This window comes from Narcine bancroftii, chromosome 2, assembly GCF_036971445.1.
Source record: "Narcine bancroftii isolate sNarBan1 chromosome 2, sNarBan1.hap1, whole genome shotgun sequence".
Classification (NCBI taxonomy): domain Eukaryota; kingdom Metazoa; phylum Chordata; class Chondrichthyes; order Torpediniformes; family Narcinidae; genus Narcine; species Narcine bancroftii.
The window spans coordinates 168,717,874-168,862,052 of NC_091470.1; positions in this window are offsets into that span (position 1 = coordinate 168,717,874).

The following is a 144,179-nucleotide window of genomic DNA, read 5'->3' on the forward strand; positions in this document are numbered from 1 at the left end:
CATTATCTGAGTGTAGTAACGTATTACTAATAAAGAGGCTTTACATCTGGTAATTTGCTAATGTACTAAGTTACTAATAAGTGGACTGCAAAGGAAATGATTTTGAACTTCAGGAGGAAGTCAGGAGAACACAACCCAGTCCTCATTGAGGGCTCAGTAGTGGAGAGGCTCAAGAACTTCAAATTCTTGGGTCTCAACATCTCTGAAGATTGTCCTGGAGCAGCCACGTCAAAGAAGGTTCACCAGCAGCTATATTTGGTGAGGTGTTTGAGAAGTATATAACTGAAGACTCTCAAAAACTTCTACAAGTGTAGCATGGAGAACATTCTGGCTGGTTGTATTACTGTTCTTCTTCTTTTCTTTGGCTTGGCTTCGCGGACGAAGATTTATGGAGGGGTAAATGTCCACGTCAGCTGCAGGCTCGTTTGTGGCTGACAAGTCCGATGCGGGACAGGCAGACACGGTTGCAGCGGTTGCAGGGGAAAATTGGTTGGTTGGGGTTGGGTGTTGGGTTTTTCCTCCTTTGTCTTTTGTCAGTGAGGCGGGCTCTGCGGTCTTCTTCAAAGGAGGTTGCTGCCCGCTGAACTGTGAGGCGCCAAGATGCACGGTTTGAGGCGATATCAGCCCACTGGCGGTGGTCAATGTGGCAGGCACCAAGAGATTTCTTTAGGCAGTCCTTGTACCTCTTCTTTGGTGCACCTCTGTCACGGTGGCCAGTGGAGAGCTCACCATATAACACGATCTTGGGAAGGCGATGGTCCTCCATTCTGGAGACGTGACCCACCCAGCGCAGCTGGATCTTCAGCAGCGTGGACTCGATGCTGTCGGCCTCTGCCATCTCGAGTACTTCGATGTTAGGGATGAAGTCGCTCCAATGAATGTTGAGGATGGAGCGGAGACAACGCTGGTGGAAGCGTTCTAGGAGCCGTAGGTGATGCCGGTAGAGGACCCATGATTCGGAGCCGAACAGGAGTGTGGGTATGACAACGGCTCTGTATACGTTAATCTTTGTGAGGTTTTTCAGTTGGTTGTTTTTCCAGACTCTTTTGTGTAGTCTTCCAAAGGCACTATTTGCCTTGGAGAGTCTGTTGTCTATCTCGTTGTCGATCCTTGCATCTGATGAAATGGTGCAGCCGAGATAGGTAAACTGGTTGACCGTTTTGAGTTTTGTGTATGGAGGTGCCAATGCTCAGGACCAGAAAAAAGCTCCAGAGGGTTGCTAACTCGGCCTGCGACATCATGGGCACCGGACTTTATTGAGTACATCTACAAGAGGCTGTCTTCAAATACCCTCACCACCAAGACCACGCCCTCTTCATTCAGCTACCATTGGGAAATACGTAAAGGGGCTGTTAGCCACATAAGAACAGCTTCTTCCCACCACCTTCAGATTCCTGAATTATCAATGAATCAAAGACATTGCTTTACTTTGACTTTTCGTGCATCATTTGTAAAATAGTTTACACGAATGTTTCCCCTGTGACAATTCTGCGACGTTCTTGAAATTAAATTTTGATTCCCATTCAAACACATGATTCAACGGTGCTCGTGTGTGTATTCAGGGATGAAACTGCTCTCATGTTAGGGATCAGATTGAAATTTGCTCTGCCAAGGGGAAGCCAGGTGCCAACACCAGTTGGAAAGTCCATCTCCCACCCTCCGTCCTCACTACATTCTACAGAGGGCGTATCGAGAGCAGCCTGTCCAACCGCATCACTGCCTGGTTTGGAAGCTGCACCTTCTCGGACTGCGAGACCCTGCAGAGGACAGTGAAGGCAGTGGAGAAAGGGGCTCTCTTCCTACCATGAAGGATATTTATAACACTTGATGCAGGTGAAAGCCAATAAGCATTGTGAAGGACTCCACACACCCCTCACATAAACTGTTCTCCCTTCTGCCATCTGGTAAGAGGTACCAAAGCACTTGGGCCCTTATGTCTAGATTGGGCAACTGTTTTATTTTTCCCAAAGCCAACAGGCTCCTGAATTCCCAGAAGATATGTGGTTGGGTACCATGGACATTTACTGTATATGTCTTAATATTTTAATATTTCAATATGTTTAACTTCTATTCTAATGTATATCAATGTAAAAATGCTCTGTGGTCCTTGAGAAATGATATCTTGTCTTTACCATGCGAGCATGGTATGAATGACAAAGGTGACTTGATTTGGATTGGTGGGACCATGCAGCTCAACCTGCTGAGAACCCCCATCAGAATATGGTTAGCTTCAGTTCCCAGCACCTGCGGGGTCCTGCTGTGAGTGCTGCTGTGTGAGTGATTCTGATCCCAAGTCTACAGCCTGCACAATAGGCTTTAATTAGCTGGGTCCACATGCCTGGCCATCCCCCAAAGGGCCAGCTCGAGTCTTTTTACAGGCCAGTGATTGACAGCCGGCAGATGGGGGGCAGGCTCCCAGGTTGCCCGACTGCAGGTTCAGTGCTTGCCCCCTGCAGTAGCGCGGTAGGAGCATGGCCATTGTGGTGGTCGTATCACCACACTTGCCTGTCTGCATAACTTCACAATGAACATAAGGAAATCGTGGCACATCCTGCTGCTGCCAAATCTCCATTTCATGGCATTTTTTTTTTAAAAAAGCAAAGAATGTTTGCATATAATTCAATCCAATTCAGAACTGGCCAAAATCAATTAATGATAGTGAGCTGTGCATTTGCAAATGAAGATTTAATTTATTAGACAAAAAAAACAATCATTCAAATCCAAGCAAATGGCACAAACAGGGCTTTGAAAACAAAACCCTTGTGATAATTCAAGTTCTGATGCTGAGTAATTGAATTTTAGAAACACCCAGCAGAATGAAATGTAATTAGTGAACGAACACTGTGTGTCAGTCCAAAATAATGAGTTTTGAAACTTTGAAACTGTTGGTAATATTTACTTCTTATTTCCTGAAAGTGATTACTTGAAAGCTTCTTGCGCCAATAACTTGATAACCAAGCCCACCCTCCTTTCCCCCTAAACGCCCCTCCTCGTTCACTATACCCTGGTTCTGTGCGTCACGAGCACAGTAAAAACCTTCGGTATCCGCACCTACAGGGATTGCTAAGTGAATTTGCCGGTTGCTGGAGATTGCCTGTGGCGGCATTGGTGGACTGACCACTGGGTGTGGTCGGGGGGGGGGGGTGGGGGGCAATTTTAAACACATATTTTTTATCTTTATTTTTTCCGCAATTTTTTTTTGCTGGTTGCTTGAATTCAGGATAACAGATCAATTGTAACACATTCCATCGCTGATAGTCAAAAGGCCAGAAATATTGACTTGTCTCTGCTCTGCTTGATCAGCCAAGTGTTTCTCTCATTTTATGCCTTCAGTTTAAATTCAGTTTAGTAAGGATGGTTCTTTTGCTTCATTTCAAATATTTTAAATTTTTTCGCTTGTCAGGGTGATTTCTCTCCTAACGGTGTGACTGGTGCAGCATTACATGTGGGCTCGGCCTCCAGAGGGAAGCTAATACGAGCCAGTTCTCCTGAGATGCATTGAGTTCACTTCAGCTGCCAAATTACCAAGGCCCTTTGGTTTACCTGCTGATGGAATAAGCTGGCTTATCTAGCAAGGGAACTTGCGGCTCATGGACCAGTGCAAAACTTCTCTGTCAGGAAGAATGTAAAAGCACAATGATGAAGAGCCTTAGAAGGTGAAACTTTACTTTATTTAGCAAAGATAAAGATATACAAACACTGTTTCAAGCTCGAGTCCTTTATCATGGTATGGAGAAAATGTAGGCAGGCACCCAAACAAAAAGGTGGGGGTGGGAGGGGAATGGCAGAGGAAGGAGCACAGTCCCAGAGGGAGGTGCACAGTCCCAGAGGGAGGAATGCAATCCCAGAGGGAGGTACGCAGTCCCAGAGGGAGGAGCACAGTCCCAGATGCAGGTGAACGAGGGTGGGAGGACATGCAGGGGAAGGGGATATGGCTCTGTAAAGAAAGGCATGTGCATATGATCAGCTGTCCCTCAAAATTGGTGCAAAGTTGACCCATCACTGGGAATAATAAATATTTCCAGTAAGTTCAAAATTGGTGAGTGCTCCAAAGATTGTTAATCGTTTAGTTATTTAGCAATCCTGCATAGTAACAGGCCCATCTGGCCATTCCTAAATACACCCATGTGGCCAATTAAACTTCTAACTCCATACACTGCAGGAAACCTGCGCGGACACAGGGAGAACAAACACCTTACATTCACCACCAGGTTCGAACCCAGAACACTGGCGCTGTAAAGGATTTGCTCTCTGCATTCGTTCATTCAGGTGCCTTGCCGTTTGGAGTGGGTGGTGATGTCTCTCCATCCATCATGGTCTTTGACCCTCCAAATTGTAGTTGTTGCCTCCCCCATGTCTAACCACGATGTTAATCCATCAATCGTTTCATTCTGTCCGCCTCTTCTTTTTCCTTCCAGCTTTCCAGTTGTAACTAAATGTTCTAACGTATCTCTTTGCATTATGTGATTTTGATTATTATTATTAGTTATTAATAAAAGGTATTGCTTTGAAGATACCTTGGTGAATTTCTATTGCTGCTGTTCTATGATGTAATGTCTCAAATAATTGTCAGAATTTAAAGTGGGCAAGAGGATTAGCTTCTGTCCAGTGTGAATGAGAGTGAGCAAATTATCCTCATCGTGAGGACTAACTTTGAAGAAGATTCAAGTGTTGGTTCCTTTGTCATCTGCTGAAACCTCGCAAGTGCAAGCAAGACACAGACTCACTGCAATAACTGGAAAATGATCTGGGAATCTGTCCCAGTTACATTGAGTAATTGCCATTGCCATGCTGAGAAAAGATTTACTTTGTTTTGCCAATGAAGTCACAAACTCCAGAGGTGATTCCAAAGCATGACCCCCCCCCCAGCTGAACTGTCAGACAATGTATCACAGATTCCTGTTGTCCAGTACAGATCCACAAATGAACTTCTTCAGTTTCTTATCTTTTTCAGTATTTTCATTGTTTTATAAGTAAATCGTACATAGGTATAATAATAAATATCTAACAAAGAATATATTCTATTACATATGGCTATGATACATTGAAAAAGACATAACATGTAAAAATTATACCAATAATCTAACCCAGTGGTTCTCAACCTTTTTCTTTCCACTCATCTACCACTTTAATTAATCCCTCTGCTATCGGTGCTCTGTGATCAGTAAGGGATTGCTTAAGGTGGTAGGTGGGTGCAAAAAAATAGTTTGAAAATCCCTATTTTAATTGTACCTTATTACTCGTTATGTGCACGGTTTCAGAACTCCAAAGGAAATGGGCCAATGACAATTTTTCTCAAGCAAACTATTTCAGTAACAATTAGGTGCGGAGCAGTGATTCTCAACCTTCCCTTCCCACTCACCGCACACCGTAAGCAATCCCTTGCTAATCACAGAGCACCGATGGCATAGGGATTTCTTAAAAGTGGTACGTGAGTGGAAAAAAAGGTTGAGAATTACAGAACTCTAACCCTTCTCTTGTGAAATTAATGGTTGAACATGTGTGTTCCAATATTGCAAGAGGGAAAAACCAAACCACAAAATGGGATCTAAGTATTCTTGTAAATTAAGAAAAGGACCCCATACATTTACAAAGATGTGTGAACTTATGCACGTGCGTGTCTGTATGTGCGCCCATTCATGTATGTGTGCCTGTCTGCGATAGCATATGCAAATGACTGTGTGTGTGTGTGTGTGTGTGTGTGTGTGTGTGTGTGTGTGTGTGTGTGTGTGTGTGTGTGTGTGTGTGTGTGTGTGTGTGTGTGTGTGTGTGTGTGAGAGAGAGAGAAAGAATCATAGGTGAGTAAATTGAATCCTCAAATACGTGCTCTTCTTTAAAGGGGATGAACAATGTTGTCTTCAATAATAAGAACTACACTGAGTGAATTTTCTTGTCCAGACCCATCACACATGTCAATACCCTTTGGTGATAATTACTAATGGGTGCCCTACTATCTCTGCAACATTCAACAGATAATATTTTTTCTTGGTTGTCTTTTTTTCCTTAAGGCAAGGCAGCCTTATGTTTTATTGTTCCTGTTCTGGAAGAGAATATACTTGCATTCCATGTTCTGGGATTGTCTGTTAGCAGACCAATTGTAGGAGAACTGACAATTGATAGACAGAGACAATCATTGGTGATGTAATCAACATTAATGCCATACTATACACCAGACCTTGGATATTATTTACCCTGACAAGTGGATATCTAGCAAGATACATTTACTAAAGACCGAACTGATAGAAAACCTCAATTGCCTGGGAATGGCAGAGTTGATTCCCCATCACATTTGTGCCTTTGACGCGGCTGGGATTTAATATTAGGTCACAAACGTGGCCGAAACATAGAGTAAGAAAACGGCCTTATTGTTGCTTCTACTGAACAACAGCCTTCCTACTGCATCTTCGTACAGTTCCTGGGGTCAAGAATGAAGACCAATACCCGGGAATAGAGAATGTGAGACAGGAGGTTTGGCCATCGGGATGGACTACCGGATGGCTGGGGAAGTGTTCAGACCAGCCTGGTAACAGTCCCTGGGGCGTGATGAGTTAGTTGATTCCTATTATGACCACAACAGAGGTTTTGAAGGCTCTTCCATTTTGTTCTGTATGTTTGCCCAGGTTTGTACCCAACAAACAATGTTAATCCATAATCATATCAATGGCATAAATCTTTGATGCAATAATTAATTGTTGGCATAGTTAATGTCATGGTTAGTGCAACTGACCCGGGTTTGAATCTGGCACTGTCTGTAAGGAGTTTGTACGTCCTCTCCATGTCGGCGTGAATTTCCTCCGGGTGCTGAGGTTTTCTCCCACCATTCAAAACGTTGGGGGGTTGTAGGTCAATTAGGTATAATTGGGCTGCACCTGCAAATGGGCCGAAAGGGCCAAATTAAGTTAAATTAATTTGTTCTGACATACAATGACCAAGGTTTGCATTTCGAGGATTGACTCCCTCTGAAGCCACATTGTCTTGGACAATTATGCAAATTAATGGCACAATCATAACCAATGGATATGAATCTTCAGATGAGAGAAGGCATTCCTCAGTAAATAAAGGAGTAGCGGGCAGTCGATGTTTCAACCCTAGACCTCCTTTCTTCCCCCTCCCACCTATATTTTCCCCTCGCTGCCAGCTCATGCTCCTCCCCTTCGTACAGTATCATTATTCAAGCATCTGCCCTTCTCGTGCTATTCCTGATGGCCTGAAATGTGACCTATCTATTGCTTTCGACCTGACCTGTTGAGGTCCTCCAGCAAGTTGTGCACTTCTCCTGTTTTCTATCACCAACAGTCTTTCCTGTTTACAATGGACAATAGGTGGTGGAGTAGGCCCTTCGCCCCATTGAACCTCTGTATGAGATTGGCATGTCTTTGTACAGTACCATAAGCGCTGTCCTGTTCCACCCCCATCCTGCTGTTTATCCTTTCACAGCTACACCTGGTGCCTCATTGCAGTAAGCTGCATTAGGATGGCTTCCACTTCTTGGCCAGGCACAAGGGTGACAGCTGCCGACCCATGGGTGTGTTCGATTGGACAACTCTTCACTCAATTGATCACAAGAAGACATTGTCTAAGGCATTGGTCAACCACTACTTAAAGTGAACCCATTTCCTCTTCCTTAGTTGACACTGTTCATAAAAAAAAACTGGCAGCTTCATTCATAAACAGGCAGGTCTTTGGTAGGATTGATACCAGTGCTTGCTCCCTTCCCTTAGATTAGATCTTTTTCTTGAGAACAGATTTGCCCAAGACCACAAGATGCAGGAGAGGAATTAGGCCGTTTGGCCCATCGAGTCTGCCCCACCTTTCCATCACAGCTGATTTACTATTCTTTTCAATCTCATTCTCATGCTTTCTCCCCATAGCCCTGGACTCCTTTCCTAAACAAGAACCTATCTACCTCTATCTTTAATATACCCAATGACTTGCCCTCCCCAGGCATCTGCTGCACCATCCCCTAGGTAAAGAAATTCCTCCTCATCTCTCTTCTAAAGGGATTTTTCTGTATTCTGAGGCTGTGCCCTCTGGTCGCAGATTCCCCCATCAGAGGAGACATCTATCCAAGCCCTTCTGAATGTGATTGGTTTCAATGTCCTTTATGTCACACTTTCGCTGTCTCGTTTATTTACTGTGGCTGCAGTTTGAAAGCGGCATATTAAGGTACTTGAACTTGTGATCCCCTCCTTCTTCTCACAACACAGGTGCATCTCCCAACTCTTTTTATTTTTTGTATTTTCACCATCATTGGGACTTTCCTGGCACCTTTATAGTCAACAACACAAGTCACTCCCTACTGCTGAAAAACTAATTACATCTGGACACCTTCTCCTGTGGAAGCTGTGCAGTGCTCGAGGGTGAGCTGGGGGTTATGCACAACCCCATAACAATGCGAGCCTTCCTTTCCTTCATTAATCTATTATGTGACTTTAGAAACATGACATCCTAGCCTCTAACCACTGGCAACCCCAGCTGGTTTATCTTCCGCCACATCCCTTACAGGTCAATAGGGTCAGAAGGGCCTCCTTAGAGCTTTCTTTGTACACATGGGTAGGATTCGCTGTAAACGCTGCTGTAAAATTCCATTTTCTGTATATTTCATGAAGCGTTCTCAGTGCAGGAGAGAGAATGATATATTTACATTGGTAACAGGCATTTACCATTTCTTTTAAAAACGCATTGTGCTTTTACTACAGTAACGGCACCTGCAGACTTTCCTGTTTTATTTCCATTCACCATTTGTTTGTCCACAAAAGATCATCATTCAAAAGCTGATGGTCAATGTCAGCATTTTTATAGCTAACTAAAACTTAAAGAAATTCAATTCTAATACATGGAGTAGTACGTGATTAATGGAAAAGTTTAACTGCTTTTTGTATGCAAACACTGTAATTTATAGTATTATGGAATGGGTTAATAAAATATATTTTAAAAAGATATATAGATTGTGGGAGTTTAGTTGAGGTATCACACTTCACAAAAGACATCTCATTTGAAATACAAGAGCTACGCCTAAGCAGAAATTCAATGTCTACGGTGGCTTTGAAGACTTCACAAGTAGGTCTTAGTTGGACTGATGATGTGCAATCGAAATGGACAATTGTCTTTAAAGGAACAGACATCCAGGCTCAGAGACTGATTAATCTTTTGCCAGTGCCAGCGATCCAAGTCTGGGAGAAGTTTGCTGTTCTAACAGGGGTCATGAGGTTTTTGCAAGGAGAGCAAGATAAAAAGATGCTATTCTCTTTAGAGAGGGGGGGAGAGAGAGGGAGAGAGAGAGATAGAGAGAGAGAGAAAGGGAGGGAGGGTGTTGGAAACTGCACCTTTTGCAAATCTGCTCTAAGACCCCATTTGAAGATGGGTTTTGAGTTCCGAGTTCAGCCTATTCTAAACCCTTTGAGTCAAAAACTAGAGGAAGTAGCTGGTTAATGTGTTTCTCCTGAAATAGGGGGGAAAAGAAGAACTCTGTGGTAACCTGGAAGAAGAGGTTATTTTTTGGGAAAACCCATGAGTGGCCAAATTTCTTTGGTAAGACAGTTCAATTGCGAAATGAAGGAGATCAATTTGTGTGTGTCCAACGAACAACGAATATCTCTCTCTGAAACCATCAAAGACCTTCCTTTGTGGTAACAATTTAAGTTAAAGCACTAGAGCCTGGAGAGGATCATAAATATCAGATTCTGTGCACAGTATGAACATTGCCTGTTCCCAGTGAACTTGGAGAAGTGAAAAGTGACTGATTGGACAGTGAAACAAAGAACTTTCCTGAACACGCACACACATACACACACACACACTCACACACCACACACACACTCACACACATACACACACACTACACACATGTGTGCTTAGAATTAGAAGAGGGTTAAGTTAATAGTAATAAGTTAAATATCGATCATATTATTATGCGTGAAGAAAATTAAAGACGTTTTTGTTTAAGTACCCATCGTCTTGGTGAAGTTCTGTGACTGCTGGTTTTTATAGTGCGGTGGGCTCGTAACAATAGATATTGGACCTTTTGGCACAACTCATCCACACCGATCATGGTGCCTATCTACACTAAACCCATTTTTAAAAAAAATTTTTAAACAATTCAGACATGCAGCAAGGTAATGGGCCCTTTTGGACTATGAACCAGTGTTGCCTAACACATGGTACATTTCAAATGGTGGCAGGAAACCAAAACCCCAGGGAAAACCCACGCAGACACAGGGAGAGCATACCAACTGCTTACAGACAGTGTGGGATTCAAACTCCAGTCCCGATTGCTGGTACAGCATCAGTGTTGCATTAACTGCTCGACTAACCATACTGCCCGCTATCCACTATACTAGCCGTACTGCCCCATTTATCTGCACCAGTTGAGTATCCCTCTGTGTTTTCTATCCAACCATCTGTCCAAGGGTCTGTTAAACTCTGTATCTGCTAGCACCACCTCCTCAGGCAATGCACTTACTGCCAGTTAGTGCCAGCGACCTGGGTTCGAATCTGTAGGGAGTTTGTAAATTCTCTCCGTGTCTGCGTGGGCTTCCTCAGGGTGCTCCAGTTTCCTGCCACCCTCCTGAAATGTACGGGGTCCGTAGGTTAATTGGTGTATTTGGGAGGTATTTCTCCATGGCTAGAAGAGCCAGTTACTGTGCTGTTTCTCTAAATTAAAATGACATTTCATTAAATTTGAAAAATAGATGTATGGAAAATCTAAATGTTTTTTTAATATTTTATTTAAATCAACATATATATGATAATCATTACACAACTAATAACAAATCACAATATTACAATTTACAAATATATGTTGATTATAAATAAAAAAGGAAAAAAAAAACTAAAAATCTCCTAACCCACCTCCAAACTAATCCCAATGACTAAAATCTAAATCTAACTATAAAATATATAATAACATATTAATTTGGATGCTTCAGGTGAGACTCAAAGTTCCCAAAAAATACTGTTCCAGAAGTTATTATTCATTTACTAAAAACTTCACTGTTCAGGAGGATTCAAAATAATTTTAAAAGAATTATAATTTTAGTCTCATTATTCAAGCATACTGGCTGGAAATTTGTAAGAATACAGAATATTTAACCCTTAAATTATTTTTTTCTGAAGGAATACAGCTTTGAATCTCTGTATGCCATCTTTCTAATGTTAATGAAACATCTGATTTCCATGTCATCTAAATGTATTTTCGACCCAGGAGAGGTGTTTGCCCAAGTTTGATGGTGCCAGATGGTGGGAAATGGATTTGTTAAGAAGGGTGGTTGTGGCTTAGACACGTATGGACAAATTGCCATGGCAGTTCATTTGTCCCTTTTTCGATATGATTGTAACTGCAGAAATTTACCCAGTTAACACACAGTTTAAAGAATAAACTCACTCTTTTTTTACAAATTGGAATGACTCTCTTCATTCATTTCAGACACAACACTAACTTTTTCATCCCACCAAACACCACCCAGCCAAATTCCTCTGAATTTCTCATTGACTCTCGGTGATCTCCACGCTCTCACTCTCCTCCACCTGCCTCCGAGATCCATCCCATGTATGCAGCCTGCTTAACTAACCTGCGCATGCGTGCTATTACTCCCACACATCACCTCAGATAGGTCATCGCTCCCAACACACGTAGGTACGCGACCGTGAGATGATCAAAGAGGTATACATTGAGAGATTGCGTGCACACACACACACCCCCCACACACACACACACCCCCACACACACACACACCCCCACACACACACACCCCCCCCCACACACACACACACACACACACACACACACACACACACACACACACACACACACACACACACACACACACACACACACACACACCAAGAACTGAGTCCAATTTTCGTTCAGAAAGGAAATAGGAAGTGAGATTAGCTCATTTGATTTTGATTGCATTTGATCAAGGATCCTGTTCAGAAATGTATGGTGCATTTCAATGTGGATGAGAGGATAATTATGGTGCTTGCCTGAATGAGATGTAGCTCATTTATTGCCACTTTCCAGGTGACTTTAGATTGTGAATAATGATTGAAAACACAAAAAAAGCAATGAAATTCCTTCAGTCACATGATTCATGCAGCATGGAAAATCTAAACCTCCAATTCAGACCGAGGAGAGGTTGTGCAATTATTCATGCTTCTTCCTACCTCACAGAGGTGATGGCACTTAAACTGATCTTCATTAGTTGTCAAGCAACGTGAGATGACCAGAGGCCAGGAATCCATCTAAACCAATGGTTCTCAACCTTTTTCTTTCCACTCACATACCACTTTAAGTAATCCCTACGCCATCATTGATCTGTGATTAGTAAGGGTTTGCTTAAGGTGGTATGTGAGTGGGAAAGGAAGGTTGAGAATCACTGCTCTAGATCCAATTGTTACTGAAAAAGTTTGCCTGAGAAAAATGGTCATTGGCCCATTTCCTTTGGCATTGTGAAACCGTGCACATAATGAATCCATTAGGTACAATTAAAACGGTGGGTTCTCAACCTTTCTCTTTCCACTCACATACCACTTTAAGTAACCACTTCAAGTATGCCATTGGTGCTCTGTGATTAGTAAGGGATTGTTTAAGGTGGGATGTGAGTGAAAAGAAAAAGTTTGAAAACAATTAATCTAAACCACTTCTTTGATAAAACACAACCTCATTAAACAACCCTCAACCAAACAAAACTCTCGAGCCAATGAGCAAGTTCAGATGGAGTCACCTGAGAGACAACGTGCTGGAATCTGATGCAACAAAAAATCTGCTGGAGGAACTCAACGGGGGCAACAACATCAGTGGGTGAAAAAGGACTGTCAATGTTGCAGGCCAGAACCCTTCATGAAGACTTCGATAGTTTGAAGTTGGTGATGAATAAGAGGTTTTTTTAATTTTTTACATTTAAATTATCAATTCAGTTATATTACATTTAGACATTCAGCACAGTAACAGGCCATTTCGGCCTATAACCCCTTGTTGTCCAATTACACTCAGTTAACCCTTAACCTCCGACACATTTCAGACAGTGAGAGGAAGCCAGTGCACCGACACAGAACGTACCAACTCCTTATAGACAGCATGGGATTCAAACCCTGGTCCCGATCGCTGGCGCTGTAGCAGCATTGCGCAAACAGCTACGTTAACCGGGCTGCCCTATGTGAGTGCTGGACGCACCATTAACATGAATCTCTCCCAATAGTTTCTCACATCAGTTTTGAATTTATTACTTATGATTCCAGAAGATTTAAAAAATGCCTTGAATCCGAATAATCTAACTTTCTTTTTAAAAATAAATACCATGTCTTACCTCCTTGTAACCCAAATAGGATCCCATGGAACTATTCTGAAGAACATAGAAGAATGGAGCAGAGTACAGGTCCTTTGGCCCACAATGTTGTGCTGAGCTATGTAGACCTACTCCATAACAAACTAATTTTCCCTTCACTCACACCCATAACCCCTCTATGCATCTTCCATCCATTTGTCTATCTAAGACAGTGGTCCTCCATCTTTCTCTTCCCACTCACATCCCACTTCAAGTATTCCCTATGACATCAATGCTCTGTGATTAGTAAGGGATTGCTTAAGGTGGGATGTGGGTGGAAAGAAAAAGTTTGAAAACCACTGTTGTAATCGTACCTAATGGGCTCGTTATGTGGACGGTTTCATAACTCCATGAGAACTGGGCCAATGACAAATTTTCTCAAGCAAAATATTTCAGTAACATTTGAGTCAAGAGCAGTGATTCTCAACTTTCCCTTCCCACTCACATCCCACCTTAAGCAATCACTTACTAATCACAGAGCACCTATGGCATAGAGCACACATGTCAAACTCTGGCCCGCGAGCCAAATTTGGCCCGCAATATAATTATATTTGGCCCGCAAGATCATTTCAAAAATGTATTAGAGGTGGCCCGCCCTGCAGCGAGAGCCGATGCTGTTTTTTGGTAATGTCACCCCCACCATCCTCCCCCTTCATTGCACATCCTTCCCCATTGTAACACGAGAAATTGTAACACGAGAAGTCTGTCGATGTCATCAGCCGGCAAGCCAGTTGGAAGACTCCCCGCACAACCAGTCACTTCTCCCACCTGTCGAGTGATGCGGCGGATGGGTAAGGGCCTATGATTTCCTGTTATGTGACGGGCATGGCAGGCTGCGCACAGCCCCCGGGCAGCGCGATCCCCGCGTGACTGGCACCGGATGGCCCTTACACAGCGCGAGCGCACTTCTCCCGGTCGCCACGGCCTTCAGCGGTTGCACCCGCGTGGACCCCAAGGATGGCTGGTTCGGCCCTGCACATGAAGAGAGAGATGGTGGCTGTCCGCAAAGGCTGATCGGCAGCACGCTGGGCCTGAGTGGGTGGGTAAGCAGGGGTGGGCAGAGGGTGTAGGTGAGGAGTAATGGGCAGGGGAAGTTATGGTGGTGCGAGGGGCAGTTAGAGGGAGGGATGAGTAGAAGGAGGGGTGGATAGGGAAGAGGCAAAAGGGGAGGGGCAGGGTGAGTAGGGGAGGGGTGATTAGAGGGAGGAACAGGTTGAGGGGAGAGGCAGTAGAGGGGCGTGTATAGGATGGGGTGGGTAGAGGCAGAGCGAGTGGAGTGAGGGGTGAGTAGAGGTTGGGTAAAGGACTGGTCAGGTAGAGGGATGGTGGGTCGAGGGTGAATAGAGGCCTAGAGCCTGAGGAGTGAGCAGGAAATGCTGAGTCCTGATGCAGGCCAAAATGGTCACAGCCTGTGAATGCTGACTACATCTCCACAGGGACCAAATATGTTTCCCTCAGGTCAAGCAAAGGGTGAACTTGAGCTACCTACTCCTGACCTGTAACATTATCCTCCTAAAGTTATATCCTAAAGTTTAACATTACATATGTTGAAAGAAGAGAAAACATGCAGATGTTGTTGAAAATTTTCAATATATATTTAGTTCGGCCCTCGACTTAGTCCAAGTTTTTAATTTTGGCCCTCCGTGAATTTGAGTTTGACACCCCTGGCATAGAGAATACTTAAAGTGTTATGTGAGTGGAAAGAAAAAGGATGAGAACCATTGATCTAAGAGTTCTTTGCATGCCCCTTTTGTATCAGCCTTCATTACCACCCCCTGGCACCGTCTACTCTCGGTGTTAAAAAAGCTTACCTTTGACATCTCCCTAAACTTTCCTCTGTGATGTCCCCTAGTATTTGTTACGATCACCCTGAGATCAAGGTGCTGGTTGTCCATCTTCTCTATGCTCCTCATAATCTTATCTACTGCATCTGTATGAACTTGCCTTTCGTCCTTCATCATTCCAAAAAGAAATGCCTGAGCTCTGTTAACCTTACAATGCTTGTAATGAAGCAGGAAGTGAGTGATGGGGGCATGTCTCTGCTCCTCCAGAAGGAGGCCAGGGCCCAAGTGCTACCTCTACTCCTCCAGGGATACAATTTGTTGATGCACAGCATCTCGGAGGTTACACAAGAAGTACGCATATGCTCGCTGACTGGAGAAATGGATAGACGTGTTGGAGGAGCTCAACAGGTTATCCAGCATCCGTGGAAAGCAGTAGGCTGCCAACACTTGGCACCTGAGACCTTATTCAGGAGTGCAATGATCAGGCAAACATACCAATATGTATGTGGTGGGGGGGTGAGGGAAAGGAGGGAAGGACAAGCACAGGCTTACTGGTGATAGGGGAATGCCGGTGGGAGGGGGAAGAAAAGAAAGGTGATGGGGAGGGGAGAGAGGGGGTGAGAAAGATGATCTGTGATGGGGGAGGAAGGGACGAAAGTGGGGAGCTGGAGGAAGGAAGGTGGAGGTGACAAGCAAGAGAAAGAGGAAGATGTGCATCACCATTCTCTGTTGGTGGACAAGGGCAGCAAACCCCTTCCTCAGTCTGCATCCTGGTTGGGTAACATTGTCCTTTCAGAGATTCGAGCTGCTCTCTTCTGGTGAACACCAGATGTGGGTGAGAATGAATGGGAGCAGACAGCCAACCTCTGTCCCTTAACCTGAATCCACAAGAGGACAGTCTGTAGGATTGCAAATCACATTTTTTTGCACCAGGGTTTCTGTGAATATTCATCTATCTTGTGCTTCCTGTTAAAATGACCACTAAACTACACCTCATTCATTTCCCCAAAGAGCTTCTCTTCAATTTCAAGACAAGGGTGCCACGTACGTTCTCTTCAGATATTTTTAAAATTAAGATTAAATGAATTTCACGTTTCTTCAATGTACTTCCTGCAGGTGCTACACAATCCATTAGTGCCCTTAACAATTTTCGCATTGATTTTATTTTGTTGCAAAGATCAATCTTGCTGTTTTGATGAGTAGCAGTGGTTATTGCAAACATGAAGAACAGGAATAAAACAGAAGGCCACACGAGTCCAGCCTGATTGAAGGTTTACACAGTGACTCAACCAGTTTGGAATGCCTTAGGTTCATTATTATCTATTGGAGATTCTCGTGATGCTCGGGCATTGCCACTTCTCTCAGTCTTTCATTTAGGAATGAACCACACCCCTTTAAGTCTGCCGTCATGTGAGGCGAAGTGAGGGGAGCTCTGCCATGACGCTGCTGCAATATCCCCAAAACTGTCTCAATGAAATTCCTGGACCTATCAGCCATGTGACTCCTGGACCTATCAGCCACATGATTCCTGGACCTATCAGCCACGTGACTCCTGGACCTATCAGCCATGTGACTCCTGGACCTATCAGCCATGTGACTCCTGGACCTATCAGCCACGTGACTCCTGGACCTATCAGCCATGTGATTCCTGGACATCAGCCATGTGATTCCTGGACCTATCAGCCATGTGATTCCTGGACCTATCAGCCACGTGACTCCTGGACCTATCAGCCATGTGACTTCTGGACCTATCAGCCATGTGATTCCTGGACATCAGCCATGTGATTCCTGGACCTATCAGCCACGTGATTCCTGGACCTATCAGCCATGTGACTCCTGGACCTATCAGCCATGTGACTCCTGGACCTATCAGCCATGTGACTTCTGGACCTATCAGCCACGTGACTCCTGGACCTATCAGCCACGTGACTCCTGGACCTATCAGCCATGTGACTTCTGGACCTATCAGCCATGTGACTCCTGGACCTATCAGCCACGTGACTCCTGGACCTATCAGCCATGTGACTTCTGGACCTATCAGCCATGTGATTCCTGGACATCAGCCATGTGATTCCTGGACCTATCAGCCACGTGATTCCTGGACCTATCAGCCATGTGATTCCTGGACCTATCAGCCATGTGATTCCTGGACCTATCAGCCACGTGACTCCTGGACCTATCAGCCATGTGACTTCTGGACCTATCAGCCATGTGATTCCTGGACATCAGCCATGTGATTCCTGGACCTATCAGCCATGTGATTCCTGGACCTATCAGCCACGTGATTCCTGGACCTATCAGCCATGTGACTCCTGGACCTATCAGCCACGTGACTCCTGGACCTATCAGCCATGTGATTCCTGGACATCAGCCATGTGATTCCTGGACCTATCAGCCATGTGATTCCTGGACCTATCAGCCACGTGACTCCTGGACCTATCAGCCATGTGACTTCTGGACCTATCAGCCATGTGATTCCTGGACATCAGCCATGTGATTCCTGGACCTATCAGCCACGTGATTCCTGGACCTATCAGCCATGTGACTCCTGGACCTATCAGCCATGTGACTCCTGGACCTATCAGCCATGTGACTCCTGGACCTATCAGCCACGTGACTCCTGGACCTATCAGCCATGTGATTCCTGGACATCAGCCATGTGATTCCTGGACCTATCAGCCATGTGATTCCTGGACCTATCAGCCACGTGACTCCTGGACCTATCAGCCATGTGACTTCTGGACCTATCAGCCATGTGATTCCTGGACATCAGCCATGTGATTCCTGGACCTATCAGCCACGTGATTCCTGGACCTATCAGCCACGTGATTCCTGGACCTATCAGCCATGTGACTCCTGGACCTATCAGCCACGTGACTCCTGGACCTATCAGCCATGTGATTCCTGGACATCAGCCATGTGATTCCTGGACCTATCAGCCATGTGATTCCTGGACCTATCAGCCACGTGACTCCTGGACCTATCAGCCATGTGACTTCTGGACCTATCAGCCACGTGACTCCTGGACCTATCAGCCACGTGACTCCTGGACCTATCAGCCATGTGACTTCTGGACCTATCAGCCATGTGACTCCTGGACCTATCAGCCACGTGACTCCTGGACCTATCAGCCATGTGACTTCTGGACCTATCAGCCATGTGATTCCTGGACATCAGCCATGTGATTCCTGGACCTATCAGCCACGTGATTCCTGGACCTATCAGCCATGTGATTCCTGGACCTATCAGCCATGTGATTCCTGGACCTATCAGCCACGTGACTCCTGGACCTATCAGCCATGTGACTTCTGGACCTATCAGCCATGTGATTCCTGGACATCAGCCATGTGATTCCTGGACCTATCAGCCATGTGATTCCTGGACCTATCAGCCACGTGATTCCTGGACCTATCAGCCATGTGACTCCTGGACCTATCAGCCACGTGACTCCTGGACCTATCAGCCATGTGATTCCTGGACATCAGCCATGTGATTCCTGGACCTATCAGCCATGTGATTCCTGAACCTATCAGCCACGTGACTCCTGGACCTATCAGCCATGTGACTTCTGGACCTATCAGCCATGTGATTCCTGGACATCAGCCATGTGATTCCTGGACCTATCAGCCACGTGACTCCTGGACCTATCAGCCACGTGACTCCTGGACCTATCAGCCATGTGATTCCTGGACATCAGCCATGTGATTCCTGGACCTATCAGCCATGTGATTCCTGGACCTATCAGCCACGTGACTCCTGGACCTATCAGCCATGTGACTTCTGGACCTATCAGCCATGTGATTCCTGGACATCAGCCATGTGATTCCTGGACCTATCAGCCATGTGATTCCTGGACCTATCAGCCACGTGATTCCTGGACCTATCAGCCATGTGACTCCTGGACCTATCAGCCACGTGACTCCTGGACCTATCAGCCATGTGATTCCTGGACATCAGCCATGTGATTCCTGGACCTATCAGCCATGTGATTCCTGGACCTATCAGCCACGTGATTCCTGGACCTATCAGCCACCTATCATGGTTCATGGTTACCATTTCATTGCGTGAGAAAACAATCCTTCTGTGTTCAACCATGATCAATAAAATGGAAAAGTATCTCAGCATGATATTTAATAAGCCTTGGGTTCACTCTCTTCATGGAAGATTTGCTCCTATCTCAATGTTATCACGGTACTGTACAGAAATCTAATCTACAGTATCAGTCCTGCAACATACACTTGTTTGAGGAGCCATGTGCTTCAGCCTCACTGGTTTGCAATGAGGATCTGTATAATGATTACAATGTGTTTGTGATTGTGGATGACAAATAATGCAATGTTTAACCTGCAGAGATTGAACTTTCCAGACTGTAAATCAATGACCACAGGAAATCTGCAAAACTGTTGATTTCTGAAATGGTCAAAGATCATCTCTAAAATACCTCCTTCATAAGGTTAGTTTAAAAAAAGTTGTGGTCTAGAAATTCAGTCGTGGAGCTCAGAACTATACCAATGAAAGTAAATTATATAGTTTAATTTACATTTTTAATTAGACATACAGCACGGGAACAGGCCCTTTCAGCTCGCTTGTCTGTGCCACCCAATCACACCCAATTGACCTACGAACCCCGGTACGATTACAGGGTGGGAGGAAACCAGAGCCTCCAGGGAAAACCCAGACAGACAGAATGGAGAATGCACAAACTCCTTACAGAGAGCGAGGGATTTGAACACTGGTCCCGATTGCTAGCACTGAAAGGGTGCTGTGGTAACCACTACACCAACCGTGCTATCTGAAATATAGTTATGCATTTCACATCATACCAGAAATTAGACTGGTCACTCTTTGTTGAGAATTGCTATTGGACAAGAGGGCATTCTCAGCGATATTGTCATTCCACAGGACATCTTTCCATCACGTTGTTCTGAGGTGCGGCAATCGATGCCCCACGCTCAGCAAGCGCAGTTTTAGTCGATAAATCATTACATACAAGGCCACTCCCTCTTCCAGTTTCAGTTTCAGCATTCAGTGGCAGAACACCCATAAGTCAAGCTACTTACACTGCAACCTGCTCCTGGTGACCGCGAAGATGTCTGCAGAGCTACCATGAACCTTGATTGATCATGGCAGATAGGTGCTCCATGGAAACTGCAGGATAGGTGACACAGATCAAGGACTCCAGGCAGAAATAGGCATGAAAAGCTTGTGTCCCCAGACCAAGTCAATGAAGATTGTACAAGGATCCCCACTTCCGTCCCTCGCCTTTTGAGAAACAATGCCCGGTTAGCGTACAAAGCTGGCAATCTGGGTTTAAAACTGATGCTGTCTATAAGGAGTTTGTACATTCTCCCCATGTCTGCATGGGGTTTTCTCCAGGTGCTCCGATTTCCTCCCACCCTTCAAAATGTACCAGATTTGGAGATCATTTGGGTGGCTTGTGCCATACTGTATGTTTGTATCCATGTACGTATGTCAATGCCATTTCAGGTTAAAGTTCAGAGTTATTCTGTCATACAGTTAACAGATCGTTTAAACCAGTGGTTCTCATCCTTTTTCTTACCACTCACAGACTACTTTAAGTAATCCTTATGCCATCGGTGCTCTGTGATTAGTAAGGGATTGCTTAAGGTGGTCTGTGAGTGGGAAAGGAAGGTTGAGAATCACTGCTCTAGATCCAATTGTAACTGAAATAGTTTGCTTGAGAAAAATTGTCATTGTCCATTTCCTTTGGAGTTCTGAAACACGGCACTTAACGAGTAAATTAGGGTCAATTAAAACAGTGGTTTTCAAACTTTTTCTTTCCACCACATACCACCTTAAGCAATGCCTCACTAATCACAGAGCACCTATGGCATAGGGAATACTTAAAGTGGTATGTGATTGGAAAGACAACGGTTGAGAACCGTTGGTTTACCCCGTCAAGTCCCTGCTGACCATCAATCACTCATTGCACACTAATCCAACATTAATTTCAATGTATTCTTCCCACATTCTCATTAACACTCCCAACACACACTTGGGCAGTTCACAATAATGAATTAACCTACCAAAATGTAGGAGGAAACCAAAGGGCAATTACAGCCCTTTTGGGGCTAAACCAGTCTTCCAGAAGGCCAATAACATGAGTTGTACATCAGAGCTGAGTCAGGGCAAGAGCATTTCCAAAATCACAGTCACTGTCTTTAGTTCACTGTCATGATGTTGTTAGATCTTGTTGGGCTTTGGTCATCGAAGTGAAGACAGATATCCAACATGTTTCATAATTGAAACTGGTCGGTAAAGGGTTAATGCGCACGAGGACTATAATAAAATTGATGGGATTGTTTTGAGAGCCTCAAGGCACTGAATGGGTTTTTTCTATGTTCCAAGCAGGCGTGAGAAATGTGTGTGGTTACTGCTTTGTTCACCTGCCTAGACTGAATATTCAAGGCTCTGTGATTTTTTTTTAGTTTAAGAGATACACCACGATACAGACCAGGAGCCATCAGCTCTTAAATACGCCCATGAGACCAATTAACCTAACCCCATGTGCTTTTGAGAATGCAGGAGAAATGTGGAGCACCTGGAGGAAACCCACCTGGACAAGGAAGAATATACAAATTCTTAACAGGCAGCACCTGATGCAAACCTGGGTCCCTGGTGTTGTAACAGCCTTGCACTAACCGCTTCACTTAACTGTGCAAGAGATCGTATCTCTTGCCCAACAAGGCTTTTCCTCAGTTATAAAATCATACAGAATCATCCGTCAAAGTTGCTCAATTGCTGCCCAATTTTTCTCCTTGGCAATGAGGACCGTACAGGAAGGAGATAGAGCAACTTGTTGAATGGTGTAACGACAACAGCTTTGTGCTCAATGTTATCAAAACTAAGGAGATGATCGTGGACTTCAGGAGAACATGACCCAGTCCCCATTGAGGGCTCAGTAGTGGAGAGGGTCAAGAACTTCAAATTCCTGCATGTCGACATCTCCGAGGATCTGTCCTGGAGCCTCCAAGTTGATACAATCACGAAGGAGCCTCGTCAGCACTACACTTTGTTAGGTGTCTGAGGAGATCCGGTATGTCACCAAAGACTTGTAAATCTCTACAGGTGTACCATGGAGAGCATTCTGGCTGGTTGCATCACTGTCTGGTATGGAGGTGCCAACTCTCAGGACAAGAATAATCTCCAGAGGGTTGTTAACTCAGCCTGAGACATCACAGGCACCAGACTGTGATAGATTGGTGAAAAAAAGGATGATACATTATAGAGATTTGGTGTGAATGGAAGGCAGGCAGTGGCATCCAAAGGAAGCCCACAAGAAGGGTTGAGTTACCTTCAAATATCTTTAAAATATTATGCACGAGTTGATAACATGAAGTTCCAAAGATGGATTGAGGTGAGCCTGTTAATGGAGGCAACAAGATCTCAGAGGATCAGCAGGAAGTGCCCACAATTTCTGGAACAAACTTAAAGCAGAACCGGATTGAAAACTGCACTCACAGTGGCTCCTTGCCTTAGCAATAACCATTGAATTCAAACATGGTTTCTGCTAATAAATCTTCAGACCTCGACTTACTTATCATAAAGAAAGGACCTGCATTGTTATGCACAAAGGTAAATGATATAAAATAGCTGACCTTGAAGAAATAAAATGTAATAATCATAAATTAATTGATTTAGTCAATTGAAAATTAAGAGATCATCCGAAGCTTCACACCAGTTCCAAAATAATCATTATTTTTGAAATGTCGCAGAGATGAAAAACACAGAGTAGGAGAAGGTGAGAACAGAAGAATGGCAGCGACAAAGAGGAAGGAGAATGTTGTTTAGATTGAGAGGCAATATGATAGCGTGGCACAGTTTGCATAGCAGCTAGCACATTGCTGTTACAACGCCAGCGCCTGCTGTCTGTAAGAGGATTGTCCGTGTCTGCATGGGTTTTCCCTGGGGGCTCCAGTTTCCTCCCACCCTTCAAAACGTACTGGGGTTGTCGATCAATTGGGCAGCATGAGCTTGTGGGCTGGAATGGCCTGTGATTTCCCCCCAGAGTCACCGAGTGTCCGTAGGTTCACCTCCAGCACTTACGCAGCCCCCGCTGCCACACATAGTCTGGTTCAAATCAATGCTGACCTGAGCTCCAGATCCAGACCTCTGTCACAGTCCAGAATCTTTCAGCACCAGCGGCTCCTCTCCACATCCATGTTCCGATACCTGATACCCCTCCAGGCAGTTTGAGCTGGTGTCCAGAAGTCCGCAACCGCTCCCGACAGCAGTCTCCAGCAGCCCACTGCTTCTACGGATTCCTCGCCTCGAGCCTCGAGAAGCCCGCCACATGCATTGGTTCCCTCAGCCGCAGAGGGATCTCACTGGTCTGCTGCCGTGGTTAACCTCCTTCACTTCTCCTGCCCCTTCCCATCCTCTGGTGTCATGCTTCCTAGGGAGTATGCAGCCTCTCGTGGCTGCTTCCAATTAATAGGCACCACCATCTTAGGCGCAGACCTCATGGTCATGGGATTCACGGATAGTATCTTTCCCACCATTATCAGACTATTGCAATGCCCTCTCATAAGTCAAAGATGATGTTTCGGTATCAGACACCTACCTCATTATTACCCCTGCACAGTTTCTTTTATCTGCACTTTTCACTCTGACACTAGATTCTACACTTTTGGTGGGTTTTTTGCACTGTTTGTTGTAATTAAGTATGAGATAACTTGCCTGAATAGCACACAAATTGTTTTTCACTGCATCTTAATGTACCAGGCAATAAACAATCCAATTCAACTCACAGCATTGTTGATTCTTCAGGAAATTTTGTGCTAGTCTCAGCAAACTTATCCTGCACATGGTAGATCAGTTCTTCAGCATCTCCCCCCCCCCCCCCACCCCAATCCTCTCCGTTCAATTGAATGTGCCCTGCAAATGATTTATTCAAACTTTCTGAATTTCTTGTATATGTTCACCAAGTAGTTCTAGACGCTTGACCTCTCCCCAGTTCCCCATCCTTGTCTTAATACCTGATCAGGAGGTCTAAGTGCCTGTAGTCTAAACTGTCCTCCTGCCTCATCTGACCTGGTCTTCTCCTTCAGCTGTCCTCCATCCTCCTTTCTTCATCCAGAGCCTGCCCCTCGTGTTTCCTCACTTATCAGGAAGGTGCAACACTGACTGCACTTCCTGAGAAGTGGCCGCCATTGGGTCAACCATCTCCAGGAGTTCTATCGAGAGTGTCCTGGCCAGCTGCTTCACAGGGATGTTGCAGAGAAATGGATCAGAGGATAATCCACAGGACAATAAAGAGTGGCAGAGAGGATCACTGAAGTCCCACTCCCCCTCATCAATGTGATCTACTGGAATCGTTGTCTAAAGATTTGAGGATTATATTAAACTACTGAGGACCTCTTCCACCTCGCACAAAGCATCTTTCATCTGCTCCCATCAGGAAAGGGATACAGGAATATCAGAGCCAGTACCACCAGGTTGAGGAACAGCTGAGAATGCGGGCAGTGAGATATTGAACGACCAAAGGAACTGCTCACAATAACCCTCCGAGACACTCATAATCATGAAACATCATTTGCCTATCTATCTATCTATCTATCTATCTATCTATCTATCTATCTATCTATCTATCTATCTATCTATACAGACGAATACTTGCCCTGCATATGTATTGGTATTGTTTGTCTGCCTGTGTAATGTCTGGTTGTGTGTCTTCATATTTTGCACCAAGGACCAGAGAACGCTGTATCATCGGGTGGTACTATAGTCATGACAATAAACAATAAAATTCAGGAATCTGATGACAACGGGGAAGAAGCTGTCCTTGTGCTTGTCATCAGCCTGATGGTAGCAGAGTAAAGAGGACATGGTCTGAGTGTGGGGGGTCTTTGACAATGGAGGCTGCTTTCTTAAGGCACCGTCTCATCTCAATGTATCGAGGGTGTGAAGTCTGGTTCCTGTGATATCACAGGTCAAATGAACAACCCTCTGGAGTATTTTCTTGTCCTGAGCAATGGCTCCTCCGTACCAGGCAGTGATGCAACCAGAGAACCATCCAGAGAACTATAGAGGTGATAACAGTCACCTTTGAACAACAATTACCAGACACAGTATTTCTGTTGTCATTCAATTATTTAAATAATTCACAGTGGCACATTTTATGGAAAACTGCGCTTAACAATTATGAAGGAAATCCAGTTCTGACACTAGATTTCTATGTCTCTAAAGTCAGGAAAGACCATTTTTATTCTATTGAATGATTCTCTTTTACATCAGATATACTTGGTTCTTAATGAATTTTTTATGTAAGAAAATTATATTGTCCTCAAAAACATCTCATGATCTTTTGAGACTGAACTTTATATTACCATTCAGATGTCTTTTTTTAAACATATAATCTGTATAAAACAGATTGTTTCATATCACAGCTGCGTTAATAAGCATTTGTTCTAAGGTTATTTATATTCAGAACACTGAAGGTCATGGCAAAATGAACCAATATACCTGTGGGTACATTCTGTCAGCTGAAGAACACATCATTCCATTTATAGTTAAGTAGGTTATAGTTAAGGAATATTGGTATGACCTTCCTTCATGCAGTGTAATAAAGCAGGGGCAGAAATATGGGATGGGGTATTCGGGAGAAATAAATGGGCTGTTTGTGTCACATATAATTGCTGTGAACCTTATTATTTCTTCTTGCCGGGAGTAACTATGGCTCTATTGGGTTGAAGGACTGGACGCTGTTCAGGGAGATCAACAGCATCAGCCCTAGTTGTCCCTCAGGAAGAGGGAGGTCACCGCAGCGCCATCCCTGCTGCAAGACCCATGGCTAGTTTTATGACACTAGACGTCGCCAAGGTGGGACGTACTGGAAAAGCCCAACGGGTGGCAAAATCAATCCCTCGAAGCAACCCCAATAGCCGCAAGTGAGAAGTCATGCGTGAGGGCGAAACCAGACCCGAAGATGGTTACAAATGATCAGGCTAACCTGAAGTGCAAGCTCTGATCATTGTGGCCTGCGTGATGTTGTTAGTGTATAGTGCTGCGTTACTGCGGCTCCAGAGGAGTACCACGACAAATTACTCCCATTTCTCAGAAGCGGCAGAGAGCCACGGCCCAGTTGATAATCCTGGTCCTGAAAACATCTGCTGTTGGAGTCCCCGCTATATAAATAGATTTCAACAGTGAAGGTATTGGTATTTCTATGATCGAGTCCACCTGATCATTTAAGGATATCAATAAGGTAGAGAGGGTGCAGAGACGATTTACTAAAATGTTGCCTACATTGCAGTGTCCAGAATGCAAAGAAAGACTGAGTAGTCTGGGTCTTTATTCATTGGAGCATAGAAGGTTGAGGGGGGATTTGATAGAGGCATATAAAATTATGAGGGGGATAGGTACAGTAGATGTGAATAGGCTCCTCCCCTTGAAGGTAGGTGAGATTGGAATGAGGGGTCATAGGTTAAGGGTTGGGGGAAAACATTTAGAGGTAACATGAGAGAAAGCTTCTTCACTCAGAGAGTGGTAGCTGAGTGGAATGACCTTTCGGAAGCGATGTTTGCAACAGGGTCAATTTGGTTGTTTCAGAGAAGGTTGGATGAGTACATGGATGTGAGGGGATTTAAAGGTTATGATCAGGGAGCAGGTAGGTGGGACTTGTGGAGTTCACTTAAATCGGTACGGACTAGAGGGGCTGAGATGGCCCACTTCTGTGCTATAATTGTTATATGGTTATAGTCATGAGAGACAATTTGGCAGATGCGATCGAGCCAGCCCATCCACACAGTGGTCCAAGGAGGGGGGAGAGTCGAGACCAATCGTTAAGTGGATTGGCTATGGGCTGAAATTAACAGCAGTGTACAGTGAACTGCAAAAAAAGTGCACAGTCATTGAGAAATCAGCAATGTGTGGAACAATATAGTCTTTGGACACTTCTATATTTTTGCACCAAGAATAAATGGTATTTCGGCCTTGCCCACAGGATAAAGAATCTTCTAACTGAAACCTATGGCTCCAGATGCTTGTATGAGAAGTCAACCATGTCATTTACCAGCACAAAGTTCAAAACAATAGTCATGGAACTCGAAGCACTTTACAGCCTTGAGTGGGAAGCCATCTCATTACCTGTTTTGGCATTTAGTTTTATTTGCAGTTATTGCTGAAAATCTATTTTTTTCATTTGTATATAGAATAGGATAATAATAAGGTTGTTCACTGATTATGAATATTGGAGTCAAAGGCAGAGAGTTTCTCAGAATCACAGAATCAAAATGTATTGTCAAGAACATGTCACAAAATTCATTGTTTTGCGGCTGCATCACAGTGTGAACATTCATATAAAACCACCTTACAAAATACATTTTAAACATATTGCAAGGGAATGTCAACATAAGGGAATGTCTATGGTTCTTTGATCATTCAGGAATCAGATAGCAGCAGGGAAGAAGATGTCCTTGTGCTGCTGAGTGCTCGTCTTCAGGCTCCTGTACCTATTTTCCGATGATCGCAGAGTGAAGAGGCCGTGGCCTGGGTGGTAGGTGTCCTTGTGGAGAGAGGCTCATCACCTAAGACGCCCCCTCTTGTGGATGTCCTCGATTGAGTGAGGACATTGCAGGTCGAGTTAACAACTATCCAGAGATTTTTTTTCCTGTCCTGATCGTGGGCACCTCCGTAACAGGCAATGATGCCAACCAGCCAGAATGCTCTCCATGTAGAAATTTTCAAGAGTACTCAGTGACATGTCTAATATCCTCAACTCCTCACAATGTTTAGTTGCTGGTGAGTCTTCTTCATCATTGCGTCGACATGGAGGCTCCAGGACAGATCCTCAGAGATGTTGAACCCAAGAATTTAATGTTCTTGACCCTCTCCACTGGTGAGTTCTCAATGAGGACTGATTTGTGTTTTTCTGACTCTCTCCTGAAGTCCACAATCATCTCCTTGGTTTTGCTAATGCTGAATGAAAGGTCGATGGCGTGACACCACTCAACGAGCTGATCCATCTCCCTCCTGTCCGCTTCCTCATTGTGATCCTGCAGACATCCATGATGTCATCGGCAAATTTGTAGATAACATTGGAATTGTGCTTTGCCACACAGTCATGGGTGTATGGTGAGTAGAGCAGTAGGCTAAGCACGCACCCTTGAATTGTTCCTGGGTTGAGGAGGAGACATTGTTTCCAATTCGTACTCACTGTGGTCTTCCGACGAGACGGTCAAGGATCCAGTTACGGAAGTGGGGGGGGGGGGGGGGTTCAGAGGTTCAGGGTTTGGAGCTGTTGACCAGTTCTGAGGGAGTAATGGTGCTGTAGTTAATGAAGAGCAGCCGTAAGTATGAGATTCTGTTTTCTAGTTGAGTGGAGAGCCAGTGATATTGCACCTGCTGTTGACTGTTTGTGATTATCGGTGAATTGTGGTGGCTCCAGACCTTCATTAGGTACATGTTCATTCTGGCCATGAACAACCTCTCAAAACATTTTATCACAGTAGATGTTAGTGGTACTAGGCTATTTTAACATGGAAGCAGCCCATTCTGTCCAACTTGTCCATGCCAACCAAATGAGTCCTGTGTTTGACCCATATCCCCTCTATACCTTTCTGATCCATGTACATGTCTGTCCTTTCAAGGTTGCAGTTACCTTTGTTTCTACCAATTCTTCTGACTGCCAATTCCATCCACTCAAAACCCCCTGCTTAAAGAAGATGCCTCTCAGGTGTTTTATAAATATTTATCCTCTCAATTTATATTAATATGTCTACTTGTTTTAACTTGCCCTACACTGGCAAAGGGCTAAAACTATTTACATTATCAAGGATCCTCATGATGTTGTGAAGCTCTATAGGCTCCCCGTTTCGCCTCCCACATTTTAGGGAGATAAATCTCAGCCTGATAATTCCATCCACCTTTTCGAGTGTAATTATATCTTTGTTTAAGCTAGTGACCAAAATGTTGCATGATACCAATATTGCGTACAGTTGTACAAAAGCATTGTACAGCTGTAGGACTATCTTGTAAAGTTGTATCAATTCTTTTATCAATGTTGAGCACAGTTGTACCAAAATCTTGCAGTTATGCCAATGTCTTGTACAGTTCTACTAATACCTTGTACAGTTGTACAAATGTCTAGTACAGTTATATCAGACTTGTACAATTGTATCAATTCTTGTGCAGTCATACCAACATCTTGTACAGTTGTAACAATGTCTTGTACAGTTGTAAGAATGTCTAGTACTGTTGTACCAACACCTGGTACAGTTGTACGGATGTCTTGTACAATTGCATTCCACATTGACTTTAATCCAGAGAATCAGGTTTTGAAGTTATTATTTTTTTCCCCTTATCACTTGACAATTCTGGCATTTTGTCTTCTAACATTGGCAACAGTGTGGGCCCAGCACATCCAAATGAGTATTGGGTATAAATCCATTGCTTTCTTTTCCGTAGAATGAAATTAGAGGGGAAATGTTCTTTGAATTTTTGCAGAGCTGATTTTGATGGAATGCTGTACTTTGCTTTTGGAGTGAGAGACTGAATTCTTGGCTGTCATAGATGGACACTGATGCATGAGATAGCAGCATGTCAAAACAATTGGAAGTGATTCTTTTCTTTCCAGGCATTAAACATTGATTTTAGAAAGCTGTGCTCTTGTCATCCATTTCATTGAAAACAATTCCCTACAGGTAGATTTAGGTCATTAAAGTCATCCAATTTATCTGCCACCTTAGTGAGCCACTCTAAATCTTGATGGAATTCAACCCAAAGAGACGCGCTGGAGAAACTAAGAAGGTCGGGCAGTATCCACAGGAAGTAAAGGGTAACCAACGTTTTGGGCCTGTGCCCGATGGATGCTGTGTGACCTATTGAGATTCTCCAATCCATTTGTGTATTACTCTTGACCCCAGTATCTGCCGACTTTCTTGTTGGACTCTATTCAAACCAAAGAGACTTATTTTTGAGGGAGGGAAGTTTTGAGTTCACATTGCGATTCACGCACAGAGTTTAATACTTCACCGTGGAACAGCCTCGACATCTCAGCTTGTGGCTGGCCATTGGCTTTACACAAAGTAACAAATAAAATATGCAATAATTGCAGATATTTTCTTAAACAAAATCTGGAAAGAGGACACTATCAGGCTGTGGAGATACTTTCTTGGGGCCAATCACTCTCTCTCTGGATGAAGCTGGGTGTTGCTTCAGTATATTCTATTCTATTCTATTCAGCAAGAATCCCTGTTGCAACTTCAATTCACCTTGCCTGTGATTATGGTCGCTCTATTGATGTAAATTCTAATGCAGTTGTCCCTTTGGAGCTTGTATCCTGTCACACACTTATGGAGCACTTGGAAAAAATAAACACTGGTTGAGTACTTTCTGGCAGTGCTTAACAATGAAGAGAATCTTCATGAACGATATAGTAAAAGCAAACAACAGAAACATCAACATTACAGGTCAGCACAACAATGAGGGCTGAAGGGCCTTTAGTGGTCCATTTTCTATGAGCTGTCAAGTTAGTCTGAATGTTTGTATTTGCTCAACCAATTGGAATTCGATGTCTTCAATCATGATTCAATATCAGTAACTCTCAGGGGTGCAGTTCTAATTTTTTTAGGTGCACGAGCTCACCAAAAATGCAAGATCTGGCCTTGGTGGCTGTATAATTTAATGATGCAACAAAGTATTGCACGGTTGCACTCCCTAATTATCATAAAATACAATTATCAACAAGAAAGAGACAGCAATGATGTATTTTACCAATTTAAAGCTAATTACCTACTTACCAAATTCCTCCAATGAGAAGTTTCACAATGATTGCTACAAAGGGTCAGGCGTAATATGTTTTCGGGCATCTGAAGCAAATCTTGGGCCTGGTGTCCTCTGCTGATCTGTGGTACCACAGCCGTGATGTGGCAAATGGCTCAGGGTCCCACTGAACTAGAGGAGGTCCATATAGTTTAACCAGCATAAGTGCAGAAACGTGATTTCTGCAAATTCTTGAGCGTGTTGTGGTTATTATCAAGTTCATGGGACTGAATCACCTCTCACATTCAACAGCACAAATAGGAATAACTCGCGAACAGCTCCGTAATATGCATAAATCTTGGGGGATGCGGCGTCCACGATCCTCCACCTAAACTCTGAAGGCATTTATTACCTGGAAAGAAGAAAGCTTAAACCTCTTACAGAGAGATGCAGCTTCTCCGTAGTTTGACGCCATTTCATCAGGCTGGTAGGCTTCATCAAGGAAACATATTCCATTTCACAGGGATTTATACATACTTTGAGGTTCAGAAGTTTGAGAATGTTTCAAGGATGTTGTTGTGAAATACGGGGGTGCAAATTGTTTGTAAGACTAGTAGGAAACTGTAGATTATTAATGGAGACCATTTTGCTGTTACTTGTTAAGGTGATTTCTCCAAACTTGCCCTTTTCAACTGACTCTTGAGTTTCTAAGGTTCTTGTACCAGGTTAATCTTTCAGTCCATGCAGGGAACTTATGCTCCATTGGATCTCATTGTCTGCATAAAACATTGTAGAAGTGCATTTCTGCAAACACTCCGACAGTAAACCAAGCTCATGCAATGTGTCATACATTAGAGGCAAGTCCAATAGAAACTGTCCCGAAAAGTGTCTTTTCAACAGACCCTCATACGTTTTTCTGTCTCTCCCAGATCTTGTTTCATCCTACACTACTTTTTCAAAATGAAAACAAGGTGCTTCATAATTTCGCCGCACTGCTGAAACTGTTCGGAACGAGTGAGCTTCCTACCTGGTGCCCAGGACATGGCCTACTTTGCAAAGTTGGCGTTCTAGTTGCGAGGCACATTCAGATAGTTCCTTTTGATTTAGATCTACTGTAAACAGAGTACCGTTTTGTCCATAAATGATTGAAAATTATTAATTCCATGAACTTCTCTCACCGAATCACCAACTGTCTTAATCTGTGGTTAAGACAGTGCCAGATGATCACATCAGGGTAACGTTCCTTGAGAATTGTAGCAACACGAGATTTCACACCAAGCAACACGCTCACCCCATCACTAGCTACAAGGTTCTATTTTAAGTTAGAGTCATCTAAACAATGGTTATTGAGACCATTCAACAGATGCTTGGCAATAGATGCACCTTTCTGATCAGGCAGTTCAATTAGATCTAAAAACTTGAATTAGGGATCACCTTCCTTATCACTTTCACATTTCAAATTAACTATTAGTGGGTCTTAATGCTCTGGCTTGTTGATTCATCAATGAGAACAGAAATGTTGCCATTTATCTGTTTGAAAACCTGGCAAATGTTCTTCTTCATATTAATGGCTATGTGATTAATTATCTCTGTACCAATAGTATGGGAATACAGTTCAAATCCAATGTCAACACAATTTATGTTCTGAAGTTCCAGTGAGCCAAAGTGATCAGAGTATGCTCTGTCATTCTGACCTAAATAATATGTGGAATGAAAAATTGTACAAGTTGCCTTCAGACGCGAAGCATTCATGGTGTCACATATCTTTCCAAAATCATCTTCACTAGCTCTATTTTCAACACGTAGAGCACCAGTGGGAGCTTTTGATAGTTGGTGAGCAACAGTTTTTTTTTCTGAGAAACTTCAAGCTTGTACTTCGATCGGCTCCATAATAGGATCCTTGGTACATCTGCCATTCATCTGACAGCCTCCAACCCTTAGAAGTGAAAAGTGACAGATTCCTTATGTCTGCACATTCTTTACACCCTTGAAGTCTAACCAGGGATAAGTTTTCGTCTTTTTCTTCCACATTTCTTCGGTCCAAACACCTCAACAACCTGACTTAGAACCACCATTACTTTCACAACTCCATTTAGACCAGGTTGAAAAATTCTGAACTAGAGCGGTGGTTCTCAACCTTTTTCTTTTCACTCGCATCCCACTTTAAGTAATCCCTATGCCATTGGTGCTCTGTGGTTAGTAAGGGATCACTTAAGGTGGTCTGTGAGTGGGAAGGGAAGTTTGAGAACCACTGCTCTAGACCCAATTGTTACTGAAATATCTTGCTTGAGAAAAATTGTCATTGGCCCATTTCCTTTGGAGATCTGAAACCGTGCACATAATGAGTCAATTAGGGACGATTAAAACAGTGGTTTTCAAACTTTTTCTTCCACCCACATCCCACCTTAAGCAATCCCTTACTAATCTGGCATAGGGATTACTTAAAGTGGTCAGAGTAACTTTTACAGCTATCACTATCAGTCTCTTGTACATTATTCTTGTTACCGCTGGTTTACAACAAAAAAGTTAACGTTGTTTGCTGAGAAGCCATAGCTTTGTTAGTGAGAAAAAAAACTTCTGTATTGAAGCACGAGCAATTACACGAAGACTGGCATTGCCGAGACTGAAGGCTTTGATTTGCAAGAGATGTCAGCTCCCCTGTGTTGGCCCCTCACACTGACCCGGACTCGAATTGGGGGTAGGCTTATGGCATGGCAGCCAAAGAAAAGGGGAGGAGTCACGATCCAGCCAGTGAGAGCAGAATCAACCAGGAAAGGACATGATGATGACGTTTGCATATGGCAAACATATACAATAGTGGTTTCCCCACCTGCATTAGTGAGTAATCCATGGACCACCAGCCACTACAGATGTAGCTTTACTAATGTCCTGCAGACAGCAGGACTTGGCAGTGCTTAGCAGTGGTCCTGAGCAGGTCCCTGTATAAAAATAACAGAAATGAAGCCAAAAAAAAGTGTTTTGGTACTTTTACCCACCTAAATTAGAACCAAGTAATCAAGTATGGAAAAAGAGTGTCTAAAGAACTATTGCTGTCCCAACCCTGGTTCTTGAGTTTGGCCCCCACTGTCCTTGCCTGCCGGCTCCTGCTTGGTCCTGCCGGCCACTGCCTTGCCCCTGCTTTGTACCCACCTCATCCCACAGGCCCCTGCCTTGTCCTACCAGCCCCTGCCTTGCCCTGACTTGTCCCCATCTTGTCCCACCGACCCCTGCCTTGTCCCACCGGTCCCTGCTTTGCCCCAGCGGCTCCCACCTTGCCCCACTGGCCCCTGCCTTGCCCCAGCCCCAGGCTCTTGTTTGGGGTCTCACTTTCTCTCTTTCACTCTACTGTTCCTATTATTTTTTTGTTGTTTTCCTCTTGAGTTCCTTCCTTTTCTTTTTCCCGCTGCTGAGCACCTGCTCTCATCACCCGAATACGTTCCTTTTGTCGTTTCTCTTTTTTCCCCACCAAATTTTCACCTCTGAAGTGATTTTTTAGAAATTCTCTGGACTGTTGTCCAGAGTGTGGATTTTTCAACCTCGTGACCGCATTATCCACTTTGGAAATATCACTTCACTGCCAGTCGCACGAGACTCAATTCGTGTGAAAATGTGGTGCCAAAGACCCCTTAGAACAGGGGTTTCCACCCTTTTTGTTCCTCTGTACCCTATGGGTATTTTTATAGGTTCCCGTGTACCCCTAAAAATTAAGGATAAAAAAATAACATTGCGCAATGTTATTCTCTCAGACCCAATGTACCCCCTGAGAAGTGCAAATGTTCCACTGGGGGTACATGTACCCAGGTTGGGAACCCCTGCCTTAGAATGTAACTCCGTGCATCTGAAGTTGCGCGCATATGACTCGCACACGTGCTTTCCCATAACTCACCCCCCGCCCCACATTTCCATGAAATCCCTGCTGTGCTTTATATGTGGCCACTATCACTGCTGCTAATCCCCCATTCTTTCTTTGGCTTGGCTTCGCGGACGAAGATTTATGGAGGGGGGAAAAGTCCACGTCAGTTGCAGGCTCGTTTGTGGCTGACAAGTCCGATGCGGGACAGGCAGACACGGTTGCAGCGGCTGCAGGGGAAAATTGGTTGGTTGGGGTTGGGTGTTGGGTTTTTCCTCCTTTGCCTTTTGTCAGTGAGGTGGGCTCATTACCCGTTATTTTTGCCGAATTTTACAGAGGTGCGGGAATGGCGCTCCTGGTAACTCCACGTGAGACAATCTCACTTCATGAGACCTCCCTCCAATTATCTCAAATTGTTCACCTGTTGAAATAGACAAATATGCTGGAGAAACTCAGCAGGTCACTTTGCACCCAACTCAAGAATTTGCAAACTTTCTTGTTCAACTTCATCTGTTGGTAGGATTGAGTTTGGATTGAGGATATTAATGCTTGCACATGCACCTGGCTTCAAACTGAAAATCCAGCCTCACATCTTCACACCTTCTAATTCCTGGTGAGATTGAGGGGGGGGAGGAAGTGAGATTGAGGGTGGGATGCTGGTAAGATTGAGGAAAAGAACTGGAATTTGGAGAAGAAGGGGTGATTGTGGAAGGGTTGGAGGATTGAGGATGGTGCTTGGATTGTGGAAGGGAGCTGGGGTTGAGGGTGAGGGAAATGGGATTGGGGGTGAGAGGGAGGTGGGATTGAGGGTGGCAGAGTGGGATTCAGGGTTGGAGGTAGATTTGAGGGTGGGATTGAGGGTGGGAGGGAGATGGGTTTGAGGATGGGAGAGAGGTGGGAATAAGGGTGATAGGAAGTGGGATTGAGGGTGGAAAGGAGGTGGGATTGAGGATGGGAGAGGGGTGGAAATGAGGGTGGGAGGGAGGTAGGATGGTGGGTGGGGGGATTGAGGATGGAGCTAAGATTTGTAGAAGGGAAGAGGGAAGGTAAGAATGAGGGTGGGTAGTGGCACTGAGGGATTATAGCCATCCTCTTTCCTTATAGCAGCCTGAGATCTGGATGAGTCTGAGTCAAGCAGTGTTTCCCATCTCTGTGAGGTGCTCTGCTGGGAATCCCACCCTCTCAGTCCAGTTAACTGAGCCTGGCTCACGTTTCTGCAGGTAATGGGTACACAGGCACCTGATTAACATGTGTGAGACAGGTGTACCAAAGGTCAGTCTGAGGAGTGATGGCATCAACAGCATCTTGCTCCACAGTCGGTCTTTTCTAAATACAGGTAATAAAGTTGGTCACATATTGTACCTTTAGGACACTTTCTGTTGAGTTAATGCCAAGCCAGAATCTATATTTCAAATGGAATGAATATTTTAATAGTCAGCTTAACAGACCTATAAAGTAAGAATTACAATTGTAAGGTGGATCTAAATCTGGGTAAATTTGCCCTTCTCTAATGCTGTTCTGTCCAATTAAAAAAGGATTTATTAACCAGAAAAATTGAAGTCAATACATTTTTTTAAAAATTAAAGGACCAAATTTCCCCAAATAAATCTTTAATTTTGACCGTGTTCTATTTTGCACAGAATTTAGCTATGACATTCACAATCCTGGCACAAAACTGGCAAGCTTCATAAACTTGTCACCAATTCCCCAAGGGACAGGACCAGTTAAGCTTCCATCAGACTACGTTGACTTTATTGGCTTACCTTTCACTTATGCTGGTGTAATACTGGTACTTGTACTAGTATTACAAGGTAAAATGCTATTCCCATTGACTGCAAAATTCTAACAGAGAATCTGCATTAATGTACTGCCTTTGTGAGTTTTCATTAACGACAGCCAACACATTTTTTAAAATGTCCTCATTTCTAATCCCTGCAGCCACTGAGGCCATTGTAACCTCCTACAAACAGACCTTGATGAGAGAGCCTGCTATTTTGTTGGGTTTACTCTAACAATTAGTATTTAGGCAACACAGGTGATCTTGCCTCACAGTTCCAGGGACCTAGGTTGGATTTGGATCTCTGGTGCTGTCTGTATGTGCATATTCTTCCTGTGGGTTTCCTTCCAAAGCTCCAATTTTCTCCCCCAGCTCAAAGATGTGTGGAGTGGTAGATTAAATGGCTGTTGAATATTGCTCTAAAAGTGCAATTTGTGACAGTTAGATCACCAATTCTTTGTCCATGTCAGTATGTTACTCACAATTTCACATGCCCAAAATTTTTAATTAGCCTTTCGCGTTTATTGAAAACGTTCCAACCATATACCAAGCCAAGTCCAGTCAAGTAAAACAAAATTTATTGTCATCTGATTGCATAAATACAACCTGACGAACGCTCTCCAGTCCTCGGGGCAAAACACATAGACACGTATACAGAGATAAAACAGACAAATAAATCATATACAGGACAAGTATTCATACATACAAATAAATAAACAAATATTGTTACATGAAGATGAGAGCCTCGGATGGATAGTGTAAGCAGTTTCTTTGGTCGTTCAGCATTTTCACTGCACATGGGACAAAGTTGTTTGTCAGCCTGGTGGAACTGGCTCTGATACCCCTGTAACTCTTCCCCAATGGGAGCAGCTTAAATATGCCGTGTGCAGGGTGGAAGAAACCCTCAATGATTTTGTGCACCCTCTTCGGACTATGATTCCGGTAGATCACCTCGATGGGGGAGAGGGAAACTCCAGTGATCTTCTCTTCCCCTATTATGGTCCTGCAGATTGACCTCTAATCCATTTCTCTGTAGCAGCAACCTACCACACTTGTGCAGCTGGCCAGGACGCTCTCGATAGAGCTCCTATAGAAGGTTGGCATGATGGTGGCGGACAGTACAGATGCTGTTGTACCTTCCCGACAAGTGAGGAGATGTTTCCTGTCCACAATAGATCACTAGTTAAGTGAACTCCAAGGAACCTGGTGCTCTCCAATTTCTCTACTACAGAGTTGTTGATGCGAAGTGGAGGATGGTCATTCCTGGTCCTCCTGGTTAACGATCACCTCCTTCGTCTTGTCCATGTTGCTACAATTGCTCCATATCACGAGATTTTCCACCTCTTCCCTATAGTACCACTCATCGTTGTTGCCGATGAGGCCAGTAACTGTTGTGTCATCTGCAAACTTGATGACACTGTTGAAACTGGATCTGGCATTGCAGTTGTGTGTCTGTCATGTGGACAGGAGCGGGCTGGGTTCACAGACCTGCATCAGAATGATGGTGCTCAATGTTCTGCGACCAACCGAGAAAGGCTGTGGACTTTCTGTCAGGGAGTCCAGAATCCAGTTTCAGAGAGAGGTATTGAGTCCCAATGAGGACAGCTTCTCCGCCAGCCTCTGAGGAATGATGGCTATAAAATTACAATTAAAAATAAATACATTTATGCAAAAATAACAGAAAGTGATTAATTGTCCATTCATAAATTTGATGGCGGAGTGTAAGAAGCTGCCCTTATTCTACTGGGTGTTCATCTTCAGGCTCATGTACTTCCTTCCTGATAGTAGCAGTATGACCTGGGTGGTGAGGGTCCTTGATGAGAGAGAATGCTTTCTTAAGACACCACCTCTTGTAGATATCTTTGACGTCATTGATATTGTTACCTGTGATGGCACTGCAATACTCTGCAGTATTTTCCTGTCCTGAGCACTGGCACCTTCATACTAGACAGTGATGCAGCCATTCAGAATGCTATCCACAGTTCACCTGTGGAAATTTGCAAGAGTATTTGATGCAGACCAATTTTTTTCAAACTCCTCTCAAAGAAGAGCCACAGGCTAGTCGCTTCATGATAGCATCAACATGGAGGCCCCAGGCCAGATCCTCAGAGATGTTCACACCCCAAACTTTAAGCTCTTAACCCTTTCCACTGCTGACACCCTGGATGAGGAATGGTTCATGATCTCCTGATTCCCCCTTCCTGAAGTTCACAGTCAGCTCCTTAGTTTTGCTAACATTGCCGTCTGTGATTCTGCTATGTCTGTGGTGTCATCGACAAACATTTAAATTGTGCCTAAACACACAGTCATAGGGGTATTGCCAGTAAAGTTAGAACCATAGAACTAGAGAACACTGCACCACACAAACAGACACTGTTGGCTCTTTAGTCTGTGCCAAATAATTTCTTTTGCCTAGTCCCATTGACCTTCACCCAGTCCATAACCCTCTATGCCTCTCCCATCCACGTAGCTGTCCAAATTATTCTTAAATGTTAAAATTGAGCCTGCATTCACTAGCTCAGCTGGCAGCTCATTCCACACATGTTTCCCTTCATGTTCACCTGAAACTTTTCCCATTTCACCCTTAACCCATATCCTCTGTGATTCAGTTCCTGAAGTCCAGAGAACATCCTAGTAAATCTTCTCTGCACTCTTTCTATCTTATTGATATCTTTGCTGTAATTCGGTGACTAAAACTGCACACAATATTCCAAATTTGGCCTCACCAATATCTTATACAACTTTACCATAACATCCCACCTTTTATACTCAATACTTTGATTTATGAAGGCCAATATGCCAAAAGGTCTCTTTACAACCCTATTCACCTGTGATGCCACTTTCAAGGAATTATGTATGTGTCTTCCTCATTGGCCAACAGGTACAGTATGAATCTTTATTTGAACAACCACTACACACGTTTGACATTTCCAGTCCAAGTTACAGCATCTGGCTTCTTCACACTTCCATTTCCCTGCTGCTATCAACTGATTCTCACTCTGAAAACTCCTGTTGTTTCTTTCACTCCTGGTACCATGCACACTCCTGCTATGATATGATGCTTCTTTCATTGTAATAAAGAAATTTGGGTTCTTTTAAAATAACTATACTTTATTAGCTAAAGTACACAAGACCAGATGGAGGCATTTATCTTGAAACCAACTTAAGCTGCAACCAACTTGCCTCCATCTCCATCTAGTGGTCAGGAGTGTCACTAGCCCTTTATCACTACAGAGAGGGCATTGAGTAAGTTTGGAACAGTCTATGTTCTGATGTCAACTTTTATCAAGTATATCTCTAGCAATAATTAGCTCAGCTAATTAAATGAAATTTGTAGCAGCTGGCAACTGCTGCAATTTAATGACTGAAAAGGAGTGAAAAAATGGAGAAAAACAAAAGGAAAGGAGTGGTTCATCAAATTTAATTAAAAAAAAAATACAACACACTAGAAGCCGATTCAGACTATTGAAATGTGTGCTGCCAGTTACCCTCCCATCCCATATGATTTTATAGGGTGGGAAGAATCCAGAGCACCCAGGGAAAACCCACATAGGTCATGCAGAAAAGAAGCAAACTCTTTGCAGTCAATGGTGGATTAAAATCTGGGATCCATTGAGTCGAATCTATTTGGACTTACATAGACGGAAATCCTTGTGCTGAATTACTCTCGGATATGTCACCAGTCAGAAGCCCTCATCTGACCTTTGATGGTCTCACCACCACTCATCGTTCACTGTGAGTATACACAGTCTGTGCTGAAGGTGCCGCTCCAGTGAACATTTTTGACGATGAAAAGCCAAACAATGAGAATCACGGTTCTACCTGGAAGATACATAAATAGACTGTGTATTTTTTAATGCGAAGCAGACTACTTCAAAATAGCTATATTGGCTACTTTGACTTGACTTGACCACCTGCACTGAATGACTTGAACATGGCCCTGCCAAGAAGGAGCAATCTCGCTGTTCAATTAATGTTGGGCCAAGAGATGGCAGTGAGTATTTCACCAGCATTCCAACACACCAATTGAAGACATGGGCAGATGGGGTCAAGTTCAACCTTATGGTTATCATTCAATTGTACAAGTACAACTGGGCGAAACAACATTCTTTGGTTCTTTGAGTAACAACATGTAATCACAAATATAGGCATAGCACACATATTTACAACTGATTTATGTGAAGTGAATGCATAAAAAATAAATAAATATAGTTAAATAAATTAGAGTCCTTGGGGGGCTTTTATGAGCATTGCCTGTGGGGAGAAGCTGTTCCTTAGCATGGTGATCTGGGCTCTGATACTCCTGTAAGGGTGTAGCTGTGTGTAGGGTGGTCAGGGCCCTTACCCATCAACCTCAGGGGACAAAGGTACAATCTCGCTCCCAGCACCTATTATACCTTAATTTTTAGATTCAGGTTTCAGATTTATTGTCAGAGTACATCGCACTCATGGCATCCTGCTGGCCAAACATAATTACCACTTATTGGTAGTATATTAAAACAACTGTGCTCAATGTACACATGCAAACAAGAAAGAGAAGTAAACAAGCTGACTGTGCAATACAGAGAGAGAGAAAAATCAATAACAAGCAAAAGTAAGAGCCCTTCGATGAGTCCCGGATTGAGTTTGTTGTTGAGGAATCTGATGGTGGAGGGGGAGCACCTGTTCCTGAACCTTGTGGAACCTGGACCCCTGTCCTGATGGCGGAACCGAGAACAGCGTACGTGCTGGGTGATGTGGGCCCTTGATGATCGCTGCTGCTCTCCGACGGCAGGGTTCCCTGTTGAGGTTCTGGATGGTGGGGAGGGCTTTGCCGGTGATGCCCTGGGGTGCGTCCACTACCTTTCTGGCAGGGCTTTATGCTCAGGCATATTGGTGTTCCTATGCCAGACGGTGATGCAAATGATCAGCACACTTTCCACCACACCTCTGTAGAAATTTGCCAGCATTTCAAATATCATACCAAATGTTCGTGGTGATGTTCCCCCCACCCCCCCCCCCCCCACCCCACCCCATTTTTCAGTTCATTTTATTTGAGTTGATCTGTCACTTTAAGAGAATGGATTTAACAACCTGCCTGCAGGTTTTGGAAAGTGGCTATGAAGTAGCAGCAGGCTTCGAAGGAGAGAAGCCCTGAAGGAGAGACCACGCGACTAACTGATTAAGACCGAAGAAGGAAGAGAAGCAGCGCTTTGACCCCCTTTGTGGGATTGAGAAACCCACTTGGCCTCATTGGGTGGTCATAGACAGAATTGTCAGATCTCCTCATTTTGCTTACTGAGGGATGAGAAACCAATTTGACTGACACCCACCCACGCCGTGCCTCCCCCCACCCCCGAAAAGGGTTTTAAAATTTGCAGAAGAAATACTGCACTCCACTTTGACCCGTGAAAAGTGTTCTAATGGCAGAAGAAGGCACTCGTCTAAAAATGACACATCTCTGAAACTCCTGGAACAAGGGTCAACCAACCTTCTGTCGCCCATTTCATCAACTGCTCCTTCCATCCAAGTGCGTGTCTTCCCATTAGTCTACGGCCTACAGGCCTCAATCATTTCAAGTCTTTTAAGGCCTGTGTGTTACCAGCATCCTAAAGCCAGCATGTTGCATCTATCTCACGTATCATCACTGAACTTTGAACTTTGATCAGCCTTTCCAGAATTGAGCCTTGAGCTGTCGCAGCTTTGGGTATTCCACACACACACACACCAGTATATTCGCACTTAGTTAGAGTTGAAGTTAGATCATTGTATATACATTTAATTAAGTTTAGATAAGTTAGTTAAATTAGAGTCGGTGTTATATAATTGTTAATTAATAATTAAACGTTATTTTAAATATAACACTGTCAGGGCTAATTTTTATCACTGCTGTCCTATGTAACACGGCCAATTCCTGAGGAAGTAGAGGTGCTGACGAGCTTTCTTCATGATGCCGTAAGTTTGTCGGGTCCAGGAAAGATCCTCCAACATAGTGACTCCCAAGAACTTAAATTTGCTCACCCTCTCCACCTCCAATCTCCAATGAACAGAGGATCATACACCTTGGGTTTTTCCTTTCTGAAGTCCTTAGCTTTGGTGACATTGAGAGTGAAGGTGTTGTTGGTGCACCGTTTGGCCAAGATTGCAATCTTCCTCCTGTATGCTTGTAGAGATGCAACCACTATATTGGCCGTACTTCTACCGGCCAACTGCAGAGGACAACCACTGTACCTGCAGGTAAGCAACCTGGGAGGCTGGCCCCATCTGCCTGCTGTCAATCACTGGCCCAAATAAAGACTCGAGCCAGCCCCTTTGGGAGCCAATTGAGCACACGGAGCCAGGAAGGTACAGACACCTGATTGTTGTAGTGGTAAATAATAGTTTGGTTATCGACTATAATGCCTTGCAGGATAATATAGATTGGTTATTGATTGTAATGGCTGGCATGTTGCATAGGTCCACGAGGGAGTAAAAAACAGTAATGGTGGAATAAAGACTGAGCATATTTGAACTCCACCTCAGAGTGTTGACTTTATTTGATCTCAGGATTTGACACTGATGTGTGCAAGTTTAAGCTGATTAAAGCCTGTTGTACAGTCTGAGGACTTTGGGTCTGAATTCTTCCTCACAATGCTGACTCATTGCCCCTTTTTATACAGCTCACTTCTGTGGTATCGTCTGCAAACTTCTCGATGGTGTGGTTGTCGTACCGAGCCACACAGTTATCGGTGTGCAGTGAGCTGAGCAGGGGGATTTTTTTGTGTGTTAACTCTCCTGGAAGATCTGCTCCCAGGAGCCTTTCAACAAAAGTGTTCATTTAACACATGGCCGAGGACTCTGAAGAGCATGGCCAGTGGAACATTCCTGCTGTTTCACATCCCCACTGTTGACCAAGATTCCGCATGGGATAACATGTAAATTATTGGTTATTCTTAAGTGATATAATTATTTTTGGTAACACATGAATTCTTCCAGTAATTCCATAAGTTCCAAACTGGATTTTGCAAAGCTTCATTTTACTAATAGTTCTAGTACTATTTGAAATGATAAATACTCAGTGTCTGACTTTTTTGCTTAGGCAACCACATAAGTAAATGATTACAAATGTTGACTGCATTCTCTGCCAAAGAACCATCAGAAGCCAAGTTCCACTGAATACCTCCTGTTATCATAATACTTTTACCAATGACTAATTTTGAGTTTGAGGTTGGATTAAATTCAAGAAGAGGCTTAATATTAGGATGACGGTAAATGATGTTGAGTAGGCTTTGCCAGTAATCCTGATCCGAAACTTGAACAAGAGTTTGTAAAATCTGGTTCTAGTATCTGCATTGATGGTTCAGTGATAGAATTCTCGCGGGCCACGTGGGAGGCCCGGGTTTGATTCCCAGCCAATGCAATGTAGACTTTTCCACCTGTTCCCTCCTGCCTGTTGGACTGTCCTTCCCCTGACCACATTTTCAGGCACCTTTGTTCATATCTCGATGAAGCGCTCAAGCCCGAAACACGTATCTTTATCTTTGCTTTCTAAAGTACATTCTTGACCTGCTGAATTTCTCCCACATTTTACTTCAACCACGGTCCCTGCAGACTGTTGTGTTTTTCTCCTGTGAGATTTAAAGTCGAAGTCCCTATAGTTTTTCCTTTCTGGGACTGCATGTTCTGCATCCCACCCCACCCCCCCGACCCCAAGTTGTGTCCATGTTGTGGTTCAATTATTGAGTTTAAACCCTGGGGGAGTAAATTACATAAACATTCTGTGAACGCCAAAGAGCCAACCTGGCAGTTAGTTTGCAATGATGGATCTGAGACCTTTATTTGTCTCTTTAAAACAGTAGCCACAGTAAAAATAAAAGACAGCGTGCTCCGAGACCAAAGTGTTACATAAAGAACATACAGGACAACCATACAGCAAGGTACTATAGCAACGTATCCAAAAGGCCACTGCAAGTGACTGCTGCGTCGCCATCATGAAACCTCAGCTGCCACGATATCCTTACGCTAATTAAACATCATAAATCAGACTAGTTCCCTTACACTTACAAACTACAATTACACAAACTCCTTGGAACGTATTAAAAAAAAACAAATGTTCTAATATATTCAGTCAGAGAAAAGGGAGTAAGACAGGTTGAAATATCAATTAGACTTCTAGATCTTAAAATGTCCTCTGGTTGAGATTGTAGTTAATGATGGCCCCGGTCGAAAGAGGCCACTGCAGCCTACTGCCAACCCACCACCTAAGGCCAGGATTCCCGGCATCTCCTGGACCTCAGAAGAGCCCTCCAGCTTGTAGTGAATCCACCACCCAATTTACGGTCTCCTCATAGTCCTTAAACCTTCGGCACCGTCAGGCTGACACATCCACCATGGATTCCTAAACTGGCACATGGCCCACTGCTCCAGACACCTCAGAGTGCCTCCTCCGACACCATCTTTACTGTTCGCATTTTGGGCAGCTCCGTGGAGGAAGAGGGACCTGCAGATGCAGCGACGGTTAAATGTTTTCAAAGAATGTGACAGAAAATAAAGTAAAATTCTTTATTTATTCATGCAAGCGAAGTTTGTTCAGTATCAATACAGTAGAGTTATTTTTTAACTTTTAAACTGTTTATTCTTAATTGGAAGAGTGAGTCTCAAGCAACAGGAAAACTTGCTTATCTGGTATCTACTGATCTCCATAGGTACCAAATGTCTGGGGTTTTACTGCATTAAATACCACTGTTACCCATGATACTGGTTTCAAGGCAGACGGGGCATCTTCACCATGGATGGTAACTCAGTTAGGAGACGGAAAACTCCAATTCTTACCTCTGCTGCCTTGCGGCTACACCCGCTCACGGGAAAGTCTCACGAGGAATAATCCGGAGCCGGAGTCCCAAAGATGGATGACATCTGTACCCAGCACCGGCCCGGCAACTCCCATGATGCTGCTGGCACCAAATTTTTGTCAATCCTTTGGACTTATCATTAGCATGGAGAAGTGGGGGGAGGGGGGCCCCACTGCATGGGCAACAGACAGATCTCCATATCAACTCTGCCCTGGCTTGAGTCCTGGAGAGACCACTCCAGCTTACCAGAGGCGCAGAACCCATCGTCGACCACGAGCGACAGAGGCCACCACCAATTCACCACCACAAGATGCCCATTAATCAGTTAGAGTTGCGTCCTCTCCATATGGAAGGAAGCAGGCCATCGCCAGCTCATTAATCTACATGGCAGCAAGGGCAATGCATTGAAGGTGTGACAGATTGTGTTATGGTTTATATTGTATGTGGATATGTTTTAAAGGAGATAAATTGTGGGTTTTTTTTTAGTGTGGGTCACAAACAAACAGAATCACCTCACAACACAGATCTTGATTTTAAGGGACCTCTCCCCTCCACGAATGGGAACACGTTCTTCCTCTCAATCATTGATGAGGACTCCCGTTTCCCATTCGCCACTCCATCTCCTGACACGTCCACTTCATCAGTCATAAAGGCCTTAGACTCCATTTTTGCCCTGTTTGGGTATCCCAGCTATATTCATCGTGACCAGGGCTCAGCCTTTATGAGTGATAAGCTACGTCAGGACCTTCTGGTGAGGGGCATCGCATCCTAGCTACAACCCCCGTGGAAATGGGCAGGTTGAAAAGGAGAATGCCATGGTCTGGAAGATTGTCAAACTGAAGTTAAAAGGCCTTCCAGACTCACGCTGGCAGGAAGTACTTCCTATGGCGCTCCACTCCATCCGGTCACTACTATATACTGTGACCAATGCTACTCCTCATGAGCTCTTATTCACTTTTGAAAGAAGGTCAGCATCAGGAACTATGCTCTTAACCTGGCTCACCACATCTGGTCCAGTCCTTCTCAGGAACCACATGAGGAGAAGCAAGACCAAGCCCCGATGGAAAGGGTGAAACTGCTCCACGCCAATCCCTTGAACACCACCGCCTCCATCGTGGACCTGGAACCCACCAGAACAGAGGGTCCATTCCCTCAGGTGCCCTTCGAGTCACAGAGCTCATTCTCGCCACCCCCTGTGGGCCTCGGGGGATCTGGTTCAGGAGGAAAGTGCATCCCCCTGCACCGTCAAGCTGGAGCCCCAGCTCCCCTCTCCTCCCTCACAAGGGGACCAGGAGACCCAAGGACTCCAAGGTCCCCTGGTGCTAAGGTGCTCCAGCAGGATCCCCAGACCACCTAAATCTGTAAATTTGTAAATAACTGTATATTTTTCAACCATTTTTTTCTGAACCCATGTTCTCTGGCTTCATTCACTGACCCTAAATTCTACAGGAAGTGGTGAAGGCAGTGAACTGGGATTCACTGGTAGTGGGTTGTGCTGATGGCTGGCCCCACCTCCTGGCTCCACCCCCACTTTCTCACTTATTACCCTGGTTTCCTGCCTAAACCCTGAGCCCTTCTGAAAACCACTGTGAGACCCTACCCTTAGTTATAAGCTAATAAAAGTGCTTGTTCTCACTCCAGTCATTCGAGTTTTTATTCACATTACAATAAGAAATAAAATGCTAATGGGAATTCTGAAGTAGGATATTTATTGAGTCATTGGAGAACACAGCCACAGATCCTAACTTTATCAGCATATCGACACAATGCAATTATAATAAATATTGATTCATGATTTTATTCAAATTGTAATGAGCTCTTTTCCAATAAATATTATGCTCTTAGTCTGTTCAGAGACGCAATGAATGCAATCAAATTCTAAAAGAAACTTAATTAATTAAGCTTCTTAACATTTTTAAAAGACAGTTGAATCTTGGCCGAGCAGCACGATTAGAAGATTTAATCAAACATCAAATCATTCAGAGGAAAGAAAAATTCTAAAATATTGCAGGAGGTCATGTGACTTGTCAGACCTGAGCTCACTCTGTGTAGGACAGGTCACTCATGGTCCCATGTTCCTGCATCCAAAGCTGTACTGACTGCTTACAACATGGAATGGTTTGGGAATTCAAATGCCCAGGGACACAGGAGACTGTAGAGGGCAATAGGCAGAGCCAAGAGCCTTCCCAATCATCGCAGACATCCATCCTCAAAAAAGCAGCCAATGTCATAAAGGGCCCATGTCAGCTTGGTCACAAACTCTTCTCTTGAAAGGTGAAGGTTCCGTTATTGTCACATTTAGATTAGAATGTAACATGCATGAAGTTCTTTTTTTTTTGAAACTTTTAATTTCACATATGCATTAAAAACATACATAAATTTCTTATTTGAAAACAATGAAAAAAATTAATGTACAGTGAGTTTTTTTAATTCCCCCTCCCATCCTCCCCCCTTCCCCAACAACCCAATAAAAAAAAGAAAACATTTGGATAGTATTTATAAAATGTTACTAAAGCTTCAAATCAAACCTAACACAATTATCTTGATTTTAGGTTCAGGTTGGGTGATTACAATTTAATTCCTACAATTTGTAAAGATGATTCCCAAATTTTTTCAAAAATTTCAAATTTGTTTCATAAATTATATGTAATCTTTTCAAGTGGTATCCAACAACCTATTTCAGTATGGCCACCTGCCCATTCCCAAATAAACATCTGATTTCCAAGTAATGGCCATACATTTTCTAGCTACTGTTAGGGCTATTTTAACAAATTCTTTTTGAAATTTATTTAATTTCATTTTCAATTCTGAGTCAAAAATATGTCCAAGTTAAAAAAAATTGGATATTGAGGAAACTTAACTTTTGTTACACTTTCCAAAAATAAACCCAGTTCTGTCCAAAAGGGTCTTAATTTTGACAAGAAATTCTTTAACTTTTGTCGACCATAAGGCAGTCAGAGAATCATCGATATGTCCAGCACCCCTCACAGAAACCTCCACAACCTGGTGTTCCAAGGCTGTCTCCCCTCTATCTTTTGTGCTATCTCTTTTCTAATATTTAATTTCCCACATGCTATTGGTCGGCATGGTAAGTGTAATGGGGGAAGCACAGTTAGCATACCACAACATTATTACAGTGCTAGTGACCCGGGTTCAAATCCACCGCTGTCTGTTTGGAGTTTGCATCTTCTCCCCATGCCTGAGTGGGTTTACCCGGGAGCTCCTGTTCCCTCCCATATTCCAAAGTCATATGGGCAGAACAGGTTGATTGGACACATGGGGGTATTTGGGTGGCATGGGCTCATGGGCTGGAAGAGCATGTAACTGTGCTGTATCTCTAAATTAAATTAAATTGTGATTGGTTGTTTTGGGAAATGTCCTGTTCCAGTACCCATAAATTTCCTTTCAAATAATTTTAATCTAGCTTCTCCAGTAGACTACATCTGATTTTCTTCTTCCCATGGAGAGTTAGAATGCTGCATGACCAAAGGAATTGCTCACACTAACTGCTGAGAGTCTCATTTGTATAAATCCATATTCATTTATTTATTCTTATAGATAAAATACTTGTTCTATATGTGTATTGTTTATCTGTATGTGTGTTATGTCTGGTTGTGTATCTACATGTTTTGCACTGAGGACCGGAGAATGCAGTTTCATCAGGTTGTACTTGTACAATCAGATGACAATAAACTTGATAATTTGAAGGGTTCAAGCCCAAAATGTTAGATTTTGTATTTTTATCTTTGCCCTGTTTGACCAGATGAGTTTCTCCAGCATTGTGTTTTTATTTGATTTGCGGTGCCTACAAACGTTTACGTTTTAATCTTCTGAGAGTTATGACTGACTAGTTATGCTGCAAGTTTTATTTGTTAACTGAAATTTGATTTCCCACATGCTATTGGCTGGCATGGTAAGTGTAATAGGGGAAGCACAGTTAGCATACCACAACATTATTACAGCGCTAGTGACCCGGGTTCAAATCCACCGCTGTTTGAACTCATGTGGTATTTTATATTTCTTGATGGCATCTGATTCGTCAAGTTGATGCCCGTCCTAATAATCCCCTTTCCCAAATTATTCTTCTGAAATATATTTTTCCTCACGAGCCTATCAACAACATCTCCCCACCTGCAATTCCATTTTTATCCACCTACTTCACCTGCATTTACTAAGCAGTGTTGACGATGTGGGAGGAAACAGGGGCACGCGAGGAAATTCCTGTGCTGTCTCAGGGAGAACATACCAGCTCCCTGCAGACTGTGTTGGAAATGAGGCCACTGGAACCACTGCACCGCTCTTCCACCTGCATTGGGCCCTCTGAATTCTCATTAATATTTTGCATCGTAATCTTTCTCCGTTCAAGGTTATTGTGATACATGCTTTTATATATGCGTAGGCTGGGTTTAGCTGCAGGAATAATGAGGAAAGCTTGTGTTCCAAAATATCTTCAGATCATGTCAGATAGTTCAATCTCCAGATGCTTGGTTCTGTTGAATAATACATCACCCAGGTAGAAAGGAGAAAAGTGCATTGAAACTTGAGAGAGACCAAGATGCAGAGAGATGAGAAATAGCTGGTTCTCGATCAGTAATTGAACAAAGAGCCAAAAAAATCTCGTAGCTAATTGGTGAAAACAGGTGCTCGGAATTCATTTAAATTTAGATAGGCTATTTGGCCCACTGGTCCATGCTGCCCAATTAACCTACGTTTCGAATGGTGGGAGGAAACCAGAGCCCCCTGTGGAAAACTCACACTGACATGGGGAGAACATACAAAGTCCTTACAGACAGCATGGGATGTGAACCCTTGGTCCTAATCGGTGGTGCTGTAAAGGAGTGGGCTAATGGCTATGCCAATATCCTTCAAGTAAAGGCATTCAGCCTAACAAGCTCCTCCTGGTTTTAATGCTCTATTTGAGCCATTCAGCTCAATTGATCCATGAGGCCTTTTGTCCTTTCTCCCTCATGGTCTTATCCTGTTTTCCCTCCCGTGCGTCCATTCTACTCATCAACCAGTTCTTGTGAAAGTGGGTTCCATAGGCTTACCACACTTCAGCTCACAGATTTGACCAGGATTCCCGATCGGCTATGCTCCTTCCCACAAATAAAACTATTCCATTGTATCAAAATCTTTAGAAACAATGAGGACCTCTACTGTGGCAAGTAAAAAAGGCACACACACAACGCTGGAGGAACTCAGCAGGTCCATGTCCTTTATATAGCAAAGATAAAAATATTTTCAGGCTTGAGCCCTTCAGCAAGGTAGGGAAAAATATCAGCAGGTAGCTGAACAAAAGAGGAGGGTTAGGGAGGGGACTCTGCCTAACTTGTTGAGTTTTTCCGGCATTGTGTTTTTGCATCAACCACGATACTGACAGATTTTCATGTTTTACTTCCCCTATTGTGACATATTCTCAAGTGAAAAAAGATTGAGCTTCTTTATGCTTTCCCACCACATGTTCCTTGTAAATGTTCTCTGTGCCCTCTCTAATCCCTCCACATCCTTTGTACAGTATGAAAACCCAAGCTGCATGCAGGAGTCCAAAGGTAATTTAATTATGTTTCGAAAATGGTTTAGCATAACTCACCTCTGTATGACCAATCAACCACAATTGGCCAGAGAATCATGATTAATAGGCTTTAATTGCCCTAAAGTGTCAGCACAGCTTGCATGTTGCTGGCCCAGCTTCAAGCCAAGTGACTGAGGGCGTAACAGCCTTTATGGGGATATCTGGGAGGGAGGAGTAACAGGTTCAGGGGGTGGGCCAGCCCATACATCTATACACACAGTGGTAGCAGCACAACCTCGTTTATAATTCTCTCCTTCTATAAACAAACAAACCTCAGTGCTTCACCAACCCTGTTTCAAAGATTTAGCGATGAAGGGGATCCCTTAATTCCCCCCCGAGACCTCCTTCCTCCAACTAATCAATGGATTACTTTTCCTTCCACTAAAAGGAACCACATCAACTTCTTTTGCCAATCACTTTGGCCATCTCTCCAGGATTGCACCATTTTCTACTTACTACACAGAGCTACCAAGCTTAATTGACAACTCAAATCCTGGCCTTAAGTGCCCAATCATCTAAATCAAGTTTAACAATAGAATATTCAGAAATCCTGATGTTCTGGCATCCGGCCTTCCTGTCCACTCACACAGGCCACTGTTCCCAATGCTCTCTTGGATGCACCTAAGCTCCACTTTCCAAGTTCTATTACCAGTCATCCAGCCCCTGATCCAACTCTACCGTTTAATGTACTCCATTCAAATGAACTATCATTTACATGTAGAACAATGAACCAAAAGATTGCTGAGATAAAGCAATAGGTTTCTGGTTAACTGAAAGCCAATCAACCGAAATTCCAAATATCCAAGAGTTTGTTCAGGTGAGACATGACGTCACAATTTGAAAATAAGTTGAAAAATTTACCCACTGCGTTGAAGTAGGGGCTCCAGGGAATCCGTTTCTCAAAGGAGACATTTGTCCACAGGTCAAACATTGAAGGAAAGGGTGGCACTGATTATTTATTTATAAATTGTCATTTTTTTTTAGCCATGAATTACTGCAACTTCAGGATAAATGGCATTGTGATATTCTCAGAATGTGAATTGAACACAGGGCTCCCTCCCCGCTCTCTTGCTGCTCGCCCACCCAAGCCGGGCTGCTGCTGGCCCGAGCCACTCCTTCTGTAAAATACCCTTTCAACGGGCTCACTGAAATTCTGATGGATGACCATTCCTGAGCAATCTCCGACCTCTTCCAGATGAGATAAGACCGTGGGCTCTCGTGCAGGATTGGCGACGGTGGTGGGGAGATGTCGGGGGATCAGCAACTGTGTGTGGAGGTGTTGAGGATCAGTGACAGCCGAAAGAAATATTCCCGTGATGCTATTGGGCTGCTTTAGAGAAAATTCCCGAACATCCACAAAAATCCGCTTAACCGAAATAGGTCCAAGCATTTCAGATAATTTGAAATGTACGGTAATAATAATACTATTTCCCTCTGAGTTATTCAACACACTTCATGCAGTTAATTGCTGTGTTACCAGTCTATTTACTCAGTGTGAATGACTGCCTCAAATGTTCACCTGAAGATCTCAATATTTATTGTAAAGACAAACAAAAACATACCAGAGGTATTCAGCAACTCAGGAAAAGGTAGTAACAATGACACAAGAGACTGCAGATGCTGGAATCGGGAAAGGGGTGGAAACAATGAGTCCATATGAGGAGACTTGATCTGAAATGTCGTCTTGTCTGATTTACTCCACAGATGCTGCCTGACCCGTGAGTTCTTCCAGCAGCAAGTGGCCCAGTTAAGCACATTTCGGAATAGTAAACTTTCTTCAGTTTTCTGAAGCTTAACTGGGCTCCAATCCTCTGAATCATGGGCTTCAGGAGGCTTGTACAATCTGAGGGGAATGCCTGGAGAATTAGAGTGAATTACTGTCCTCTGTAGTAGTACGAATTGGACACTGAACCAAGAGGTGGTTCCGCTTCTTCTGTGGAGGAACAGGAACAGGAGGAAGGGAAGAGAATGCAAGGAGTGTCAATGCCTAATATGGTGGGGCTTCATCGTCACCATGTAGTGCAGTGAGGCTCCAGGACTTTGAAAGGATGCAATGGATCTTTCAGATAGATAGCGTCAGTCCCAGAGATCATAACTCATTCAATCATCAGAAATCCAACCAATGAGACGGATGAGCACACAATGGACTCATGGGGTAGAGAGATGGGACTTTCATGGTGTTAACTTAAACATTAAGTGTACCGCAACAACGCAAGCTCATATTTCATCTTCACAGAACAAGCAATTCTGGTCACTTGTGATTTACCAAATCCTAAGTTTAACATTGACTGGTATGGCAGTTGAGTTTTCCCATCAGAAAGCCGCTGTTATTTTTTTAGTTAAATTCCAACTTTGATTTGCCTGTTATGTTATGCTAAGGTTAAATACAACCATTGTCACAATTAATCTTGTTAACTACTTGTGGTTTTCCTTTACTTGTAAATCCAAAATTGCCCAGTGTGGCAACATTTTGATAGCTGTCAGTATGTCATTCAAAAGCAAGCTTTTCATTGTGCCTCAGTGTACATGAAAGTAAACAATTCAGTTCAAGTCTGCACAACCAGAATGGCATGGTTAGAGCAACGCCGTTACAGCGGCAGCGATCTGGACCAGGGTTCGAATCATGCGTTCTCTGAAAGGAGTTCGTACATTCTCCCTGGGTCTGTGTGGGTTTTCCGCAGGGGCTCCTCCCACCGTTCGAAACATACTGGGGTTGTAGATCATACTTTCTTCTCCCCACTTCCATCTGGCAGAAGGTACACATGGCTCCAGATAAGGACAGTTTCTTTCCTGATGTCAATGGACTTTTCACTTGCTCCCAGGTTGCTTTTTAACTGTTGCATATACTTGTTTTTGTAACTTTTCTCTACCCCCTGCATTGGTTGATGTTGTAACACTGCCCCTTCCACAGCTGTTTAATTATTTATGATTGCACTAACTGCTGTATGAGTTGACTTGCTTGGATAGCACATAAAATGAAGCATTTTTCTGCATCTCGGTGTGGGAAACAATAAAATTAAATTCAAGGGTATCAGCATGGGGCCTTTCAGTCCAGGAACTCTTCCAAGTCCTGTTATCATGGAGCGGTCTCTGCCTTTCTGTCAGTGCAACCATTGCCAGGACACTTCAGGTCTCAGGCTTCACTATCCCTTTCAAAGCTGGGCATAAAATCATAGCATCATGGCTGATACTTCAGGAAGTCCAGAAATAAATTCCCGATTTGTCAGAAAGCCCTGAAATAAACTGGTGAGGTGGCTGGGTTAAACGAATGAATGACAGACAGCTATTGGTCTTTTTGCCACTGACAATCTGTCACTCCAGCACATTGGAAAGTTAAAATCTAGGACATTAATTACACTGGACAATATTATTTTTTCTAAAGGTTTGCTTCCAAAATAAAATTGGGGATTATGATTGTCAACTTCAAGATGATTTCAGTTTTGCTTGATCACATAGGAAGCTGGAAAAACATTAAATGAACTTTGATTGAATTTAGCATGTTTAATCACATAACAATACTGACACATTGCGTTAGTTCAACTGACCTAAAAATGTTCAGCTGCTGATTTTCACTTGTACTCAGCATCTGATGCCTCTCATGTCAGTGTCCAGTAATAGTCGGCTGGCATTGATGGATTCCAGTTGCCCTGATACCACTTTTACATGGTCGCAATGTCCGGGTGAAACCTTTCACCATTTTCGTGACTGACGGCACCAAGACCAGCAGGGAAGGAATCCAAGTGTGAATGTAGAAAATGAATTTTCAATGACATATTGCTCTTCATGGCTTTGGATGCTTGAAGTAGACTTGACAGCAAATCACAAAAATAAGTTATAATTTTTTTTAAATTTAGACATATTGCATAGTAATAGGGCCCCTTTCAGCTCTTAAGCCCATGAAACCCAATTACACCCAAATGACCTACACCCCGAGTGCATTTTGAACAGTAAGATGCAACGAGAGCACTCGGCGGAACCGACGCGGACACAGAGAGAACGGACAAACTCTTTGCAGACAACACAGGATTCGAACCCTGGTCCCGTTGGCTGGTAGTGTAAGAGCGTTGCATGAACTGCTACACTAACCATACCGCCCATTTCTATATATCTTTAAAAAAGGTAGACAATAGGAACATTTTAAGGTGATTTTTATGATCAGCAGCTCGAAATCCATGAAATATACCCAAAAGTATTCAGGAAGCAAAATCTTTGTTGTTCAATATCCTTTCCCCTCGTTCCCTGAATGGATATAAAAGTTTAAATATTTTTGAAAATTAAAGTAATTGCTGTATATCATTCAGAAGCATTTTAGTGTGCAGAGAGGCACTTGGGGCCAAGTATATTCAGTCTCTTCAATCCCTGGACCTCCAAGGCAGGTTCCACATTGAGAGTACAATGTTATGCAGTAGAACTACAAAGACTGACTTGAGCTCTGAAAACCCTTTTCTGTATTCAGCTTAATGCTTGTTCACTTAAAATATAATCAAGAAAAACTAAACATCTCCATCAAAATAGAAGTAAATGCTGCTTGGGCATACCATGGGGATTAAAATGCCTGCTTCGATATAAGAAATACATTCAAAACACGTCCTGAAGCAAAACACAAGAGCACTTCAATAATTATTGACATCAGCAGAGAGGTACATTTTTGTATGTCACCTGTAATTTTAATTGGGGGTTTTCTTCTCTGACAGACTGAATAAAGGACGTTACTGAAATGTATCTGGCATCGCAATACCTGGATTGCAATTTGAAGAAGTTATGTTCCCAAGTCACACTGAAAAGAGGGTTGGTTGGTCAGGTACCAAGGATTGACATTGCTGGAATAATGGATGACGTTCCTGGAACACAGGAACAAAGAGTAGGAGGGCACCTGGTCAGTGGAAGCCCCACACTTCACATGGGACAAAGGTAAATTGGGCCCAGTGCTTATTCCTCTCTACGACACTTTGTTGCTCATGTCTATGCTGTCTTGTCCCCTACAGTTCAAAAGCAATTAAATAGGATTCCTGTACATTTTCTTTCATTGATTGTTTGGATAGTTGTGATCTTTGGTTGAAAATTTGGTAATAGACTAAAACAGCCACAAAATTAACAACGGCAGCAGCACCATTCATATGGTAAAATATTCCAAGGTGCTTTCTCGTAGCAAGGCCATATACAAGTAAGGAGAAAAGTCTGCAGATCAAGGTAATAATGCTGGAGAAACTCAAGGCCCTTTCACATTTGCAACCCAGTAAATCGGCCATTCAGTGTCATGGGAGGTTTGGTCTCCAACGGGCACACAAAACTCAAAATGGTCAACCAGTTTACCTATCTCGGCTTCACCATTTCATCGGATGCAAGGATCGACAACGAGATAGACAACAGACTCGCCAAGGCAAATAATGCCTTTGGAAGACTACACAAAAGAGTCTGGAAAAACAACCAACTGAAAAAAGATTAGCGTATACAGAGCCGTTGTCATACCCACACTCCTGTTCGGCTCCGAATCATTGGTCCTCTACCGGCATCACCTACGGCTCCTAGAACGCTTCCACCAGCGTTGTCTCCACTCCATCCTCAACATTCATTGGAACGACTTAATTTCCAACATCGAAGTACTTGAGATGGCAGAGGCCGACAGCATCGAATCCATCAATTCTACCCAACTGCGCTGGGTAGGTCACGTCTCCAGAATGGAGGACCATCGCCTTCCCAAGATCGTGTTATATGGCGAGCTCTCCACTGGCCACCGTGACAGAGGTGCACCAAAGAAGAGGTACAAGGACTGCCTAAAGAAATCTCTTGGTGCCTGCCACATTGACCACCGCCAGTGGGCTGATCTCGCCTCAAACCGTGCATCTTGGCGGCTCACAGTTCGGCAGGCAGCAACCTCCTTTGAAGAAGACTGCAGAGCCCACCTCACTGACAAAAGACAAAGGAGGAAAAACCCAACACCCAACCCCAACCAACCAATTTTCCCCTGCAACCACTGCAACCGTGTCTGCCTGTCCCGCATCGGACTTGTCAGCCACAAACGAGCCTGCAGCTGACGTGGACATTACCCCTCCATAAATCTTCATCCGTGAAGCCAAGCCAAAGAAAGAACAGACTACTCCTAACTAGGACACAGAATGCTTTCACACTTGCAAGGGTTTGGTCTATTCTACCTTTAATCGGAAGCGCCCTCAATGTTGCTGCCCACGTCACACTTACCTGATCTCAATGCTGACGCCAGGGATTGTACTAGGGGTCAAGGCCGGTGATCCCCGGCATGAGATGATGTCATCTGATGCTGGCATTGAGCAGACTTTGCTTTCACACTTGCCACTTTAAAAGCCAATTGGCATTCGATTTCATGGGATCACTGGCAAGTGTGAAAGGGGCTTCAGACAGCAGGTCAGTCTAAGAAATGTAGCAATGAAAGAGATACATAACCAGCATTCAGGCTTGAGCCCTTCATCAAGGTTTGTCAAAATGTCGGCAGGCGCTCGAACCTAAGGGTTGGGGGGGGTGGAAAGTTGACTGTTGCATTGGACGGGAAATGAACCTGGGCCTCCACTGTGACAAGTGAGAATTCTACCACTAATGCAGCTAAATAAAAGTGGGCCTTTAACCACACAGAGTCAGGTTGAGTACTTAATCAAAGGGGACATTATACGGGAGGAAAGAGGATTGGTGAACAGGAGAAATTTAGGGAGGGAACATCAAAGCTTAGGTCTGAGGCACCAGTTGTAGAATTGATCAGAATTGGAGGCCGCAGAGAACATAGAAAGCAGGCTTTTACCCATGATGCAGATGACCAGGCAGATTATGAATGGAGTTTCTTGTTCCCATGAGTATACATCATCTTCACCAGCATGTAGGTCAAGGGATCCAGTTCCACTCCAGGGTCACTGACCTGCTCCTGATACCTTCGCCTGATTCACTCAATGCACATGACGGTCCATGTGAGAATGTTAAATGTATTGAAAACTATAATAAATAGATATATTGAATTCTGTCAGTATTATCTTTAAAATGTTGCTTTAATTTCAATCAGTAGAAATATGTATTTTTAAACAAGAAAATGATAAAGAAGACTAAATTTTTCTTTATCTTGAGATAAAGGATATGTGAACTATTTTGTCACCATGTAAGAACACGCCCTTCTCACTGTAGTACCTGCAATGCACCACTGTGGGGCGTATGTGAGTGTGAAGAATTTTTTGAGATGGTGCAAGGCATCCGCAAGTAAAATTTCTTCTGTTATTTGAATTTTGCATCTTTAAGTTATTTAAGAAGCCTCCCAAGTAACTCCAGAGACATAACAGGTAGGATCGTTCTTGGGAAGCGTGTCCAGGCGGCTGTATTCAATCACAGTATAACAGTGGTTTATCAACCCCAGCAAATTATTGATCTTGTGTATAAGGCAATGAGGTCTTTCTGCAGTTATATAGGGTCTTAGTGAGGCCACACCTTGAGTACTGTATGTAGTTTTGTTCCCTTAATCTGAGGAAGGACATTCTGACACACTGATTCCAGGGGTGACAGGACTGATGTGTAAAGAAAAATGGGGTTTTATTCAATTGAATTCAAAAGAATGAGAGAGTCTCATCAAGACATACAAAATGTTAAAATATTTAAATGTAGACATACAGACCCTTCAGCGAGTTAATGTTGCTCAATTACACCCAATTAAAATACAACCTCCGTACATTGTGATAGGTGGGATGAAACTGGGGCGCCCAGAGAAAATGTGCACAGACATGGGGAGAACATACAAACTGCTCACAGCAGCGCCTGAAAGGAAAAACAAGTTAGATGCACGAAGAATATGCTTGATGTTGGGGAAGTCCAGAACAAAGTATCATAGTTTAAGGGTAAGTCGTAAGCCATTTAGGACTGTGATGAGAAGAAACTTTTTTCACTCAGAGTGTTGTGAACTTATGGAACTCCCGTCCACAAAATCATTGTTGAGTTCATAAGAGATATTAAAAATGGTGTTGGATGTAACTAAAGGGATATGGAGAGAAAGCAGGAATAAGGTAGTGAGTTTGAATAATGATATTGATTTGTGGTTCTGGCTCAAAGGGCTGAAGGGTTTACTCTTCCATCTATTTTCTTTGAGTCTCTGATTTGAAATGGAGTTAGACTTGTCATCTTACATCACTGTGAATATGCTGCCCCCAGAGAGACAGCAGTGATTTCAGAAAGACAGCAACCACTGCACTCTCACGGGCAACTAGGAAGAATAATAAATGAGTGGCCTTTTTAGGAATGGCCATTGCCCATAAATGTACACCAAGCAATACTTCAGCCGTGAGCCCCACTGAGGTGATACGCACACCACGGTTAACGTAGCGGTGAAGCGCCATGCTCTTACAGTGCCAATGACCCGGGTTTGAACCCAGCACTGTCTGTAAGGAATTTGTAAGCTGTGGGGATTCCCCCAAGGGCTCCGGTTTCCTCCCACCCTTCAAAAAACATACAGGTGTTGTAAGTCAATTGGGTGTAATTGGGCGGCACGGCCTCATGGGCCAAAAGGGCCTGTTACCGTGCTGTATGTCTACATTAAAAAAGACATATCAGGAGTATATGCAGAACAATTCACCGAGTCACGATGAGTGAATTATTGTTTTAATATCACTTTTGGAATATTATGCCGCATGGAACTCAGTGTTAGACGGATACTTGACCGATGAGCATAACTGCTAATAAAAGGCAGCTCTTCAAACGGTATGTCTATTTATTGTGTTAAATGGAGCACAAATCCTAGAAACAGCCTTGAACTTCCGCAGTAGCATCTTATATTAAACCATTCTTCATTTTGGTGATTCAGAGCGTCATTGAAATGATTAGGACACTAGGAATGCTTCTTTTTTTTCCATTTATGATATAGTGGCCATTAAATAAATTTTCTTTGAAACTTTTCAATTGGAAATAAGTGACTGTAAAAGATAAAAGGAAGGCAAAATAGATGGAAGCATCGAAAGAGGAAAAGTGCAGTGAAGGAAAAGAGAAATTAAAATGTAAAGAAACGGCATTTATATAGCACCTTCACGTTTTCAGGACATCTTAACTCAGGCATAATTTATTTGCAGAATTTGCACAGGATGTTGATTTCTGACAGAAGATGACATTTTGATTTGCCAAAGGCTGACATACATTGGCCTGTCACTGCATTCCCAGTGACTGAGCTAATGATTAATATGAGGGAAAGCAAGATCAAACCTCTCCTAATGAATTATCTACACTGACGCAGGGCTACACAAAACTGAAAGCATTCATTATAAGCAAGATCTGTCAGCAAGGTGGAATAGGGAGAAATAATAGCTCTAAGAAATGAAGGACTCAAGGAGATGTGTTTCTGGAGTAGGACGGGGTAGGGAATACACTCGAACTCACAGCAGGAACGCTGTCCTTGAAAGGAATATAGGCAATGCCACAGTATTGAATTTGGGTGTCCCAATTTATTGGAGTATAGATATTGCTGCACATTTGAAGCTTATGTTGAGATCAGTCAAGAGGGGGAAGATTCTTTATACTAGAAATATCATTCTCTCATGATGTGAATGGGTTCAGGGAAATGCTATTATCACATTGAATTAAATGTCAATTATGTAAGAGGGAACACTTTAAATTCACAATTTTTATTGTTCCTTTCAAGGTGTTTCAGAGCAGACAATAAAGAGTTGTGACTGTTTTAATCACAGGAAACACAAATATTAACTTGCACCCTCACAAACAAGCTCCCGTGGTGTTGAGTGAGGAAGAGGTATTGGCTAGGATAACTCCCCCTCCCTGCTGCGGCATGTTTTATGTGCAACACAAAGAGTGAGAAGGAGTCTTTATAGTGTCTCATCCAAACGATGACACTTGTGACAAGGCAGCACTCCCTCCATTCCAAACAGACTCATCAGTTTCAAAGCTGACAAGGAATCCTCGGCTTGTGACAGCAGTCCTTCAATTAAGGCTTTAAAAGGATTGAGGTATGAAGGATCCTCAGGGAAGAGCAAAGCTAGTCAATGTAACCACTCATCTTTTATAAACACATGCAGAGGGGAGAGTGCCATCCACTGGGAACCTTTGGAACTTGTTGCCACAAATGACTGTGGAGGCCGAGGGATTGGGAATATGTAGAGCGCAGGTTGTTAGGTTCTAGTTAACACACGGAAATGGTAGAATAACTCAGTCGGTCTCGATATATAACTGATGTTATGGGCCTGAGTCCTTTTTCATTTCTCCTGCTATGGACTCAGCCTCCTGTGGACACTGCGAGACCGGTTGAGTTTCTCCAGCATTTCTGTGTTTTTACTGCAATCACAGCATCTGCAGACTTTTGTGCTTCACATTGACAGGTCTTTGATCAACAAGGGTGTCAAAAGTTATGACAAGAAGGCTGGACAGTGAGATTGGAAGGAATAATATATCAGCCATGATTTGACTGGCTGAACAGCCTAATTTTGTTCCTACACCTTATGGTGAGTACCCTGTTTTGTGTTTTATGTCAACAACTGTAATTCACATTATGGTGCTTTGTACAGAAAGTATGGTGGAAGGTTGGACACAACTTCCTGATTGATGGTTTTAAGCATCAGGTGCATTAATTCAGAAATATCAGGCCATTACCTGTTTCACTGAGATGTTTCATTGAAGAGTAAATCCTGTGATTTGATGGGTTAAATCAGGAGAAAAAAAAAATCTAGTGGTCGTCATGTTGGTCACCAAACAGGACAATACTGAGGCAATTGATAAATGGAGCAGATGTTATTGAGAATGTCTTTATTCACTCGTTTTTGTGAAATGGAATGCTCATCTGAAAGGATAGTTTCGTTGGTGAGAGCCATGAAAACAGGCTCTTTGACCTAACTTGTCTATGCACTCTGAGCTAGTTCCATTTTCCTGTGCTTAGCCCATAACTGACAATACACAATAGATGCAGAGTAGGCCATTTGGCCCTTTGAGCCAGTGCTGCAATTCACTCTGATCATGGCTGATCATCCACAATTCCTTCCCGTCTGCTCCCCATGTCCCTTGGCTCCGCTATCTTTATCTAACTCTTTCCGAAAGAATACCTGGAAAATAAAAAAGTTGGTAGGTTGCAGAAAAGTGCAGGGGGGTGTAACATTAATTGAATTGCTATTCCAAGATCTAATATGGGTACGAGAGACCAGATGAGGCTCCATCTGTTCTGTGATATTCCACAATTCTGTAATTGTGGAGAAAATAGATTCTCGAGGGAAATGGCCTAATCTCATTTCATGCTCTAATTCCTGGTGAATCTTATTTTATTTTAAATCTAATTTTATTTAAGTTCTTTTACTTGTAAAGGCCAAAAACTTGTAAACTAAAATAATAAAGGAATTTAAAGGATACTATATCCCCTGTGAGGTACAAAGTAGTCAAAATAAATATGCATGGAGAACAGGATATTAACAAGATGCTTAAGAGGATAGTTAAAAAAATAGTTATACCACCGCAATAGCAGTGCACACACAATGTCCACATGAAAGCAGGGAGCAGAAGGGAAGGAATATGGATACAGAAAATCAAGGTAACATTATATTACAATTCAAAGAAATAGAGGAAAGAAGGCTGTTAGGGAAGTGATACTTATTAGAGATGAGGTAGTAGCAGTTGTAGAATGTGACTTGCCTATAGGACAAACAAAAAATACAACATAAACTGTACATCTCTCTTAATACACATATTGTCATCAAGTCAGTATATTCATTGTCAGAAAAAGAATTTCATCGTCATGAGCATGTGTTATGAAAGTCGTTCATTTACAGCAGCTCTTTGTAGCATCGGCAGCGATCGGGATCGGGGTTCGAATCCCATGCTGTCTGTAAGGAGTTTGAGCATTCTCCCCGTGCCTGTGTGGGTTTTCCATGGGGGCTCCAGTTTCCTCCCACGATTCAAAATGTACCGGGGGGTGATTGGGCATCACGGGCTCGTGGACCCGTGCTTTATGTCTAAACAAAACATTAAAGCTGCGAAAATTGCTGTAAATTACATTTTAATAAGTTAGCGTAAAAGAAAAAAAAAGTGAGGTAGTGTCTGTGGTTCATAATTCTGATGGCAGAAGGAAAGAAGCCAGGTTTTTTTGAACCATTCCAGGCTCCTCCCTGATGGTGGCAGTGAGACGAGGGCCTGGCCTGTGTAATGAGGGCCCTTGGTGATAGAGGCTGATTTCTTATGACTCTGTCTCTTGTCGATGTCCTCGGTGGAATGAATATTAATGCCTGTGATGGTGTTAGCTGAATTCAAATTTCTCTGCAGCCTCGTCCCATCCTGTGCATGTCACCTCTATAACAAGCAGAGATACAATCAGCCAGAATGCTCTCCATGGTATACCTGTAGAAATTTGCAAGAGATGTTGGTGACAAACCAAATCTCCTCAAACACCACAGGAATTACATCCGCTGGTGAGCTTTCTTCATAACTGCATCAACATGAAAGCTCCAGGATAGATCTTCAGACAACCAGGAATTTGAAATTCTCAACCTTTTACATGGCTGACCCCACAGTGAGGATTGGTCTGTGTTATCCTGATTTCCCCTTCCTGAAGTCCACAATCAGTTCCATAATTTTGCTATCGTTGAGTGAAAGATGGTTGTTGAGACACCACGCAACCAACTTATCTATCTCACTCCTCTTTGCCGATGACTGTGGTATCAACAATTAATTTGTAGATGACATTTAAATCATGTCTGATCCCATGGTCATGGGTGTAGAGAGAGTAGAGCAGAGGGCTACGGATGATTCATTGAGGTGCACCTGTGTTGATCGTGTTATCAAATTAGATTTGGATTCAGATATCAGATTTATTGTCAGAGTACATACATGACATCACATACCACCCTGAGATTCTTTTTCCTGTGGGCGAGGCAGAATTGCCACTTTTTGGAAGTAGAAGAAACTGTACTCAATGTACGTATGTAAACAAATAAAAAAATGTAAACACACAGACTGCGCAATACAGAGAGAAAACATCAATCAAATGCAAAAGTAAGAGTCCTTCAATAAGTCCCTGATTGAGTTTGTCATTGAGGATCCTGATGAGGGAAAGGTAGCAGCGGTTCCCGAACCTGGGGGTGCGAGTCTTGTGGCACCTGCACCTCTTTCCTGATGGCAGCAGCAAGAACAGAGCGTGTGCTGGGTGATGTGGATCCTTGATGATGGCTACTGCTCTCCGACAGCAGTGTTCCCTGTAGATGATCTCAATGATGGGAATATTAAGCATGTAAAATGTAGCAGTGCCACTAATGTGGCCTCTGTGAACAAAACTCCCATCAAGTGTTTGCAAGCTTGTTACTCTTAACTTGGTCCTTCAAGTGGGGGATTGAAGACTTCCCCCACTGCCCAGCTCTCAGATGGACTGAGGTAAAACTGTGAGGATTGGGCGAATAGGGTATTCAAGGGTCATTTGCACTAAAACTTGGTCAGCAAGCCACTCGATTGTGAAAGTTTGCTCTACATTATCTGTTTCATTAATTTTTTTAAAAGAAAAGAATGAACTTGCCATTCTTGAGTTAAACAAGAAAGTCTGCAGGCACTGTGATTGTAGTTTAAAACACAGCAGTGCTGGAAAAACTTAGCAGGTGACACAGCGTTCTTTGTGGCAAAGATATATAACCAACGAATCGGCTCTGAGCCCTTCATCAAGGTATGAGCGAAAAGCAGGATAAAACTGTGGGGGCAGGAGCAGGGAGAGGAGCACAGGCCCACAGGCACGAGGCTATAGGTGGATATGGGTGGAGGGCAGAAGGGTAACAAAGCTTGGAAGTGATCGGGGAGGTGATGATTCTCACAACAAAAAATGAAGGGGGTTGGGAGCTAGAGGACAGGAGACAGAGGGATAGGGCAAGGGAGAGAGAGAGAGAGAGAGAGAGAGAGAGAGAGAGAGAGAGGAGAGAGAGAGGAGAGAGAGAGAGAGAGAGGAGAGAGAGAGAGAAGAGAGAGAGAGAGAGACAGAGACAGAGAGAGAGAGAGAGAGAGAGAGGAGAGAGAGAGAGGCCTCCTATTGGAAACTGGAGAAGATGATGATACAGGCATGTTGTTGTTAATTGGGACATAAAAGACTTGTTGAAGTGCACCTGAGAATACTTGACAAACAAACACAAATACATCTGAAAATTCCAGCATACTTTATTGGTGCTTTGCAAAGCGCAAGAAATCTGTGACAGTGAGGGGCGTTGTCACATACAGCTAATCTCACCACAAGACCCAAAGACACTGCCTTACCTTTCATGCATGACCTTTTTTTAATTTATATTGATGTTGTAAGATGGTTCATAATATGAATGTTTGCTCTATGACGCTGCCACAAAACACTGAATTTCATGACTTGTTCATGACAATAAATTCGGATTCTGAGGGAGGCTGCTGTATGGATCACTAATTGCCTATTTTTACAAGCGAGCCCAGCTTTCCAGAACATTCATACAGATGTTCACAATTTTTTTCCATAAAAGTACATTATGATTTGTTATACCTGGTCATGTTCCTTGCACATCGATTCAGTCTTTCAATGTTGTTATGTCGCAGACTAGCAGCTATAGAAATTCACCAAGAGTCTGTTATTGTTTTTCTTTTAAAAAAATATATTTATTTGTAACTACTAATAATATAATCTCTTACTTAAATTAACCCAACTACGTGTGAATACACGTGTGTGTGTGTGTGTGTGTGTATGTGTGTGTGTGTGTGTGTGTGTGTGTGTGTGTGTGTGTGTGTGTGTGTGTGTGTGTGTGTGTGTGCGGGGGAGGATGGGTGGTGCTGGGGTGGGGAGGGATACCCAAACCATTACAGCTTAGACACAATTCTGGGAAGTCATTGCAAAGTTCCAGTCTTAGCAACTGATGGCCAGAGTAATCACAAAGGAAGTGTGACTGGACTTTTGAAAACTCATGAGTCCTTGTTGAGTTTCTTGCTAAGAAATATCCTTTCGGATGAGCGGTTATCGCAACTTAACTTTTCCTTGCATAGGGGAAACAAAATGAATGACTTCCACGATGCTTCCAAATCCATATTTCAGTGGAAAAATTCTCCTGCTTCCTTTACCCATATATGGGTCAATCAAAGTGACCTTTTCTTTGGTCACGGTGATTCAATAATTCCCCTGACAGGGAGAATCAACCGAATTTCCCTTTTCACACAGAGTCACTCCACCTCTGTGTTCACCAGATGGCTGGTGGTCAATAATTAAAATCCTGTTTCTTTAAGCTTTAAGTGTCCCCCTCACGTAACTCTCTCACCATCTGTGTTCCTGGATAAACAGCCATTGTTATTTCCCTTCCTCCAGAATAATGGTTCTCAACATTTTTTTTCCACTCACATACCACTTTCAGTACTCCCTGAGAAGGCTAAAGTGGGCAAGGCTACCAGCTTCTACAGAAGCACTAACGAGAGCATCCTGGCGGGTTGCATCACAGTGTGGTGCAGTTTCTGCAGAGAAATGGATTGGAGGTCAATCCATAGGAACTTAAGAGCAGCAGAGAGGATCACTGGAGTCTCCCTCCTCCCATCGACATGATCTACCGGGATTGTTGTCTGGAAAGGGGACGTAAAATTATGCAGGGACTCTTCCACCCCGCAAACAGCATCTTTCAGCTGCTCCTGTTGGGGAAGAGATCCAGGAGGATCAGAGACAGCGCCACCAGGCTGAGGAGCAGCTTCTTCCCCCACGGGCAGTGGGAATGTTGAACGACCAAAGGAACCGCTCACACTCACCGTCCGAGACTCTCGAATTATTGAAGCAAAATGTATTTATTTATTTAAATATATGAATACTCGTCCTGCATGTGTACAGAGTGTTATATCTAGTTGTGTGTCTGCATGTTTTGCACCAAGGACCAGAGAACACTGTTCCGTCAGGCTGTACTTTTGCAATCAGATGATAATAAACTTGAAGTAAAACTCAAAAGTTTGCAGAAACCATGAATGAAGTAAAAACCCAAAGTTGGAGAAACACAGCAGGTCAGCAAAGATAAAGTTATATAAGTAGTTTTTGAGCTTGAGCCCTTCACCAAGGTATGGACAAAATGCGGGCAGGCACCCGATCAAAGTAGTATGGGGAAGAGCACAGTCCCACAGACAGGACTTGACAGGTGGATAAGGGAAGGAGGGCACAACAGCAAACAGAGGGAGGGGGGATGGCTCTGTGAATGGAAAGGGAAGGGGTGCAGAACTGGAAGAGAGAAGGCAGAGGGACAGATGAGAGGAAGAACGGGGAGTGGGCAAGCAGAAACCAGAGAAGTCGACCGGTTGGAGAGTGACCAGATGTAAAATTTGATTTGCTCCTCCAATTTGTGGGTGGTTTTGGTTTGAGAGTGCTCGAGGTCACGGACAGACATGTCAACGCAGGACATTACTCAATCGACAATGACACTGAAGAAACTTCCTTACACATCACTACCTGATGTATTTCCCTTTTAACTGCAAAACAGTGATCAACCCTCCCTGTAAAAGGCACTATAGGCTGACTGTGTGAATGCTGTCAGATGCCTTCTCTAAGCCAATGAGCAGTGTTCCATATGTCTGGTGCAATAAAGATCTGGCCTGTGCATCCACTCTCTTTCCAATGCTGGCCTGTTCGTCAACTGCCCTGATGCATACTGGACTATGGCCTTACACAATGCCATTCTCGACACAGGCAATGGCCTAGCACCGGATATTACAATCATTGCATGCTCCTTTCATTCTAATTTTCACAGCATCCCATTGGTCCATTCCTGATTAAATTAAGGGAAGAGAGAAGGGCAGCGCGGCTGGTGTAGCAGTCAGCGCAATGCTTTTGCAGCGCCAGTGATTGGGTCCAGGCTGGAGCACAAGTCCCGCACTGTCCATAAGGAATTTGTATGCTCTGCCCATGTTTGCATGGGTTTTCTCCGGGCGCTCCGGTTTCCTCCCACCATTTGAAACGTACTGGGGGTGTAGGTACTGGGGGCAGCACAGACTCATGGGCTGAAATGTCCCGTTACTGTGCTTTATGTTGAAAACTTTAAATTAAGAAAATGAAAATGTGGCAAACATCAGACCTACTTTGGACTATTCATGTTCCCCTTGCCAGAAGCTTTCCCATTTATTTAAGGATTGGGTAGTTCAGAGAAATATTTCATTGCTGTGGTGTCTCTGCAGGCATCACTATTTCTCTCTGCCTTCTGGATGTTTGTTTCTTCTTTAGCTTTCTCTCTGCTCAGCGTTTCTTTGATGCACCGAGCCAGATCATTTCTTCTTCTGTTACGGTTGTCAGTGGGAGGCTGCGCTCGGCTCTGATGAACATATTTGTTGATGGCTGTTATTCACCACTGATAAGCTGGACCATTTTATATCGGGTTCCTTGTTCATTGGAGGCTTGGTGTTGGCAAACCATCCATAAAAGTGTCAATCATCCTGAGCTACAAGGCCCCTGACCTCCTGACGGGCTTCGTTGTGCTGCCTGTGGGGCTTATAAAACAATCCTGAGCGGGTCAGCACCATCTATGCGGGTAAAGGGATTGTCAGCAATTCAGATTGGGACCCAGCCTCACGACTGAAAGTGGAGAGAGAAAATAGTCGGTATCAAGAGAGGGATGGGTGAGGCAGAGGCCAGGAGATGATTAAGCGAATCAAGGAGGAGTCAAAGAAGAAATACTTCACCCAAAACATCAGCAGCTCCTTGCCCCTCACTGCTGCTGTTTGTCCCCATTGAGTTCCTTCAGCACTTGGTGTTTTGCTCCAGATTCCAACAGCTGCACTTCCCTATTGTGTTTATTTTTTAACCTCTTTTTGTCCAAAGGCCTCTTTATGCTGTTCACCGTCCCGAGCGCAATTATCTCCTTTCCTTTCCGCTGCCTGTAGCCCATGCAAACTTTCCTCTTTCACCCTGGGCTCATTGCCATTTTGTCTCACTCTTTTTTTTGATCTGCTCCTCTATGTTTCCTCTCTCTGCACCAGGATCTGTTAGTGCCGAATGTCAACTCTTCAACTACAGAAACAAAGGGTCTAAGTATTTCTGGTGACTGGAACTTGCCAGCATCGCAACAGCAATATCTCTTGGACTGAGAATTGTGGATGAGAAAAGGTTCATTGAACTTATTTTTAAAGTACCGTTCAAAACACGGGACAACAATTTTTTTTCAAAATTTGTGCTTCCTGAAAAAATTGAGGATTATGATAGACAACTTTAAGCTGAACACAAAGATAATTTCAGATTTGTCGTAGGAAGATAGAGAAACATTAAATTAACTTTAATTGAATTTAGTATGTTTAATTGCATAATGACGCTGGCACATTGTGTTAGTTCAAAAGTGTTTTGACGCTGATTTTTGTGTGTACTCAGCATCTGATGCCTCTCGAGACAGTTTCCAACAATACTCACCCGGCACTGAAGGATTCAAGATTCAAGATTCAGTTTAATGTCATTGTAATAAAACAGGGTCATATTACATGAAATTCCTTTTGCCTGCTGTAAGGCAGACAGATTCACCATCAGCAGATATTGCCTGAAGGGCCTCTTAAAGTCAGAGAAAGAGAAGCAAAAGAGAGTGCCCCCCCCCCCCCCAGAGTTATAGAGTATCTGTAGATTTGTCTCCAGCGCGTCGCAGCCACACAAAGTCCAGTCGAAACCATTGGCAACCTAAGCTCCAGATCCAAACCTCCAACAAGGTCATGAACCCTCCAGTGCCTTCAGCATCCCCTCGCATCGCGGTTCTGATACCTGGTACCCCTTCAGCCAGTTTCGAGTCAGTCTCCAGCAGTCCACAGCCCGGCGCAAGTCTCCCAACAGCAGAACAGCAGTCTCCAGCAGTCCCACAGCCTCCAAGGGTTCCTCATCTCATGTCACCAGCAGCCCACCACTTGCGTGGGTCTTTCAGCCACAGAGCCCCCCTCACTGGTCCACCGCAGTGGTCTCCATCCCATAGGTCATCTCCTCTGTTTCTCTTTCTCAGACAAGGGATGGTCTCCCCGTTTTCTGGTGCCCTTCTCCAGTCCTCCACTCCTCTGGAGTCTGCAACTCCTTGAGGGTGCTGCCAATTAGAGGCACCACCATCTTGGATGCAGATCTTGCGGTCACAGGATGTTAAATAAAACTGCCAACAGCTCCTTTAGTAGGCCCTTCAAAGCCTGTGCGGAGCTGACTGCAGTTGACTGAGCATTTGGGCCCTGCAGAGTGCTGTATCTTTGGTTCTCGCTCCCCACGGGCCCTCACCAGGGGCAGCACTGCTGGTACAGTGGCTCTAGCAGCATCATCATTTAGGGTTAGGAATAAAGGGAGATGGATTCCAGTTGCCCAGACACCTCTGTCCCATGCTCGCAATGACCTGGTGAAAACTTTCACCATGTTCGCCCCTGACTGCTCCAACATCAACCGGGAAGGAATCCAAGGTGAATGCAGAAAATGAATTTTCAATGACATGTTACATTTCATGGATTTGTATGCTCAAAGTGGACTTAAAATACTACGGGAAATCACAAAAGTTAAAATCCAAGACATTAATTACACTGGACAACAATTTTTGTTCAAAATGTTTGTTTCCTAAAAAGAAATTTGACGATTATGATTGACAATTTCAAGCTGAACACAAAGATAATTTCAGAATTGTTGTATCACGTAAGAAGGTGGAGAAACATTAAATTGACTTTTATTGAATTTAGCATTAAGCGTATACTTGCCACAAATGTAATGGAATGTATGGCAGTTATTGTGACGTTGACAAGACATTTCTGCTGTATTGGACCTTCCTGAAGACAATAAATGGTATTAATCAGTGCACTCACTATGCTATTGCCTGAAGATCATGTTCTATGTCAATCTATATCAATGTAATGCACAGCATCTGTGTATGTGAGCTGCTTTTATAGCCTGTCTGCATCTATCCTGGCTAAGCATGCCCATGCCTAAGACAACATTTGCATGGCGCCTGTACTGAGTGCATGCCCAGGAATGTTTGGACTGACCAAAACAGCTTGCTTGGTGGGAAATATATGAGTAGACTTAAAATATGACAGAAAATCACAAAAATAGGTTATATCTGAAAATCATTTTTCATGATCAGCAGCCCAAAATCCACGAAACATACCCAGTGTTCAGGAAACTAAATCTTTGTTTTATAGTGTAATATAAGGCATTTTAAAATGGCTCAAATAATTCCAAAGCAATGCAGGAAAGTACGAGAGAATTTTTACTGCCCCCATATGTATGGTACTACAATCACAGCATCTGCAGACTTTCTTGTTTCACTAAAATTGTTCTAATTTTTAAAAATTTATTAAAAATCAATTTTAAAATGTTTCAAATTTAAAAATCCATTCAACCTAAAATTAATTTTTTTAAATTGCATTTTTTAGAATTTAAATTTTGACATACAGCACGGCCAAGGGCCATTTCGGCCCATGAGTCCGTGCCACCCAATTTACCTACACCCCTGGTATATTTTGAATGGTGGGAGGAATGTGGACGGCCCGGGGAAGCCCCATGCTGACACGGGGAGAACATCCAGGCTCCTTACAGACAGTGCAGGATTTGAACCCTGGTCCCAGTCGCAGGCACTGTAAAAGTGTTGCGCTAACTGCGGTCCTAACCGTGCCACCCAGGTAATTAATGAAAATTGCCCTGCACTAACATTTGTGGCCTTAAACAAATGCAAAGTCCAATCAAACCTACACCCCTGCACTGGGGCAGCATCGACAATGGGCCACAGGCTCCTCTCTGACTTCCTCGTGACAGTGGTCAGAGGTCGGAAGTGAGCTGATCCAAAAATAAGGGTCATTGCTGGGGTTCCCCAAGGAAATGCCATCTACTTCAGTCAATGTTTTCCAGCACCAATCATTGCCATCACTGCATGCTCCCTTCTTACATTTGGTTACTTATAAATCCCCTTGGTCCATCAATGGCTTGTTTTCTATGGATACCTATAAAATCCTGAGGGCTCTTGAAAGGGAGAATATAGAGAGGTTGATACAACTTGTGGGATAATCTAGAACCAGGAGTCAAAATACTCAGAAAATTATTTTGGTTAAGCAGCTGGCTGTTAAAGAGAAAGGGAGAATTTTGTCAGTAGGTAACTACTCAAGGTGGTTGGAAGTGGTCAGCAATCTGGAACAAAGATGTTGGCTAATTTGCAGACAAGGCCAAACTGGGAGGTGTAGCAAGTGCTGAATGGGATTACACAAACTGAAAGGTATAGAAACTGATGAGAGGGATTACCAAACTGGCAGGTATAGCAAGTACTAAGGGGTGTAGGGGTTAAAATGTTATGTTCACCACTAGTCTGTTTATGGTTTTTTTGTTTAATTTATTTCTATGCTATCTTCTAGTAACATCTTTGCTTCAGGGTCATAACCAGTTTGCTCTGCTTGCTGTTGGATAAGAGTTTAGTTAGTTCTACAAAATGGATGGTAAGAGAATGCTCTGAGGTTTCCTACTGACTGTTTAACAACTTATAACAATGTCCTCAATGTCCTCAATATAGGCATCATCTACGGCTCCTAGAACGCTTCCATCAGCATTGTCTCCGCTCCATGCTCAACATTCATTGGAGTGACTTCATCACAAACATCGAAGTACTCGAGCTGGCTGAGTCCGCAAGCATCGAATGCACACTGCTGAAGACCCAACTGAGCTGGGTGGGTCACGTCTCCAGAATGGAGGACCATCGCCTTCCCAAGATCGTGTTATATGGCGAGCTCTCCACTGGCCACCGAGACAGAGGTGCACCAAAGAAGAGGTACAAGGACTGCTTAAAGAAATCTCTTGGTGCCTGCCACATTGACCACCGCCAGTGGGCTGATATCGCCTCAAACCGTGCATCTTGGTGACTCACAGTTTGGCGGGCAGCCACCTCCTTTGAAGAAGACTGCAGAGCCCTCCTCACTGACAAAAGACAAAGGAGGAAAAACCCAACACCCTACCCCAACCAACCAATTTTCCCTTGCAACCACTGCAACCATGCTGCCTGTCCCACATCGGACTTGTCAGTCACCAATGAGCCTGCAGTAGCTGTGGACATTTACCCCTCCATAAATCTTCGTCCGCGAAGCCAAGCCAAAGAGAAGAAGAGAAGACAATGTTTAAGAACCTTTAATTAACATATTGATAATCGCTTGAGAATTTATGTCGTGAATATTTATCAAAGTATTATAACAACATTTGCAATGTACATATATCATTGAAATTTGTGTGTTTGAATAAAACTTTGGAAATCTCCACTTGAACAATTGATAGACAACATCTCTTAGCATCCAAGCAATTATAAAGGAAAGAGGTTACTACAAGGGAAACTGCATAAAGATGTGAGAGGTGACATCTTGCAAAGGAGTTTACAAACATCAAGTGGTTTTTGACCAAGATAACATTCCAGTGAGGGCCATAGATTATTTGGAAAGTGAGAATTTAAAGCAGAAAGAACAACAAAGAGCAGATTACTTAAAATAGAAATTCTGGTTAATAAATCTATACATTGTTCAAACACATTAGATCTTATCTGAAGGAGATATGATTGTAAAGAAGGTTTTTTTTTTCTACTGCACGATGGTGAGGACATACTTGGAGAGCTGCCCACAGGTATTAGAGTCTTAACCTTGATGTATTTTAAATCACTCACTTGTCCATGCCAACCAAGTTCCCTACTCAAGGTGTTACGATAGCTGTTACAGATCTTCAATCGGAACCGGAGTTCGAATCCCCAGCTGTCTGCAGGAAGTTTGTACGTTTTCCCCATGTCTCCATGGGTTTCCCCTGGGGCCTCCAGTTTGCTCCCACCATTTGAAATGCACCAGGGGTTGTAGCTCAATTGGGTGTGATGGGGTGGCATGGACTTATGGGCCAAAAGGGCCTGTTACCACGCATTTAAGTTTAGATTTAAAATGTAATTTAAATATTTGCAACTAGTCCCATTTGCCTGCATTTGGTCCATATCCATCTTTGCCTTTCGTATCCATGTAGCTGTCTAAAAGTTTTGTAAAGATTATAATTGTACGTTTCCGTACAAGTAGCTTACTGATGTTTACTAAACTGGCACTAATGGCATGTCAGAGCCCCACATGAGCATATCAGGTGAACATTGTTTTTCAACTCATGACATAATATTGCTGCCGAACATTTCTTCAGATAATTGAGAATTTCAGTGAAGAGGTTTTCAGATCATCAGAAACGTACCGTAATTGTACCCACCGCTACTTTCCCTAATGATTTGTACCATATAGACATCAACCTCCGGATGAAAATGGTACCCCTCAGGTCCTTCTTGAATCTCACCTTCTACTTTTAGACTGCTCTATCCGGCGTGAGTGGGGGGTGGGGGGGGTGGAAGCTATGGTTTCTATGCCCCACATGATGTTAAGGGATAAATTGACATAATAAAGTTTAACTGTACTTCAAGAGTAATGATATACCCCAGCATCGTAGGAGAAGCAGGTTGAACTTGTTCTTGACCTGAGAGGTTTGACAGCTGAACAATAAATTTTTAAATTATTGTTCAATTAAATTTTGCAAGATATCCATGTTGGAAAGGAAGCAATAAAAGAGTTCTGCAGAAAGGGTTTGGTTCAAAAACACAGAGAGTAGCATTTTAGTCAATTGAACTGTATTAATCAGATGGTCACTTTCTATCTTGTGTATTCCATGCAATTCTGTGCATTAGGCATACTTCAGACTTGGACAATAGCTTCGCACTCGAGCAAACAAACATGATTCAAAGTCTTGTGTCTCATTAGAGGTGTCAACATTCTCCCAGAACACTGTGAGGTAGCAAATTCTTGTCTGTTTAAAAAAAAAATCAGGGAAAAATAATTGTCTACCTCAGCTTGAAAACTGTTCACAGATGTTGTATGAATCAGGGGGAAAATTTACTATGTCTGCGCCCTATTTATTTTATGGTCTTTGGTTGCCAGCTATCTAACACGGCACCTCATGGCCTGATCTTGGAAGCTAAGCAGGCACAGGCCTGCTACTGTGCTGTATCTCGAAATTTAAAAAATGATTCAAGAGTCAAGATTCAATTTATTATCTTTGTAATAAAACAGGGTCATATTACATGAAATCACTTTTGCCTGCTGTAAGGCAGACAGATTCGGCATCAGCAGAAATTTCCTGAAGCGCCTCTTACAGTCAGAGAAAGAGAAGCAAAAGAGAAGTCACCGAGTGTCCGTAGATTTGCCTCCAGCATGTCACAGCCACACAGAGTCCAGTCCAAACCATTGGCACCCCGAGCTCCAGATCCGAACCTCCATCATGGTGAAGAACCCCTCACTACCTTTGGCCTCCCCTCGCATCCTGGTTCCGATACCTGGTGCCCCTTCAGCCAGTTTCGAGCCCATCTCCATCAGTCCACAGCCCAACACGAGTCTCTCGACAGCAATCCCACAGCCTCCGTGGGTTCCTCACCTCGAGTCTCCAGCTGCCACCGCATGCGTGGGCCTTTCAGCTGCAGAGCCCCCCTCTCCTCACTGGTCTGCCGCCGTGGTCACCATCTCATGGGTCATCTCCTCTGCTTCTCCTTCTCAGGCAGGGGGTGGTCTCCTATTTTCTGGTGCTCTGCACCAATTCTCCGGTCCCCTGGAGTCTTCCACCCCACATGGTGCTGCCATTTTAAACAAAACTGCTGTCGGCTCCTTTAACGGGCCCTTCAAAGCCTGTGCAGGGCTGACCAGCAGTTGACGGGTCACTTGGACCATGCCGGAGTGCTGCATCTTCACTTCTCGCTCCCCGCGGGTCTGCACCCGTAACAGAAGCTCCAGCAGGCCGCCATTTTAAAACAGTTCTGTTGCACCGCAAAACATGATGTTGAATGGGCTGCCGTTTAAATTCTCATATTGATTTAAAAATGAATTGAATACATTTACAGCTTCAGTCATGTTTTCTAAACGAATTCTACAATGGTGTCATTTAAATTTGGGGTAGGGGAAGCTGGATATCAGTTAAAGCAGCAGGCAATGAAAGGAGGCTCACTGTGTTGTTCCCACCAGATAAGGTCCGATGATTGACTGGTGATTAACCTGAGATGCTAACACTTTATTTTTTTTCAAAAACATACTGGTGACCTGCTGAGTTTCTCCAGCATGTTGTATTGCAGTCGACCCCAGCATCTGCATTTTAACTTTCTCTTCACAAGCTATCTGATCTCCTGAGCGTTTCTAGAAGTTTCCATTTGTTTGATCTAATTAGCGCTACACATTTATCAGCTGAATTCCCTGTGAAGCACCTCTAAATATTTTACTGCTTGAAGGAATCATGAATGGCTGTAATCGGAGTTTTGGTTCGAAATCTCCTGGTATCAGTAAGTCTTCATTTATCTTCTCTCTCATCCCATTTGCTCTGATTACAGTCTCGGGGATGGCCTTATATCAACAATAAGACTAATGGTGGCAGGAATATTTTCAAATCGCAACAGGAATAGATCACTGATAATTCAAAGTGCAGGTCAACAGCAAACTAAATATTGAAATCCTCAACCAGAGTCAGGACTCTCTCACCCCCGCCTTCTCTTAGCTGCCTGACCCTGAAGACAAATCATTCCAGCTAAGTAGGGCAAGTCTGCCTTTCATAATGGGAAAGATAAAGAAGAACACATTATGTCATTTGGAGAACTCAATGAAAGCTTTCATACATACAGCGCCCTTGAGGCTCAATGACTTCTGAAAGCTGAACCTGTGACTATAACAGAGTGAAATAAGTGCCTTCATGCAGCTTTAAACTAAATTTCATGCTTAATGAATCAACTGCCAGATGATTTGAGGAGTTATAAGTCAAATCAAACTTTCTTTAACCTGAGGTACTCAAGTCAACAGCTCTGCAGTGATTCACAACTAGTTGCTAGTTTCCTAATTTCTCTTTTGATGTCTTTACTCTGCCGAACAAGAGAACTGTGAGCATGATGTTTGGCCAATTCACAGCCTCCCCATGGCAGTCGTTTGGGTTTGAGAGAATATTGTGCCTTGGCTTAATTCAGTGTTCCTCAGAATGACAGTAAGTCAAGCCCCAGCTCGGAGGCCACTGCAAATTCTAGTCTGAGGCAATATTGGAATATGCTACTTATTGGCTGAGACCTTTAGTCGCCTGCTTTATCGGGGGGATTTAGGGGATCCATGGTACTCCATTGAAATAGTTAAGCAGTTATCAACACATTGTTCGAAACTTAATTCCAAAAGAGATGATCTGATCAACACCCTGTGATTATACAACGCCATAGTCCAGGATGTTTTGGAGTGGGCGCAGGACATTCGGAGAGGGATGAGAGGACAGTAGGAGGTCACGATCTATATTGGTGTCAACAACATTGGCAGAAAAGGAAATTGTGGTCCTGCGGAATGAGTACAGGGAGATAGATAGCAAATTAAAAAGCAGGGCTTCCGAGGTTATAATCTCAGGATTACGACTCATGCAACATGCTAATGAAGAAAGAGATTAGGTCATCTCTTCATCTGGTAATTCCAAAACTATCCCTGGGATAAATTCATTGCTACAAAGTTCTTTGTAATCTTTGGATGCATTTCTAATTCCAGTCATCTAGACAGTGTAAACACTTTCAACCTCATGTCCATACATAGCAATCATCCTTCTGCGGATACTCGGTAGGTCAGACTTATCCCACATATGATTCAATTACATTAGACAACGAAGATTCTGCTTCCTGAAAACATTTATTTTATTGATTTTAGGATGCTGATCATGAAAATCATCTTAAAAGTTTCCTTTCATACTGTTTTTTAGATATAACTTATTTTTGTAATTTCGCATCACATTTTTAGTCAACTTCAAACACACGAATCCATAAACATATCATTGAAATTTATTTTCTGCATTCGCACTTGGACTTGCTTCCCTGATGATCTTGGTGCAGTCAGTGACAATGGAAAAGCGGTATCAGAGCAACTGGAATCCATCAATTCTGGCCGACTGATGTTGGACCCTGACATGAGAGGCATCAGATGCTGAGTACAAATGAAAATGAACAGTAAAACAGTTTCAGGTCAATTAAAATTAACGCAATGTGTCAGCATCATTATGCAATTAAACATACTAAATTCAATAAAAGTTCATTAAATGTTTCTCTCACTTCCCTCTTGACACAGCAAATCTGAAATTATTTTTGTGTTCAGCTTGAAGTTCTCTTTCATAATAAAGAACTTTTAAAAAAAAATGTTTTGTCCAGTATTATTCTGTGACATCAGTATGGAGTGACTGAAGCTAGCATGAAGAAAGCTACATGAAAGAGAAGATGGAAGATGTCAGGTGCCCTGGTTCCTGGGGATATAGACCAGGCAAAACTGGACTCCCATTAACCATATAACCATATAACCACTTATAGCACAGATCAGGCCAGTTCGGCCCTACTAGTCCATGCCGTAACAAATTCCCACCCTCCTAGTCCCACTGACCAGCACCCGGTCCATAACCCTCCAGTCCTCTCCTCTCCATGTAACTATCCAGTCTTTCCTTAAATGTAACCAATGATCCCGCCTCAACTACGTCTGCCGGAAGCTCATACTTAAAGCTCTTCTGATAGAGGTTGTGGTATTCATAGGCTTGGATCGGTTTTGCTCATATGAATCAAAACATGCATTAAAATGTGCTTGATGCCAGGGCAACACATAGTAAATGTTCATAATTCCTAGAACAAGTGAAGAATTGGGACTTCTCTGTTAAAATCCAGTCGATCTGCTGTGATAAAATACCCTACCATCCAACAGAATTTCTAGGTCCAATTCTTTTCTTTGCCAGCAGAAGTCAAACTGCAGCAAGAGTGGTCCTGCAGCTTGACCTGCACCCTTCTCTGGCCAACAGGACATGAGGTAATATAGGAGAGTCATGGATAGTGGCAGAGAGTGATGGGAAAAATGAGAGGGAATAACCATGAAAGAGGTGAATCTATCATTGCAGACGTGAGTTAGAGTGAGGTAAAGGGTATGGATCTTTGCTGATGAATCACACACTGAGGTAACACTCTCGATGTTTCTGGATGAGAGGACAAAGCTTTTATCTGTTGTTCATACATGGCAGATGTGCTGCTCAATGTTTTGACTTTTGGTGGTGGATTTACTACACTGGATTAAAAATGCTCTGAAATGCTGAAAGTTGACGTAGCGGTGGGCGCAACACCTTGACCGCTCCAGCGATCGGGACCAGGGTTTGAATCCCGCTCTGTCTGTAAGGAGTTTGTACATTCACCCCATGTCTACGTGGGTTTCTACTGGGGTCTCCGTCTTCCTCCCACCCACCCAAAAAAAATGAGCCAGGGATATATGTTCAATTGGGCCACACAGGCTCGCAGACAATTTGGTCAGCATAGACGAATTGGGCCATTGGGTCTATTTCTGTGCTGTAAGATTCTATGAATCAATAGTGACGTTAGTCATAGCGTTGGCAAGATCTGCCTACTATTCTTCATTTCCCATCTGAATAAGTGGAGCAATCAGATGTCTCATTACAAGATGGACAAGATAATATGAAGACCATCCTTCTCCCTCTACCCCCCCCACCCCAACCATCATGATGGGGGAATAACACAAAAGTGGATAATATGATATTATTCAGAAACATGAAAGGTTAGCTCAGTGAAGTTCACATGGTAGCACACTGAGGCTAATTCGTATTTGTTTTTGGCACAAGTGTCACAGAATTCAGGGATGTCACGTGATGCCGTAGGATCGACACGTTGGCTCCTGAGTCCCTTGGGAAATTAGTTAAAAAAAAGTTTTATGCAAGTACTGTTTAAAGTTTAAAACATTTTTAAAGTGTACTTAAACCTCCTTACTTTACTCCTATGATGCATCCAAAAAAGTGATCGCCAAGGCATCGGGAACCCGACGGAAAGACAAGAAGGAAAAAAGAACTTGACGACAAAGCAGGGCGCCTCCCAACTTGGTGAGCTGCTGGAGGGGACTCCTATTGGCGCCTCCCCACCGCTAGTGCGGAGAGATGGTGTCAGTGAAGAACCTACAAGTGAACCATGCATGCGTAAGAACTCGCGCATGCGGGGTGCGACGAAACCCAAAGTACTACTGGGGAGTGCAGCAGTCCCTTGGAGAAAAGTCAACCTGCACGGGAGGAGGCAGAATCAGGCTCAAGAGGAGGTTCTTCAGCTAAAGGGTTTGAATCCCGCTCTGTCTGTAAGGAGTTTGTACATTCACCCCATGTCTACGTGGGTTTCTACTGGGGTCTCCGTCTTCCTCCCACCCACCCAAAAAAAATGAGCCAGGGATATATGTTCAATTGGGCCACACAGGCTCGCAGGCCAAAATGGACAGTTATCATGCAGTATGTCTAAATTTAAATGTTAATGTTTTTTTAAATTTAAATTCAAAAATTTAAACTCAGCCCGTCTTTCAGCGCCAGGGCATCTATCCCTTCAATCCTGTAATGGCAGCTGTGGGGAGAGGGGGAGGGGGAGATAGAGTGAGAGAACAATGATAATTGATAAATTATAATAAAAAATTTGGCAGTTCTGGACATTGTTAACCTTATTGAAAACATTGCTACTGGGAACTCAGGAACATGGTATGCTGTCATTGATCTCGCTAACGCCTTCTTCAGTATTCTTATAGCTGAGGTCTCACAGGATCAGTTCACCTTTACCTGGAAGGGGCACCAGTATACCTTCACCTGCCTCCCTCAGGGCTATGTACACTCTCTCACTATTTGGCACAGCCTAATTGACCGTGATTTGGAGACGGTGTCAGTATCGCCTTCTCTCTCGATTCACCATTATATTGATGATGTGATGATCCAAGGGGCCACGGAAGAGATGGTACAGGAAGGTATGGAGAGTGTCCAAGATACCCTGATGAAAAGAGAGTGGGCCATTAATCCTGCCAATGTGCAGGGCCCGTCCCAGACAGTTATTTTCCTTGGAATTCAGTGGCATGCTGGAGAACAGGTGGTTCCCGATAAAGTTCTCAATAAGATCGCTGTCTTGCCCACTCCTACTAGTAAAAATGAGACCCAGCATTTCCTAAGGTTATTGGGATACTGGCGACGTCATATTCCACACTTGGCGTTGCTTTTACCTCCTCTATATAAGGTTACCTGAAAGAAAACAGACTTTTTAATGGGGTAATGATCAGGAAAGGGCATTCCAGTCCGCCAAGCAGGCTATTCTTCAAGCACTGCCCATTTCTCCCCACATCCCAAATGCCCCGTATGAACTACAGGTCTCCGTTACTGATAATGTGGCCTCCTGGAGCCTCTGGCAGAAACAAGAGGGCCGCCGAGTCCCACTGGGATTCTGGTCACGAACCAAGCCTAAGGATGCCACTCGTTATTTTGCTTTTGAACAACAGTTGCTGGCCTGTTACTGGGCCCTGCTGGAGACGGAAAGAATGACAGGTGATGCAAATGTTCAGTTGCGACCTGCACTTCCAATACTGAACTGGGTCCTGGCTAATGACGCTAATCTAAAGATTGGGCGAGCTCAGCAGTCTTCTATTGTTAAATGGAAGTGGTATATTCAGACTCGCGCGACCAGAGGGCCTGAAGGGATGAGCCACATACACGAACAGGTGGCTGATCTTCCATCTCATCATGAGGACGTTGAACCCACCTTGCCCCCTCCCCTACCCCCTTCACCAGTTCAGTGGAGTAAACTATATGATTTGCTCACTCCAGCAGAACAAGAGGATGCCTGGTTTACTGATGGTAGCAACCGGTGGGTGCAAGGAAAGCAGAAGTGGAATGCGGAGGCTTACCATCCCAGGTCGGGAACTCACTTATCGGAGGAGGGGGATGGTGGCTCCAGCCAGTATGCTGAGTTGAAGGCAGTCACTTTACCACTAGACTCCCACGATCACCCTCTTTGGCTGTTTACTGATTCCTGAACTGTGGCTAATGGACAAGTGGTATGGATGCCTGATTGGCAAAAGAACGATTGGCTGATACATGACCACCAAGTATTGGGCAAATAGTTGTGGCAGCTGTTGTAAGATAACCGTACATCACATTGACATCCATACCAATGCGACAAGGAACATGGCACAACATAATGCAGTAGCAGATCAGCTTGCCACTATCAGCTGTGCTGATACTGTCCCCCTGGCTCGATGGGCACATGAACAGAGTGGCCATTTGGGGGAGAAGGGATCAGCTATGTGGGCCCATACGCGTGCCTTACCTGTCCATCAGGATGATGTCTGGATGGCCATGCATACATGCCCAGCATGCCAACTTGTGAAGTCCCGCACCGTTCCTCCTGGTCCTCATGGCCGAATAAGATGGGGAGCTCGCTCGCTGTGATCTGGCAAATTGATTACATAGGCCCAATCCCAGTCTGTATAGGTAAACGTTACATCCTAGTAATGGTTGACACCTTTTCGGGCCTGGTTTTTGCTTTTCCCACCAAGACGGCTGATAGCTAGCACTATCCAAGGACTAAACCATTTAATTTCTCGTTATGATGTACCAGAAATTCAGTCTGATAATGGCTCACACTTCTCCGGGAAGGCAATCTGTGATTGGGCAACTGACAACAGTATCTTATGGGTCCACCATATTCCTTATTACTCACAGGCTGCTGGGTTAGTTGAACGAATGAACGACTTACTGAAAGAATAAATTCGTTTGTTAACACCACTGGGGACCCTGAAGGGGTGGTGCCATGTGCTGTAGCAGGCAGTCGACAATTTGAATCATCGCCCTTTGAAGGGAGGTACACCTTTTCACCGACTTCTTCACGCTTCTGAACTACAGCCTACTCCAGAGGAAAAACAGTCACTGCCCCCCATTCCCGAGCCAGAGAATGTCGGACAAAAGGTATGGGTGGCACCACCAGGTAGTGGCCCTCCTGTAAAAGGGGAAATAGTGACACCTGCCCAGGGTAACACTCGGTGGGAAGCTATTGAGAGACAGGTTGATTTAGTTTGTTTAAATACTGAACGCTTACGGCATCGTGAGTGACATATGTCAGGCTTCTTTGTTCTAGGTTCTCTGTCTTGTGCTCCTGCTGATCTGGCTTCACAGCTGCTTTGGTGCCAGCAATTGGATTTGTAATGTCAAGGATGTTCCGAGGGAGCTGCCCATGGGGACACGGCCCAATGCATCACACCAAGGAAGTCCTCGGTCACCCGCCTCAAGTGGAGCTTATATAAATATGTTATTGCCGATCTCATTTCCTATATTTCGTTTGTGGATGGACCAACTGATGGAGTCGGTGCCTACTTCTGTGATGGTCATTTTTGTACCCGCCTAGTATCTTGTGATAACTCTGCACCGCCTGTCACTAAGTGGTGGGAGGATTCCGGTTCTGTGGAGGGTTGGTGGCCTACTTCGCCATCAAACATTCCTTCAGATTTGTCCGACAATTCCTTTCTCCATGTTTCCTATGCGTATGCTCACCGATTAAATGTTTCTGGTTGTTGGATTTGTACTGTAGGCCCTTTGCATACCAGTACAGGCATTCCCATGATCCCCATTCCTTTCACCCGTAAGGAGTTTGTTTCCTGGAAATATTTTGATCCCTCCAAACGCAGGGTTCATATTGATGTTAATAAGCCTGTGTCTGAGGAGGCCAGTTCTTAGTCTACATGACATTTTAGGTATTCTTTGAGGATGGCATATTCCTACCCACCCCCTTATAATATAATAACCCCCTATTTTATTGTTTCTCAACATGTGAAGGGCTCTGTCTGCTTTTGTAAGTTCCCCGACAGGCCTACCGATTCACTGGGATACAGTGATTGTCTGGCATATTCCCCTTTTATTTCCAAGCACCCTATGAATGGGACCTATTGGGTTTGTGGGTCTTGTGCCTTTGCATGGCTACCCCTTACCTGGGGTGATTGCTGCTATTTGGCATACACCGACCCTACCTGCATCACCCCTCACTTATGCTTATGTCCCCTGTCCTTCGGCATAGATGTGCCCTCTCAGGTGCTGAGATTTTCTTTGGCGCCTTTATCCCAGGTTATAGCGTTATTCGCATTTCCCAAGAGGTTAACAAATTATATGATCTAATGAGCTCTATTGCCAATGAGACATCCTTCGCCCTTTTGTCTGTCAGTCAGGGCCTTAATGACCTTAATTACAAACTCTCTGCCATCAGGACAGTGGCTTTACAGAATCGTATGGCCCTGGATTTTCTTTTAGCAAAGCGGGGTGGCACGTGTGCTGTTGTCGGTTCTGAATGTTGTTCGTATGTTCCCGATGTATCCACTAATGTATTGATATTGTTCAGCATGTTTCAAAATCTGTTCGTGAGCTTCAGCGTCTGGGTATTGTGGCTCACAAGGATAGTTTGAGCCTTGGTTGGAATCCTTTTTCATGGTTAAATGGTACATTTGGGGGTTTGGGCCACAATATTCTCCGTTGGTTGCTCGCATTATGACTTAATTTTGTGATTCTTATAGTTTTGGTTTCTCTTTTTCGCTCCTTCTGTACTCAAGTGCTTGTAAGGTCTAGTAAGTGACAGGCTGCGACCAAGGGGTGGAATGTAATGGAGGATTTAGACCATGCTTTTTCTTATGCAAGGGTGAGTATCAGTAACCTACTTTGAGAATAATGTGAATCATGAATCAGCAGAGATAATCTAAATTCCACCATGAGGCCCAGAGATGCAGTTGTCTTTTGTTGGTCGCAGACTGTCAGGCGAGACCTTGAAGATAAGTAAACCATTTATTCAAAGTGGTAAGCTATGAGTAAGCAATTTTTGGGTAATATAAGCCATGGTCCCGCTGCTGAAGTTTGAGACTCTCTGAGGGGTGGAAACATCGCTCAGCAAGAAGAACTTCTAGAGTCCAACCAATGTCCCGGTCAGGGGAGGTGGAGAAGCTGCTACCGGCACCCCGACAAGTATGCAGTTGTTGCCTCGCTTCAGCAGTTGGGACCAGTCCAGCCGTCAATAAGTATAATTGGGAAGGGCTTGCATTTTGTAGTTTGAATTCAGCTTAAGATTTTGTAATAAAGATTTATATAAACTGAAATGCCTTCAGCGTGTTTCTCTGTTTCCTTTCGGTAGCTCAAACACTGTGACCAATCTAAAATGAACAAAGAGAGAGGTACAAGTTTACCAGAACAATCCTCCAATTTGCAGGTGGTCTCTGTCTGGCAGTGCGTGAGATCATGGACAGACTTATCAGCAAGGAAATGGGATGGAAAATTGAAATGGGTGGTCACTGTGGTGAGGAGCTCTACAAAGTGATCTTCCAAACTGTGTCCAGTCTCTCCGATGTAGAGGAGACCACAACGGGAGCACCAGATGCAGCAGATTCACAAGTGAAATGTTGATTCACTTGGTTGGACTGTTTGAGGCCCTGAATGGTGGTGAGGGAGGAGGTGTGGGTGCAAGTGGAGTATCTCCTCCTGTCATGGGGTAGGTCCCAATGGGACAATATGTGAGGAGGGAGGAGTGGACAAGAGAGTCACAGAGGGAGTGGTCCATGCGGAATGCAGAGAGGTAAAGTGAGGGGAAGATGTGTCTAGTGTTGGGATCATGCAGTAGGTTGTGTAACTGGCAGAGGAGGATGTGTTGGATGCAGAGGCTGGTGGGATGTTAGATGAAGACAAGAGGAATCCTGCCCTTGGTGTGCGTGGAGGTGGAGGGGGGCCAGGCAGATGTGAGGGTAATGAAGGATATGTGGATGAGCGCTGAATTAATGGTGATTGAGGGAAAGTCACTTTGATTGAAGAACGAGGACATCGCTGATGATCTGGCCTGGAAGGCCTCACTCTGGGTGCAGATGCAACTAAGACAGTGAGAATGAAATGGAATCCTTGCAGGGGATGGGGTATAGTTGAGGTAGCTGTGAGAGTTAGTGAGTTTGTAGAAAATTTCTGTCAAGAGTTGTCTCCTGAGATGGAGACAAGAGAATGATTGGTGGGGAGGGAGGAATGGCCTCTTATGCTCCACTTGCACCCACACCTCCTCCCTCACCACTATTTGGGGGTCCCAAATAGCAACACTTAACTTTGTGAATTCTTCAGGGGGTCATCTACTGAATCCGGTGCTCCCGTTCTGATCTCCTCTACATCAAGGAGACTGGGCGCAGACTGGGAGATCGCTTTGTTAAGCACCTCAGCTCTGTCTGCTGCAATAGCTTGGATCTCCCAATGGTCACCATTTCAATTCCCCATTCCTTTCTCTTGCCAACATGTCTGTCCACGTACTGCCAGACTGAGACCACCCGCAAATTGGAGGAACAACACCTCATCTTCCATCTGGGTACCCTCCAACCAGATGGTATTAATATCAACTTCTCTAGCTTTCATTAAAGCACCCCCTCCCCCCATTCAAACTTCTTCCTTTGTCACATTCTCCCACTCGATCTCTCCCTTTTCCCTGTCTCCTTTTACACAGATATGATAAATTCTTACCTCTCCTTTTATCATATCCAATTAACACCTTTTGTTGGTCTGGTTTCCCCCACCCAGCATTGTCTGAATTCTGAGATTCAAGAGGATATATGGATATATATATATATATATATATAAGATGCAGAGTTGGGCAGAGAAGTGGCAGATGGAGTTCAATCCGGATAAGTGTGAGGTGATGCATTTTGAAAGGCCATACCAAAAGGGTGAATACAGGGTTAATGGTTGGTTACTTGAGTGTAGATTAACAGAGGGCCCTCGGGGGTGTACATCCCTCAAAGTTGCCGCACAAGTTGAAAGAATAGTTAACAAGGCTGGGCTTCATTAATAGGGGGATTGAGTTCAAGAGTAGAGAGGTATGTTGCAACTCTACAAATCTCTAGTGAGACCACATTTAGAGTATTGTGTTCAGTTCTGGTCACCTCATTAACAGGAAGGATGTGGAAGCTATGGAGAGGGTGCAGAGGAGATTTACCAGGATGTTAACTCAATTCTAAAATAAGTCTTATGAGGCAAGGTTAGCAGAGCTGGGACTTTTCTCATTGGATGAAAGGTGACTTAATAGAGGTTTACAAGATTATGAGAGGCATAGATAGGGTGGGCAGCAAGAACCTGTTTCCCTTGGCAGGACATATGAACAAAATGTACAAAGTGAAGCAAAGGAAGTTTTGAGGAGATATCAGGGATAGGTTTTTTACACAGAAAGTTCTGGGTTCCTGGAAGGCCTTGCTAGGGATGGTGGTGGAGGCTGAAACATTAGGGGCATTTAAGAGATTCTTAGAAGAAAAATAGAGAATTAAGGGGTAGGGAGGGTTTAGTACTTTATTTTAAGGAAAATATGATTTGGCACAACATTGAGGGCTGTAGTGTTCTATGTTCAATGATCCTGCTTCTGCTTATTCCTTGAAGAAGGACTCAGGCCCAAAATGTCAGCAATATATCTTTGCTTTTTATGGATGTGGAAAAGACTGGCTGAGTTCCTCCATCAACCATTGAGTCTGTGGACTTTCGTATTTCACCCTATTACACTGGACAACATTTTAAAAGACAAAGTTTGCTTCCAAAAAAAGAAATTGGGGATTATGATAGACAACCAAGCTGAACACAAAAATAATTCAGATTTGCTGTATCAGGTAAGAAGTTGGAGAAACATTAAATTAATGTTAATTGAATTTATCGTGTTTTATCACTTAATGATGCTGACACATTGCATTAGTTCATCTGACCTAAAAATGTTTTGCCACTGATTTTCATTTGTACTCAGCATCTGATGCCTCTTGTGTCAGTGACTCACAATAGTCAGTCAGCATTGACAGATTCCTGTTGCCCAGATACCACTTTTCCATGCTCTGGTGAAACCTTTCACCATGTTCGTCACTGACTGCAGCAAGATCAGCTGGGTAGAAGTCCAAGGGCGAGTGCAGAAAATGAGTTTTCAGTGATATGTTACACTTCATGGTTTTGTATGCTTGAAGTAGACTTAAACTGAAAATCACAAAATTAGGTGATATCTAAAAAGTGGTACATGTTAACAGTCCAACCAAGTGAAGTGGAAAATGTTAAGTTGATTTTCGTGATCAGCAGCCCAAAATCCATAATATACACCCAAAAGGTGTTTTGGAAGCAAAATCTTCATTGTCAAGTATTATTAGATTTTAGAGTTTCCTGGCTCACTTATTGCCCAACCACTGTGAAGTGATCTCAATGGCCTGCAGCAGTAGCCATCCATCAAACCTTGCCTCATTTGCTTACAAGTAATATAAATAAAAGACATCTGACAATTCTCAGCAATGACTGGACAGCTGAACTGTAATGTCCTGTGACCTTTTCCTTTAATTAAGAACGATCCAACAAAATTATCTGGACTCTCATTTTATTAAGCAATGTTATTAGCTGCAATCTTAGATTTTTGAATGTCAGATTTTCTGGATTCTTGGATAGTTCCTTTAAAGTTCATATTTCAGGAGGAATAAAGACAGGGCCAGTACCAGGGGGATGGGAGGCCATTCACGGCCATTCTCCCCCCACCAAAATGACGTAACATGACCGCTCCCCCCCACCTGCAGTACTAGTGATGTTGGCATCACCAGTCTCCACACGCTATAACCGTGTCTTTTAGGTCGGAGGGAGGGGGGAGTTTGACGGCAGTGGTTCATGGTAGATAGGTAGGCAGCAACCCCACCCCCCACCCCACAACCCCCATGCTGAGCGAGTTTTGTGCCCCCACGATTACCCTAAATGCCCCCCATAAGTTCTGATGCCAACCCTGAATAAAGAAGAGATGAACAGGTAAAGTTTGTTTGTTTATTCAGTAACAAATACAACATGCTTCATTTATCAAACGAGCAGTTGTAAAAAAAATATTTTTCATTGCAAAAATTGAATGAGCAATGCTTGAAATTATGTTTAATAATGAGCTCATCCCTCATCGAGGGCTCAGATAGTGGAGAGAGTCAAGCATTTCAAGTTCCTGGGTGTCAACATCGCCAAATATCTGTCCTGGAACCTCCATGTCGAGAAGCCTCACCAGCGGATATACTTTGTGAGGTGCATGAGGAGATTTGGTACATTACCGAAGACACTCAAAAACTTTTACAGATATACCATAGAGAGCATTCGGGCTGGTGCATCACTGTCTGATATTTTCTTTCTTTTCTTTGGCTTGGCTTCGCGGACGAAGATTTATGGAGGGGTAATGTCCACGTCAGCTGCAGGCTCGTTTGTGGCTGACAAGTCCGATGCGGGACAGGCAGACATGGTTGTAGCGATTGCAAGGGAAAATTGGTTGGTTGGGGTTGGGTGTTGGGTTTTTCCTCCTTTGTCTTTTGTCAGTGAGGTGGGCTCTGCGGTCTTCTTCAAAGGAGGTTGCTGCCCGCCGAACTGTGAGACGCCAAGATGCACGGTTTGAGGCGAGATCAGCCCACTGGCGGTGGTCAATGTGGCAGGCACCAAGAGATTTCTTTAGGCAGTCCTTGTACCTCTTCTTTGGTGCACCTCTGTCACGGTGGCCAGTGGAAAGCTTGCCATATAACACGATCTTGGGAAGGAGACTGTCCTCTATTCTGGAGACGTGACCTACCCAGCGCAGTTGGATCTTCAGCAGCGTGGATTCGATGCTGTCGGCCTCTGCCATCTTGAGTACTTTGATGTTAGGGATGAAGTCGCTCCAATGAATTTTGAGGATGGAGCGGAGACAACTCTGGTGGAAACATTCTAGGAGCCGTAGGTGATGCCGGTAGAGGACCCATGATTCGGAGCCGAACAGGAGTGTGGGTATGACAATGGCTCTGTATATGCTAATCTTTGTGAGAATTTTCAGTTGGTTGTTTTTCCAGACTCTTTTGTGTAGTCTTCCAAAGGCACTATTTGCCTTGGCAAGTCTGTTGTCTATCTCGTTGTCGATCCTTGCATCCGATGAAATGGTGAAGCCGAGATAGGTAAACTGGTTGACCGTTTTGAGTTTCGTGTGCCCGATGGAGATGTGGGGGGCCTGGTAGTCATGGTGGGGGGCTGGCTGATGGTGGACCTCAGTTTTCTTCAAGCTGACTCCCAGGTCAAACATTTTGGCAGTTTCCGCAAAACAGGACGTCAAGCGCTGAAGAGCTGGCTCTGAATGGGCAACTAAAACGGCATCATCTGCAAAGAGTAGTTCACGGACAAGTTGCTCTTGTGTCTTGGTGTGAGCTTGCAGGCGCCTCAGATTGAAGAGATGCCATCCGAGCGGTACCGGATGTAAACAGCGTCTTCGTTGTTGAGGTCTTTATTGGCTTGTTTCAGCATCATGTTGAAGAAGATTGAAAAGAGGGTTGGTGCGAGAATGCAGCCTTGCTTCACGCCATTGTTAATGGAGAAGGGTTCAGAGAGCTCATTGCTGTGTCTGACCCGACCTTGTTGGTTTTCATGCAGTTGGATAACCACGTTGAGGAACTTTGGGGGGCATCTGAGGCGCTCTAGTATTTGCCAAAGCCCTTTCCTGCTCACGGTGTCGAAGGCTTTGGTGAGGTCAACAAAGGTGATGTAGAGTCCTTTGTTTTGTTTTGTTCTGGTATAGAGGTATGGAAAACCTCCAGAGGGTTGTTAACTCAGCCTGAGACACCACAGGCATCAGACTTCATTCCATCAAGTACATCCTCATGAGACAGTGTCTTAAAAAAGCAGTCTCTATCCTCAAAGACCCCACCACCACCCAGGCCATGCCCTCTTCACTCTTCTACCATCGGGATAAAAAGGAGCCAAAAGACGAACACTCAGCGGCACAAGGACAGTTTCTTCCTCGTCAGATTCCTGAATAATCAATGAACTGAAGACACTGCCTCATTTTCATACACTATTATTTTTATAGTAATATTGTAATATGGTTCATAATATGAATGTTTGCCTTTTGATACTGCCACATAACACCGAATATCATGGCTTGTTCATGATGATGAATTCTGAATCTGATATTGTAAAAGAAAAATACAATATACAAATATATTTCTTTGTGATAAGATTACCTCTATTAAGAGTGGTCACTTGTTGCCGCTGTGCCACTGTAGCGCTTACGCATGCATGCACCAGCCCGCTGAATTAAAAAAGTTAGGGAGTCCAGATTCTGGATTTTTGGCAGACGAATTTTTAGACTTTTACTGCAGCTCTTTTCATTCTTCTCATTAAGACACATTGCACGCCCCCATTCTCTTATTCTTGTTAACTTGACCCATCGATCAATGTTTGCATTAATTTTTTGACCCAAATTATGCAAAGGTCTAGCTGAACACAAGCACAATCAAGTTAGCAGTCAACTCAAACAGAAGATTTAGATTTAACATCCCCAATTATATATCCAAATTAGCCTTTAATTAACGGTTACCAAACAAGGTTCTGTTAATCAGGCTTCTTTGCGAGATGTCAATATTATTGAAAAGGATGTTATGGCTCTGATAAATTGTAGATTTTATCACATTGGATTATATCTGTATAAGATTCTGGACAGATTGATCAAGAGAGGTGTTTAATAAAGTGACAAGCACTGGTAAAGGAAATTACTGGGTGACATGAAGAATCTACTTTTGCCATTGTCAAAACACAAAAAAATGCTAGAGGAACTCAGGCCCTCTCGCAGCATCCATAGGAGGTAAGGATAGATTACCGATGTTTTGGGCCTGAGCCCTTCTTCAAGGTGTGACCTTAAAACAGGAAGGCATCTGAAAAAAGGAAGTGGAGTCCAGACCCACATAAGATTTTAATTGGATATGATAAGAGGACAGGTGAGAATTGATTTTATCTCTGTGAAAGGAGACAAAGGGAAAAATCGAGAGAGAGAGAGAGAGAGAGAGAGAGAGAGAGAGAGAGAGAGCTGGGGAAAAGTGACAGGGGAAGAAGAAGGGGGCAGGGTTTAATGGCAACAAGAGATGTCGATGTTAATGCTGTCCGGTTGGTGGATGCCCAGCTGGAAATCGAGGTGTTGTTATTCCAATCTGCGGGTGGTCTCAGACTGGCAATGCATGAGTCCATGGGCAGGTATGTGGGCAAAGGAATGGGACAGGGATTTGATATGTGCATCTACTGGGAGATCCATGTTATTGCAGCGGACCGAGCTGAGGTGCTCAACAAAGCACCCAGTCTCTCCAATAAGGAGGAGACCACAAAGGGAGCACTGGATGCAATATACTTTTCCCATTGGCCCATATCTACAGTTACAGGATACAAGCAAGCATACCATGTTCTTCTTTGGTTTGGCTTCGCGGACGAATATTTATGGAGGGGTATGTCCATGACTGCTGCAGGCTCATTGGTGACTGACAAGTCCGATGCAGGACAGGCAGGCACGGTTGCAGCGGTTGCAAGGGAAAATTGGTTGGTTGAGGTTGGGTGTTGGATTTTTTCTCCTTTGTTTTTTGACAGTGCGGTGGGCTCTGCTGTCTTCTTCAAAGGAGGTTGCTGCCCGCCAAACTGTGAGGCGCCAAGATGCACGGTTTGAGGCGATATCAGCCCACTGGCAGTGGTCAATGTGGCAGGCACAGAGCTTTCTTTAGGCAGTCCTTGTACCTCTTCTTTGGTGCACCTCTGTCTCGGTGGCCAGGGGAGAGATCGCCATATAACACGATCTTGGGAAGGCGATGGTCCTCCATTCTGGAGACATGACTTACCCAGCGCAGTTTGATCTTCAGCAGCGTGTATTCGATGCTGTCGGCCTCTGCCATCTTGAGTACTTCGATGTTGGTGATGAAGTCGCTCCAATGAATGTTGAGGATGGAGCAGAGACAACGCTGGTGGAAGCGTTCTAGGAGCCGTAGGTGATGCCGGTAAAGGACCCATGATTCAGAGCCGAACAGGAGTGTGGGTATGACAACGGCTCTGTATACACTAATCTTTGTGAGGTTTTTCAATTGGTTGTTTTTCCAGACTCTTTTGTGTAGTCTTCCAAAGGCGCTATTTGCCTTGGCGAGTCTGTAGTCTATCGACACCATGTACAACAGACTTTAATCCACAAAGACTTCCACAGAGCCAGGCTGGCTGTAGCTGCAGTAACTCTGAGTGAGCTTTGAGAGGCCAATGAAGGCTTATATCCCAAAGGGTGATTGACACCTGACCAGGTGGGGCTTGATTCCTTCAGGCCAACTGATTGACAGCCAGCCAGGTGTTGTCCTGTCCCCTTACACACCTGCAGTTACAGAGGTTGCCCCTTGCAGTAAGCCGGTGGTACACTCCTGCAGGTACAGGTGTTGCCTCCTGCAGTAGGCCAGTGTTGTACCACCACATTCACGTCCTTCTTTAAAATTGTCCCGGGGGTGGGGGGGGGGGGCAGGGGGGCCCAGTAACAAGGAATCGTTTCCCCGAAACACATATAATATTTACAGATTGAGACGGTCCAGCGGCCACTGTGGTTTCTGTGATTCTCGTAGGACTGGTCGGAGGGGAAGTGCGGGGACTGGCAGCAGGTATCTGTGTGACTGGTGTGGTGGCCCGCGGAGGGGTGGCCGGGGTCGACGTATGAGGATCGTATTGGATGGGTTGGGGTCAGGTTCATTTCCCAGGGCTGAAGCGGGCCCCTGGTGGTCAAGGAGGTACTGCGTGCCCCACAGCTGCCTGGGGATGGGGATGTATGCCCGGTCAGTGTCATCCTGGGCTGGAGGATGCGATGGTGTGGTGGGTGCTCCTGCTGATGCCAGGTCCCTAGTTGAGACGGTGTCCTCCCTGCCACTGCCAAACCTAACGTAGGCGTAGTTGTGGTTGGCATGTAGAAGGAAGACATGATCAACCAGGGCTTCGGCCTTGTGTGACCATACATGCTTACACAGGAGTACCAGTCCCAGGGATGTGAGCCAAGCTGGGAGGGACATTCCAGTCTCCAACTTCCTGGGGAATGAGAACAGACGTTCGTGAGGGGTCTCGTTAATAGTCGTGCACAGCAGCAATCAAATGGCATTGAGTGCCTTGGGCAGGGTGTCCTGCCAGTACTCAGTGGCCCACCCTTTAGACCTGAGAGTCAGGAGGATTGCCTTCCAGACCACCTCATTTTTACATTCCACTTGCCCATTGCCTCTCGGGTTATAGCTTGTCGTCCGACTGGTCGCGATTCCCCTCACCATCAGGTACTGGAGCAGCTTGTCACTCGTGAGACTAGCCCCCAGTCGCTGTGGATGAAGGCGGGGTAGCTAAACATGGTGAAGTTCTGTCCCAGGGCCATGATGACAGTGGCCATGGAGGTGTCCAGGCAAACGATAGCAAAAGGGAAGCATGAGTACTCGTCCACTACCGTGAGGAAGAAGACATTTCAGTTTGTGGAAGGCAGGGGCCCTTTGAAGTCCATACCGAGATGCTCAAAAGGCCGAGTAGCCTTTACAACATGAGCCTGGGCGGGCGGAAGAAACAGGGTTTACACTCCATGCAGACCCGTCAGGCCTCAGTCATGTCCCTGACCTCCCTGATGGTGTACGGCAGGTTTCAGGACTTAGTGAAGTGGTACAACCTGGTGACACCCGGATGGCAGAGGGACTCATGCAATGCCTGCAGCCTGTTATCATCCATAGACATGCAGGTGCGAGAGAGGGCATCGGGGGAGTCTTTAAACTTCCCGGGGCGGTACTTGATGACGTAGCTGTAGGTTGCTAGCTCGACTCTCCAGCACAGGACTTTGTCGTTCTTGATCTTGCTCTTGTGGGTAGTGTTCAACATGAACGCCATGGTCCGTTGGTCCTTGAGGAGGGTGAATCTCCTGCCAACTAGGTAGTGGCGCCAATGGTGGACTGCTTCCACGATCACCATGGCCTCCTTTTCAGGGGCAGAACGCCCTAGCTCAGATCCGTGGAGGGTCCTGGAGAAAAAAGTGAATGGGCGCCCCTCTTGGTTGAGGGTAATGGTGAAGGATATCTCGGAGACATCGCTCTTCACCTAGAAGGGGGAGTCCTCATCCACAGCTTGCATCGTGGCGTCCGCGATGACTTGCCTGATGTGGATGAAGGTGGCCTGCACTTCAGGTGGGAGGGGAAAAGTTGTAGCATGGGCCAGTGGGCGGACCTTGTCCGAGAAGCAAGGGACCCACTGCAAGTAATAAGAGAACAGGCCAAGGCACCTGTGGAGGGCCTTTAGCATGGGTGGGGGGGAGAGTAGCTCCATTAATGGGTCCACCCTTTCTGGATCTGGGCTGATGACTCCATGGGCCATGATGTACCCCAGGATGTCGAGGCGGGTGGTGCTAAACACACACTTCTCCTTGTTGTAAGTGAGGTTCAGCTCCCCGACCGTCTGGAGGAATTTTTCCAGGTTAGCATCATGGTCCTGCTGGTCATGGCCACAGATAGTGACATTATCCAGATATGGGAAAGTCGCTTTCAGCTTGTAGTGATGTACCATGTGATCTATCTCCCGCTGGAAAATGGAGACCCCCCCTAAAGGGAACTCGGTGGAACTGGTACAGGCGCCCATCTGCTTCAAAGGCGGTGTAAGGCTTGTCATTCAGGTGGATGGGGATTTGGTGATACGCCGACTTCAGGTCAATCATGGAGAAAACCCAGTAGCAGGCTTTCGAGTTGACCATCAGCGATCCACTGCAGGGGGAGGGCGTCCAGCTGAGTGTAATGGTTAATGATCTGGCTGTAATCCACGACCATCCTTGGCTTACTTCCCCTTTTGACCACCAGGACTAGGGATCTCCAAGGGCTGTTACTGGGCTCTATGACACCTTCCGCCAGGAGTCGCCGCACCTCCACCTTAATGAAGTCTCTTTCTATGGTGCAATAGTGCCTACTTCTGGCGGTGATCGGCTTGCAGCAAGATGTAGGAAGAGCGCCGGTGGGGTAATGAGCAGTGTGGAGAGGCTGCAGGTTGGCCAGGGCTGGTAGGTTGGCATGCTGTGTTATGTGAGTGGAGATTGGGGCCCCACCGAAGGCAAGGGTGACACTCTGCAATTGGCATTGAAACTCTAGGCCCAGGAGGACTGGGACACAGTGTTTGGGCATGACAAGGAGCCTGAAGCCTGTGTAAGTTTTCCCTCCCACAGTTATATCAGCTGAGCAGCGCCCAAGGGTACCAACAGTCTTATCTTTGGCGGCGAGGCGATCGAGCAGGTTGTGGGGTGGACTTTTAATCTCAGGGAGTGGGGCAGCTCTCGGTGCTGCCACTGTTGAACAGGCACTTTGTTACCTGCCCGTTGACTTGCATGTCCATTATAGAGCGCCCGAGGTCATGAGGGATGTCCTTGGTCAGCGTGGTTGTGGCCAGGACTGTTTTGGAGTTGGAGTTGTCGCTCTCCAGTTGTGCGCTGCGATTTATGGCATCCAGAGGCATAGGGAGCGTCAGTAGGGCAGCCTGGTCATTGCCTACATTGACCACATCGACATCGGTTGTGGGGTGAGGCATGCGGCAGCCATTGGCACCCGGAGGCAAAGGGAGCATCGGTAGGGCAGCCTGGTCACTTCCCGTGTTGACCACATTGTTCTCAATGTCGTTGAGAGCCCTCCATGTCGGCCGCTGCCTGGTCCAAGATGGCGACAGCATGTAGTAGCCTGCTGTGTGACTGGCATCCTTTCCCAGCTGTGTTCATCGTCGCGGCCGGTAGCAGTGACATCATTACGTCCGCCAGAAATGATGTCACGCCATGGCCGAAAGTGACGACGCTGTAGTTCTTGGCAAGCGGTGCTGGCAAGGGCGAGCACTGGTCCAGGTGCTCGGGGCACATGCTGCGACAGTCGCTGGTGGGGCCGGATGTTACACCGTTGAGGTCAGGGAAGGCGGAAGTTGTAGCGGGGACAATGTCGCCACCCAGCACACACACGTGGAGCGGTCCACGGGGGGAGATGGGGAGGTCATAGAGGGCCGCTGAGCTGGTGGATGGTTTTGAGAGGCACACTTCAGCAAAGTGGCCTTTCTTTCCGATCTGAGTCCAGGATGCCGTCTTCATGTGCCTCAATGATTGCCTCGACCGCATGCTGCCAGATCTCGAAGCGTGTCTGGGCTTCCAGGTGGTGTGGGTTGATTTTGAGGCTCCCTGCACTCAGGAGTTTTTCCTTGGGAGCCATGGGAAAACTTTGTTGATTAAATTGTGGTGCACTGTTAGCCAGGATCAGACACACACAGGGTAAAGATTGTACAACAGGCTTTAATCCACAAAGACTTCCACAAAGCCAGGTTGGCTGTAGCTGCAGCAACTCTGTGAGGCCTTGGGAGGCCGGCACAGGCTTATATCTCAGAGGGTGATTGACACCCAACCTGGTGGGGCTTGATTCATTCAGGCTCTCTGATTGACAGCCGGCCAGGTGTTGTCCTGTCCCCTTACACTCCTGCAAGTACAGAGTTTGCCCCCTGCAGTAGGCTGGTGGTGTACCACCACACACCAATGCTATTCTGCCACTTTAAATATAAAAACAATAGATACAGGAAAAGAAATGGACTAACAGTTCCTCAGGCCTGCTCCACCATAAAGAAAGATCATGGCTGATCCAATATTTTCATCAATGCCACTTTAGTGCCCCTACTCCAAAACTATTGATTTTCTGGTACTTGAAATATCTGCTCATCTCTCATCCTCATTAGGTCCAACTTGTTCAAATCAACATGCCAACTCCTTCTTCCCAGGAATCGTAAAGGCCTAAGAACAAAAGAAACGAACATCAGAACCAGGCCTATCTACTCCTCAGGTCTACCTCCGCTGCTCAATATAAGCATGGATGACCTGCCTCAAGGTCTCATCAAATCTTCTGTGCCAATTCCCCATCTCCCTCAATTTTCTAATCTCTCAAAAATCCAGTTACTCCAATCATCTACCCTCCACAACCCTTCCCTTACTCTATCCATCTTCCAAGCTCTTCAATCCTCTCCTGACTCCATCCATCCTGCTCCAATCCCCCTTCCTCATACCTTTCTCATCTGTCGTCTCCAATCTCTCTCTTTTGTGGTTTAAGACCAAAGACTGGAGAACACTGTTTCATCAAGTTGTACTTGTGCAATCAGCTGATATTAAACGTCACATGACTAAAGTAATTTCTCTCATCTAGCTCTCAGCGATCTGATGCGATCACTTCATAGATCATATATCGCCATATTTGGCTTGAAACCTGATGGTCAGTTTTGCTGTTAAATTCACTATGTAAGTAGAAATTGCTGTTTTTAATAATACATAATCCATAAGCCATTATTCAATAACTGAATCAAGTCAAGTCCAGGACCACAGAGCATATTTACATAGATATAAGTTAGGAAAGCAGTTAACACATTAAAATATTAAGACGTATAAACTTAAACAGTATGTACGTCTTAATACCTCTACTGAATTTGTCTTGATACAAGTTAGGAAAGCAGTTAACTCATTAAATTATTAAGGTATTAAGATGTATACCCACCTCTGTACTGGGAGTTCAGATGCCTGATGGCTTGAGGGAAAAAGCTGTTTCCCACTCTGGATGTAAGGGCCTGAGTGCTTCAGTCCCTCCTGACAGATGGCAGAAGGGAGAACAGTTTACATGAAGGGTGTGTGGAGTCTTTCACAGTGTTCATTGCTTTCTGCCTGCATCGTGCAGTAGATGTTCTTCACGCTAGGAAGAGGTCCCCAATGGACTTTTCATTGAGTGTAGTAGATGTCCTCCATACTAGGAAAAGTCTGACTTCACTATCCTCTGCACGGTCCGAGGAGGTATACCTTCCAAACCAGGCGGTAAAGCAATTGCACAGGATGCTCTCGATATATCCTCTGTAGAATGTAGTGAGAATGGAGGGTGGGAGATGGACTTTCCTCAGCCTTTGCAGGAAGTAGAGGCACTGCTGGGCTTTCTTGGTTATGCAACTGGTGTTGAGGGACCAGGTGAGGTTGTCTGCCAGGTGCACACCGAGGAACTTGATACTTGAACCAATACAGAAGAGGAGTTGTGATGTATTTTTAATCTGTCTCTGTGGAAACACAGCCAATATTGACACATATCAGTCACCAAAAGGCATTTTTAAGTGGCTGAATGAATGGCAAGTAGTCACTGTCTCAGACCATCATAGACATAGGTTCAATCCTGACCTCAGAAGCTTGTCTGTGTAGTTTTCACATTCTCCCTGTGACAGGATAGGATTCCTTCGTGTACTCCTGTTTCCTCCCATACCCCATAGAACCATAGAACACTACAGCACAGAAAAGGGCCTTTCTAGTCAGTGCCAAACTATTATTCTGGCTAGTCCCTCTGATCAACATACCTCTCCCATCCACGTACTTGTCCATACTCTTCTTAAATGTTAAAATTGAGCTTGCATTTACTACTTAAGCTGGCAGTTCGTTCCACACCCACCACTCTCAGTGAGAAGACAATCCCCATAATGTTTCCCCTGAACTTTTCCTCTTTCACCCTTCACCCATGTCCTCTGGTTTGTATCTCACCTACTCTCAGTGGAAAAAGCCTACCCACATTTACTTGTCTAAACCAATCATAAATTTAATTACCTCGATCAAATCTCCCCTCATTCTTCTTCATTCCAGGTAATTTAACCTTTTCCTGTAACTCAGCTCCTGAAGTCCTGGCAACATCCTAGTAAATCTTCTCTGCCCTCATTGAAACTTATTGATTTCTTTCTTGTAGTAAGGTAACCAAAACCGCACCCAGTACTCCACATTTGGCCTCACCAATCTGTCTTATGCAACATTACCGTATCATCCCAACTCCTAACTCAATACTTACATTTATGAAGGCCAATATGTCAAAAATCTCTCTTTACAACCCTATCTACCTGCAACATCACCTTCAAGTAATTCTAAATCCTAGGTCCCTCTGTTCTACCACACTCCACTGCGTCCTACCATTTACCGTGCATGTCCTTTCTTGCTTTGTCCTTCTAAAATGCAGCACCTCACACTTATCTTCATTAAGTTCCATTTGCCATTTTTCCGTTCATTTTCCATCTGGTCCAGATGCCTCTGCAAGCTCCAAAAGTCCTCTTCGCTGACAACACCACCGCCAATTTTTGTGTCATCAGCAAATTTCTGGATCCAATTTTTCACATTATAATGCAAATCATTGATATAGATGACAAACAACAATGGTCCCAGCACCGATCCACTTGATTCACTTGTCACACGCCTCTAGCCTGAGAAGCAATCATCCATATAGCCGATGTTGAATCCAGTTTACTATCTTACCTTGAATCCCAACCATCTAACTAACCTCCCATGTGGGGCCTTGTCAAAGGCCTTACTAAAGTGCATGTAGACAACATCCACAACCTTTCCTTCATCAATCTTCCTGGGAACCTCCTTGAAATCAGATTAGTTAACCACGACCTAGCATGCACAAACCCATGCTGACTATCCCTGATCCATCCTTGGCTATCCAAAATTCTTGTATATCCCATCTCTTAGAACATCTTAAAATTATTTACCACCTACTGACCTATAATTTCCAGGATTATTTTTGGAGCCTTTTTTAAACAACGGAACAGCATGAGCTACCCATCAATCCTCCGGCACCGCACCTGTGGCTAAGGACATTTTAAATATTTCTGCAGAGTCCCTGTAATTTCTCCCTCAAGGTCTGATGGAATATCTTATCAAAGAGGTGCAGGTTGCTGTACATTGTTCCTAGTGTGTAGCTGCATGGTAGAATCTGACAGGACTGGGGGTGGGGGGTGGAGAATAACATGGAATGAATGTCTTCTTTGGCTTGGCTTCGCGGACGAAGATTTATGGAGGGGGTAAAGGTCCACGTCAGCTGCAGGCTCCAAGTACTCGAGATGGCAGAGGCCGACAGCATCGAGTCCACGCTGCTGAAGATCCAGCTGCGCTGGGTGGGTCACGTCTCCAGAATGGAATGAATGTAGAATTCATGTAAATGGATGCTTGATGGATGATGCAGACTTAATGGATTGAATGGCCTGATTTCAAGCAATATCTGTCACATCTCTATGGCTACCATAACAATCCACCTTTATACAGGCCTTCAACCGCCCTCTCCACCCACGCCCCCAGGTTTAGCCTTAAATTCCAATCCAGAAGTACCTGATTTTCTCCATGTCCCTGTATCGAGTAAGGAAGCACCTAATAGAATTTAGGACCTGTTTGTACAACAATGAGATTTCTTAGGGCAATCGCACAACTGCCTTATACGCATTTACACATAACTGTAAATTTCCAGCAGTCACTTCTCCAACAAGAAGCATTTGTTATGTTGAAATTAGGATTTAAGGATTAATGGGGACAAAATATTGTTGAATCAAAAAATTATGGTTTGACGTTTCACTTGGTGGAATTGGATAGAACTATTGTGAAGATAACCAAATGAGGAAAGTGTACTTCAGAAAACAAGTGTATTAAGTAAATGTTACGCATGAGGGGCAGGAATTAACTTCTCATTTCAGGAAGTTGTAGTTTAATGTTTATATAATTATTCAATGCAGAATTGTACAATTACCATCACAAGCAGAATAAGAGAAGGATACAAAATAATTGCTGTTCACAATGAATATCTGGATTCATAAGCATGTACAATTCTAAGAGGGCAGCATCATATTTAAAAACCTGAGCGACCATAGATAGATCAGTTCAAACCATACCAGATCAATACCATGATTTAATACCATGTGCAGCATCTGCATAATAAATTCAAAACCTGATATCCACAGTGAAACTTCTGGTGTCCGGCACCTATACGGATTGGTAGATGCCGGATAAGTGAATTTTCTGGTTGTTTGAGATTGCCTGTTGTTTACATGATTATTTTCTGCAATTGCTTGAATTTGGATAAGGGATTTTTACTGTATAATAAATTCAGCACCAGATCCTCCATGATTTGAGAAATAAATGATAAAAGAAGAATATCTCTTAATCCAAAGCCAATTCCGGTATTTGTTAAATGCATTCAGCAAAGTGTTAATAATTAATGATTAAATTTGTGTTTCCACAAATTGGGGTGGCCAAGAAAGTGGGAGTTTTTTTTTTATTTTCAATAAAGTCAATTTTCTCAAGGGATATATCATGTTTGGATAATTCCTTGTTTAATAATGAAATCCTCCAGATAAATCCAAATTACTTTTGGCGGTCAAATGGCATGTTAGATTTTTCGATCAGGAGACTGTAAACACAAACACTCTCATCTGAAACCTTGATCACTGTCCTAATCTAATTTCACAGCCTACTGACTGCTTAATGCCCACTACTTGGAACAATGTTATTGCCAGTGATACTTAAAACTTGTCAAGTGCCTTATCCTCAGTATTTCTGAATACCTGACAGCAGGGCACAAGACCCACAATATTGGATGCATGTTAAAAATGATCATAATTTCTTTGTAATAACAAATGTAGGTTTTATATGTTTACATAGAAATTCTATGACAGAATCCAGTCAGAATTTGAATGATTGGTGTATGGCAGAAATGTTCATTGTTTCTCTGTGTTAATGGCCTTCATCATATTCCTGAAAGTAATTTCTTCCCTCCTTTCATTAAGGCCAACAACCTGCCCTGACTCTTTCACTCCTTCACTGGAAGTCCATCACAATTCCCTGATTTAATTGAAATCATGGGTCTTTGACCCATTATTTAACCAAGTCTGCATGTGAAGATATAATTGGGCTGTTCTGTGTGGTGAACCAGGGCACAGAAAATATTGCACTCCCTTTATTTATCATTCTGATAGACTTCCTAAGTTCACCAATTCATTGCTAGCTCCAGTCAAGTTGAAGATCAAAACTTAGTTACCTAGGGAACTAATTTGGAGCACCCAGATTTACCTCACTTCTCTCACATATCCATGTGCATTCTACCAGCCACTTGCATCTGGGGTGATTTACAGTGGCCAATTATGCTCCCACATCTCCTTGGGATGCATGAGTAAACTGGAACACCAAGAATAAACCGATGCAATTACAAGGAAAACATGCACTCACAGGGCACCTGAGTTCGTGTTTAAACCCAGGTCAGTGAGTCAGAGAAAGGATTGTTTCCCTGACATTGACACATTGATATTGAATAAACTTTCCAGCTTGCTTTTTTTAAAAAATTCATGGCCATTTATTTTCTTAATTTATGGATGGAATGAAATCTGTGTGGTTGCAGAGGCAATGGGAGAGCTGGAGGTAAATCGACAGTCCCTTAATGACTCTAAAAGGACTTTCTTTTGCTTCTCTTTCTCTCAAACTCTCAGAGGCATTGGGTAATTCTTTAAATTTAAATTTTCATTAAATTTATTTTTAAATTTAGACATGCACACAGTAACAGGCCATTTCAGCCCATGAATCCATGCTGCCCAATTTTTACACCTCATTAACCCCTCGATACATTTTGAAGGGTGGAAGGAAACCTGAGCCCCTGGGGAAAACCCACACAGACATGGGGAGAATGTACAAATTCCTTACAGACAGCACAGGACTAGAACCCCAGTCCTTATCACTGACGCTCTAAAGACATTCCTCTGACTGCTACACCAATTGTTCCACTTTGTCTGCCTTATGGGAAGCAGAACGCAATTTTGTGTAATATTACATGTTCTACAAATTACAAGACATTAAAGGAATCTTGACCCTTCTATCTTTAATCTAACAGTGCAACCTTATATCGTACCAAAAGTTGCATTTAGAGTTGATCAGATAACGCTGCACATTACCAACTGTTTTACTACTGTATATTGTACCTGAACTAGACATTCCATAGAACCATATAACCACAGAATATTATAGCACAAATCCCCTTGGCACTTCTATTCTGTACCCAACCATTTTTTTTTTTGCCTTGTCCCACTGATCAAGTCTATAGTCCTCCATACCTCTTCCATCCATGTTCCTGTCCAAATTCTTCTTAAATGTTAAAATTGAACCTGCATTCATTACTTCAGCTGGAAGCTCGTTCTATACTCCCACCACTCTCTATGTGAAGAAGTCCCCCCTCATGTTCCCCCTAAACTTTTCCTCATTAACCCATATCTTCTGGTTTGTTTCTCACTTATCCTCAGTAGAAAATGCCTACCCACATTTATTCCATCTATCCTCCTCATAATTTTAACTACCTCTATCAAATCTCCCCTCATTCTTCTTCATTCCAGGGGATAAAGTCCTAACCTGCTTAACCTTTCCCTATAACTCAGTTCCTGAGTCCAGGCAACATCTTAGTAAATCTTCTCTGCACTCTTTCTATCTTATTGATATCTTTCCTGTAGTTAGGTCACCAAAACTGCACACAATTCTCCAAATTTGGCCTCATCAATGTCATCAATTTTAACATAATATCCCAACTCCTATACTCAGTACTTTGATTTATGAAGGCAAATGTGCCAAAAGCTCTCTTAACAACCCTAACCACCTATGATGCTACTTTCAGGGAACTAGTGGACACTCCTCAGTGCCCTACCATTCACCATGTACGTCCTTACTTGGTTTGATCTTCCAAATTGCAACACCTCACACTTGTCTGCATTAAATTCCATCTATTATTTTTCAGTCTATTTTCCAGCTGATCCAGATCCCTCTGAAAACTTTGCAAACCTTTGCTGACTGCAACCTCTCCACTCTTTGTGTCATCCACAAACCTGCTGATCGAATTTTCCACCTTGTCATCCAGATTATTGATATAGATGACAAACAACAATGGTCCCAGCACCGATCCCCAAGACTCACCACTAGTCACAAATCTTCAGTCTGAGAAGCAATCAACCTATCACTACTCTCTGGCTTCTCCCGTCAAGACATTGTCGAATCCAGTTCACTACCTCATCATGAATAAAAACTTCCCTGCTTCAAAACAATCTTCAACATTTTAAATCCCCAATTGATTCCATATCTTTAAAAATTAATTATTTACTGTAAAAGGAAAGTTTATTTTGCTATAAAGGCATTTTCACTGAAATTTTTGCTTTTTCACCTATTTCATAATCAATTTTATTCCATAGTTCAATTAAATGTTTCAAAATTGGTGGATCCTTACCAATTAACAATATTGAATTCCATTTATAAATAAATTCTGACATAGACTTCTCATCAATTTTTTTAACTCTATATTCACCCAAATAGGTTTATTTAGATCAAACATTGCATTAATAAATTTCAATTGTGCAGCTTTATAATAATTCTGAAAATGTTGAAGTTGTAAACTAACTAATTCAAATTTCCAAGTTAATTTCTCCAAAGATACCCTATTTATTTTCCCTTTCCATAAAAATTTCCTTACAATTGAATTAAGATTTTTAAAAATGTTTGAGGTACTAAACAAGAAATAGATTGAAAAGATATTGAATCCTTGGAAAAACATTCATTTTAATACAGTTAACTCTGCCTATTAAGGTAGTAGGTAAGCCATTCTGTCTATTTAACTCATCTTTAATTTTATGAAATAAGGGGCATAATTTAACTTATACAAATTATCTAATTTTCTATCAATTCTAATACCTAAATATTTAATTGGGTGATATGCCCACTTAAATTGAGCTCCATGTTTACAACTATCGTAATCTCCTTTTTATATAAAGAACTTAAAGAATTTTCAGGATCTGTTATATAAATCAATACATCATCTGCAAACAAACTAAATTTATACTCCTCCTTATTCATTTTAATTCCCTTAATACTAAAATCTTGCCATATTGATTGTGTCAACAGTTCAATTGCTAAAACAAATAAAGCAGGAGATAAGGGACAACCTTGTCTAGCTGATCTAGTTAATGAAAAAGAAGAAAGTTGTCTATTGTTAATTACTCTAGCCAAAGGATTTCTATATAAAGCTTTAATCCAATTCATAAATATTGTCCCATATTGAAATTTTTGCAAAACCTTAAATAAATAATTCTATTCTAATCTCTCAAAAGCCTTTTCAACATCTAACAATAAAATTAATGTTAAATCCAATTGTCTCTGAGAACTATGAACTAGGCTAATTAATTTAGCCATATTATCAGTAGAATATCTTTTTTTAATAAATCCATATTGATCTAAATGGACCAAGTCAGGTAAATATTCATTCACTCGATGAGCCAAACCTTTAGCAACAATCTTATAATCAACATTTAACAATGATATAGGCCTATAAGACTCCAGTTTTAATTAACCTGTATCTTTCTTAGGTATTACTGTTATTACAGCATTTGAAAAAGATTTTAGTAATGAACAGGTTACAGTTGCTTGTTTTAATACTTCCATTAATAAATGCATCGATGTCTTTAATTTTTTTATAAAATTCAGACGTAAACCCATCCGCCAGGAGATTTACCAATTTGCATAGAATTTAAAGCCTTAATAAATTCTTTCAATGTAAATGGAGAATCTAAATCCTTTCGAGCTTGGCAATTCAAAGTTGGAAGTTGAAGCTTCTGTAAAAAATCATTAATTTGCTCTTCATTATTCAATGATTAAGATGAGTACAATTTAAAAGAATCATTTATATCCAGTAGCTCATAAGTAATTTTTGAATTCTTCTTGACAGCATTAATAATCTTTAATGCTTACTTTGGTTTCAATCGCCCAGCAAATCTGCTCATTCTCCAAATTTGTAATTTTTTTTGGTTCTATCAATTAATTTATCAATCCTATAAGTCTGAATTGAATTATATTGTTTTTTTTTATTTATCAATTCCAACCTCTTTTATTCAGATGATTTTTTTTGTAAATTTATTTTCCAAAGTTACTATTTGGCCTCTTAATGCATCCCTAAAACAAATGTATTATCAACTGAATTAATATTTGTATCTAAATACATCTGTATTTGACTTAACCATATAACCATATACGGAGCGGAAACAGGCCATGTTGGCCTTTCGAGTCTGCACCGGTTCACTGATTTTGTGCGCCCTCTTCAGGCATTGGTCCCAGTAGATCTTCATTCAACAACGATGGGCGAATTCAATGCAGGTGGAATCAGATAATAGCAAAACTATGAGCAAACAGATTGGCTGTCTGTGTACCAAAAATACCAAAACTTGACAAAACTGGATTTAATAAAGCATAACAACAAAAAAAAAGAAAAAAGGGAAAAGAAAAAAGTTGAAAAATTTAAGAACCCCTTTCTCTAAACTAGGTTGAAAGTTGACGTATATGAATCAAGTAACACCTTCTTGGAGAGGGACAACATAGTGCCAAAATTCTAGAACACTAAATCTTAAGATTACAATAGTAGCCCATAAAATTTAATATTTGAATACTTGATAGCATATCTAATTTTTTCTATATCTAAGCAAGACATAGTATTGTTTAGTCACTGTGGATGTGTAGGTGGGGTAATATCTTTCCATTTAATCAAAATTCCACGTCTGGCTATCAACAAAGTAAAAGATTCTCATAAAATGTCACAAAATTCTACATTATTTAATAATGATGAATTAAATCTTCATCGATTCAATTATATCTTCAATTAAATCTTCATCTATATATAAATATTCAATGAAATCTTCAATCTATACATTGATTCAATTCTATCATAATTCAAACATGAAATCAATAATAGTAACTGGTCTGATACAATTCTAGGTTTATCTTGTACATATTCAATCTTTCCTTGTAGATGAGCAGAAATTTAAAAAAAAAATCTATTCCAGAATAAGAATCGAAGCGATAAGAATAAAATTAATAATCTCTCTCTTTAGGATTCAATTTCCTCCAAATACCCACCAAATTTATTTTTTCCATTAATGTCAATATTCTTTAAGGCATTTTCATTAAAGATTATGCAGATTTATTTAAAATTGGATCTAAACAGCAATTAAAATCTTTACCAATTATTATATTTCCCTTTGCTTGTACCAAATTTAGAAAAGCTCCTTGAATAAATTTTTCATCATCTATATTAGGAGCATACACATTCATAAAAATCCAAGATTCTGAATAAATTTGACAATTTGCCAATAGAATCAATTACTGTTGATTGTAATTTAAATAGCAAGTTTTTATTAATTAAAATAGGCATTGCTCGTTCTTTAGAATTAAAAGACGAAGCTATAACTTGACCAACCCATTCTCTCTTTAACTTTTGATGTTCTTTCTTAGTTAAATGAGTGCCCTGCAAAAAAGCAATATCTACTTTCAACTTCTTAGAGCTAAAATTCTCTCCCTTTTAATTGGATTATTGATCCCATTCACATTAAATGTTACATAATTCAAACCGTGTGTTACCATAAAATAATTTAGAAAATACTCAACTCTCCTCTCCACCCCAGGTCATCCCAGCTCCACAGCCAACTTTCAAAACATATCATCTCCAAAGATATAAAATAATAATAAAATTTTAAAAAGAAGAAAAAAAACCCAAAAGTGCTCACTTAATTACAAGCAGTGGCTCTCGACACGAGTGGCACAAGGCCTTGGAAGAGGAAAGCAGAAAAAAGAGGATCTGCCTCCCCCGGACAGAATATCACAATTTAATTTCAAGGTCTCTTGATCATCATCGATTTAGACTTGAACCTCAGTCGCCTCCCTTCATGGGGAAGTCCCTCCCTTCAATTTATCTTGATCCCCTTCCATTTGTTGAGATGAATAACATTGTCTTCCATTCTGCTTATTATTGGGCAGTGAATTGGCAAATTCCAAAGCTTCAGATACATTAGCAAAAAGTTGTGCTTGAAATTGTCCATAAAAAACTTTAAGAACTGCTGGATACCAAAAAGAAAATCTATATCCCTTCTTCCACAAATCTGACTTGGCTGGGTTAAATTCTTTTCTTCTTTTGACAATTTCAGGTTTCAAATCCACATTGAAGAATACTCTGTTATTCTGGATTATTAAAGGGCTTTCTTGTTCCCTAGCTTTTGAACTGCCATTTTCAAAATAATTTCTCTATCTTGGTAATGTAAACATTTAATCAAAATAGGAGCGTGGCGGTTGTCCTGATACAGTTTCTTCCTTAGAGCTCCATGTGCTTTATCAAGTTCCAAAGCATTTTGAAAATTTTCTGACCCTAACATTTCAGGCAGCCATTTTTGAAAAATATTGTACTGGATTAGGGTCCTCAAAGTCCTCAGGCAAACCGACAATTTTTAAATTATTTCTTCACTGATTTTCCAACATATCAACTTCTTGCAATAAATCTTTCTTCTGAATTTCCCACACCATAAAAGAATCTTCTATCTTGTTAACTGTATCTTTACATTCTTCTACCTCTATATGACATTCCTGAAAATCTTCTTCATATTTTTGAACTTTAATTTTAATTTTATCAAGTTTTATTACACTTTGCCACATCTGTCTTCATTACAGTCATTTCTTCTCTAATAGCTCCCAATTGAGTGGTGAAATCTGCTTTCACCAGCAAAATTTGCATCCATTTTTAAAAAATAATTATCAAAAATCTGTGGATCAAGAGGTTTTGGGGTAACATATGCTATGAGCCCAAAGGACCCCAAAACCCAGCAGCAATAGACATTCACCAAGACATGTAGTTTTTAAAACAAAAGTTGTTTTTAATCAACTTTAAACATGAAAACAGAATCAAACTTTAACTTTTCTCTATACTTAACTAACCCAAATTAACCCCCTTCTAATTCTAAGCACACGTGTATGTAATGTGTGTTTAAATTTCAGAAAAGTTATTTGGTTCACAGTTAAATTCTCACTTCTCCTTCTTCCAAGTTCTCTGGATGCAGGCAATTTTTATACTGTGCACAGAATTTAACATGTATAAAGTTCACCAGGCTTTGGTACTCGAAAGGTAAATGTTTACTGCTCACAAAGGTTCTTATAGGGTCTGCAGAGAGAGATTTGTTGTTCCAGGATTTCCACAACTGAGGTACACCATTAGTCACCTCAATGTCTTGCTGATGAATTTTGCCCCATCAGGGTTTTCCAGATGGTAACCTCTTTCTTCAGGCTACCACCGAGTTCCTTTCTGTTCCTCTTATTCCAAGAGAAACATCAGACAGATAGCACTTCCAGCCATCCACTGCTCTGGAACTTTCTGTTTCCAATCAGCTCTTCCTGGCTTGTTTCAGCCATGACTGTTCAGTCTCTTTCCAGTGTCACACACACTAGCTGAGAGGGCTTGTCCTCTCTCCCTCTCTCTCTCTTCAACTGAGACTCCAAAAAGCCCATGTGACTCTCTCACTTACAAAACCCCCACCTTCTTCAGCAAACAGCAGGAATTATTCTCCTTGGTCAAACTGTTGTCTTAGATAAACAAACCCAGTTGTGACCTTTCTGTGAGCACACTTTTCAGAAAGGTCAGAAGCCTTGCCGTTATCCAACCATCCAGCCTGTCTCCAATTCCACACAATGGTCTATGCATTTCACATGTCATTTCAATTAGCACCTACTTGTGAAATGTGCATAAAAGTTTCCAAAGATCCTGCAATGTTACTGAATAAGAATTCCTCAGTCTTTCAAATAAGATCTGTTTTAAAATGTGTGTATGTACGTAACCCACTAATCTGACCAAATTCTCCCAATATTTATCCATTACACATTATATGGACCCATTTTACAATATATTGATCTCCCCCTTCTTCTGATTCCTCTCCCTGTGATTGTGGCACAAGACTTTCCTCTTCCACTCTTAACTCCTTTTCCTTCTTCTATAGAAGTTGCCAGTGGTTGAAATTGCAGATTTCTGCTTGGCCCACATTTGACCTGCAACCACAGAGGGAGTCGGATCCACAGATTCCGACTCGGTCACTTCCTCATGCGCATTGGTTCCACAGTCAGTTCTGTAGTTTTCTGTTGTGCTCCAGAACCACCTTCTCCAGCTCCCCAAGAAGGTGGCACTAGAGTCCGGATTCTTACCTGTGGAGGTTTTGAGACCGGAGGCTGAGTCTTTAAGGTAGGCCCAGTTTCTTCTATCACAGTAACTTCAGTTAGAGCTGTTTTTTTTTGCAGTTTGTGTTCTAGATTTTTTTTTTGCAGCCACCTTTTAAAACCTCTCGAAGAATTTTTAAATTATTCAATACTTTTAAAAATTTGTAAAATGTTGGGTATTAATTAATTCTTCCGGGAGAGGCGTTTTCCATGTCTTCTCCCTACGTCATCACACCTTCAAGAGTTTGAATTTACATCAGAACTTTGTGAATTTCTAAAACCCTTCACTGCCTTCAAATTTTGTCTGGATTTAATGGCTGAATATTGCGTTCTCCTAAAAGGTACTGATTTGTTTTCCTTTATTATTATAGTACAAGTACTGACAAATTCTCTGAAGACAGGCATGCCTAGAAATTTAGCTGGGTGGAGGTTAGTGCGCAGACAAGGGGGATAATTTGTCAATCTGAAAAGGTTAATTTGGTTTTACAGTTTCTTCCTTGACAGATGCTGTTGACCCAATTACGAAGTTTCAGCATTTCTGCTTTCTGATTTCTAGCATTTCTATTTTGTTTAGCTTTGGGTTAAATTGTCTATTGTCTGGAAGGTATAAGATGGATGGGAACAAGATGGAATAACACCATAACCCAGGAATGATCACTATTAACACAACTCAGTAAAATTCCATCGGTCTGTTCACAAGATCACAACATAAAGGAACAGAAGTGGGCTATTCGGCCCATCGAGTCTGCTTCGCAAATCCACCCTGAGCTGTTCTCGCATCTAGTTCCAAGTTCCGGTCTTGACACCCTGACTAATTAGATACCTGTCATTCTCCTCCCCCAGCTCTATGTGGCAATGAATTCCACAATCCACGACCCTCTGGCTCAAGACATTGCTCCTCATCTCTGTTTTAAATGGGCCCCGTCTAATTCTAAGTCTGTGCCCTCTTGTCCTGGATTCACCCACCAAGGGAAACATCTTATTCACATCTACTCTGTCCAATCCTTTCAGCATTCAAAATGTTTCGATGAGATCCCCTCTCATTCTTCTACATTCCAATGAATACAGTCTAAGGGCTGCAAAACGTTCCTCATATGTTAGCCCTTGTATTCCAGGAATCATCCTGGCAAATCTTCTCTGTTCTCTCTCTAACATCATTAGATCCCTTCTAAGATAAGGGTCCCAAAACTGCACACAGTTCTCCATATGAGGCTTCACCAGTGCCCCATCGAGCCTCATCAACACCCCTTTACTCATGTACACAATTCTCCTTGAAATGAATGCCAACATACCATTCACTTTCTTTACAGCTGATCCAACCTGGTGGTTAACTTTTAGGGTATCCTGCAAGAAGACCCCGCAAGTCCCTTTGCACTTCCGAATTTTGAATTTTCTCCCCATCCAAATAATAATGTGCCGGTTTATTTCCTCTTCCAAAATGTACAACCGTACATTCCTCAACATTGTATCTCATCTGCCGTTTCTTTGCACCCTCTCCTAAACTGTCCAAGTCTCTCTGCAACCTTTCAGTTTCTTCAACACTTCCTACTCCACCACCCATCTGCAAACTTGGCCACTCTATAAACATCAATATACTTTTTAAAAACAAGCAGCCCCAACGTCGACTCTTGCGGAACACCACTAGTAATCGGCAACCAACCAGAATGGGATCCCTTTATACCCACCCTTTGCTTCCTGCCTATTCGCCAATGCTCTACCCAATCTAATATCTTTCCTGTAATTCCATGGGTCTCATCTTAGTAAGCAGCTTCTTATGTGGCACCTTATCGAAGGCCTTTTGAAAATCCAAATACACAACATCCACAGCCTCTCCCTTGTCCATTCCTCAAAAAATTCCAATAGGTTGACCAGGCAGGATCTTTCCTTCTGGAAACCATGCTGGCTTGGACCTATCATGCTATGTACCTTGAGGTATTTCATAACCTTGTCCTTGAGAATCAACTCCAAAAACTTTCCAACCATCAACATCAAATTAATAGCCCTATAATTTCCTTTTTCCTCCTCCCTCCTTTCTTAAACAGCGGAACTACATTTGTGACCTTCCAATCCTCTGGAACCAAGTCAGAGTCAATTGATTTCTGGAAAATCAATTCCAATGCCTCCCCAAACTCAAAACCACCTCCTTCAGAACCCATGGTTCACCTCATTCGGACTGGGAGACTTATCTACCTTTAGTTCATTCAGCTTACTAAGCACTATCTCTCTAGTAATCCTGACTGTACCTAATTCTATTCCCTCAGACCTCTGTATATTGTTATGGAGCAAATGAGCATAAAAAATGCAAGAAAAACTTCAAGAAAGATATCAGGAAGGCTAAAACAAGACATGAGATTGCTTTGCAGACAATGTGAAGGAAATTCCTAAGGGTTTCTACAGATATATTAAGAGCAAAAGGATAGTAAGGGACAAAATTGGTCCCCTTGAAGGTTGGCTTTGTATGGAGCCAAAAGAGATGGGGTAGATCTTAATTTTTCTTCATCAATATTCACTCAGGAAACAGGAACAGAGTCGTGGGAAGTAAGGAAATCAAGCAGTGATGTCATGGAACCTGTACAGATTAAAGAAGAGGAAGAGCTGGCTGTCTTAAAGTAAATGGGGGTGGATAAATCCCCAGGGCCTGACAAGATATTACCTTGGATCTTGAGGGAGGCTAGTGTAGAAATCTCTGGCAGAGATATTTAAAATGTCCTTAGCCAAGGGTGTGGTACCAGAGGATTGGAGGGAAGCTCACTTTGTTCTATTGTTTAAAAAATAGCTCCAAATGTAACCAAATGGAAATTATAGACAAGTGAATCTGACATTAGTAGCAGGTAAATTATTGGAAGGTGTTTGAAGAGATTGGATATACAATTATTTGGATGGTCAGAAAATGATTAGGGGTAGTCAACATGGCTTAGTGCATGGACCATCTTTTACGTGTCCCCTCTTTTATACGTTTGGTCATGGACATCAGGACTGTTTTTCTTATCTATTAATATGTGCTTATAAGTGTTTTCATATTTTATGTCATGTAAAGACCAGTATCACAGATCATATTAAGCAGAAAAATAAGTTGGAAATGGCATTTCTGAGGGTTTTTTTTTCAATTATTTAGAAATATAGCACAGTAACAAGTCTTTCCAGCCCACGTGCCTGTGCCACCGAGTTTACCTACAGCCCCAGAACATTTTGAAGGGTGGAAGGAAATCCACACAGGCAACAGGAGAACATAAACATTCCTTACAGACAGGACCGAATTCGAACCTCACTGCTGGCACTGCCATTGCATTGTGCTAACCGTTCCGCTATTCAGAATCAAAATCAGAATGAGAATTTATTGCCAAAAACAGGTCACAAAATTCATTGTTTTGTGGCAAAATCATAGTGCAAACAATAATATAAACCACTTTACAACAATAAATTTTAAAAAAAAAGTCGGGCCGTGTCTGTGGTTCATTGATCATTCAGGAATCTGATGGCAGCGGGGATGAAGCTGTCCTTGTGCCGCTGAGTGCTCGTCTTCAGGCTCCTGTACCTTTTCCCTGATGGTAGTAGAGTGAAGAGGGCGTGGCCTGGGTGATAGGGGTCCTTGAGGATGGAAGCTGCTTTTTTAAGACACTGCCTCATGTAGATGTCCTCAATAGAGTGAAGTCTGGTGCATGTGATGTCGCAGGCCAAGTTAACAACCCTGTGGAGTTTATTCTTGTCTGAGAGTTGGCGCCTCCACACCAGGCAGTGATGCAAAAAAAATATATATAGCTGCTGGCGAGCCTTCTTTGAGATTGCATCAACATGGAGGCTCCAGGACAGATTCTCGGAGATGTTGACACCCAGGAATTTGAAGTTCTTGACCCTCTCCACTACTGAGCCCTTGATGAGGACTGGGTCATGTTCCACTGACTTCCACAATAATCTCCTTGGTTTTGCTGACGTTGAGCGCAAGGTTGTTGTCAACCATATCACCATCTGCAACCACTTGCGTCTCGGATAGTTTTACTGCTGCATGGGTCATGTTTCAATCATACTGCATAATTGGATGCATCAGCTTAGTGGCCAACATTACTGCTTCAAGGGAAGGCGGAAGGTTTAAGTCCTGAAAAAAGAATTGGAGTCAGATTGTGGCACAGAGTGACAGAGTGCTGCATGCGAGATGGGCAATATTTTAAAGGAGATTTTAAGCCAAGAGCCTGTCAGCCTGCTCAGGTAACTAATAAAGATTGCATGTGCCCCAGACATCATTGATCCTTCATCAAACCTCAGTACCTAAACTAATTCAACCGATCATTTATCTAATTTGTTGTGTATAGTGCTTTGATGTGCAAAGGTCAGCCTCTACATTTTTCTGCATGACAATGACTATATTTCAAAAGTAATTCATAGCTTTGAGTATACAGTTTTCCAAATGTAGGTGCTTGTTTTTTTTCAAATAAACACAGAGAAATGCTTGTAAAACCCAGCAAGGCAGACAGCTCTTGAAACATTAAAGCTGTTTCTCTCTATACATTCTACTGGTCTGCTAAGTGTCTCGAGTAACTCCTGGATTTCCAGCACTTGAAGTTGTGCTCTTTGACCTTTATTCTCTGTCTTAATTGGAGCATTCACCAACCTGCAAAAACACGTAGGTGACTGGGATAATTTCGCAGAGAAAACGACATTCGTTGCACTCATTATCTGAGATTTCTGAGAGCTGCTTACAGTAGCAAAGTTCAACTTCACATTTATTATTATCATTGAATTGGATAAGTACAACTGGACAAAACAGTGTTTAATTTAGACATACAGCACGGTAAGAGGTCCTTTCAGCCCACGAGCCCATGCCACCTAATTGCGCACAATGAACATTTTTGAAGGGTGGTAGGAAACGGGAGCCCACTGGGGAAAATCCACACAGAGAACACACCAACTCCTGGCAAACAGCGCGGGATTCAATTGATTCCCTTCTCAATGCATAACCCTTATTTGAAGGAGTGGGACTTAAAAGGTTTGGTATTAATTGAAGATTGTTTTGAGGCAAGTTTATTTCTTTCATTTGGTAGACTTAGGGAGAAGTTTGGAATATCACGAAATACGTTATTTGCTTATTCTCAAATACAGGATTTTTTAATTAATAAGTTTGTTCAAGACCAAAGCAATCGAAGTTTGAATTGTTGCTTATGGATAAGGGAAAGAAAGGGTTTGTTTCAGAGATGTATTTGATATTACAATCAAAAATGAAGAAGTCTGGAGTGCTGAGAATGAGATAAATGGGAACAGGAGTTAGTTATGGTTATCTCTGTTGAAATATGGTCTGATTTATGTCTACATAGTGTTACAAAATTAGTTAATGTATGGTATAGTTTAGTTAATTATAACTTTTTACATCAGTTATACTTATCTCCGGAAAAGTTAAAGAGGCATGGCTTTAGGGATTCTGATTTGTGTTTTAGATGTGGAGATCAGATAGGTATTTTTATACATTCTGTGTGGGAATGTTCAAAAATTAAACCTTTTAGGGAAAAGATTATTAATTTTTTGCAAGATTTATTTCAAATAGATTTGTTTATGGATCCATGGCTGTGCTTATTAGGATATATGAATCAATTAACGACAAGTTTAGATAAATTTCAGGTTGCGTTTATTCGTTTAAATTTGGCAGTAGCTAGAAAATATATAGCAGTAACTTGGAAGAATGATGTAGGCCTAAGTATACAGAGGTGGCATAACGAAATTCAATCATGCTTGTTTTTAGAGAAAATTACATATAATGTGAGGAGCAATTATTCTTCTTTTCAAAATATGTGGACTTCATATTTGAAATGTATGAAGCTAAATGTAAGTAATTATTATTTTTATTTGTAATTCAACCCACGCTACATGCTTGTATTTGTAATAACCTTCTTTCTCTATGTTAAGCTCCAGGGGTGGGAGGGATAGTAAGAGGTGGGGGGCGGAGATAGGGGGTGGGAGGGTGGGGGGTAAGTGGAGTAAGGGTTTTTTCACATATTTTTTATTATATTGTATTTCTTTTGTGTTCTTTTGTAAGATTTATAATAAATTTTCCAAAAAAAGAGACAGCGTAGGATTCAAACCCTGATCCAAATCGTGGGTGCTGTAACAGCGTCGAGCTGATTGTGATACTAACCACATCATCCTCAGTGAGAAAGCATGCAAACACACATACTGACAAGAGATTTATATATAGTTCAAATATAAAAATAACTGGATACTTTTAAATAAATAGTAGTTTCTCAGAGGGATTGTATGAGCAGTTCAGCAGGTCTCATGGGATGAAGCTGTTTCTAAGCCTGGTGGTTCTGATATATCTGTATCTCTTTCCTGACAGGACTAGCTGGAAGATGCTGTGTGCGTGGTGGTAGGGGTCCTCAATGATTTAGTGTGGCCTCTTCAGACAATTATCCTAGTAGATCACGTTGATGGTGGAGAGGGAGACCCAGTTCTGCTCTTATGATCTTGTGGTTTGACCTCCAATCCAATGCTCTGCGGCAACCGTACCACATTGTGATTTAGCCGGCCAGGACGTGGGTCCAGGATAGGTCACTACTTAAGACAACTTCAAAGAACAAGGGTGGCTGGTAATGCATTAAAAGACGGAGGAAGGTCCTTGATCTACTGCTGTGACAGAATGAGGAGGTTTAGAGATTGGGTATCACACAATGCAGGCCACTTGTGTCACTTTACCCAAGTCTACCCATCATACAACTCTCAGAGGGACTTCAATTTGAGGGCCTTTGATAGATAGCTAACTTATATTCCATTTATTTGGACCACATTAACAGCTCACGTTCTTCATTACTGCAGGAACATTCAAGGAGCCAAAGATAATGCCTGTCTTGGTGAGCCTGCTTCATTGCACTTCCTTCACCTTTAGTTTCCATGACTGTGTGTCTGGAGCTCATTCACTTCCATCTGCTGCTTTCCTCCTCTTCTCAGCTTTGCTCCATGTTCCCTGTAAAATTATCCTTGAAATCGTCAGGGACACCATTCGCCTGATCCTCAAGCAAATGCTGGTGGTTGGCTAGGCATGTGAGAGAGTAACAGCAAAATAAACGGCGCAATGCAGACCATCTCCCCGGAGCCACCTCCCAGTGAAGGTGGATATCATCCATTGTCTTCAAGTGGCAACACAGTCTCTGAAGAAATAGATGCTTGAAGATCTTGCTTAAACGTCCTGGTATAGCACTGATGCAGAGGGAGAACGTGGTTGGCTTTTAAGGGCTGAACCCACTGTGCATCTCTGAACCATGCGACCTAATGCCTCCCAGCTGTAGTCAAAAAGAACATTGGAACATAGACTATAGAACATAACAGCACAGTACAGGCCCTTCAACCCACAACATTGTGCCAACCCATATATACCAACCAAAAATAATGTAATCCTCCCTATCAAGGGTGGCATTGAATACAAATGCTGTATGGCCTTACAGTGGCTTTCAGAAGGGTTTTGGGTTGAGGCGGGAAACCAGGGTTATATAGGGGCAGATGGGGGCGGAGCACACCCGCAGTGAATCCCAGTTCGCTGCACGTAGCGGTTCGCATAATGCTGTTACAACGCCAACATCCCGTGTTTGAATCCTACGCTGTCTGTAATGAGTTTGTACGTTCTCCCTGTGTCTGTGTGAGTTTCCTCCAGGGGCTCTGGTTTTCTCCCCTGTTCAAAACGCACTCGGGTCGCAGGTCAATTGGGTGGCATGGGGTTGTGGACCAAAAGGGCCTGTTACCTTGCTGTATGTCTGTATGTATTTCATGACCCTCTATTTTTCTTTCATCCAGATGCCTGTCCAAGAGTCTCTTAAATGCCCCTATTTTTCCAGCCTCCATCACCAATCTCTGGCAAGGCATTCAAGGTACCCACAACTCTCTGCGTGGAAAGCTTATCCCTGATGTCTCCCCTAAACCTTCCACTTTGTACAGGTGTTTGTTACTCCCCTGGGAAACAGATGCTGGTTGTCCACCTTATTATGCCCATAGTTACACTGACACCTAACACTAAATGTGATTATTCTCGTGATAGGAATTAGTGAATTAAATCTCTAAGGAAATGAATCCACCCAGAAGTGATAGTTTTTGGACACACAGAATGTTCAGCAGGCCTTTGGATACGAGAAACAGAGACGTTCCCAATGGTCGGTTTTCACCTGGGCTAATCTGAATAAAAAGTCATTCTCTGTGTAGCATTGAGAAAGGTAATACAAAGCACTTAAACACCCAGGCAGCAGTGATTTGTTAAGGAAGGAAGGTTAAGAGGCTTAGGAAAGGAACTCCAATTCTTGGGATTAGTCAGCTGAAGGCTTAACTGCCCACAGTAGAAGGTGGCGTTCAGGGCAGAGGCATGTATCCCCTTTTCAGGAATATATTGCTGCAAATATTAGAAGCTGCTTTCTGTCGCGATTATGAAAGCAGTAATCCCAGAAGTTGCCAAGGAGAATAATTAGTGGACTAACAGAATTGTCAGAATCACCACGGTGTCAGACACTGAAAAGAGAACGTGCTGTGAATGTTCAGCGGATCAGGCAGTTTTACTGGGGAGAGAGAGAGAGAGAGAGACATTTCAAGTCTGACACAATATGCGAGTAACTCAGCAGGCGAAACAGTATCAGTGGCAGAAACGAATTGTCAACATTTCAGGCTGAAGCCCTTCTTCTCCCACAGATGCTTCTCGACCCTCTGAGTTCCTCCAGCAGAAGTTAGCGCGAGGCACAAAAGTGCTGGAGAAGCACAGCAGAAAGTAAATCAATGTTTCAGGACTGAGAACTTGGTGAAGAATGGGGAGAAATGAGTAGAGGCCTGAATTTTAAATAAAAAGGAGGGGGGATGGGGGAGGGGCAGAGGGAAGGAGGGAGGAAGAAGAGCGGAGAGGAGCGCAGGTGAACATGCAAGAGGTCATAGATGGATGCAGATAGGAGGGTACAAGAGAAAGGAGCTGAGGTGAACAAGACAAAGAGCTTGTGGTGATACGACCACCAACCGACTGCAGGAGGCGATCTCTGTACCTGCAGGAAGACAACCTAAGGGGCTGACTCCACTTTGCCGGCTGTCAATCGGCCAACATGAATATAGACCTGAGCCGGCCCTTCCTGAGCCATCCTCATCAGCCTTTTACCTGAATAAAGCCTGTTGTACAGTCTTTTGAGTTTTGTGATTGCTGGCTGCTACCTCAGCGCCCTGAGAGGGAAGGGGGAGGGGTGGCAAAAGCATGGGGAATGAGAGAGTCCAGGTGGTGGAGGGGCGGGGCGGGGGGTGGGTACTAGAATTCAGAGCTCAATTATGATGCCATCTGGTGATCAGATGATCCTCCAACAAACTGTACTTCGCTTCAGATTCCAGCATCTACAGTGTTCTGTGAGTCTCTAACATTTCAGATCAATAATTCTATCTTTGAAATTAAGTTCCTTCCCCAGATGGAAAGTGGAGAAGCAGGACTGAAAATTTCAAGATAAGGATAAGAAATTACCACTGATATTGGCAGCACAATGTCTTTGAAATGTTCTCTTCAGGAGGGTGTCAGATGCTAAGATATTAAGACTGTGATTGATGGGCTTTTGGGCACCAAGGGATCCCAGAGATATGGGGATTGAGTGGAAAGTGGACAAAGTGCAAAATCGTTCAGGGTTTTTTGGATTAGATACGCAGGTTTGGGTCTCTCTTTCATTCATTCGCAGATATAGACTCTATACCCCCCTCTGCAATTGGATCCTTGACGTTCTCATTGAAAGACCGCAGTCAGTACGAATTGGAAACAACGTCTCCTCCTCACTGAGCATCAACAGAGGGGATCCCCAAGGATGCGGGCTCAGCCCACTGCTCTACTCATTCTACACCCATGACTGTGTGGCCAGGCACAATTCTAATGCTATCTACCACATTTGTACATTTTTTTTAGTTTAATTGATTATGTAAACGTGGACGTGGTTTTTAAAATTCTTAAATAAAATGTTTTTAAAAAGTATGCAAATTTGCTGGGTGCAGACTCCGTGCAGGGTAGTCTGAAACTTCTCTTTGCTTCTTCATTTTCACACCGTGTGTAACATTACAAACTACAGGTGAAGAGGCAGCACTTTGCTAATCAAGTATGCTGAGAATATCCACATTCCGGGGAGTACGCTTCAGCAAAAAAAGATTAAATTATAGTAAATCTATCATCTCAGAGGTCACTGTCTTAAAAAAAAGGTACTTAAGAGTGTTATAAAAACGTCTCCTATTTTTCAATCAACCAACATCTCTAAATTACTGAAATTATTAAAGTATCAGTTTTCCACTCTCATTCTATTCTTGTGCATTGACTCCTGATGACAAAGCTTTTTTTAAAAAAAGTCCAAATATTTAATTAGTTTTCTCATCACCATCAAATTTAATGTCTCCCCTTGAAAGCCTTCCCTTACACTGCAGCAGTAATTATGTAGCTAATATGATCCACAAATTCAGGCTCCAGTAAACTTTCCCACATTCAATTTGTAACTCGATGCTAATAATCACTCCCCATCATTTTTCCTGATCTACAGTAAAAGTATTTTACTATTAAATATTAGGGAATGTACGTCAAGCAGTGTAAACGGAAGATTAATTCAACTGCAAATATTGAGTCATTGCATGTTTAGCTGATTAAAAACCTTTGTATCAATCTCAAGCATACATTTAAAGCTATACTGAAGTTTGGAACTGAATTAAATCACAATTTTTGAAGAAGACACTGTCAACAAGATAAGCAATCCTATGTTTGCCTTTTCCATTCAATTCATTTCAGTTTTCCTAGAGAAGAAACCATTCCAGAGTCTTGCCTTGCCTCTTCACTCCATCGTGACCCATCTGGAGAATGACACCTCATACGCCAGGCTGCTGTTCATTGATTCCAGTTTGGCATTTAATATGATCATTCCCCAGAGACTATAGTGGAGAAGCTGTCCTTGCTGGGATTCAGCATCTCTCTCTGTAACTGGACTTCCATCTGGAAAGACCACGGTCTCTCCGTGTTGGTAGCAGAACTTCGAGCCTCATCACGCACCTCAGGGCTTTGTCCTCATCCTGTTCCCGTCACTGACCCACGACTGAATCGTCAGATCCAGCTCCAACAGTTTGGAGATGACACAACAGTCGTTGGCCTCATCAGCAACAATGATAAGTTGCACTACAGAGATGGAAAATCTCCTGATATGGTGTTTGAGTAACAACCTATCTCAACGTGGACAGACAAAGGAGAAGAGCATGCGCTTCAGCAAAACCAGGAATGACTGCACTCCATGACATATCAACAACTCCGTGTTGAAGTTCCTTACAGTTCATTGAACTAATGACCTATCATAGACACACAAAACCCCTCTCTACCTCACATCCCATCTCCCCCATCAACTCCACTGATTTACGAATCACTTTCTACCCTCCTCATTACACAACACTACCCTTTTGCCTTTAACTTTCTGACAGTCAGGAACTTAACCCAACCATGACAAGAAGACAAACAAAAGTTGTCACCCCCCCGCAGTTGACATCCTGCATAGATGCAGAAGCTATGAGGGAGGATTTGCAAGAGGGACTGGGTGCATTTGCCTTTCAACCAGAAGAGATGGGAAGGGAAATCTAGGTGTCAGCTCCTTACAGGGTAAGATTTCACAACTTTCACTGCAGATGGGGACTTTGAAAGGGTGGCCTGCAAGAGAAGTCTGACAGGAAAGCACAACAAAATGCTGAGTGATTGCAGTGGACAACAAAGATTTTGCTTCAAATTTTGTTTTTAATTTTTAAATGTCGACATTCAGTATGGAAACAGGCCAATTAACCTACAACCCCTGGTACCATTTGAACGTGGGAGGAAACTGAACCCATTTAAACAAAGGAAGGATGTACAAAGGCAGGTCGGTGGAGATGAGCCTACCATCCGATCAGTGCTGCAGACTCAATGGGCCGAATGGCCTACTCTTGCTCCTATTGTAGTTGATACTCTAATAGTTTCAATGAAAAATTAAACTTAAAATTCTGGAAATCTGAGCTGAAGAGCTAGAAATGTTCTGCAGGTCGGTCAGCATCTATGAGAAGAGAAAACTGAGGTATTATTTCAGGTTAAATAACTTTTTTATCAAAACAGGAAAGGAAGAACATGTCATTTTTAAGTTACCAAGAGGGTAGGCGAAATCAAAAGGACCTCAGTGGAGAAATTTCTTTGCCTTGGTCATTTCTCACCCAGTTTCTCTGTAACCTGTCTCCTTCAATATGGTGGATGGAGGGGCATCAGTGGGACAGAAAGGGCTGTCAAAGTTTCATGTCAGATCGGTTCATCAAGACTGAGAGTGGAGAGGGGAAATAGCTGGTATAATGAGGACAGGGAAGGGAGGGGTTAGAGAGGGGCCAGTGGGGGATTGGTGAACCAGGGAAGGCTGAAGGATGATGGACAGGTAAAGAGACAGACAGATGTAGTTGATAGACAAGGAGGGAGAGAGAGAGAGAGAGAGAGAGAGAGAGAGAGATGCAAAACAGAGGGGCAAGCGAACAAGAGAAGGGTCAGGGGAAGAAGATGAGACTTACAGGGTTGTGGTGGTACACTACCAGCCTACTGCAGGGGACAACCGCTGTACCTACAGGAGTGTAAGGGGACAGGACAACACCTGGCCGGCTGTCAATGAGTCAGCCTGAAGGGATCAAGCCCCACCCGGTCGGGTGTCAATCACCCTCCAGGATATAAGCCTGTGCCGGCCATCCGAAGCCTCACTCAGAGTTGCTGCAGCCACAGCCAGCCGACTCTGTGGAAGTCTTTGTGGATTAAAACCTGTTGTATGGTCTTTACCTTGTGTGTGTCTGATTCTGGCTAACAGCGCACCACAAGGGTCAAGTTGGAGGAAGGATTAAGTGGAGACAAAGGCTGGAATCTGTTGAGAAGCTGATAGCGTTATCATGGAAGTTATTAGGGGAGAAATGAAGGACAAATTCGACCAGTTGGAACTGAAGTTGGGGGGAGGAGGTGGGCAGTTGGGGTTGATGGAAAAATTATACAGGTGAAATATTAGTGCATGGAACCAGAAGGGGTTGAGGACGCATAAGGGTTGGGGTGCATGGGAAAGAGGGCAGGGAAGTACGATGATCCAAAGTAGCTCAGAAGAAAAGTGAGGGGACATTCCCTGAAATTGGAAAATTCAATATTCATACCATTGACTGTCCAGGTGGGGTAGGGATGTAGTTCCTCTCAAACCTTCTTCTGACAGGAGAGAAGGCCTGGACTAGGTCAGTGTGGGAAGGGGACGGGAAATTTAAATGACAAGCAGCCAGGAGCTTAGGGCGCTTCGATGAAACTCGTCTTCCTTCTCCCCAGTTCAGATGAGAGGTCTTCAACTTGAAATGCTAACTCTGCTCCTCTGCTCATGGACATCTAAATATTTCCAGCTCTTCCAGTTCATATTTTGTGATTCACCGCTCCTCTCAGTACTCTGGGTTGCGAGTTGAAGGACAGTCGATGAGGTTTCCCATCAAGCAGTCCAACAATTTAGACTCCATCTGGGCACTCTCAAACAGAAGGCATTAACTTCCGTGAACCCAACCCACCTGTCTCCCTCGAGTCTCCTTCTCAACTCCTTCCCTTCCCTCTGCTATCAGAGAGCTAGCCCTATGCCTGTCACCTCAGATTTTTTTTTCTCTTCTACCCTCCCATCTGTATGCACCTCTTACCCCTTAAATCCAGCACTCCTACTCCTTCCTCCCTCCTCTCCACTCCTCCTTTGCCCTCCCTCTCCATCCTTTTATTCAGACACCTGCCTGTTCGAAGAGCCCAGGCCCAAAACATTTACTTCCCCTGGATGCTGTATGGCCTGCTGTGTTTTGGACACGATGGTTCTTCCTCTGAGTCTGGAAGGCAGCATTTAAACCTTTCGGTGGTTTATAAACATAAGACTGGGATCAGGAAGGGAATTGGTCAAGACAAGTTCAGCCGTGATTTTTATCGAGAGGTGGAGTAGGCTTGGTCTATTTCTGTTCCTCTTATTAGCAGACCAAACGGATCCCAGTCTTATGAACGGAAAGCTCTTTTTGTTTTCACCTCTTGCGTTTAAAGAGTCAGACAGTTTCCACTCCTCAATGTGCTATTGACCTGATCAAAGGTTGTGTTTAAGTGTTGTTGCAGAGTTGGTTATGGCTGGTTAGGACACAATCATCATCCAGCCACCTTGCCCCTCACCAGCCAGCTTCATCTACCAGAGATCATTCCTCTAAGTCAGTAGAGTGCCATATAGTCACCTGAGGGAGTGGACAAGGCGGCCACAGTGGGGTTGATAATGAAGGGCTCAAGCCCGGAGCTTTGGTTACCCTTTCCTTCCGGTGGATGCTGCTTTCTCCAGTATATTGCCACTGCATCTGCAGATTTTCTTGCTTAATTTGATAATGACACCATAATCAAGGACCTGATCATTGCCTTCAGGAAGGGAAAACCAGAGGTGTACGATCCAGTGATCATTGGGGGATCAGAGGTGGAGGGGGTAAGCTCATTTAAGTTCTTGAGAGTCACTATCTCGGGGGATCTTTCCTGGAGCCGACTCACTAATGGCCCTGGTGAAGAAAGCATGCCAACGCCTCTACTTCCTCGGGAGTTTGCAGAGGTTTGCTACGACACCAGAAACCCTGGCAAATTTCTCCAGAGGTGTGATGGAAAGTGTGCTGACCGGCTGCATCGTGAAGTGATATGGGAACACTAATACCCCTGAGCATGAAGTCATCCAAAAGGCAGTGGACAGAGCCCAGGACATGACAGGCATGCCCACCATCGAGAACATCTACAGGGAGCGCTGTCATTGGAGAGCAGCAACAATCATCAAGGTTCCACAGCACCCTGCACATGCTCTGTTCTCACAGCTGCCATCAGGAAAGAGGTGTAGGTTTGAAAATTTAAGATCTTTATAGAAATTGAAAGGGTCAATAAAGGAAAGAGGTGTAGATTCGCACCCACCAGGTTCAGGAACAGCTGCTACCCCTCCACCATCAGGCTCCTCAATGACAAACTCAGTCAGGGATCCATTTAAGGACTCTTACTTGTGCACTTTATTGATTTTCCTTTTATTCTCTCTGTATTGCAGTCAGCTTGTTTACATTCATTATCCATTTACAGTTCCTTATACTGTGTACAGATTTTTATTTTCACTACCAATAAGTGGTAATTCTGCCTCACCCACTGGAAAAAAGAATCTCAAGGTTGTAATGTGATGTCATGTATGTACTCTGACAATAAATCTGAAATCTGAATCTAACAATAACAGGTTGGTCGAACATTTTATCCCAATGTCAATAATTCTGAGATTACTCCTTGAACCTTGACTGGAGTTTCATCCTAGAATTTTGGGTATCAGACATCAACCTTTTATCCTCCAGTAAGAGCATCGAATGCTAACTCTATTCCTCAAAGCCACTGAACTGATGAAGTAATGTCACAAGTTCAAATTCATTATCATCCAATTATACAAGTGCAACCCGACGAAGCAATGTTCTTCAGTGCTCAGTGCATGTATCCAGTCATAACCCACAAACGACAAACAATACATATTTAGTACATATACAAATAAACGTTGTTTAATAAATAATAGACTCGGCATGTTTATATGAGCAGTTCGACATTCTCACTGCCCGTGGAAAGAAGCTGTTTCTCAACCTGGTGGTTCTGGCTCTGGTATCTGTTTCCTGATCTGTGTGGCTGAAGATGCTGGGTGTGGGAAGGTAGGGGTCCTCGATGGCTTTGCGAGCCCTCTTCAAACAATGAATCTGGTGGATCACGTCAATAGAGGGGAGGGAGACCCCAGTGATCCTCGAAGCCACACTTATGGTCTGTTGGATTGGCCTCTGATACAGTGCTCTACAGCGGCCCTATGACACTGTGATGAAGCCAGCCAGGACACTCCATAGAGCTGCTATAGAAGGTTGACAGGATGGTGAAGATTGAAGATGGCTGGATAAAATTATGAATGGCCTCCTTTATTTCTCTGACGGGGATGGGGAGCGGGTGAAGGTAATGGGGCACAGGGACGCAGCCAACATATCTCCAACGACTGACCATTCATCTCCTCCCATGGATGCTGCTCGACTCTCTGAAATCCTCCTCCAGGGTGGTTCTTGCTCCAGATTGCAGTGGCGGTATTCTCTCACGTGTCCTCAAAGGAAGTGTGTCAGTGATGGATGTTGAACAAAAGGAGAATGAAGTGGTTCGACGACAGTAAAACTAAGCCACAGGGTTGCAGCGAGTTGTGAGTCTGGAGCTAATGAAGGTACAGACTGAGGGCAGGCTAGCATTGTTACCTTGGCAACCCTGGTCATGTCATTGACTTTAGTTCTAGCTGAGCAGTCCTGTTTCAGTTTAATTTATTATTACAGTGTCAAACCTTGAACAGATTCACCTAAGGGTACAAACCATTTCTGAAATCAATGTCCATTCAATAAATATTTAATACCTGGCAAATGATCCATGCTCCAAATACTGACCTTCAGAGAAAGGGAAGAAGTGGAATCGTACAAAAGTCACAGTAGTTTCTTGCGCCCTTAATCAATCAGGTGACAAGGTGTGTTTCCCAACTTTATTCTGGATTCAGATTTCACATTCCCTTGTCAAGGCGGCACGGTTAGCTTCGTGGCTAGTGCAACGCTGTTACAGCGCCAGTGACCAAGACTGGGTCTGTATCCCTTGTTGTCTGAAAGGATCTCCTTATGTCTGCATGAGTTTCCTCCAGGTGGTCTGGTTTCTACCCACTGTTCAAAATGTACTGGGGGTTATAGGTCAATTGGGTGGAATCAGGTGGCATGGGCTCGTTGGCCGACAGGCTGGATTTCTAAATTTAATTTTAAATTTTTGTCCTTGGCTGCAATGGGCACTAGATATGTTTCCTTTATTGACCCTTTCAATTTTCATAAAGATCTTAAATTTTCAAATTACGCTCTGGCTTTCACTGTTTCACACAATATATCCTAGCTCAGGTAACATCTCTCCATATCCTCATCCTTGAAACCCAGTAATATTGTGGGGAGTTTGCACTAAATTTTTTCGAAGTGACTGGCCACCATCACTGGAGAAGCAATTATCAAGAGCACCTGGCCGGCTGCACCACAGTGTGGTACGGTTGATGCAGCGAAATGGATCGGAGGTCAATCCGCAGGACCATAAGAACAGCAAAGATGATCACTAGAACCTCCCTCCCCCACCATCGACGTGATCTACCGGGACTGTTGTCTGAAAAGGGTGAGCAAAATAATCAAGGACCCCTTCTGCCCCCCCCCCCACGCTGCATCATTCAGCTGCTCCAGTCGGGGAAGAGATACAGGAGGATCAGAGCCAGACCACCAGGCTGAGGAACAGCTTCTTCCAACAGGCAGTGAGAAAGCTGAATGACTAATTGTACCGCTCACACTAACCATCCGAGACTCTCATATTCATGAAGCATTACCCATCTATTTATTTGTATCTATAAATAGCTATCCTGTTTTTTTGAACATGTATGTGTGTTATGTCTGGTTGTGTGTCTGTGTGTTCTTGCACCGAAGACCAGAGAACGCTGTTTCATCAGATTGTACTTTTGCAATCAGATGACCGTAAAATTGACTTGACTAAGACCAATAAATTCTTACTTGGATTTCATGCCCAGAACTGGATACAAAAATGCTGAGGCCACCTAACCAGAACTCTGTAAAACTTCAGCTGAACTTCATCTCTTGAGCTCACTATTTATTCCATTTGTCTTCTTTGATTAATTTCTCTATAGTTCAGCTAAATTATTGAAGCAATGTGAGTGCGCTCGAAGCTCCAAGTATCTCTTTGACCTAATTTTGTATCACTTAAATAATATTCAGTTCTGTTCAGTCTTGGTCCAGAACGGGCAATCTTGCACTTGCCTTCCTGAAGGTGGGAGTAGAAGTTAGCGCAATGGTTTTACAGCGTCAGCGAGTGAGGTTCCATTCTGGCACTGTCTCTAAGGAGTTCGTACATTCTCCCTGTGTCTGAGTGGGTATCTATTGGGTGCTCCGGTTTCCACCCACCTATAACAGGGATGTATATCAATTGGGTGCAATTGGGTGACAAGGATTCGTGGGCTGAAAGTGCCAATATCTGAGCTGAATGTCAAAATTGAATTTAAAAAAAATTTAAATAACTTTCTACAACAGCTGCTAGATTAATGTTCCATCATTTCTCCTGACTTTTCTCAAATTATGGAATTTTTAAAGTTACCTTGAATTTCAAGTCAACATTATATATTTTTTTTAAATTTAAAGATAGACTATGGTAACAGGCCCTATGCCCCAAGAACCAGGGAATCATCGAATATTATAGCACACAAAACAGGCCCTTTCGTCCTTCTTGTCTGTGCTGAATAATTATTTTGCCTCACCCCACTGACCTGCAGCAGGTCAATAGCTCTCTATATCCCTCCCATCCATGTATCTGTCCAAATGTTTCTGAAATGTGAAAATTGAGCCCGGAATCATCATTTCAGCTGGCAGCTTGTTCCACACTCCTACTCTACTACCTGTGTGAAGAAGTTCCTCCGATGTCCCTCCAAAACTATTTTCCCTTTCACCCTTAACCCACATCCTCTGGTTTTTACCTCATCTTCTTCTTTGGCTTGGCTTCGCGGACGAAGATTTATGGAGGGGGTAAATGTCCACGTCAGCTGCAGGTTCGTTTGTGGCTGACAAGTCCGATGCGGGACAGGCAGACACGATTGCAACGGTTGCAAGGGAAAATTGGTTGGTTGGGGTTGGGTGTTGGGTTTTTCCTCCTTTGTCTTTTGTCCGTGAGGTGGGCTCTGCGGTCTTCTTCACAGGAGGTTGCTGCCCGCCGAACTGTGAGGCGTCAAGATGTACGGTTTGAGGCGATATCAGCCCACTGGCGGTGGTCAATATGGCAGGCACCAAGAGATTTCTTTAGGCAGTCCTTGTACCTCTTCTTTGGTGCACCTCTGTCACGGTGGCCAGTGGAGAGCTCGCCGTATAATACGATCTTGGGAAGGCGATGGTCCTCCATTCTGGAGACGTGACCCACCCAGCGCAGCTGGATCTTCAGCAGCGTGGACTCGATGCTGTCGGCCTCTGCCATCTCGAGTACTTTGATGTTAGGGATGAAGGCGCTCCAATGAATGTTGAGGATGGAGCGGAGACAACGCTGGTGGAAGCGTTCTAGGAGCCGTAGGTGATGCCGGTAGAGGACCCATGATTCGGAGCCGAACAGGAGTGTGGGTATGACAACGACTCTGTATACGCTTATCTTTGTGAGGTTTTTCAGTTGGTTGTTTTTCCAGACTCTTTTGTGTAGTCTTCCAAAGGCGCTATTTGCCTTGGCGAGTCAGTTGTCTATCTCGTTGTCGATCCTTGCATCTGATGAAATGGTGCAGCCGAGATAGGTAAACTGGTTGACCGTTTTGAGTTTTGTGTGCCCGATGGAGATGTTGGGGGGCTGGTAGTCATGTGGGGAGCTGGCTGATGGAGGACCTCCGTTTTCTTCAGGCTGACTTCCAGGCCTAACCTCAGTGGAAAAAGCCTATTTGCATTTGCTCTATCTAATCCCCCCTCATATTTTGTATATTTTGATTAAATCCCCCCTCATTCTTCTACACTCCAGAGAATAAAGTCCTAACCCTCTAACTTAGATCCTGAAGTTCCATCGTAAATCTTCTCTGCGCTCTTTCAATTTTACTGATATCCTTCCCATAGTTAGGTGACCAATATTCCAAAATTTGCCTCACCAACTTTACCAAAACATCCCAACTCCTATGCTCAATATGCTGATTTATGAAAGCCAATATCCCAAAAGCTCTCTTTACAGCCCTGTCCACCTGTGATGCCACTTTCAGGGAATTATTCCCTCTGTCCTACTGCACTCCTCAGTGCCCTAACATGTCCTACCTTGGTTTGTCCTTCCGAAAAGCAACACCTTACAGTTTTCTGCATTAAATTCCATGGGCCATTTTTCAGCCCATATTTCCAGATCACTGTGCAAGCTTTGAAAACCTTCCTCTAGTCATTGGGTCACCTGCAAACTTGCTGATGGAAGGATGGAACAAACATTTAAAGATGACACATGGGGGAAACCAGGCATCCTGTGACTTTTTATGAGCATAAGGTGAATGAATAATTTCCTCTATATTCTATCCAAAGCCTCTGTATTGGCTCAACTTCATAGTCTTCACAAGCTGCTTGAAGTGGAAGGTCCTCCTCACGAGCGAAGAAACGGTAACTCTGCTGGGAGCTGCCACTGTTGCGGACACGGCGCTCATCCGCAGGGTCCTACTGCCCAGTAGTTATGCCCACAGGCCCTATAAAGGGTTTATAGGGCCTGTGGGAGTGCTCCTGTGTGGCAGTTCAGACCACAGGATGTGCAGGATCAGAGCGATCAGTGGACTGGTGCAGGGCACCTTGCCCCCCCCCCACACCCTCGAGAAGGAAAAGCCTAGGAAAGGGCCCTGCAGGGAAGGTGCCCACAGCAGGAGACCACTGAGGGGTTTAGAGGCCGAGTGACTCATGCCAAGCTGTGGGCTGCTGGGCACAAGCTGGTGGGAACCAGTTACAACCTTCTGTGCTCAGATCTCAGATTGACTGCACGTGTTGCACAACAAATGTGAGGAGCCCAGGGCTTGTCTTGGTCACCAATTTTACAACCAAAGTCAAGCTCATAGGCTTTCTTAATAAGTGCAGTCATGCTGCGTCTTAGAGCCTTAAGCATATACTCGCCACAAATGTAACAGTGTTTCGCAGCTATTGCAACATTGACAAGACATTTCTGCTACATTGAATCTTCCTGAAGAAAATAAATGCTATTGTTAAGTACACTCACTGTGCTAATGCATGAAGAACATGTGCATTCACGTGGGTTCAATCCATAGCAATGCAATGCACAGCATCTGTGCATGTGAGCTACCTTTATAGCCTGTCTGCATCTATCCTGACTAACCATTCTCAAGTCTAAGACAGCATTTGCGTAGAACTTGCATTGTTGGCAATATACTAACATGGCAAGAAATCACAAAAGTAGGTTATATCTAAAACTGAATGTGATAGGAAATGTTTAAGGTGATTTTTTGTGATCAGCAGCCAAAAATGCATAAAATGCTCTCAAAAGCATTCAGCAAGCAAAATCTTCAATGCCCAGTGTTATCGGAACCAGGAGTCAACATGAATGTGCTGACGGAAAGCTGTTATCCTGACTGTCCTCGGGTGTAAACAGCTTCCTAATCATATCGTAGGTTCAGTACCAAGGGCTCAGGTTCACAAACTGGAGGATGAACAGCCGCTGAGCTGATAAACAGGAGTGGAGGAGGCGAATCCACAGACACATGGTGTCACTGAAAGCACTCTCTGTTTCCTTTCTTTCTCTAATTGGTGGGGTACGGGCTGGTGACACCTCCTCATGTGTCTTTACATCAAATAAAAGTTGGCATGTTCTGTATATCATGTACATGTTAATGAAGGAATGTTGAAGCCCTTCAACAGGGACCATCTTATCTCCCCCATTTCATTATTCAGTTGTGTGCAACTTTATCTAACTTAGCATAATTCCTCAGGTGTAATGGTCAGACTATAGAAGGATATGTTGGATTATTAAAATGATAATAGAAAAGAGTGGTGGGTATTGGAATCGATTGGAGTGGAGAAGTATCCATTTGATATCCCAATACCAGTAAAACCTCTGGTATCTGGCACCTATGGGGATGGGTAGAACCCTTTAAGTGAACTTTCTGGTTGCTTGAGAATGCATGATGCGCGATTGGTAAAATCCCACCAATTTTAAACTTTCTAATTTTTCACCTATTTATTTTCTGCGGCATTTTTGCTGGTTGCTTGAATTCTCAATAACAGGGGTTTTACGGTACATTTAAAGTTCAAAATATATCATTAATTCCCCTAGAGAATGTTCCTGCAGCCACAGTCAAAATGTAAAATATTTTAGTTTATTGCATTAGATTCAAGATTTGCTTATTGTCATGTAATAATACGGAAAAAATGCAAAATAATTGGTTTTACCTGCCATGAAGTAGATAGAGTCACCATGGGCATTGCCCGACGTTTCTAAAAATAGAAGAAAGAAATAAAAGAGTGTCCCTCAGAGACCCCTTTACAATCCTTTGGCAACGAGAGTTCCGAGAAGGTTTGATTCAATTTTCATAAATATGGAAGAGATTATAATATTTTGCTGTTGTAGGTGCAAAGTGAATTGGCCCTGCTAATAAATCAATGCCTTTTCATGTGCTGCTCTGTGCAGCCAGTCTCCAGGATTGGATATGATGTGGACTGATGCTTCTCCAATGCAGACTGTGTACGTAAACTTTAAAACAAAGCTGTCCTCTTAATTTCCTTGCTGGGTGGGTTGAGCTTGAGGCCTCTCAAGAAGCCATGCTAGCCTCCCCATGGAGCCTGTCAGTGCAAGGAAGTTTTCAGGTATTCACTTTGTGGGGGTCACCCATCACTCCTCACATATACACTGTCCCTTTGAAGACCTCTATCCTTGGTAGAACCACCAGATCAGATGATCTTAGATATAGTAAGAACAATGCTGGAGACACTCAGCAGGTCAAACGTGTACTTTATATAGAAAAGATAAAGATACATCACCCAAATTTTGGGCTTGAGCCCTTCACCATGGCAAACTATGATAGGAATACAGTCCCACGGGCAGGAGGTGATGGGGGTAGGGGTGGGAGGGCACACAAGGGAAGGAGGGATGGCTCTGTGAATGGAGTGGGAAGGGTGTGGTGAATTGAAGGAAAGAAGACAGAGGGATAGGGAAAGGAGGGAGAACTGAGAGTAGGCTCGCAGAAACCGATCTCAATGCCATCCAGTTGGACAATGCCCTGGCAGGAAATTCTGCCTATTCTGATAGGTTTTGGGGCCTGAAACATCAACCTTTTCTCTGACCAAATGAATCATTCCAGTATTTTTTTTGATTTTGCTTCTTGCCATTTTCTCACTCACACACACACACACACACACACACACACACACACACACACACACACACACACACACACACACACACACACACACACACACACTCACACACACACACACACACACACACACACACTAGACAGTTCCAAGTCCCACCAGCTAAGCAAGTGGGAGGAAGCCTCAGATGAAGTGCCAGATCACACTCAATAGTCCATAGCTGGTCCTGTGGAAGATACTGATGATCTGAAAGAGGACAGATACAAGAGTAGAGTTGTGGTGAGTGGGGAGGGAGAATAAGAGGGAAATGCTCACACGAGCTGCACCTTATAGATCTGGAGGTTTTGATAAAGGGCTTTGACTCAAAACGTTGACTAAGTCTCGACTCTGGGATCCTCCCTCCATGGGAATTTATTCAGCCAGAGGGTGGTGAATCTGTGGAACTTTCTGCCACAGATGGTTGTGGAAGCCAAGTCATTGGGTGCTGAATAGCCTAATCCTGCTCCTATACCTTATACAGTCTAAACCACTGGGTCCTATCCTACGGGTCACACACTGTCCAATAATCGATCCTCACCTTCCCGGGTCACACACTGTCTGATAATCGATCCTCACCCTTCCTGGGTCACACACTGCCTAATGAGTGATAACCATCCTCCCAGAAGACCTATCTTCCCCAGGTCATCCATTGTCTGATACTTGGGATCCGGGTCACATTTTATTTGATTTACAACAGAGGATGTAAATGAAGGTTTGTGGATTTGTGGAACTCATTCCCACATGCAGTTGTGGAGGTAGGAGGGGGTATTTAAAAGGGAAATTGATATCTAATTAGACAGGGTATCATGGGATATGGCCGGAACTTGGAACTAAATGCAAGAACATTCTAGCTCAGGAAGGTATCACAGAGCAGACTCGATGGCCCAAATGGCCTGCTTCTGTTCTTTCTTATTGTGATCTTATGATCCCTTGGAATCCATCTTCCCAGGTCATACAACGTCTGATCTTCGAGGACCCATTCTTAATGGGTCATCACTGTCTTATCCTTTGGATGCCATCCTCCCCGTATCATACAAATTTGGAGTTGAAACATTAACTGAGCATTTCTACCCAGGTCTGACCTGCTGAGCACCTCCAGCAATTATTTGTTCGCTCAAGATTGCAGCGTCAGCAGCTTTTGTGTTTCTCTGTGGTTTAACAAGTGCACACTTCCAGCAGGTCCTCCCCACCCTTATATTCCAAGGCTCAGCTAATGAAGGGGTGGCATGGTTAGTGGAGTGGTTAGTGCAACACTCTTCCAGTGACCTGGGTTTGAATCCAGCGCTGTCTGTAAGGAGTTTGTATGCTCTCCCTGTGACTGCATAGGTTTCCCCTGGGGCCTCCGGTTTTCGCTCACTGTTCAAAATGAATGGGAGTTGTAGGTTAATTGAGTGTAATTGGGCACAACCAACCAATTTTCCCCTGCAACCGCTGCAACCGTGTCTGCCTGTCCAGCATCGGACTTGTCAGCCACAAACGAGCCTGCAGCTGACGTGGACATTTACCCCCTCCATAAATCTTCGTCCACGAAGCCAAGCCAAAGAAGAAGAAGAAGAAGAAGAAGAAGAAGAAGAAGAAGAAGAAGAGTGTAATTGGGCAGCATGGGCTCGTGGATGGAAAGGGACTGTTACCATGCTGTGTGTGTAATTTAAAATAAATGTAAATTTTCTTTCTATCTTTTCATGTTTTGCTATCTTTAAAGATCTCTACTAATAATACAAGGACCCTGGCATGTACAGCCAGAAATGTTGAAGTTTGATCACAAAATTGGAACTCTTCACCTTCGGACGGACCAACTGTTTCCCCCTCCCTTCTTGCCACTCTCACCCTGTGCCCTCTACACCAGGCTCTCAAGCTGAGTTTTGTCACATCATGTCTTATTTCATTAGCACTCAGCCATAATTGTGTTCCACGAGTAAATTATTCAGGCATTGGCTGCAAAGAGCTGGAAGCTGTAAATAAAATCCAACCCCCTTGAGGAAAGCCTCCATCAGCACCAAAGGACACAGCAAAGTGAACCAGGACCTCATTCTGTCATTGAATAAATGCAGCCTCATGCTTTTCACTACTGAGCATTTTATCGTTGAAAATAAAATGTGGGAATCGAAACCGTAACCGGGACGGGCGGAATGGTTAGCATAGAAGTTAGTGCAACACAGTTACAGCGCCAGTGACTGGTTCAAATCATCCGCTGTCTGCAAGGAGTTTGTATGTTTTTCCAAGTCTGCGTGGGTTTCCTCTGGGAGCTTCAGTTCCCTTCCAACCTTCAAAACATACTGGGGTTAATTGGGTGTAATTGGGCGGCATGGGCTCGTGGGCCGCAATGGCCTGTTACCGTGCTGTATGTCTACATTTTTTAAACATTATTGAATCAGCAGTATTCCATCTTTCCAGTTGAATTAAATAGATTGTGGATGATTTTCTCACAATATTGTTTCAGCCAAAAATAGACATTATTTACAATAAATTATTTACAAAAAATAAAACTGTTCAAAGTCTTTTCACACTCATGTCGGTCATATCAATGTACATTTTTTTGTTACATTTGTTCTCTAAATACACAATTACCACCCCCAAGGCACTTTGTTTCTCTCTCTCTCTCTCTCTCTCCCTCTCTCTCTCTTTCTTGCTCTCTCCCCCCCTCCCCCCCCCCCCCCACCCCACACTGTGTTGTTTGAGGGACATCCTCTCAGTCTCAGCCCCTCAGTGACTGGAAATGGGAGAACTCTAGTCTAGTGGTCCTGAATCTATTTCTTTCCACTCACATTTCGCTTTAAGTATTCTCTAATTCTCTATGCCACCGGTGCTCTGTGATTAGTAAGGGATTGCTTAAGGGGGTATGTGGGTGGAAAGAAAAAGTATGAAATCCACTGTTTTAATCGTACTTAATAGACTCGTTATGTGCGCAGTTTCAGAACTCCAAAGGAAATGGGCCAATGATAATTTTTCTCAAGCAAAATATTTCAGTAACAATTGGGACTAGAGCAGTGATTCTCAACCTTCCCTTCCCACCCACATCCCACCTTAACCGATCCCTTACTCATCGCAGAGCACCGATGGCACAGGGATGTGAGTGGAAAGATAAAAGGTTGAGAACCCCGAGAGCATATAATTCAGGAGAGCTCAGGAAGCGGGCCTTGGGCCCTACATCGCCCCCTCCCCCCTACCATGTCAGTGAGAGTAAGCTCAGAATTCTTTTTCCTTTTCAATTCCAGGACAGAGCACAGTAGCAGGCCCTGATGGTCCATGAGTCAGCACCACCAAAATACACAAATATAAGCTGGGTTCAATGAGAGTCATGGAGTTTGACCTCATTTGGCCATGTGGCGTCAGAAAGCCATGGTGAAGCAGATTAGCAGGCATTTGGGCAGAACAGGCCGGATGCCGGAAACCACACCGCACACAAAGGGAGACAGTTGTGGTGCTTTGGGGCCAATCATCCCAATCATTGACCATCATTCAATGCTGGAGAAACTCAGCAGGTCAAGCAACGTACTTTATAGAGCAAAGATAACGATAACAACCAATGTTTCGGGCTTGAGCCCCTCATGTGCTGAGTTTCTCCAGACACTGTGATTTGAAATGAATACACAAAGCCGGAGAATCCCAGCAGGTCAAGCAGCATACTCTTTATAGCAAATATAAAGATACAATGTTTCAGACCTGAGCCCTTCATCAAGGTATGAGCAAAATGTAGGCAGGTGCTTGGAATAGTGTGCCCTCATCCAGCCATCTTCAGTTTCTGGAAATATAAACCACCCAGAAGGTCACTGGTGATTATTCAAAGTTCAATTTCACTTGCTCCTCCATGAAAGATGAATCTATAACTAGATCGGGTAGATTTAAGATAAGAGGAGGAAGATTTAAAAGGTACATGGAAGAAACAATAAGTTTTATGAGGAAAGGGTTAGACTTATCTCTCTGGAGCAAAGGAGGATGAGAGGTGATTCAGTAGAGATCTACACAATTATAGATTGTGTAGAATTGTATTATGCAATTGAATTATAGATTGTATAGAAGGCAGAGATAAGGTGGACAGCCGGTGCCTTTTTCTCAGAGCGGAAATAGCAAACACCAGAGGACATCGGAACAAAGTGAAGGGAGGAAATTTTAGGGGAGACATCAGGGGTATGTTCTTTACACAGAGAGTTGTGAATGACTTCATCACCAACATCGAAGTACTCGAGCTGGCAGAGTCCGCAAGCATCGAATCCATGCTGCTGAAGACCCAACTGCGCTGGGTGGGTCACGTCTCCAGAATGGAAGGCCTTCCCAAGATCGTGTTCTTTGGCGAGTTCTCCACTGGCCACCGAGACAGAGGTGCACCAAAGAAGAGGTACAAGGACTGCTTAAGGAAATCTCTTGGTGCCTGCCACATTGACCACCGCCAGTGGGCTGATATCGCCTCCAACCATGCATCTTGGCGCCTTACAGTTCGGCAGGCAGCAACCTCCTTTGAAGAAGACCGCAGAGCCCACCTCACTGACAAAAGACAAAGGAGGAAAAACCTAGCACCCCACCCCAACCAACCAATTTTCCCTTGCAACTGCTGCAACCGTGCCTGTCTGTCCCACATCGGACTTGTCAGTCACCAACGAGCCTGCAGCAGACGTGGACATACCCCTCCATAAATCATTGTCCGTGAAGCCAAGCCAAAGAAAAGAAGAGGGCACTACCAGTAACCGCAAAGACAAGCTGAGGGAAGCTTGCTGGCCCAGTGTACATAAATGTGGGATTACCTGGAGCAACAAACACAGAAAATGTTTATTATTTTAGAAGAGAAAAGAGATTGAACAATTCATGGAAGGGCTAAGACCCAATGTGTTAAGTGTATATCTTTGCCTGCTATGGACGCCGTGTGGCCTGTTGTGTTCCTCCGGCATTTTTGTGTTTTAACTTATGAACAATTAATTCTCTTGTCCAGTCACTTCAACCAGAAGCTATAAACTTACAACAGAGTGGTCAGCTCAACACCTATACAGAAACAGCGATCAGGACCGGTGTTCAAATCCTGTCAAAAAGGAGTTGTCCTAACTCATTAAGCATACCATCTCCCCGTGTGTATGTTGGTTTTCCCCGGGCGTCCGTTTCCTCCCACTGTTGGAAGTGTTCCATGGTTGCCAGTTAATTGGGTGTAAATTTGGCGGCACGGGCTCGTAGGCTGAAATGGACTGTTACCGTGCTGCTGCCATGTTTAAAGTGAAATATTTTGTGGGAAGTTGCTGTCACTCTCCAGTCCATTTCTGATTGCCCTCAGGAGAGTAATGGTGTGCTCAGGGGTGCAGTGCTAAATGTTTAGGTGCCGGAGCTCACCAAAAACGGCGACAAGAAAGTGCCCGAGCAGCTCCATGAGGTGCTGGAGGTACCTTTTAGGATTCAGACAGTGGTCCCATGAGCTCCGGCTGCACTGCTCGCCTGGGTATGCTCCTTTCCTCTGTGATTGGCTTCACGGACAATGATTTATGGAGGGGTATGTCCACGTCTGCTGCAGGCTCGTTGGTGACTGACAAGTCCGATGTGGGACAGACAGGCACGGTTGCAGCAGTTGCAAGGGAAAATTGGTTGGTTGGGGTTGGGTGCTAGGTTTTTCCTCTTCCCAATTCTATGTGTGAATCGCATCCTGCTGACTAAACCTCTTCCCAACGCTTGATGCAGAACCATAGTCCTGAGGTTTTAATCAACATGCTTTGATCATGGAGCAGAAAGGAAGGAACAAAAGGAATCATTCAAACCTCGCAAAGCAGGAGGTTGTTGGGGAATCAAAATTACTCAAACTATCAAGCACTCAAGTTAAACATTAATCCGTGGCCAGTTGTCAAGTCAAGGGTAATCTGATGACACAGCATTCTCCAGTCCTTGGTGCAAAGCCTGCAGACACACAACCAGACCTAACGTACATACAGACAAACAAACACAGGACATATACAAATAAATAAATAAACATTGTTTCACAGATATGAACATCTTTGGCGGTTAGTGTGAGCAGTTGATTAATGAAGTATAAGGAAGTGTTCATTTGAATTTATGTGACCCAGACGTGAAGAGACATTTTTACTGATTTGAATGCAATCGCTTTGAAGTGCCAGGTATCCAATATTCCTGTGCAGAAACGTAATACCCAGCACCTTAGAAGAGCTACTGAAATGACTAAATTTATTATTTAATGAACTGCTTCGCAGCCGACAGCTTGGCGCTTATTAATGAAACACTAGACTCACTTCACCCACTGCATCTCTCCAGCTCATTGGGGAGGTGACTTCCGAAGTCCTTCAGTGTAATGCATTGATCTAAAGAGATTACAGCAGTATTCTCTTCTGCTAAATAAAAACTTCGCTGGAAATAATTAGGAGCGTAAACCCAATAAAAACTCCATCAAAACATATTCTTCAGGAATAGTAACCACATCAGACCCCATTAAAAGAAGATGGCGGTGATTCGGATGAGGTAGAGCACAATTCAACCCACGATGATTCGGATGAGGTAGAGCACAATTCAACCCACGATGATCCGGATGAGGTAGAGCACAATTCAGCCCACGATGATCCGGATGAGGTAGAGCACAATTCAGCCCACGATGATCCGGATGAGGTAGAGCAAAATTCAGCCCACGATGATTCGGATGAGGTAGAGCACAATTCAGCCCACGATGATTCAGATGAGGTAGAGCACAATTCAGCCCACGATGATTTGGATGAGGTAGAGCACAATTCAGCCCACGATGATTCGGATGAGGTAGACCTCAATTCAGCCCACGATGAGGATGGGTGCAGCAAACGACTATTTTCTGCATTTTTCTTTCATTATCATCCCTGGCAGTCGGTCAGAATTGAAGAATTAAACAAAAAAGTCTGGTGTTGATGGGATCAAGGACAATACATAAATGTGTTGGAGAAACTCAGCAGGTCATGGGGAATCCAGAGGAAGTATTCCTCTTAATTTAGATTCTTGGGAGTCACTATCTCGGAGGATCTCTCCTGGACCCAGCACACCAATGGGCATCCTGAGGAAAGCACATCAGCAAGTCAGGAGGTTTGGTTGTCCTGGGAAACCCTGGCAAACATCTACAGATGTGTGGTGAAAATGTGCTGACCTGCTGCATCACGGCCTGGTCTGGGGACACCAATACCCCTGAGCATAAAGCCCTGCAAAAGGTAGTGGACACAGATCAGGACATAGCAGGCAAAACCCTCCCCAGTATCGAGAACATCTATGGGGAACGCAGCAATCATCAAGGATCCACATCACCCAGCACATGCTCTGAGGAAAAAGGCTCACACAACTGGGTTCAAGAACAGTTGCTTCCCCTCCATCATCAGATTCCTCAACAACAAACTCAATCAGGGACTCATTTAGGACTCTTACTTCTGCATATCATTGATTTTGTTTTCTCTCTGTATGGCACATTCAGTTTGTTTCTTTATTTGTTTATATGTTGTACGTTAAGTACAGGTTGTTTTTTTATTGCTTTACCCATAAGTGGTAATTCTGCCTCGCCCACAGCAAAAGGAATCTCAGGGCTGTATGTGATGTCATGTATCTTTGGCTTGGCTTCGCGGACGAAGATTTATGGAGGGGGTAAAAAGTCCACGTCAGCTGCAGACTCGTTTGTGGCTGACAAGTCCGATGCGGGACAGGCAGACACGATTGCAGCGGTTGCAGGGGAAAATTGGTTGGTTGGGGATGGGTGTTGGGTTTTTCCTCCTTTGCCTTTTGTCAGTGAGGTAGGCTCTGCGGTCTTCTTCAAAGGAGGTTGCTGCCCGCCAAACTGTGAGGCGCCAAGATGCACGGTTTGAGGCGATATCAGCCCACTGGCGGTGGTCAATGTGGCAGGCACCAAGAGATTTCTTTAGGCAGTCCTTGTACCTTTTCTTTGGTGCACCTCTGTCACGGTGGCCAGTGGAGAGCTCGCCATATAACACGATCTTGGGAAGGCGATGGTCCTCCATTCTGGAGACGTGACCCATCCAGCGCAGCTGGATCTTCAGCAGCGTGGACTCGATGCTGTCGACCTCTGCCATCTCGAGTACTTCGACGTTAGGGATGTAAGCGCTCCAATGGATGTTGAGGATGGAGCGGAGACAACGCTGGTGGAAGCGTTCTAGGAGCCGTAGGTGGTGCCGGTAGAGGACCCATGATTCGGAGCCGAACAGGAGTGTGGGTATGACAACGGCTCTGTATACGCTTATCTTTGTGAGGTTTTTCAGTTGGTTGTTTTTCCAGACTCTTTTGTGTAGTCTTCCAAAGGCGCTATTTGCCTTGGCGAGTCTGTTGTCTATCTCATTGTCGATCCTTGCATCTGATGAAATGGTGCAGCCGAGATAGGTAAACTGGTTGACCGTTTTGAGTTTTGTGTGCCCGATGGAGATGTGGGGGGGCTGGTAATCATGGTGGGGAGCTGGCTGATGGAGGACCTCAGTTTTCTTCAGGCATGTACTCTGACAATAAATCGGAAATCTGAAGTAAATGGAATTGAAGTAAAGGATAATTTGTTTCCTCTCAACCTCCCTGGGTTGGGGTGGTGGATGAGGCCAATGAGAGAGCTGCAGATACTTTCACAGAAATGGGTTAGGACATCAGCTGTTGGGGGGGGGGGGGTGGGGTGCTCCCTTCTATTGTTTTGCAGAGCTTCAATGTGCACTACCAGTAGCCACAGAGACTAGGCTAAGGGAACAATAAGCTTTAATATACAGAAGAACCTTACTGTTCCAGATCCAAGTATAGGAATGGAGGGAAGGGAGAGGTGGCTCGACCCAGGTCCACGGGTATGAGTCATCAGTAGGCAGGCAAACTCCATATATACAGTAGTCAATCATAGCTATATACAATGGAGGAAACATATCACCACACCCCTGATGAGTTTCTCAGCACCAAATACTTCTTCCCCACATGGTCAAGGACCAGGAGTTAGGAGGAATGATGCACTTTTTCAAGAAAGTTTTGGAATGCACCTCTGTTTCTTTTGGCCGCCAGGTAATCTCTTCCCATGATAGTGCTAAGAATGACGTTTTGGAAGGGTCTGGTGTTGGACACTCCAACAATATGACCTGACAAATAGTTTCTTGAAAGCAACAGTAAAATCCCCTCTATCCAGATTTTAACCAGCCGGAAACCAGCAAAAAAATTCAAGGGTATAAATAAATGGCTTTAAAATAAATAAGAACAAAAAAAAATTAAATAAAAGCTTAAAATTATAAAAGTAACTGTTCTCTGAAGTAACGCATAAACCTTTTATGAAGATGGGAGCCAATATCCAGCCAGTGGATGAGGGCCTTGGTCGGGCCTTGCTCATAGCAGCTGTTTGAATAAAGTTGTGTTTGAATAAAATGGTGTTGCCCAGGATGAAGGTTGATGCCGCTCACTGTTGGCTGCCTAGTAAGAGGCTCACCCCCTGTTCAGTAAGAGGCTCGCCCTCCCCCTGTGTAGTAAGAGGCTCGCTCCCTGATCAGTAAGAGGTTCGCTCTCTGTTTAGTAAGAGGCTCATGTCCCGTTTAATAAGAGGCCCTGTTCAGTCTTTATCTTTATTAATATATTGTTAAGTAAGGCTCTATCTGTAAAGTTGGGAGGGGCATTAATTATCTACGGGTATTCCCCGACTTACAACCATCCGGACATAAAACAAAAAAAAATATTGTTTCCTGTTAAAAAAAATATAAAGAAAAAATATACTGGTATGAAAATATAAAAATTATGCGTGGCTATTGGAAGGAATAACCTCAGATTAATCACAATAACTAAAATAAAACCTTTGCTTCTGGCTGGGAATTTGCCGATCGGAGCTGGATCCAAGTCTTCATGATCGGCTGCAGCCGGCATCAGTGACTCCATTCTCAACATTGTTAACCAGGGACTCCGGTTTCCTCCCACCATCCAAAAAAAATACGTACCGGGGGTGTGGGTCAATTGGGTGTAATTGGGCAACACAGGCTCATGGGCCTGCATGCCATGCATCTGGCAATAGTTTCTTTTAACACATTATTTTGTAGTTATGGTTATTTCTAGATTAAACTCTGTCACTCTGGAAATTCATCTGGGTGTTTCTAATTCTGAATTTCCCTAATGGGATTTTTGCTGTTAAAGTGCATCATGAGATATAGGAAACAGGCCACATTGGGCATTTCATGAATCACCATCCTGTAGCTGGGCCCTTACTCATTACTCCCATATTTCACAGAATCAGAGGATGTTTGGGCATCAAATAATTTCATTTGGTCTATCATTGAGACCCACTCCCCATTCTCCTCCCAGAGCAAATACTGGAGGTCATCAGGTTTAAGGCGAGTGGCGACGTCAGAGGTAAGTTCAAAGAGTGGTGGGTGCTTGGAATGCATTGGCAGGGGTGGTGGTGCTGGCTGGTACGATAAGGGCATTTGAAAGACTCTTCGAAAAGCAGATGAATGTAAAAAAATAAAGTTATGGGTGTGAGGATTGAATTGCTGTGGGGTAGGTCGGCACAAGATTGTGGCTTGAAGAGCCAATATTAGGTGGTAATGTTTTATGTTCTAAAACTAAATCTTTCAGGTTGAGTTGGTGGTGAAGAAGGCAAATGCAATGTTGGCTTTTCATTTCTAGAGGAAACATACAAGAACATACTCTTGTAGACCATACAAGAGTAAGGATGTACTGTTGAGACTCTATAAACCACTGGTGAGACCTTACTTGAACTGGCAGAGTCCGCAAGCATCGAATCCACACTGCTGAAGACCCAACTGCACTGGGTGGGTCACATCTCCAGAATGGAGGACCATCGCCTTCCCAAGATCGTGTTCTATGGCGAGCTCTCCACTGGCCACCGAGAAAGAGGTGCACCAAAGAAGAGGTACAAGGACTGCTTAAAGAAATCTCTTGGTGCCTGCCACATTGACCACCACCAGTGGGCTGATATCGCCTCCAACCGTGCATCTTGGCACCTCACAGTTCGGCGGGCAGCAACCTCCTTTGAAGAAGACCGCAGAGCCCACCTCACTGACAAAAGACAAAGGAGGAAAAACCCAACACCCATCCCCAACCAACCAATTTTCCCTTGCA